Source organism: Tenrec ecaudatus, chromosome 1, assembly GCF_050624435.1.
Source record: "Tenrec ecaudatus isolate mTenEca1 chromosome 1, mTenEca1.hap1, whole genome shotgun sequence".
Classification (NCBI taxonomy): domain Eukaryota; kingdom Metazoa; phylum Chordata; class Mammalia; order Afrosoricida; family Tenrecidae; genus Tenrec; species Tenrec ecaudatus.
Genome location: NC_134530.1, coordinates 117,698,066 through 117,842,244, shown reverse-complemented (window position 1 = coordinate 117,842,244; position 144,179 = coordinate 117,698,066). Strand labels below are relative to the sequence as shown.

Genomic DNA, 144,179 nt, shown 5'->3' with positions numbered 1-144,179 from the left:
CTTTCATAAGGTGACCAGATTTTAACATTGGTAAAGCGGAACACCATTGATGGGGTGGGGGGGAAGTTCTTGATTAAAAATTTGGCCTATATGGAGCATCAAACATTTTCATAGAATGCAAAAGTAGTATTGTAATATGTATTTTTAATTTCAACATAAGTGCAATTTACAAATATAATACATACAAAAGTATTTTATTGTTTGGCATATTTCTCATTTGAGTAAATTTTTTTAGTAGATTGCTGTCGTTGTTTAAAAGGTCATGAATATTTTCACAAGAATTTGTTAAATTATATTTCACACATAAAATGACTTTCAAAATCTCAACATTTAATTGTGATTTTTCTGATGTTCACACTTTATTTACCGTAGAAAAAAACGTGTTCAATCGCAGCATTAGTTCCTGGTAAAGAAAGCACGTATTGCACAATTTTTAGTGCATTATTGTATGGAACATGGTTTGTTTCAAAATGATGAAATATTTCTAACCACGTGTTCTCTATTGTGATTTTTGCTGAAGCCCAAGATTTAACCTTTTCCTTATCAATATATATTTTAAATAATGACACCTCATTAAAAAGGTCATTTTCGGAAATATTACTATACGGGAAATTTTGAATTTTGAGTAATATGATCGAGTGATTTTTGCACATCATTCCAATTAAGTTCTTGTTTTAATGTAACCCAATGAAAATGTTCAATATCATTGTAATGTACCGTCTACTCTTCTAAATAATCTATGCAGTTACTATAGAACTTTTTAATGTGATTCATGATATCTGCACAATTTATTGCACCTTGTTCTTCTAGCTGGCTTATACTATTATGGATAGTTAATGGAAGAAAATTATTTTCTAACCGCTCTTGACACTGAAATTTTAAATTATTAGTTTCACTTGCTACTACGATTATCGAAATTTTGTCACCTACAATAAGTTTCATAGCATTCTGAAAAAGAAAGCTTGATTGTGTACAAACTCGAGCCAAATTTTTGAAGATTCATTTTCAAAAAACTCTTCTAAAATTCTAGGACATTTATCCTGTGATAGAAAGTAGGATATCAAAGGATCATATATTTTCAAAATTATTTTCAAAATTCAAAGGAGCTAACCAGCACGTTTTACTGTATCCAAGTATTTTCTGATATTCATCTTCCACAGTTTCACAAAACTCTTTAAGCATTTCAACACGCACAGTGTATAGATAGAAGTAAGAATATATTTTAATAACAATATTTTCCACATCTATGGGCAACAAATCAGCAGCTGTTTGAATGGTGTTATGTATTATGTGCACTGCACAACCAACACAAATAATGTTTTGATTAAGGTTTTTGTTTAATTTATAAAAAATCTTATTCGTACCTCTTCTCGCTTTTCCTCCAAAATTTGTGTTCATGTTGTCTGCACAATATGGAGTCATTTTATGTTTTAAATTGTACTTTTCCAAAATATTAATAATGGAACTGAAAATTATTTTAGAAGTTTCGCTGGGCACAGAAACGAAATCTAAAATTCTAATTTTTATTCCAGTTTCTGACTCAAGAAATCTAATAACAGTTGGAAATAACTTTATATCCTTATGATTAGATGCATCAGAATATATGGATATAAAATTAATTTTTTCTAGATTTTTGTTTAATTCTAAAATGCATATGGGGAAAGCACATTACACACAATTGTTTCAGATTTTGTTCTAGCACAGGCAAATATTTTTTTATTAACTTTGAGTGATGTACAGTGCATAGATCTGAAGGAATGATTGTGATTAATATCTTGAAAAGACATAAGTCCTTCTGCTAATGCTAATTTGTTTTCTTTGTTTCCATAAGTTGTTTTCCAAAAAAAATCCTGTATTTTGGAGGAAGATGCAGCAATAATTAAATATCTTTTATGTTCCTGTGTTTCCAAGTGCTTTGAAATAGCATTCTTCCCACCGTGCAAAATAGAAAATTTCACCATTACATTTCTCACATTTTACCATGTAATCGTTTGGGTTTTTTTTAATAAAAGGATATTCACTTCTTTGATTATCTTTGAATTTGCATCCTTTTTTCTTACTCAGTATGTTAAAAATCTAAAAAAAATGTAAAATTATATTATAAATTATTATATACATATTGCTTAAAAACACAGTAAGTAGATACATAATTACATCAACATATTTTATTGTTAGTTTATAAATTAAATTGATTGTTATAAAGTAACTATATTTAAATAATTATTTTAATTTTAATCCTAGATTTTTTTCTAAATAATAACAATACTAAGTTGTATTATTTTTTCTCTGATTTTGCCATAACGTAGATCATAAGTGTCACTTTCAAGGCTGGCGCTAGACTTTTTGCCACCACTATAAAATAGAAATAATATGAGTATTGTCTGCTAAATTCAAGAAAATTTATGTATTTATGAAACAAATTAATTACTTCCCTAAATTATCTGAATGGCTGATTTGTTGACTTCACTTGTTGCACTAGCACGCAGTACGGTGTGTATGGTCTGAGAGACACTTACAAAATGTTTTCGTCGTTGCCAATGCCAAAAAATTCCATTGTTCATTAAGTCCAGACAATGGTGGTCGAATCTTAACTGATCAACAATGCGAACTTTGATAAGCAGTTCTCAACAATTATTTGTTATTATTATATTTTAATATTATAAAATTAACAAAAATAATATAAAATTCATATCCTGGAGAAATAGCCACTTGGCAGCCGAAAACCGTATATTCCTTGCCCACTCTCCCACCGTTCCCTAGCTTGTCGTGCATTCTTTCCAAAAAGCGGGTCTTTTAAAAAATGTTGCGGAACACTGGACAAATTGTTAACAATCAGGACCGCCCACCAAAAGCGGGACATCTGGTCCCCTTAGTCTTGCGGGAAGTGGGCCTTGCCAGCTGAAGCAGGGAACTGGCTAAGGCAGCTGCAATTTGGTGCCACCATCAGAAAGCAAGAGACCCGAGAACTAGAAAGGAGAGGCTCACCGAGTCATTTATGTCTCCGTCCTTCAATTAACCCCACATGCATTTATTGACCAGGTTGGCACAATAAACTTTAACTATCTCAGCCTTCTGGTTCTTTCCTCTATTTCCTTTTGCTTTCCTATTGTCCCACTATCATGCTCAGCCTTCATTTGGGGTTTGGTAATTCCTCTCTGCTACATGCCCTTGATCGAGCTTCCCCCCCACCCCATCCCCGCACCCCAACTGCCACTCCCCCCACCCCCTCCAAGCATCCTCTGCCTTCCTTGCTATCTATTTTAGATAACTTGTTCTTCCCTTGTCCCTGAGTTGTTGTCATCCCCCTACCTTTCTCCTGCCTCCCCCCTTCCTGTGTCCTCCTGGAATCGATGGTCCTCCCATCCTTCTTTCCTCCAGATTGTTGATCCTGCTTTTATCTTGTCTAGATAGACATGCAGAGATAATAATACATGCAAAACCAAAGTAAAGCAAACATAACATCAAAAGAAAACAAAACACAAAACAACAAGCGTTAAAAAAAAAAAAAAGAAAACCCAATAGCAAAAAGAAAGCCCTCAAACAGTTCCAGGCCTGTGCACTGACCTTTCTGAGTGTTTGCCAGTGCGCTGGGGTGCCACCCTGGGCCCCAAAGTCCACCTTTGGCATTCCTCAGGGACATCGCTGCTTTGCCTTCCCTGCTGATCCCACTGCACACCCTCAGCGTTTCGCCACAGTGCGGTGAGTAGGATGGGGCACATCTCCCGCACTGTGTTCCCAGTGCTGCCCCCCATAGCACTGTGGGTCAGTGAGGGGCGTCGTGCCTTGTGATGGGGTTGGCCCTGTGATCCTCTCTGTGCATTGGGTGCTCTGAGCCAGAATATTGTCCTTAGGTCTTGGTGGGCTGGAATGTGCTCCACTCTCTCTCCTTCCCTGTTCATTTGCTCCTGATCAGAAGTGCCCTTCTTCCTGAGCTGCAGCTTCAGTGCTGTCCTCTGAAGTGCATTCCTCTGGGCTGTGGGGGTGTCCACGTAGTTGGGATTGGGGACCGGCCCTGCAGGCCTCTCTGTTGGTTCTCTGCTTCATGCCGTATGTTGCATTCACATTGGCGCAACTTGTTGAAGTCTGGTTCCTTTTTCCCTCTCCGTGGAGATATGAACAATACCTTCCCCTTGGGTGGGTTAGTGCCTTGTGGCCCCAGTACTCCCGTCTCTTTCTTTATTTTTCCTTTTCCCTCCTTTTTAGTTGGCTGCCATATGGATCGCTGATTTGGCCCCTGCCATAGTACCTGGCCCGCATCCCGGGAATGTATGTATATAGTAGCTTTTCCCCTATGCCCCTTTGCATGCTTTAAAGACAGTATTTTTAATTTATAAAAAAGTCATTGGTTTTGCAAAATTCTGTCCTGTGACCTCCAGCTTAATTTATATCACCAAGGCCATATTTTCCAACTACTGTTCCTTCATCTTTGTTTTCAGCTTATAATTATCAGTGCATCTTGATTACTTGTTTAATCAATTTCAGACTGAGGACACTGGTAAAATTCTTCCATTTCTGCACCTCTGGCTTTATTAGTTGTTGCATAAATTTTAATAATAGTTTCATTGATGTGATTTCCTTTTATTTGGATAGATATTATACTATCAAAGACAGCACTGTACATCAAGACAGATCTTGAAATGGCCTTTTTGACAATGAATGAGATGTCATTATGTTGGAATCTGTCATTTCCAACATAATAAAGCATAAGATTTTCTGATCTAAAGTAGTCAGTGTTAGTCCATTTAAGCTCACTGTGGCATAGGATCTTTATCCCTATGCATTCTACTTTGTATCTGACAAATTCCAATTTTCCAAGAAGCTTGGACTTCAGGGGGGAAACATTTTTGTATATATTATATATGTGTAATATGTATATTTCCCCTGTGTGTATTATATAATAATTATTTTATATAAAATGTATAATGATTATATATGTATAGATTACACCTTGATTTCTATTTTATTTTTACCTTTACTCTTCTACTTTACTTCCTTCTTTTTATTTTACCTTCCTTGTACTCTTGTTTCTTCTTTCCCATATTGGTGTGAAGTAAAGTATAACAACTAAAAATATATTGCTTTTGGATATTTGCTCATTTATATTGCTTTTGCTTCACAGTGACAGGGAGATAGAAAGCAATTGTCTACCATACAAGATAACTACATTCTTGAGGCAATTGTTCTCAGTAAGCAACTCTTTGATAAGACTCAACAGCCTGGAGCTGAGAGAGTGGAGAGAAACATTGGTCGCCATCTGTGTTACTCTTCACCCCTCCCTGAAGCTCCCTTGCTGATAAGAGCAGTTTTAAATACAGGCAGGATTTATAGGGGGGGGGGTTCCTTTTGACCTTTGGAAACAAGCTCTAATTACCTTCATGCATATGAGCCAATGTGTTAATTTTCCTGAGTGCTTCTCTATATTTTCATGTATTCCACAATTTCTAACTTTTGTGCTAGAGCTTAAATCCTGAGCACCCCGGTTTGCAAAAGGCTATGGATGTCCGTGACCACCCAAAATCCATTAGTAGGGTTCCCTTTCTGGTCAGAAATTGAGGATAATTATACCCTTAGACAGGGTGCCTTGGAAAACAGATTACCTCCACCCCTCTCTAAGCAGCCCAAGGAAGGGCAGTCTCTTAGGGGCTTGCCTTTGTGTGTTCCTAATGGCCATCACCCATATTGGACAGTACAATAGGCATGAGCCATCCCCTATGAGTCCAGCCCTGACTGCCTTCTTTGGAAGGCCTTGGAAAATTCCGGTAAGCCCTTCTATCTAGCATAATGTATGTGCCCCAATCACATCCCTGTCCCTGCTTCTGTAGTACCACCTATAGCTGTGATATATTGATCTGCCACCAATCGTGAATTTGTGACGGTGCCTTTGTTTCAGGTCTATTTAATTAGCAGCTCGACTGTGACCCCTGGGAAACCATTTTTTACCTCATGGTAATGGCCTCCTTCTTTTGGATGATGTGTCTGTGTCTTTGTTGCTGTTAAGACTTCATAGATGGTCTTTTAAAAATCATATTTGAGATTGGGGTTTCTTCTGTACCCTAAAGCACTTTCATATCTTACTTTGCTTCTTTTCTTGATTTGTGTTTGATCCACTTTCTAGGAAATATGCAAGGAGACTCAGTGGCTATCAGGTAATGGATGGCCATTCAAACCCACCAGCTTCTATTCAGGATGCAAATGAGGCTCTCTGTATACACACAAACCTGTAACCTCCGAAGCCCTACAGAGGCTCTCTATGTGTTGGGGTCAGCTCAGTGGCGGTGGTTATGATGCATACGGGGAGCTCAGCTGACACCGTGGGTTAAACACTGAGTTGATAACCCAAAGGTCAGTGGTTCAAACCCACCATCTGCTTGCAGGAGGAAGACTGAGGAGTATGCTTTTGTAAGGATTTAAAGCATCCGAAAACTTTATAGGGCACTTCTACTTTGGATACTGCCTTCACAAGAAGTCAGAATCCCTTTCTTTTTGAACCCCTACTCATCTGACTTCCTTTCTGCCTCATTTTCATTCATTTTCCCTCTGTTTGTGTTCACTGTTCTTAATACAGACCCTAACTCAAAATGCAGCATCCACCTAAACCTTCTGTCTCCTTCCTTTTCCATCAGTTAGACCAGTGGTTCTCAACCTTCCCAATGCCGCGACCCTTTCACACAGTTCCTCATGTGGTGGGGACCCCCAACCACAAAAGTATTTTCATTGCTACTTCATCACTGTCATTTTGCTACTGTTATGAATTGGGCAACACCTGTGAAAGGGTCATTCGACCCCCAAAGAGGTCACAACCCACAGGTTGAGAATTGCTGACTGTTAGGCTTTCTACCAATTTTATGAGCCCACTTCTCCAGCACGGATCACCTTCCATTATTTTAATGTTAGTTTTGAGTTCTTTTTGGCTTTTTAATCTTATTTAAATTACATTTAGGTTGTGAGTTCTTTTTGGCTTCCTAACCTTATTTAAATTAAATTTAAGTTGCGTGCTCTTTTTGGTTTCTTAATCTTATTTAAATTAGCCTTATTTAAATTATCACAAGGATTGAATATGCTCCCAAGCCAATGATAGCTGTGTTCCAGTCCTCTGTAGATTCCTTTCCCTGACATCCAGATTTCTCAGTCTCAGTTTACTGAGACTTTGGGATGCACTGGGCATAGGGGAAGGGGGACTGTAGGATTCTTAGCAGCATCCTTGGTTTCTAGCCACACAATGCATCCTTCCTCCAAATGATAATAAGTGGAAACATTTGTTACAATTAAATATATTGTTCAGTGTCACTCAAGTGATTTGAGAACCAGTGTTATGAATGTTACTAGTAAGTAAAAGATGGAATAAGTTAAAACATATTTAGATTTGAAGACAAGATTTACATACAGTAAAATGCACAAAGTGTAAATAGATAAGTGAGTTTTGGTGGATGCCAATCTTAATCAAGAGATAAATCATGTTGATGCCTCCAGCAAGTTGCCTCATGCTGGTTCCAGGAAGCTCCTACCTGCAAACTTTACTTTCAACTTTGGTGTGTTTATACAAGGATGGGCCAAAAAGTAGTGCCATACTTCCATCCATGCATGTGTTTATTCCAAACCAGCTTCACTTAAACACGTCTCGCTCTCAGTGGTTGGTGGGGGGGGGGTGGCAGAGGGGGGGAGTTAGCTCCATCATGTACTTTTCTTAGGCTCCTTGTGGTGCCTTCAAACACATAAAAAGGAGATTTTTTTTGGTGCCGTGGATAAAAATGAGTTTGAAGTCAGGGCTGAAATGAAATTTTTAACCAGACTCACTGGACATATGCCAAATCGCCGCTTTGTGCCATGTTAAGGGAGTGCTGCACCACATAAACCAATGGCTTTTAGGCGGGGAAGGGTTTTAAGGAGGACCAATCAAGAAAGCCTTAAAGCGGAGCCAAGAAAGGAAGCTTGTCAACCTCGATGAAGGACGACGTTGCGCCTGAAGTTCAGAAAGAAGTTCAGAAACTGGTGGGAGAAGAATATGGAATTACCACTGACGTCACAGCTTCTGAAGGTGGGATTTCACAGGTATTGGCAAGCAGCCAATACTGTTAAAAAACAGTACTTTTGGATACAGTTTTTTAAAGTCCTTTATCTTAGAAAGCAAACGATCCTTTATATTGCCCAGTAGTGTTTTAAAAGTTAGCAGTAAATAAAACTGAGAGAAAAAGATTTTTGTTTTCTTGTGGTCTGTATTTAGCCAGCCCACCAACTGCCTAAAAGGCTTTCTAGGCTTGATTTAACCAAAGAACAGAACCAGCTAGTCATTTCCAAGGGCTGACCCCTGACCACTTCTTTGGTTATAATTTAATAAAGCCACATGTCTTTATATGTGTTACAATAAGCTCAAGATAACACTATTTCATGTCGTACTTAAAGCATTTTAAATTATACAACCATTTTAGTTCATTAATATCCAAGGCAATAGGCCAACCGCTGCTTTCAAAGGAGTGTAAAATTAGACCTCCATTCCAATAGACCTCTATTACAGTCCCAGCGGCAGAGGCAAGGAAAACACCCGTGATTTTCGACTACTTCTTAACTGTGAAAAAAGATCTCTCTGAGCAGTAGATGTAAAATTTGATCTGAAGTATATTTAACCAAATGACAAGAAGTAAACGAAAGAGCTTTACACAGGGGTTTCATGTCCATTCATAAATGATCTTCATTCATAAACCAGCAACCTGTTCTGAACAGATAAGGTGGAGAGAGGTTGAACAATTAATCAAAAAAACTGGACAATTGCTTACAGCAGACATGGTATTAAATAATTCAGACGTAATCTGCTCCCTGCTTCTCGGGGCTATTTTTCCTCCTCAATACAAAAAAGGCTTTTCCAGAGTCTGATTCAACTTTCCACCTCACTTTGCCTTTCAAGACATTATCTTGAAGAAAAATTTGTAGTGTTTTTTTTACATTTCCAAAGGCCAAAATTGTTCTAGTTTCTGAAACAGAGCGACACTTTTCCCCAGACACTGAATGGTATAAAGTAAATTTTATCTATTTGCCACATGAAACTGTTCTGTTTTATACAAAACCCAAAATAGTTCATATAATTTTGTGTTTACTATCTTTTATTTGGTGAAATCCAGAGGCCAGAGGTCTCATAGCTGAGGGGAAAGGTGTTGTGCCCATTCATTCACAGTAACTTTGTTTCATTCTCTTTCCTGGCTCTTCTCTTTCTCCTGTTTAAAGAGTAAAACATGGCAACAATGACCAGGCAAGTAACTCCTATCAGAACCATTGCAGTGAGAGCTCCTTTCAGTATCAGGTAATCCCTGGTCAGCGCAGGAGCGGAGTTAGGGGAAATCAGCAGAGAAGTCTGGACAATATTAGACACAGCAGATTCCAAGGAGCTTCTGTCGATCGCTTGGATCGCCACATACAGTCTGTGGTGTTCTGGTGTCTCGCCATCAAACTGATGCTCAGGTTCGTTTGTGAACAGCTCCGGCGAGAATGTGAATCTCTCCTTGACACCGGCTTTCTGAGGATGTAGCTTTGACGTATTCACTAAAATGGCATTGCTAAAGTCATCTTGAATACTCTGCAGACTTTTACTCATTCTTATCTCATAGCTGGCAGCTGAAAGCAAAAGTATATACATAAGAAGGTGAAGTCAACGTAAGTACGTTTCCTAGCTTTATTAGAGAAGATTGTGAGAATAGCAAGCAAATGAATCAAAATCCCCAAGAATAAGTTTAACAAAAAGTGTACTTGTGAGTAAAACTTTAAAATACTAAGTAAGGGCTCAAATTGAAGCCCAAACAAAAGGGAAACCTTACTAATGTTTCGTGAAAAGCAAAATTCAAAATAATGAAGAAGCGATTTTACCGTAGGTTATTTTCTAAACTGTTAAAAATGTCCAATAGGTTTTAACTAATCATGATTGTTTCAAAGCATTTATGCAAAATAATCATCAAGCATTAAAAGCCATCTAAACATTAAAAGCACACGAAGGACTTTTCTATTACATTTAAAAATGCTAAGACGCCGCAACACCCGCAACACCCATGCCTCAAGATGAAACACTGTGGTGGTGGTTGATACACAGACATAGCCACAGAAATAGGCTGAGATGTAGTTGCAAACTGGAGTACTTGATAATGGTTGAATTAAAATTAATGGGGATGGGGAGGGAGGGGAAAAAAAAAGAGGACCTGATGCAAAGGGCTTAAGTGGAGAGCAAATGCTTTGAGAATGATTGGGGCAGGGAATGTATGGATGTGCTTTATACAATTGATGTATGTATATGTATGGATTGTGATAAGAGTTGTATGAGTCCCTAATAAAATGTAAAAAAAGAAAAGGGGAGAAAAAAAAAGAAAATGATTAGGGAAAAGAATGTACAGATGTGCTTTATACAATTGATGTATGTACATGTATGGACTGTTATAAGAGTTGTATGAGCCCCTAATAAATTGTTTAAAAAAATAAAATTAAATTAATGGGGAGGAAATACGAAATTTTCATTAAGTGGTGCTGTGATAGTTTGGTGAAAATCTGGAAAAAGTAAAATTAGATCCATATCTCAAACCTTTTTATCCCAAAGTGATCAAAAAATTAAGTATAAAAATATATGTCTTAAATAGAAAACAATGGATGAATTCCAGTACAATCTGGAATCAAAGAAGCCTTACTTATGAGTTAAAACCCAAAATTCACTTAAATGCATAAAATTGTAAACTTCTACGTGGACGAAACTTTTAATCAAAGTCTAAGCATAAATGCTGAATTGGCAAAAAATAATTACAATGCACATCAAAGGTAAAGTTTAGCTCTGGTAATAGAATGGCTTTTATTGCACTAATAATCCATCAAATAATAGTCATTAAGCCTGGGAGGGAGATTGAAGGCACTAGATTCAGATAAAATGAAGATTAGGCAGACATCAATAATGATTTGTGCTGACACAGTTTTCTCCCCTGCTGGCAATTCCCAAGCCAGTAAAGGTGGTGAGAAACAGAATGCCACTATCTCGTGGCTTGCGAGCCAGAGGACCGAGTCTGGGTTTGTCCAAACTGTAAAGGATGAAACCTCAGCATTCCCACATTCCGACTATACTTCCTCCAAGACAGATTTGTTCATTCCTTTGACAACCCGTGCGACGCTTAATTTTCTTCCCCAACAGCAGAACTTAAGGACATCACGTCTGAGGTCCTCCTTATTCACAGTCAAATTTCAGATGCGGCTGAGCAAATTGAAAATACCGTGGTGTCGCTCAAGAGCACCTGAGTTCTCTGAGTGGTAGCCTGGCTTGTCAACATCTTAAAGAGGTCTTGGGCAACAGATTTGCCCAATGCAATGTGTTTGGTGATTTCTTGACGGCAGCTTCTTCAATTGGGGATCCAAGTAAAATGTTTTTCCATTTATTATGATGCTGCTTACTAGTCCAGTTGTAAGGATTTTTGTTTTCTTTATTGAGGTGTTGCCCATACAGAAATCTGTAGTCTTTCATCTTCATCAATAAATGCTTCAAGGCTTCTCAACTTTCAGGAATCAGAATTGCATCTTTTGCATAAGAAACCAAACACTCCAAGCTCACTGTCACCCAGTCAATGCCGACTTGCAGTGACCCTTAGAGAAGGGTGGAACTGCCCCCTGTATCTTCCTGAGACCGTAACTTTTTTTTTTCTAGAGACTGTAACTTTTCATGGGGGGAAAACGCCCTGTCTTTCACCAGAGCAACAGCTGGTGGTTTCAAAACTGCTGGCTGTTGGGAGCCAATAGCCATTAAGACCTTGGCCTCAGACACGTAGCAGAAACTTGGCCGCTTTGTAACAGCAAGGCTTTGTTTCCTGCCCAACTTCGCCCCCACATTCCAAGCTACGTGCTCAGTAGCACGGGCAGTTGCGATAACTGACCTTGTTGCCATTAGTCAAAGTACTGAGCACCCATTGGACTGCAGATATACCATATTAGGAACATAGTGGTAAGTTCACCCGGTAAGCCTTGATTTGCATGCGGACGTCACCACGATGTCTTTGAGTATTGTTGCGCACCCTTTGTACCTTATTAGGAACATGTAGCCGATTGGTTGTTACACAGTAAAATATGTGCCTCCCACTTCCTTCTCTGTTGTAAATATATACCCCGAGTTTTGGCGAAATAAGCAGGGCTTGATCAGCACTTGTCTTGCTCCACGTCTCTGTGTCTTTTTTCCATCCAGGTTCGTTGCCCCTCCGGGTCACCACGTGAGGGTCTCGCTGGACGAGACCCCCACAGCTGACCTTGTGAATTGCAAACCACAGGCTGCTAGAGGTATAGATATAGGCATGTCAATGTATTAATTTATAAAGAAAGACATAGAGGTCAATGTACATATATTTCTATGTTAAGTATTAAGAGAGCAGACAGACTTTGGGCCTCTATGCAAGGCTCCTCTAAACACAAGAACACTTTGTTCTAATAACCTGGCACTCTGTGATGCTCACTTTCCTGACACGATCACTGAAGACAAAATGGGTGCATAAGCCAATGTGGTGAAGAAAGCTGATGGTGCCTGACTATCAAACGATATAGCATCTGGGGTTTCAAAGGCTTGAAGCTAAACAAGCAATCATCTAGCAGGGAAGCAAATAAGCCCATGTGAAAGAAGCATACAAGCCGACGTGATCATGAGGTGGTGACAGTATCAGATCCAAAACAAACAATTATATTAATGTGAAAGTGGAGCGGGGCGGGAGGTTGGAATGGAGACCCACAGCCCATCTGTAGACAATTGGATATGCTCCCCACAGAAGGGTTACAAGGAAGGATCGATCCAACCAGGGTGCAGTATAGCACCAACAAAACACATATCATTCCTCTAGTTTCTGAATGCCTCCCCCCAACCTCACTACCATGACCCAGTTCTATCTTATAAATCCTGCTAGACTGGAGGGCATACATTGGTACAGATAAAAGCTCTCAGCACATGGAATTCAGGAAGAATAAAACCTTCAGGAACGGTAGAGGGAGTAGTGATATTATGAGGGAAAGGGCATGGTGGGGGCAGGGTGAGGATAAAGGGTAAATCCATCAAAAGGTTGGATATATAGGCCCCCACCCTGAGGGGGACGAATAACAGCAATGTGGGTGAAGAGAGACAACGGACATTGTAAGACACTAAATAACAATGATATATAATTGATCAAGGATTCACCAGGGTGGGAGGGGGAAAAAAGAGGAGCTGTTACCAAGGTTTCAAGTAGAAGGAAAATGTTTTGAACGGTTGCTGGCAACATATGTACAAGTGTGCTTAATACACTTGAATGATGGATTTTCATGAGATTTATAAGAGCCCCCAATAAAATGAGTAATAGTAATAATAAGACATCCGATCCCGATACCATGCTCTTCTTCAGACAGTGTAGTTTCTTGTATGATTTTCTCAGCATACAGACTGAATAAGTACGGTGAAAAGGTAACCACCCTGGCACACACAGTTTCTGCTTGTACATCATGCAGTATGCCTCTGATTTTTGCAATGACTGTGTCTGGGTCGGTGCACAACTACTTCATGAGCCAATGGAGTGTTTTAGGAATCCCATTCTTTGCAATGTTCAAGGACTGACAGTACTAAAGGAAGGTGGACATAATTCGATTGAAAAATAAAAATGCTAATACTAACTTCTAGATATATTAAAAACTTACATATAATATTAAGCTATTTTAACAATATAACTGTGAAGTGAAATGACTAAAACTAATAAAATGATGAACCAAGAAACTACAAGGTATGAATTTTGTTCCCTCAAAGGACACTATAAGTCCTAATAAAAGTGAAAATATCCTAGTGACTATATTCTGAAGAGTTTCCAAGCCTATAATAAATTTCAATTTGAGGTAGTTTCTATTTCTGAGCAGTAATTAGAATAAAATATCTTTGAGGAAGCCTGCCAAAGCAAAATAACATTTACTCTTGAATTTATCAATAGTTTTTTTTCCTGTTTGAAATCATTTAGAATTTTTGGCTACAAGATGTTGTCAGAGCAGATTTAGGATCTATGCCCGGTTTACTGGTCAGTTTGGCTACTGCTGAGTCGCCACATCAGACATGACTGAGTCATCTCAGAAACACCGTACAGTTTAACGCAATGATCCAGGTGTATTTTGTGGAGTTGAACTGTTAGAATTTCATTATAAACTTGATTTACTTCAATTGTCTTAGTCACCACTGAAGTGATAGGAAGGTGGTACAATCTCTGTCCATTTCCTATATGATTGCTTTCATAGAGGCACTTGGTAAGTCCCATTTAGCTTATCGTTTTCAAGTCATTTGTTATTGTTGCTGTGCGCCAATGGGTAGTTTCTGATCCATACCGGCCTTGTGTGAGGGAGCAGAATTGTCCATGGGAGTTCCCAGACTGCTCATACGACAGTGAATTGCCAGGTAATTTCCCCCACGGTTAATAGCGCCGTGTTTAACCATTGAGCCACCAAGGCCCCTTTCAGGTTGTTAAGAACCATTTGTATGACAAGAAGCTGGCTTATATGAAGCAGACTGCAGTATCAGCATTGGAGGATTAACAACTCACGATATGCAGATGACAAAGCCTGGTTTCCTGGAACTGAAGAGACTTGAAGCTCTTAGTGATGAAACCAAGTATTACATCCTTCAGTGTGGATCACAGCTCAATGCAAGGAAAACAAAAGTCCTCACAACTGGACCAATAGGTGACATCAGGATAAATGGGGAAGATTGAAGTCAGCGATTTTGTCTTGCTTGAATCTCATGGAAGCAGCTGCCCAGAGCTCAAATATTGCATTGGGTGAATCTGTTCAAAATTAAGGTTTTTACTTTGAAGATCCAAGCCATGGTGTTTTCAGTGACTTCAAATGGATATAAAAGCTACACATTGACTAAGGAAGATGGATGAAGAATCAATGCATTTGGATTGTCGGACTGGAGGAAACTACTGAAGCTACCATGGGCTACTGAAAGGACAAACTGATCTGCACTGGAAGAAGTGGGACCAGGTGCTCTTTAAGAGGCAAGGACGATGAGACTTAGGCTGACATACTTTGGACATGTTATCAGGAGAGGCAAGTCCCTGAAACAGGACACCACGCTTGATAAGGGGAAAGGAGAGTGAAGAAGAGGAAGACCCTCATGAAGATGGGTTGACACAGTGGCTACAGAAACGGGCTCAAATACAATTCTGAGGATGGTGCAGGACTGGCAACATGCAGTCTATTGTACAGGAGGTTGTGTGAGAAGGAACGTACTCAATAGCACCGGACAACAACAGAGATGTTACTCTAGAGCCCTAGTGACTCAGTGGGCTGTGTGTTTGGACGGCTAACTGCAAGTTCAGCCGTTTCAATCCATCCATGCAGTGAGAGAAAGATGAGCATCACTATGTGTCGGAATTGATTTGATGGCAGTGGGCATATTATCTGAAAAATATATAGGGAAATTATGATGCTAATGTTGCAGTTAGGTGCTGTCCAGTCAGTTCTGATTCATAGCTGCCCGATGTACAATAAACACAACACTGCCTGATGACCTTCTGCAGGAGCGATTCTTCCCCAGCACTGCAATTCAAACGCCTCCAGGATAAAGATGAGACTGTCAGTTCCCATACGGATGGCAGGCACCACCCCTGCTTTTAATCATGGATGGGGTGTTTCCCCTGAAACACACAATGTCTCCATGTGTTGCAGTCTAAGAACACAGTGGAGCTATTATGAAGCCCTGTGCTAAGGGTTTCCCAATTTGGCTTATCTTTTGCTATCAATACAAAGGTTTAAAATTCCACACAAATATGCTGGTATTTATAAAGGTGAAATATTCCCCCAGAGAAGGATATCAAGTAAGATTGAGTGAATATTGTTGTGACCCTTTTCTCCCAATAATAAGCTTGAGAATTCTCTAGCGACAAAAACCAGGAGTCTAGAAAATTTCCCAGGGACGCCTTCTTTCCCCTTTCTGATTTGGGTGTGTCATTTCATTCTGTCCCTTCAAAACTTTACCAAGTAGATATGTTTAGTCCTTTTTTACATATATGGAAACCGAGGCCAAGAAAGTTTAAACTTTCTGCCAAAGATTAAGTAGCTAGACTTAAAGCCCCAAATGGGAATCTAAGTACAGATGTTTCTATTTTATGTCAGATATATAAGGTGTAGGAGATCAAACACACACACACACACACACACACACACACTCTATTCAATCATTTCTAATCCCCCACCTTTAAATTGGGAGTCTCTTTAATTCAGTGTGTAAAGTTTTATACTTCCCTTATCGCTGGCAAACATATCGACGTGGTAAGAAAATTTGAGGACAAAACTACAGTATTGACAAGCTCGTAGAACTGTTTGTAATTTGAGGTCTTCTGGTGAGTTTAGTGAATGAGCTCAGAACTTAGACAAAGAAAGACGATCTAATTGAAAGTAGGGCTAGAAAGACACCATGGTGGCCACCTCCTCCCCACCCCCACCCCCTACCCCACTGGTACCCATCGAAATCTACGGAGAAGGCTGCTTCCTACAGGAATTTCCACCAGAGGCCCTGGAAATAGAACTAATGTGTAGCCAATGTTAACCATGTTCTTGGTAATGGCCTAAGTGCTGAAAGTTTAGTTCTTGGAGAAAGGGTATGTTACTGCATTTCGATGAGGAGGAGGAGACGACATGGAGGTTTTCACAGGACTTAGAGGAAGAAGGAAACGGTGCTCCATCTGCGTTCACCAAAGCAAGGACGAGAGCGCCCCGAATCAGGAGAATGATCCCAGCCTCCCCCACGAAAACAATTGCCAGAAGTGAGAGAGGGAGATACCTCGAGTCTTATGTGATATATGGAAATATTTCTCCAATTTAGGCTTTAAACCTATGAATACTGTTCAATTTTCAGAAAAAAAACGAGAAGTCACATCTGGAATCTAGAATTACATGCTCTGTGATACAGAGCCTCCTTCTGCTGAACAAATCATCGATGCTTGTGGCTTTTATGTTTCCAACCAAGGGGTCTGTGGGGCTGGTGGCAGTCAGTTTATCTGGGCATCTTTACTCCAGAGGAGGAGTCAATGTGTCCTTGTTCCTGTCCTCCAGGATTTAAGACTGCATCTGCAACTTCACATTTTCTACCAGAATCCTTTGCAGCATTTTTAGCGCTAGCTGCAAAGCTATTTTTATACAATTAACCCCTAGCATAATCATTAGGAGTTTCATTTCCTAGAAAAGTAGGCAGTGAAACTAGGGAACTTACCTTGGCCTTGGTCAAAGTCTTCTCCCGGTGCTGTCCAAGACAGAGTCACTCCATCTTCTGATTTTATGGCTTCCAGGTCAATAATTTTGCATGGTGGAAACACATCAGGATAGGGGCCCGTTGGAACTCCCAGCACAGAAAAGGATCCCCCAGAAGTTACTCGGCTGAAGCCCCATTTTTGCTCCTCCTCACTCCAACCTATTGATGTTCTTGGGGCATTCATCTGAATATTGCCTGGGGCAACACAGAGAAGAATAGCCAAAGAGTCATCAAAAATCTGGTGAATAGCGTAGCTTTCTCTGACACGTTATTGAGATTTTTTAAAAAAATGACCTTTAGGATGGCTGTTTGTTTATTCCATCATTCACCCACTCAACAAATATTTATTGACATCACATGCTGCATCAAAAAGCATGGCAAAACAGAACCCTGCCCTCCTGAAATTTGTCATTCTGTTAAGAAGCGTATTTACAACTTGTGATAAGTTGAAGAAAGGTAAAAAGGCGGTATGCTATGAAAGAAGATAGCATGGGTATGTCATTGAGAGTGGTGTCAAGGCCTTTGCAGTACCACGCAAAGGCTTCCTGGTGGAGTTAGGCAGGGATGGTGCTGCGAGTCACGTGCTGGGGAAAGATGAGGCAGTATGTTCCCATACAGATATATAGTCTCACACACCCTGTGGAGGGTCGGGAGTTTAAAATACACCAGTGGGTTTTAGTTCATGGAAAAATTCCATACCTTTCTATTTAACTTCTTTACAAAATTTTTGAAGTTCCATCATAATTTTGTGAATAAAAATCTATAAAACCTAATGATTGGTTTGAATATGGAATAACAGAGAACATTAATTCAAGAATTCCCAGGTTTCAAAAATGAGCAATTGGCAAAGAGAAAGAAACTGAGGCGAAAGACCAAAACTGCGAGTAGAAGGACTGAGATTCTTGTTCAACATCTTAAAGAGCATGCTAAGGAGTCAGGTCGATACAGGCTGTAAGTTTTAAGTTTTAGTTCAATTTAATCATTTTGAAGTTATGAATATAAAGAAGACCTTGACATCCAGATCTATAAGATTAACCAACTAATCACTATTATCTTAACTGCAATGATAAAATTGGGCACCTACTATGTGCCAGACACTTTTCTAAGGGCTTTATGTATATCAAATTATTTAATATTTTCAGCAATGCTATTCAGAGGATCCACGTTTATTCCCAGTTTTACAGACTGTGAATCTGAGGCGCACGCAAGCTAAGTAACTTGCTCAAGTTCCCACAGCTACTGAGTACAGGAGCTGGGTTTCCAGTCCAGCCAGGCTGGTGCGGACGTGAGGGCGGACTCAGAGGACTGGCAGTATTTCGAGGCCCCGTAGAGAAGACAGAGCTGGACAAAGAGTCTGACAAAACATTGCCAGTGATGAAGAGGCACTCGGGAGAATGCAGTGTCATGGAAACAAGGACATGACAAAAGAGGGAAAAATCGCCGGGTTAGTACTGCCGAGGTCAACTAAAATGAGGATCAATGTAGCCTGTAGGTTTACAGAGAATGGTCATTGGTCACTGTGGCGAGAGAACTGCCCAGGGAGTGATTTGAATGCAAATCAGGAGTGGGTAGAAGCAGTAGCTGAGGTGACAAACCGGACTTGAAAAAGTACAGTCAGCTCATTCGGGTCAGTCACAAGGAACTGGGCTAATGGAGGAGCAGAGAGGGGGAGCAACCAAGAGTTTACTTTTAAACTTGAGAGGTAATAAAATGTATTTGAATACTGCTCAGAAGGGCTATGGCAGATCAGCAAGGTGCAAGGGCACCTTTGAAGGCCTGTGGCGGAGATCTGGGATGGAATCCAGAACGGACCCACTGGAGGCAGAGGAACAGTGCGGAGGTATCTATTGGTCCACTTGATGGTGTGAGAACAGAAGAGTCTATTTTTCCATAGAGTGTGCCTTCCCAATACCTGAGCTGATAAAGTGAATGTTATGTTGAACAGGGAAAACTAAGCTTCTATTTTCCACATTACTCAGCATCTGTGTGAATTATAAAAACTCAAGCACAGCTGAACATGACTTCTCTCATTTCCCTGTACACTCCCGGCGTTTGTGTGCTTTAACCCTGATGAGCATCACGTTGTATTCTACTTGCTACCCCAAGATCCTAGCTTGTCACCTAGGAAGTGCCTCGTGTATAAATGAAAGAAAGAATATCTATTTAGAAATGAAGCCTTAATATCTAGCTACAAAATCATTTTTGCACTAAAACCATGTCACTGTACAAATTGACTTGCATTGGTTTCGGTGTGACCCAAATTATTTAAAAGAGAGGAGAGAGTGAATTGTACTCTAGACAACACGGAAGAGGCAAATCTACTGTGGTGTCTCAAGTGTTTTCTCCTGAGAACCAAATATGTTCCAGAATCATCTAAATGATTCATTAAGCTGCCAAACTAGAGTAATAGTGTTAAAGAATTTTCAGTTTGGGGAATAAGGATCTTAAAAAAATAGGATGTTTTTTAGAGACGACAAGATGATCTATTTCTGTTCATCTGTTATCCCCTAGCCTCTGCTTCGCAAGCATGACTGGAACGATTGTGCTTAACAACAAGAGCTAAAAAAGAGATGTTATTTTCCATTTGAAATTTGGTACCCCCCCTTTTGGAAGACAGAACATCTTTAGAAATCACAAGTTATCTGCACCTTCCAGACTTGTATTGATTCAGGAAATAATTTCTTGAATGTGCATTGTTTGCTTCTTTCTTTCAACTGGAAACTTTCTGCTTCATTCTCTTGCCTAAATGTCTCTCTTTAGAGAAAATGCAAGCGCAGGAATGGCTAATACTCCATAGTAAACCTGCACCACTAAGTTAGCATGTCAGCAATTCTGATGAAACAGTCACAAGAAAGAGGCAAAAGTAATGATCTTCAAATTAAGGATGGAGATAATGTGTCAGAATTATCTATCACCGCCCTGGTATTTGTTCCTAGGCAACAGGTTCGAAGAGCTACTCAATAAATTAAGCATTGACTTGAGCGTGACATTCTCTCTTTCGTTTCTTCCTAATTCCCTAACACACACACACACACACACAAACACACACACACACACACACACAAAACATAAACATTAAAGGACAATAGCCAAATAGCAGAGCTAGTGATTCTTACCGTTGGCTATGTAACCTGGCACATACATAGCATGACTCCCCGGAACAGAGTAGGACATGATGCTCTTGCTGGGATAGTGATAGACATGAACTTTTAAGTTATAGCGACCACTTACGGCAAAGGAGAAGAAATACCTCGAGTAAATCCCATCATTTTTTATAACATCAGCACCTGTGTATAGAAAGAAGTCACTATTAACATTTGTTAGTGTGATTGATCCCTGACATTAAATTAAGCTGGTAAAAATAATAGTTATTCTCCATATAATTCCATTTCAGCATATAACTGTTGAATTCCTTTCTATATGTCCAGGTGATTAAAAAGTCCACTGACTCCATTTCTCTCTGTGGCTCCTTAACCTCTAAAAAGTTATTGTTCTTCAAGTGAATCAGTGGTACCTGTGTGAACGCAACTGTTAATAATAATCACCTTTCAAGTTGATCGTTCTAATATTGAAATTGATACCTACTACTTTCTCAAAGAAACTAATCACATTTTTAAAGCTAGTTTATGGTCATAGACACTTCTGAGATAAAAGTGATTCTGTGTCCAGGAAATACTCAGAGTGCCATAAGTATACAGAGCCCTATTTTCAGGCAATTTGAAGACATTTATGAATGCCCCGCAGCCATCTGGTTATGAACTGAGCTGGGGAAAAACAGAAACAAACTTTGGTGAAACCCTGCTTAGCAGGAGCATAGCGCTGTTGTTCCAGAGCCTGATGGTGTGTGGATCTGGTGTGTGACAGGCTTAGGGGCATTCGGCAAGCTTGACCAGTGCTAGGCTTCCTTCCTTGCCGTTGGCCCCTAGGGAGCTGTTCAGTCCCAAGAAAGGCCCATGGCTGAAGCCAGAGCAGCACTAGGAGGTCCTGCCTCCTCCACAGGCAGGTCACACTCACCTTTGAGTGGAGGTGGTCGCCGAGAGCAAGTGGCCTGTCCTGTGCCAGAAGCCACTTCAGTCCTTACACTGTGCACTCCCCTGTACCCTAGCATTGTGTCATTGCCGAAGGGCTCTAGATGTTCTGTATTGTCCCTCTGGAGAGGTAGGGCTCCCTAATCTAAGAAAAGCAAGAATATATTTGCCGTATATACTCGAGTATAAGCTGACTCGAATATCAGCCGAGGCACCTAATGTTACCACAAAAACTGCATAAAAATGTGCGGAAAAACTCAGCTTATACAGGAGTATATATGGTATTTGAAATAAAAAAACCGCTGCTTTAATTATCAAATTGATTTCAGTGTTATTCTGAAAAGTCCGTCAGTAAGAAAACCAATCTTGGCATTTAGTGATTAATAGAAGGCCCAATTTTATTCAGAATTGACCAAGGAAAATTTCAAAATAAAAGAGGAGTGATAACAACATCTCCATGTCACCATCACTTACTGCCACCTCTTAAATCACTGAAGCAGAAAGAACTAGAAAGGAACACTAGCTTGGGAGTTAAGGGTTTGATTTTGAGACCCATAGGAGCTATGGACGTCATCTCTCTGAGTCTCAGGGTTCTCACCTGTATGATGGGGAGAATAGCTATCACAAAGGGTTGTTGCAATGACAATTTGAGACCATACATGAGAAAAAACATTTTAAATGATAAAGTATTTGCCCCAATGAACATTTTTCTTGTAAATGTATTTATTTAGCAGATGAATACAGTTTCCTTTCTAAAAGTAGGTTTTAGACAAGTATGCAAATGTGGTTAGGTAGTAAACTATTTAAATTTATACTCTCATGGCTAAGCGACAGTTTTTGTTATGTATTTCACTAGATTATTAAGTTAGACAGCCAATCAATGAAACGGTTCCAGGCACTGAATATAAGAGTGCTTGGAGCAGAATCGGGTGGCCTTCCCACAAGGCCACCATCTCTTCTCCAGGCAGAGCCCAGGCGTGGCAAGCAAGGAAAACCTTTCTGCAAAGTGCAATTTTGGAATTTATACAAAAAATAAGAAGTGCAGCCGTGGATAAGCAACCAGAACATGAGATGTCCCTTTGAATCTGCTCTATTAGGTGAAAAGGAAAAAAAAGAAAAAGAGTTCTCTGGCATCTCTTTGTGGTAGATTTGAACTAGGTAGTCTTTGAATGGACTTTGAGTGAGCAGGGCAGAGAAATACGATTTTATTAGCAGATCAAACATTTGGGGCTGCCCATATAGATTTGGTGGTCTATTGTCATTCTGAGAATTCAATTTAGCAAAAGAACAGGATTGGAAATGTGGACCAACAAAGGCATTGCTTGCTGTAAAGAGTCAAAATAAGTTAGTCAGAAAGGGTCTAATATCTGCCCGGCCTGATGCTGTGTTGCCTGTAATGTATCAAGCCAAGGCTCGGACTCTGTGTGCAGAATTGTTCTTTGAAGTAGGGTTTGGCTTGGTTTCCCAGGGGTGGTGCTATACTAAATCCTCTAGGCTCCCTGGCCTTGGGACCAGATCACACATCGGAAGGCCACTGCCTGGTGCCTCTCATCAGCCTAGTGTCTTGGTCTCATGGCGTGAGCCATCTGTTCAATTTCCCTCGGACCATGGACTAAAAGGAGCTGCCACTGCCTGGTGCCTCTTTTGCTCTTTGAACTGCCCAGCCTGGCGATGCCAGTGCTGACGAGTGTTGCAGGAATCCAGGCGTATTAGTAGGACATAGGAATCCATGCCTGCGTGAGGTGACCTCACTAAGTGAAAGTGGCCAATGTCAGGATGTCCAGAGGGCCACACCGAAGCTGGAGTTTCCTCCTGCCCCCCACCCCCAGCACAACCACACACAACTAATACTGCAGAATGATAACACGACGTGTTAGAGACCATGAAAAACAGCATGCATTGCCAGTTACCTGCTCCATCATCAAACAGTCTCAGCGTGACGGGATCTCCAGTCTCTGGTTCAATGACGGCCCTGACAGTGGCATTGCGAATGGGATCAGCCCCCTTTCTGACATTTGCATAAATCACCACTGGGTGGGGGAAACGGGTGCTATCTCTTTCCACGTAGGCGTCCACAGTGGCTGGGGGCATGGTTAAGCCGGAGGCTCGAGAGGTCACCGTCACTTTCAAGGCTTGAAGAGCATGGTGGGTATTGTTCAGGGTGTAAGTCCAGTTCCCAGGCTGCAAAACAAAGTAGCTCTTGTTTTTGTGGAGTGTGAAAACATGAAACCAACTTTTACTTTTAGACCATACAGATAAACCTTCACTTTTGTCTCTTTTATTGCTTCTATTTTGTTGTTGTTGCATTATTTGTTACTGTAAAAGGATGTCAGGAAAAACTATATTGGCTAAAGGATAACTAAATCAAGTGTTTACATGGCTTTCACAACACAGAAAGGACCCTGGTTATATCGTAGGGTTATGTATTGGGCTGAAAACCACAAGGTCAGCAGTTCAAACCACCAGCCGCTCCTCCAGAGGAAGATGAGGCTTTCTGCTCCTGTGAAGAGCCACAGTCTCAGAAACCCACAAGGGCATCTCCACCCTGTCCCCACAGAGTGGCCTTGAGGGGGAGTGGACGCTATGGTAGTGAGCTTTTCAGGACACTACTTCTGGCAACTCCTCAAGGAATTGTTTGAATTTATTTGGGGCGGAGAGATAGATCTTGATTTTCATACTTAGAAGATGTTGATAATAGTGTCCAGTTTCTAAGTATGATGCAAATAGCAATTCAAGCTCCTTCCCCCCAAAGGAGCCTCAATGTTCTCATTCCTTTGCTATAACTGAGAAAATAACTTCAAATTAAGTGAACATAATGATTTACTTGGAAACCTTGAACCAAAAGGCAACAATAAGCTTTCTTTCCCGTAATTCCTGTAACTCTCCCCTCCTTTGTAGCCCATGATATTTTAAGCACAACAACAAGAGAGACACATAACTATTCAGGAGCAAGATAAGGACATACTTTTCCATAGACCAGTATCCTACCATGTGTCTGTTGAGTCGTTTGTCTAAATATTGATAAACATTATTTTCTTTTGCCTATTTAGGCTGTCTAGGGAAACCTGAAAGAAATCTCATGTCTTCATGGGTTAAGATTTGCTTGTTCTTTCTGCTATCCATCATATATCCAATGTTCTTCAATAGTACTATAATTCAAAGGCATTAATTCTTCTGTCTTCTCTATTCATTGTCCAGGGTTAGCATGCCTATGACGCTATTGGATATACCATGACTTGAGTCAGGCACACCTTAGCCCTTAAAGTAGGTCATATTTGTCTTTTAATATTTAAAAAATCATTTTATTGGGGGCTCATACAGATCTTATCACAATGCATACATCGATTCATTGTGTCAAGCACATTTTTACAAATGTTGCGATTATCATTTTCGAAGCATTTGCTTTCTACTTGAGCCCTTGGTATCTATTATCCCCCACCCCCATGAGCCCTTGATAATTTATAATTTTTTTTCATGTCTTACACTGACCACTGTTTCCCTTCATCTATTTTTCTGTTGTCCATCCCCCTGGGAGGGGGTTATATGTAGATCACTGTGATTGGTTTTCCCCTTTCTCCCCTAGCTTTCCCCTTACGCTCCTGGTATCGCTCCTCTCATTATTGGTGCTGAGGGATTTATCTGTCCTGGGTTCCCTGTGTTTCAGCTCTGATCTGCACCAGTGTCTGTCTCTGGTCCAGCCGTGTCTGTCTTTTGCAACAGATGTGCCCAGTGCCACATGTCGTTTGATTTCTTCAGTGCTGCAACTGTGAGTGTTGATTAGAGATCTGAGCAAAGTGAAGCCCTTGACAATTCCATTCTTTTTCCATGTATCATACAATGGTGATGTTGCTTATTGGTCTAGTTGTGATGATCTTTCCCCCATTTTTTATGTTGAGGTGCAATCCATATCGAAGGCTGTTGTCAATGATCTTCACCTGTAAGTACTTCAAGTGCTTTTTGCTTTCAGCTGTGGGGAGAGGTCAGACGCTTACAGGCATCCTCCCCAAGGGCAGTTAGTCACCAGACTACAGGGTAGGCCTCACTCCCTGCTACTGGGGACAATAAACTATTCCTCCCTGAGGCCGGTGGTACAGGGTAGGCCTCACTCCCTGCTACTGGGGACAATAAACTATTCCTCCCTGAGGCCGGTGGCCAAGTGTTCACATCCTACCAATAATGGTCTCTATCAGTTGAGCCAGGGAACATGCCAAACTGGCTCTGTGACATCCAAAGTTAAGCCGCCATCCTAAGTCTAGGATCTGCCCATCTTGTCACATGTATGCCCCCAATCCCTTCTCTCCCTATTGCATGTATGTCCCTAGACCACCCCCTCTCATTACTGTATTACCTATAGCACACCCCTTCCTGTGGCATTTGTCCTTACCTGTAATTAGGGAGCTTGCATGTCCCCAGAGAAGATAAAAAGTCTGGGCTAGCATTAAAGGTCTCTCTCTCCACGTGGACCATCAGGCGGGGCTGAGGTGAGCGTGCTACCATGAATCGTGTCTGACTCCATTTATTTCAATACTTCTCTTCTATCTCTCATGCTCTCTATGACTTTACTATGATCTTTACTTATTATCACTGTACAATTGCGCCTACCGGACCCGTAATGATGTGTTAGGGGCTGGATTCCCCTGACATGCAGCAATCTAGGTGTGTCAATGGTATATTGTAGGTTGTTAATGAGCTATATCTTTTTACCTTATTCCACTTTTGCTCCTAGTTAACCCAGAAGTAACACGAGGAAGACAATATAGCAGAAAGAAGAACAAGGAAAAGCAATGGGGTCAAGTGCGACTCTGTGTGGAGAGTTAAACTGCAACCACCCTACCCAACTTCTTTTCCTTCATTAGGCTGCTTCTTCTTTGCCATTGTCAGTGAAGTAACTATTCAAAGACCAAGCTCATCTACCTATGAATATTTACAATCATAAAGTAACATGACAGGAACCTCTCTGTTCAGAGTTTCTCTTTAGATGTGTTGATGAAGGACAACAAACCAGACGAAGGGGGATAGAAAAAGGGAGCAAGAATGAAGTAAAGTGTTTCTGGCCCTTGCATGCGGTTGTGTGATGATTGTGATGAGTTGGAGCATTTGGTAACGTCAGCTCTGTATCCTGCAGCCCCTACCATCACATTGATATAAGATGCTGCAGCAGTCAGGGGGTTCCCAACAATGAAATGCCTGCTCAGCCCTTACCTCAACATAGAAACCCATTTAAAGTCCAGTGATCCATAGGGTGTTGGTGGGAAGATTAAAGAGTTAAGCTTGGGCAGAAGCCAGGGCAGGAAGGACCTAGTATGTATAGCAACCAGTTAGTTTAATTCTGACACCATCAAAGGGTTTTTAATGGAGGTGGGGGGGTGGTAGTGGTGTTGATCAGATTTTCACTTTAGAAGGATCACCCTGCTACAAGTGAAAACTGGACGGGAGGGGAGCCAGCCTGGATGTGAGCAGCAATGGTTAGGGGGAAGAGGGGACACAGAGAGGGTAAATGCACAAGAATAAACTCAAGCCAAACTCACTGCCATCACCTCATAGCGAGTCTACAGGACAGATTAGAACTGCACCTGTGGGTTTCTAAGACTGTAACTCTTTATGGGAGGAGAGAGCCTCACCTTTCTCCTGAGGAGCAGCTGATGGTTTTGAACTGCTGACCCAGCAGTTATCAGCCCAACATGTAACCACTGCACTACCAGGAGTCTAGTGCAGGAATGGATCTTTTTCAAAGAATTAGTTAGTCTCCTTTACCTGTAGGATCCAAGCCCCTGCTTTGTTTCCCTTGTTGGCACATCTCCTGTTTATTTTTCTCACCTCATCACGACTGACTCTTTCTCGTGTTTTCCATATTCCATGCTACTCCGTGGTTTGTTCAAAGCTGTACCGCTTGACTCCTCGCCGTTCTATGAACGGTCTTGGTCCAATTTCTCTCTGAGCCTTTTCCGTGTGCTAGTTCCTCTTCCCAAAACACCACACTTACTTTCCAGCTCCTGTAGCCTCCACATACCAATTTGGATGTTTGTTTACATGAAGTGTTCTCCGCCCGCCCCCCCACGCCTCACTCCCCCTGTGTGTCCCTCCTGTATGTTCTAATAGCATCCTCTACTTCTTGTGACATTTGTTACATAAAGCTCTTGGAAAATACTGTAGCACAGCATAACCAAAAAACACAAACTCGCTGCCCGAGTGGAGTCTCACTCACAGCTCTGTGGAGCAGGGTGGAACTGCTCCTGGGGGTTTCTGAGACAGTAACTCTGCAAAGGAGAAGAAACCCCGTCTTTTCTCCCATGGAATGACTGGTGGATTTGAACTGCTGACCTTGACATTAGCAGCTCAATGCATAATAGGTGTTCAAAAACATGTGTTGCATGTATTCATACTTGTAAGCTCTAGACAGCTTTTTACCTAAGCATTTAGGCAAATAGGTTAATATAGAACTTATAAAGAAGGATGTCAAAGGCTAGAAAAATGTATTTGCACTACATGAATACCAATTTTACCCATTGACACGAGGACCCGGTATTCTGTGTTTAAAGTTTGAAACATATTTTGGTATTCCCTTTATAATTTTTAGCATTCACAAATACATTCTTATAAGTTCAACATTACATTTTGATGTACCAGAACCCAATTTTCTTTCTACAATATATTGAATTACACATAATTCAATCAACAGTCATTTACATTTCAAAGTGTTGTCATTTTGAGCAAGGTCACAGCACCTACCTCGGCAGTTCCTGGGATCCGAAGGCGTGCGGTCTGCAGAGCTAGATGGCTGGTAAAATCACTTGTGTCATATTTCCTTCCATTAGGGTCGAATACTGCAATCTCAGGGGGCCCGCTGGTCTGCCACGTGACCAGAAAGATCGTCTCATTGCCCACACTGTTGTCCACAGCCACAGTGCGTTCCAGTCGATGTTGAGGTTTAACCATTTCGCCAGTACTTTCAAGCTGATAAAGCAAATATGCATGTCAAAGTTCCTAGTTTATGCTCCATCATCCCATCTCCATCATCCCATCTCCCTCATCCCATCTTTATCTTCCTTAGTTTTATGACAAAAATGAATCAGTAAACTAAAATGTACTTAGTCATTCAAAATAAGTACAATGTATGTGTATAATGCATATGGAATATAAGCATGTATTATCTAAACCTGATAAAAACTTTTGCAATACATACTATTGCTTGTTATACACATTTCACAGATGAAAAGACTGAGGCTTAGAGAAGTAATCCGTCCAAGGGCATAGGTGGAATTGTAAGAAAACCCAGATAAAGCAATAGTAGAAACCCTACATATAATTATTGACCATTCACAATGCACACGTGTCTGTAAGTAATCTAGAAAACCATATTTTTTAAATGAACACACTAGTAACAATTTTAAGTTTGCTCAGAACTGGAAAGCATGTGAAATTGTACTAGTGGGTGGTAGCAAAGACATGATGAACTACTTGTTTAAGTTAATTTAACAAGTGTTCATGGCTTGATGTCTGCTAGCTACTTGCCGTGCCTGTCTATGGACAGGTAGTTCCTGTGGTTTCCTTTCTTAGTCTAACAACTTGGGGCCGGGTAGGTTGTAGGATCCAAGGAGAGATCATGGTGTTTGGAAACATCCAATTGGATCTTTTGAAACTACATGAAAAGCATTTTATATTTAAAATTTTTACATTTTTATATATCTTATTTTTAAGAGGAAACCATAATATAGAAAGATTACTGAGAATTATCAGCCACAGTCTCCATTGCAATCTAATCTTCAGTACACACTGCATCTGTAATTCAGTCTCTTACTTCTGATGATGGGATTGCGGTTATTGCCTTTGCTGTGTAAATATAATCTTTATATCAAATATTTTCTGATAATAATCTCCTGACTTCATTGTTCACCTCAAGTCATTAACTTGGCACATTCGTTTACCATCTGTGAGGAAGCCACAGATGGATTTTTGTCCAAAACTTTATTCGCCATGATCTATAAAGCATTGATGAACAAACCGAAAACGCTCCCTTCTAAAAACAGCTTGAGTGGAAGAAACTTCGGTGAGCAAAAAGTTGTGGGGTTTGGAGAGATAATTAGAAACTTTTAGAATTTAATACAATAGGACTCCTTACACAAAAGAGGAGTTCCAATACAAAACAAAACAAAAAACAGATTCTGATTGATAAAACGTTATTATGGAACTGAAACAAATCCTCGGCTTCTTATTTTTTCTTTTGGGCTTAAGTCTCCCTCCCATTCCCAATGTGCGCACAGAAAAAAGGCAAGCTCTTCTCACAGACCTTGACCAGCAGAGTGAGCAATTACAGAGGGTGGCTTTGGGGGTGGACGGCTGACACCCCTGTGTGGCCCCACGTGTGTCACATTCCGACTGTGCTCACAGGGCGTTCCGTGGCTGGCTTTTCAGAGTGGATCACTGAGCGGGCTCAGCCCTCCCACTTTGGGTTCTCTATTGGGAGCGTTAATCATAGGCACGAGCCAGGGGCTCCTGAGATGTTCAGACATTAAGCAAAAAATAAAGGCCGCTTCTAGTAAGAAGAAGCTCATTAAAAGCCTCTACACGCTTAACTGTTACATATTCAAATTAGGCTAACGAGGCAGTTAGAACAATTCATTTATTTCCTTTGCTTCCCTCTAGTAGTGGCCCCTGCCCACCTGCAAGGGTAACACAGAGGAGTCTGACCTGAAAACTTTGCTGAAAGATGTCGCCGGTTCCCGAGGAAATTCTACTGAAAGCATCGATCATGCTGTTGGAGTTTGATTTGTCCGGAACAAAGAACTTTAAGCCTCCTGAAATACAGGATTAGGGTGTTTACTGCTAAAACTCGAGCATATAACAAGCTGAAAACAAATTGTTGTCCGAGAGTTAGTTTCGGAGGAGCGCAGTCTGTGACTGACGAGGAGGAGGTTCAGGGCATTCGGCTGTCGCAAGTGGAGGGTTTGTCTGTCTATTCGTGGCAACAGTATCAGGGCCCCGAACGCTGCCTGGTAGCTGGAAAGAACTCAGTAAAATCCCTAACCAGCTAGCTGGGCCAAAGGCTATCTATTATTTTCAGAATAATTCGGGAAATGTGAACTCTCAATTTACAAATTAGCATACTCATTTTTATTGGATATAAGAAAATTAAATAGTCTGCCTCACTTGAGCAAAACAGACATGTATTTTACAATACGGTAGTATGAGTTTACTTCATCTTGAATATGTCTTTTAGCTCAAGAACTCACGAAAAAGAGTGTTTTCACTCTTTGTACTAACTGGCACCTTCTAGGGCAGCAGCCTGTGGTTCTCAACCCACGGGTCGAGACTCCTTTGGGGGTTAAGTGACCCTTTCACAGGAGTTGCTTAAGACCACCAGAACGCATATACATATTTCACAATATATGATTACATATTGTTTTGTGATTAATCACTATGCTTTAATTTTGTCTAATGATGTTCAAGTTGTGACGATGAAAATACATCCTACATTTTTACAATAAGATTCATAACAGTAGCGAAATAACAGTTATGAAATAACAACCAAATAATGGTATGGTTGGGGTCACCACCACGTGAGGAACTGTATTCTAGGGTCGAGGCCTTAGGGAGGCTGAGAAGCACTGCTCTTTCAGAAAAGAACAAGGACTCTAGCAAGTTTGACCATTTGGGCAATGATTTTTTTTTTTAATTTTTAGAAAATGGTTTCTGTTTTCAGTTAAGTCCTCCTATGTACACATTCCCCATTAAGTTAAAAGGAAGTGATCTCAAAGATAAGACTTCCTAGGGATTCATTGACCTGTAAGATGCGATAACTCCTCCAGGTTTCCAGCCACAGACGGACCGAGGGCGATGGAATGGACAGTTGAGCCGCTGCTGAGCACCGTGAGTAAGCAATTGTCGACATGTGCATCGTCCCCGCTGGTCACTAATATCATCACAGAGCCATATGCTTTTCCATTGAGCTTTTCAACCACCTGAACATAGAGGACCAGTCGTGTGGAGGTAAGTGTAATTCAGTGTCTTAGTGAGTAGGATAATTCCTTTCAAATTCCCCATCTATAGAACATATGACTCTTCCAAGTTCCCTGTAGCCCCCTGGACTCCACACCCATCTCCACTCAGTCCTTATCTCACCCCATTATGATGCTGTCACCCTACATGCCACTGCTCGGCATGTTTATGGGCATTCCCCATGACAAAATAATCATTGTGATATGTTCATAGGTTAGAATAGTGATCATCCTAGAGAATATATCCCATTGATTATTGTGTGAGATCCTTGCCTCTGAGGACCAGTCAGATCTAATATAGTGACTGAGGACCTTGAGTTATTTTTCTACTTTTTAGAGCAATTTCTCATCACTGGAACCAGAGTAGGAGCTTTAAATTTTTCTAATGACCAGGCCATATCCCAGATCAATTAAATTAGAAGTCTGAGTATAAGACACAGGCAGGAATCAGTATGTTTTCTTCCTTGGGTGACTTCAATGGTGAACACTGAGAAGCACTTGTCTACAGGGAGTAATAGCTACAGCCAATACGCCTTGCTCATGCCAGGTACTTGATGCAAGGCTGTATTCCAGGTGTCCAATCCAAGTTGTGCTAGTTTAGATGAATGCTGCAATTCCATGGACCTTAAATGACTCAAATATGCCTTAGGCCTACCCTGCCAGTATGACTATGGACAGGAGCCAGACGTGCTGATTTTGACTGCAAAGCCCAAGATTAGCAATGGACACAGCTTGGAAAGTTCCAGAATGGAATCAAGACGTGTGCAGGTGATGCTGAACTCTTCCAGTTTGGGTCATTGCGTTCATCTATTTACTCATTCCCTCAGTAAGCATTTATTACATGCCGACTACTCTGTTGGTCTTGGGCAGTACAAGAGTGAGCACGACCCAGTGCCTGCCTTTAAAGACATTTCCTCTCCTTTGGCTGAGGCCGTGATGACTCCACTCGATAGATTCCCGTGTTCAGAAACTGCCTCTGATAGAGAGCAAGGGAAAGGAAAGCAAAGGTGAGCCAAGGCTCGGATGCTCTACTATACCTCAAATCCCTTTTTCAGCCCCGAGCAGACACTAGTTTCTGCTATGTGTGACACAGTGGTAGGCAGGAATGAAACCAGTAGCTTGCGGTCGTCATTGCTGTTAATTTGATGTAACTGGACTTTGATTTCTCCTTTACTATCAAAAGTGACAATGCCCACAAAGGTACGAATTTCCACAATCTGCATCAAATAAAATTCTGCTGCTTGTTGCAACCGAAGGAATCTCTCACCCTATGTCAAAAAAAGGGGGAAAATGACAGGTAACAGCATGTAGTTGCTTATCTAAAGGAATACTACCTGACTCACTTAGCAAATATCTCTGCTAATTCTATAAAGTCATTGTAATTTCTTACCCATTGAAAAAGAGTGCCATGCACTAAAATATTATTCAATTTATTGTAAACTCAATAATGATTCCTTCTTTAGAGGCTGGAGATGTGGATTTGGAACCTTGCCTCTAACAACTGATCATGATTTGGCACTAAGAACCCTACAGAAGGATCCCCAGTGGTGGAGTGGATTACATGTTGGATTACATGACCAAGGTCAGCAGTTCAAATCCGCCAGCCACTCCAAGGGAGAAAGATGAGACCTTTGCTCCATAAACTTTTATAGCCTCTTCAGACTCGATCAGAAACAGTCATTAGGGTCAACAGACAGATCTAGAAATATTTATAGGCTTCTTTTTTCATGTCTATCTACATAAGATAGGCAGGACAAACAATTGTGAGGAGAAAATGATGGGGGACAAGGGAGAGGAGGAGGTGAGGGAAAGGAAGGGGGTAGAAAGCAAACCCAGGGACAAGGGAACAAAAGTGATCTAAATTTGATGTTGAGGAGAGCATCGAATGCCTGGCGGGGTTTGATAAAGTGCAATGTAGCTGAGAAGCATTACTGAGAGCCTAATGAAGGTTAAACACGATAGTGGGACAGGAGGAAAGTAAAAAGAAATACAGGAAAAACTAGGAGGCAAAAGACATTTATAGAGGTGTAAATACAGGTACATACATATATAAATATATTTATACATAATAATAGGGATGTACAAAGTATTAAGGTAGCAAACAGACATTAGGCCTCTACTCAGGTCCTCCCTCAATGCAAGAAAACTTTGTTCTTATAACCTGGCATTTTGCGATGCTCACCTTCCTGACGTGATCGCTGAAGACAAATTGGGTACATGAACAAATGTGGCGAAGAAAGATGATGGTGGCCACTTGTTAAAATATACAACGTCTGGAATCCTAAAGATTTGAAGATAAAGTGCATCTAGCTGGGAAGCAACAAAGCCCACATGGAAGAAGCACACAAGCCTGTGTGATCATGATGTGTCAACAGGATCAAGTATCAGGCATCAATAGACCCAAAACAATAATATTGATATGAATGAGGGGGCTGGAGTGGAGACCCAAAGCCGATCTATATACAATTATTCATCCCCTCACAGAAGGGTCACAAGGAGTCAGCCTGGGTTCAGTCTAGCACTGACAAAACATACACCATTCCTCTAGCTCTTTAATGCTTTGTCCACCCCACCTCCCATCCCCTACTATCATAACCCCAGTTCTACCTTACAAATCCAGCTAGACTGGAGCATCTACACCAGCACAGAGAAGAGCTCTCAACACACAGAATCTAGGGCAGATTAACCCCTCAGTTACAGTAATGGGACTAGCAATACCATGAAGGCAGGGGGAAGGAGAACGGGGGAACTGATCACAATGCCCAATGTACAACCCACCCACCAATCCCAGGGTGACCAACAACAGAAATGTGGGTGAAGGGAGAGAGCAGATGGTTTAAGATATGAAAATAATAATTTGTAATTTATCAAGGGTTCATGAGGTGGGAGGGTGGTGGGAGGGAGGAAAAAAGAGGAACTGAAACTAAGAGCTCAAGTAGAAAGAAATTGTTTGGAAAGGGATGATGGCAACATATATACAAATGTGCATAATACAATAGATGTATGGATTGTTGTAAGAGCTGTAAGAGCCCCCAATAAATGATATGTTAACATAAAAATAAAATACAAATGAAAAAAATTACAGTTTTATAACGTCAGAAACCCAGAGACAGCTCTACTCTGTCCTGTAGGGTTGCTCTGAGTAAGAACTGGGTGGCTGGAAGTGAATTTTGTCTTTTTGTTTGGGGGTGGGGGCATCAGGGCCAGCAACAGGGGGAAGAACATATGTGACTGCCTGCTCCAGTTCTCTCCAACCCAGAATCCAATGATCCATGGAATTCATTGAGACTGGCCTTGTAACTGGTTCGCTTACAATTCAATCTAGATAATAAGACATATTCCAAAGAGACATAAGGTAGAAGGGATTGCCCTCAGAAAACCTACAGAAGCCATGATGGTGCTGTGGCCAAGCACTGATTTATTAGCTAAAGGACCGGTGGTTCAAACCCACCAGTCACTGTGAGGGAGACAGATGAGGCTATGTACTTCTTTGAATATCCACAGCCTTGGATACCCTCTGTAGGGTGACCGTGAGTCGTAACTGGGTTGATGTCAGCTTTTTTCTTAATCACATAATTGCAAGTGGGAATTAATATCCCTACTTTATAGATAAAAAAACTGAGCTTCAGAGAGATTAGGTATGTTGATCAGATATAGGCACTAAACAAAGGAGTCAGGATTCAAAGAATATCCAACTGACTGCAGAGACCAGTATGCCTCTAACCTTTATCTGACAGTTCTAGAGCTTTGGAGGGTGAGTTTTTGGCAGATGACAGATATAATTTCCTGTGCACAATGGCATATGGAAAATGCACACACATTGGATGTGCATACTCTGTACCAAGTCACTGTCTATTCCGCCTGCCAGGAACATTTACTAGGGAGTGAAATGTGGCCTGGCAGGAGCCTCCGTTACGGGTCTGAGTTTTGGAGCAGTGGCTGGATTGGGAAAGGCTGCCTTCAGTAGTACAAGTGATGAGTAGAAGCTACTGTATTATCTTCACGTACAAGTGTGATCTCACGTCTCCACCACACACTGAATTCATTTTCCCTGGGCTCAAGAAAAGAAGGTGGCATGATTATTCCAACGCTTTTATTGCTTCCTCCCACCTCCAAGTCATATAATGTAAAAATCTGGCAGAAAAATCATGATTTATAATCATTCCAGTTCAAAATTTACCTCGGCCATCTTGCTAGACACATCCAGCACTAAGCAGACCACCTTCTCTCCAGCCTGTACAAGAGAGAACGTGGGAGCCGGTGGAGGTTCAGTCCCGTTCATGGGAACACTGCTGTTAAAGTCAGCGGAGGCTGTGATTACATCCCACGTACTCCTGAGGCTGCACATTTGGTTCTGTAGGTTTGGAGCTTCTGGGTTGTGAGTACTTGCATTGCAGAATTCAACCACCTGGAAAAAGCACAAAGCCTATTAGAGTATTAAAGTATTAAAAGATCCCCTCCTACACTACGTGTATTTTCTCATTCTTAAGAAGCTAGCAGGTAAAAGGAGAGGTAAGTTGATAGGAAATAAAATTTAGAGTAATTTTCTTTACTTCAAGAATGAAACCAAGTTTATAAGTAAACCTTGGTACACTTTGCATGAAATCTTAGCACCATTTTTGGTACTGAGATCAGTAGAGTGACTTGCAATTAGAGAGTAGACCATATACCTCAATGTAACAAAAACAAAATAACCTACCAGTTTCCTCAGAAGAATTTAAAGTAAATACCCCAAACCTTTTCACAGGAGGTGTTATCTTGGCCAGCCTACTCCCTGGGATTTAATGTCAACCGCACCTTTATTGACCAGTCAACATATGTTGATTTCAAAACAAATATTGATCTCTATAAGAACAGAATAAGGAAATAACTTAACTCTACTTCCTCATTTTACTCTCTATGAGAATATAGCTATTGACGATTCATATGTTGTTACTAAATCTCTATCATCTCCCCTGGTGGCAGAGTGGGTTAAGTTTTGGACAACTAACTGAGCATCCTTTCAAATCCACCCACCACTTCACCGGAGGAAGACGAAGCAGTCTCTCCCTGAAAACGCACAGTCTCAGAAACCCCAGGGGGCGAGTCTACTGGGGTTTTACTGGGCTGCTGTCAATCTGAATCAGTTTTGTGGTGTTTTTCTCTTCATGTGGCTGTTGTGCATTTGGTGTGTAGGGACAGGTGTGTGTGGTTCTCCTCTGGAAAGGGTAGTTTGCACTGGGAAGGGAAGTGGCACCATGTTTACCAGTGGCTAGAGTCCTACAAAGAGTAAATATTTCCTGCTAACAGAACCATGAGGGCTCAGAACTAGGAGACCCCTAGTCCCCTCTAACTGCATAATAGAGGAAGTGAAGCCTGTCAAGGTTACCAAATGCTTAAGAACACGCATTTCTCCGTAGGATGAGGAGTAGGAACACAACGGTGTTGTTTGTTTTGCTCATTTGTTTATCTTTGCTCTTTCCCCTCCGTTTCATTACTTAGAAGACTGAGCAGCTTTCCCCACTAGATTCTAATGAGCAGATCTTTCAAAGAATTACAAAGATGGATCAAGCACGAGGGATTAGGTTGAGTAAGAATAATCATGCTATAAATTAAAACTATTGTGGGTCAAATAAAAATACAGGAAGTCACCTTGATGATGCAGAACGATTGTCAACTTAACAATTTAGAAGATAAAAACTTATCGTCTAGAATAGAATGTGTTACTCCAACAGGCATTGGTCAGCCTTGGGAACACAAAGAAAACTTCATGCGAGGCCCGGAATGGCAGTGAGCAACCACGAGTGTGACTTGTTGGGTTTTTGTGAAGGTGGCTCGATGGGTCAGGTCAGGAAGCTGGTGCCATTAAACTTTTGACTCACACAAGCCCCTCCTTTCTGGTGCCATGCTCCCTGAGTAGGCTCCTGCTGAGAAGTTGGCTTTCCCATTCTGCTTACCTCAGACAGAAAAGAAGCTGACAGAGGATGCAAGTATTGCATTCCCAAGAAAGAGCAGGGTTAGCTCCCGTCCCTTGGGGAATAGCTAACCTTTCATGTGGCCTCCTGGGTGGTGCAAAACAAGGAGAGGAAATTAGGAAAGGAAAGGAAATGTGATGTGGTCCATGATCTCAAATAAGAGGAAATCAGATCATGTGCGATATTCCTCTCATTAACCCAATAGACTTTCCTATGGAAGAGTCAAGGAACTGCTTTCTGAGGGATTTGTTCTGTGGTCTTCCCAAAGCCAGCAATAACTTCTCTAGTGGTCCACATTTGGGTGATGATCTTGGGAAGCTAGATCATCATCAGAATTAGGTGAACTATAAAATCTTCATAGTCTAACATGTAGTGACTATTGACTTATTTTAAAATAGCTAAAAGTGATCAGTCAGGATTGCAAGTGGACTCTTGCAGAAGTTTGTCATCCCAAGGCCACACTTACAGAAGATATACTTTGCATGAACATTATCGATGCAGTTGCATTTTGGGTTCGATTGTATAAAAACATGCAACCTTCTTTGAAAATCTTACTAATAATACAGTTTTCTTGGGGACAAGGGCCTTTTTCACACACAAAGGTGCCTGCGATGTCAGATGAACACCTAAAATAGGAAAGAAAAAAAAAGGTTCTATTATAGAAACAATTGATCTTTTGTCCTTACTAGATTATGTCAGAATTTGTATTAAGGACTGTATCTTGGTGGAGACACATAATACAGTTTTGATACTGCTATATTAAGAAATTGCAGTAATTTAGGAATGCACTTCACTGTAGATTTGTTGTGGCGGTGGGAGATCTATAGGAAACAAGAAAACAGTACCATGTCTACAACCTTCACAGGTGCAGTTCTGTGACACAACTTATGTACATCATTAACCATTCCTGTATTTCCCATCACTCTTCAGAGAAGCTTAGTGACCCTTAAGCATGTACCGTACATACTCATGTATAAGCTGAGTATAATGTGCTGAAAAACTGGGGTTCAGCTTATACACAGGTCAGTGGTACCCTAGTGAGGTGTAACATCTCACGGGTGATTGCCGTTCCTCCGCTGTTCATTCAAAGCCCTGATGACATTGCAGGGCTTTGAATGTTTATTTACTCACATCTAACCAATCAGAGCCATCCTATGATGTGGACGGCTCCAATTCACAGAAGCACCCGTAGTGATTCACTTACGCTGGGAGCTGAACTGGTAAGGATGTGTCTGTGGCTGTGCTCTGTCTCTCCCCTCTGGTCTCTGTGTTAATTCACATTCTGCATTTCCCACCCTAGTCTTATAGTCAAGTCAATCAGTTTTTCTGCTTTCCCAGCTAATAATTAGGTACCTCGGCTTATATTCAAGTCAGCTTATATTCAAATATATATGGTATCTTCTTCCCTCCTCCCTCCAGTTATGACCTGGTCACCACTAATAAGCTTTGATCTTTATACATGTGTCTGTTATAGAGCTATTTTACACAGCCTCTGCTGTATTCTGAAGTATTTGATCTTGAAGAAAGGGTTCTGTATTGCCGGGAGTTATAATATTTAGTTAGAGTCAAAGCAAAAGATGTCAGGCAATGAAGAGCTTTTAGAGGTATCAGTGGCGTGTGCTGATTCAGTGCTCCACTGAACTTGCTCCTCATCGGACATCAGCAGAAGAGGCATGTGAACATGTAATGGTTACAGTGAAGAGGATTCTTTCCTAACCAAGCAATCTCCATCACGTTGGTAGACGTGAAAAACAGCACACTCTGTGGAGAGGAATCTGCATGTCATGCAAATTACAGATGAAGGGTGACATTTGATACAGTGATTCTTGACAGAGGTGTACGGATCTGCCTGCATACATGAGAAATGACATGTATAAAGGTAATCTCTGCAGTGTTATTGGTACTAAAAGATTGGAAACAATGTGGCCAAAAAATAGGGGCTAGTTCTGTAAAGAAATTAGGATATAGCCACACAATAGGATACTATTAAAAATAGACAGAATGGGGAAGAAAATATAATTATATTTATATGAATTTTCCTGAAGAAATACTGCAAAGACAAATAAGAAAATAATAAAATTAGTCACCTAGAGGGGATGCAAAGGAGGACACAGTGGGAAGGAGACATCTACGGATATCACTTTTGAACCCCATGAAGGTTTATTAATTATTAAAAATTATAATAAACTTTTAAAATGGACAAATGATATCAACTGTGTTTTAGCTGCTGTTATAAACTTAACTCCAAAGTTAAATAAATAGACAATGACTTATAAGCATGAGAGGAAGCACTAACCTTGTTACTTTAATCTGATGTTGCCCATTTATGTAGAGAGGTTTCTCATTGTTGTATTCATCAAACACACCCCAACGGAGATGGGCCCATTCGTGGACGAAGACTCTGCCTGTGAAAAAAAGAGCTTTTGAGTTCTGAACCCCAATAGCGGGTCTTGCTGATGCGTCAAGATGTAGGATCTTTGGAAAAACAAATCTGAAGATAAAGGAATTGTTCCTTGACCTCTACCATTATGAGACTTTGGGAAAGCACGGTTAGTCCTGTAAATGCAACCCAGGGATTTACGTATTGCATGCCTTTGAAGCAAATGAGGAGTGCCACAGCCTCGCCTTTCCCTGAAGAGGCTGTTCAACAGGTTCCTGAGCTTTAGACAGGTTTCTACATTTAGACGACAGGTTTCTACATTTGGGGAAAGAGGGTGAGAGCCACCCCAAGCAAACTAATACAGCTTCCCTCCTCTTCAGCCTGTGTGATGAGATTCTCTTATCCGGAGCAAGGATGCACACCCTGTGCTCAGCAGGGAAGAAAGAGATCATTGAGCCTCCTCTCCAGCAGTGAGGGCCCTTTTCTCCTTTATTTACTCCTTGACATGCTGCATCTCCAGCCCAGCTCTGAGAACCCCCCACCTTCATCTTCAGCTACTCTGTGACTCTCTCTCTCTTTAAATCTTACACTTTCTTCAAAGTTCAAACCACAATTTGCTTCTCTTCCATAAAAATGTTCCAAATTTCCCTCCTAAAAGTTTTCTCTCCTTTCTCTCCCTATGCAATCTTTTAAGCTCTGGGAACCCAGGAAGCTTCCGAGTTGACTCAGGCTGGGGCGTGCTCAGCAATACGATGTCTTTAGAACAAAGAAAGGGAGGAGAACAGTCCAAGGTAAAGGTGTTAAAGGAGGGTTTGTACCGACTCAGGGAGTTCAGGAGTGCCGATGAAGTCATTTGCTTGTGCGCAGGTTATCAGCACCCCGCTGGTTCCCCGGGGATGGGGTGGGGGTGGGTATAAATGTTTACATAGAATTTTGTGAAGTGTTTAAGAAGTGTGCTTATAGGGTATGTTGCTCCGTACATTATGTAACAAAACCTACATGGATTTTAGTTGGGGTGGAAATGTAAGTATCATTTAAAAGGCCCTAATGATGAGGACAATGAATGTACAAATGTACTTGACACAATTGATGGATGTATGCATTGTAATAAGAGTTGTATGAGCCACAAATAAAATGATTTTTAAAGGCCCTAATGTATGTTAAAAACGCACGCAAAAATTAAGAATGTTCTAGCCCTTGACCTGCTGATCTTTCCTGGCTACAATCTCTCCCTCAGATCTCACTCACTAAATACTAATCTCTTCCAGGAAAGGCTGTCTCTGGCCCTGATTTCTCTCCCTCAATCCAGCCCTCTGTCCCCAACGGCAGGCTGAACCTTTCTCCCTGAACAGTCCACAATTCTTCCGTCAATTTGTCTCAAACCACACTTGTATATTATCCCCTTTATATTGGTTCCTTCTGGTTCAGACAAACCCTGGTTGCCTAGTGGTTACAGATTGGGCTGGAATCTACAAGATCTGCAGTTCAAAACCACTAGCTGCTTCCTATGCGAACGATTGGGCTTTCTATTCCTGTAAACAGTCACAATCTCAGAAGCCCAGGGGACAGGGCTGTCCTATAGGGTCACTGTGAATCGATGGCGGTGAGTGAGGGAGGGACGTCAGACCAACACACGGGGCATTCCTCATGGCTGCCCACGCCTTTGCTCATCACTAGCTAGCTGCTTGGACCTCTTCTTCCTCTCTTCCTGATCCTCTGTCTTTCATCACTTAGCGTTCTTAGCATAAGATAACACTTGAAAAGCAAACAGAGTAGGAAATTCTCCTTATTCTTATTAGTACCTAGTTCAAGTGCTAATGGCCGCCTACTTGGATTCTAATGATTCATGTGGTATTTAGTTTTACCTCACTCCTCTGTCTGATCCACACAGGCAGATCCATCTGCTTTAAAACACTGCTTTGGCGGTGCCGCGACATGAGGTGAGAAGCTAATATGGGCGCCTAACATTCTCCATGTCGCAACCTCTATCTGCATTTCAGCATGTTCTCCCATTACTTAGTACACAGTCTTTCTGCACCAGTCAACTGCTCCTCATAGCTGACATGTGCCCAGAAAATTGTTCACACTCTTCCCAGAATTTGCTGTCTCTTTCCCCCCTGTTGCAGGAGAAAGGTGGGACTTTCTCTCTCTGGAAACCGTCTCAGAAAGTCAGAGGCAGTTCTACCCTGTCCTATAGGGTTGTAATGCGTCCGCATCGGTTCTATAGCAGTGAGTTTGGTTTTCAGTCTTTCTGCTGTTTGTCAAAGTGATGCCTAACCTCGAAGACCCTTTTCCTCTGTGAGACCCTTTCTGGCCGCCCTTGGCTCAGAGTGGTTTCTCTTTTCCGTGACTTCTTGGAGGGCGCCCTAACTGTCTAGACCACTAATTTGGATCTTACCTCTCTCTAGGTCATTTTGTTCACCATCTTTTCGTAAGCCTGTGGATTCTCTCTCCATCTGCCTGGAAAATCCCTGCAGCTTTCAGGTTCTCCGAGTCCCTTTCAGCATCAAGCACCAGAACAAAAACGAAACACAACCTGCACATACCTCAAGCCTGTGTCCATCGCGTTGGTTTTGATTCATGTGTTATAGGCAGAACTGCTCCATAGTGATTTTTTGGTCTGTAATCTTTATGGAAGCAGATTGCCAGGGCTTTCTTCCATAGCACTGCCAGGTAGGCCCAAACTGCCAAGCTTTAACACAAGGTATTGTAAATAGTACTGTCCAGTGACTGTTTCTTGATGATTTAACTTACCTCGTGGTCCATAGCCGGCAGTTAAATTATCATTCAGTAGGAAACTAGGAGTGAAATGGATATATTTCCCCTCTTTTCCACATCCTCTATACTGTAGGGTATATGGATCATCGCTATGCACATATGAGTCAGCCACGATAACGTCTGCCTGATAAACAAATACCTTGTGAGATTTTATATCTTGACTGGGATGTTGGCGAGATGAGTATACAACACTTTGGACTTTACATTTCACAGCTGTGTATTTTACTGCATATAATTATACCCAATTAAAAAATCTAAACAATATCTTCTAGATGGAGTATAAAATACACTGACAACTATATTTCAATAAAATTACTCTATGCTTTCAAAAGCATTTACATTTGAAAATCTTATTAAATTCTGTGGAGCTTTGTTATTTTCATTTGATCTTCCTATTTTCCAGAATAAACTGTTCTCAAAGCTGAGCGTTATAAAACACTATGAAGTATAAGAAAAATATCTGAGTAAAGATATTTGAAGAATAATAAAATTTATACCTTATCCAGAAAAGCTACAGCCCCTTGAGAACAATTTTCCGACAGACAGTGGGATCTGTTTCGTTTACACCCTGTCCTTTCATGCTCATACCAGTCAGATAAGCAAATAATCATTGCAATGGATTGCCATTTCATCGTCTACCTTCACCATTTCAGTGAACATTGCTAAAAACACACCACTTCCGAGCTGTCCAAAACTGAGGTCAACATCTAATTAAATAACCGTCACGACTACCCAACTTGATGTACAACACGGCTTTTGTTTTCATTTGTAGGAGGGAAGAGAAACATGCTATCCCAGAACCTGCCCCTGCAAGTTAAGTATGCTGTTATCGTAAAAAAGAATAACTGATTTGGGGACAATCGATATAGCGTGATGATGTAGGCACACAGCATCACTGTATATTCATATGGTGGGTATATGCCATTGAGGAGTAGAAAAAAAGTTTTTTCTTTTAATTTGTTGAATTTCTAGATTCTTTTTCGGGCAATGAGCCAATGGTTAGTCTTATAGTCATTAACAATGAGTATACATTTTTCAGACAGATGAGATTTCAAGTCGAATACCTTAAAAGGCATTATCTACAGAAAAGGCGAAAGAAGTCCTCACTTGCGCATGTGGAACATTTCCAGAAGCAAATAGGAAACACTATTCTGTGTGGGATGGACCACTCAGGGTGTGCTGGGGTTTGTTCCAATTCATTGACTATAATAATATACTCTTGTTCCTCCCCACTTTCCTTCTGCCTACATTTGACCATAAATTCACAAGGGACAGGAATGCCCTGAACGCCTTTGAGTCCTCTGCAGAGCTAAGCATAGCCTGTGCATTACAATCACTAAGCACTTGCTATTTGGCTTTGGGAAAGTTAAGGAACTGACATCCAACAGATACATGAATAGCATTCCGTGACATCCCAGCCCTCCGCCCTCCTTGTTTTGTTTGTTTGGCTTCTCTGTTCAGTCATCCATCTCACTTTACAGGATTTAGATGACTTTGGCAGCCTAGTTTGAATGCTGCATATCTCTAATACTTCTTTATTCTGTGGTTAAATTGATCAATGCAATCTCTGTAGAAAGAGACAACACAGTATGGTGCAAAGGAAAACAGACGTGGATTCAAATCATGGTTCTATCAATTACTAATTGTTTTGACAGAGGGCAGTGAAAGCATTAGCTTGCTGTTAATCAAAATATTAGGAATATAACATAATTTAAGATTTAATTTGCTAGACATGCAAAATGTAACAGACTTCTCCTTAAGAGTAAAAAAAATCCTTTTAAATGTAATCCATAAGGATGATCTTCTCACACAGGAAGGCAGTGATCAAAGCCATTAACACGCATATGATGATTCAGGGAATGGTAGTCTGGCCTAGAAAAAAATATATGTAGAGAAAATTGTTTTCTGGGATAATTTGCAAAACCTGCTTCTTTTTTGTTTGTTTTTCATTTTTTTATTGCTGTTAATGCAAGGAAAAAAGGTGGCATAAAATCCAATCTGTTCTAGAAATATAAGTGGCCTTTCCAGTGCATAACATTTCAAGTATCAAAGTATATGGTAAACTACAAGTAAGGAGAAGGTAACATACCTCCTGTGTACAGTACAGTATTTTAAATCATAAAATAAGCTCCATGAAATACAACTGGCGAGTGATTCACCATGCAATCCATCCGTGGCCTATCAAAGCTCTCATTTAGGACAACTCAACTGCGGCGTAACAATTAATTCAGTAATGTGATCCCAAAATACCCAGATCAAATAAAATAATTTCCTTTACTCAAACTTTTTCTTTTTAAATTAAAGCTTTTATCAGCCCCTTTGTCTCCCCCTTCCCCAGTTGTCCCCCTCACCATTGGTGCTATAAATATAAATGCTACCGATGAAGCATTAGATTAAGCTTCTTTTTATTTTTCAAGTTTTTCCTTTTGTCTAGCAATCTGTTAGGCTTCTGAACCAAGACCAAGCACGTGTGTGCCTCAGCCACACGGCCCCAGGCAGGGACAGCCAAGGCTTCTTCTGCTCCTGCTGGGAGGAGGAAAGGGCCTGAGTGCCTGGCTTTCAACTGCGGCAGCTGCTCTCCAGGTGACTGCGGAGTGCAGCCCTCCCTCCCTGAGGACACCACCGGCTTCCAGAAGACCTCAGTGCACTTTAGGAAATGAAACGTTAGCTGGAAGCAATTTAGTACATAAATTGGCTTTAAAAACAAAAATAAAACCTTTTTGTTTGTTTAAGCAGCAGCATTTTACACGTAAGTGACGTGACACGGACATGATTAATACCACCGCCAATGGTCCCTGCGGAGTCCCGCTTTCCCGCGGATGGTGGCACATGCTGGACAGTCGTGACTTTGCTATCAGAGACGGGGAGGGCGCCAACGCCTGCGGCGCGGTGGCAGCCCCCAGCTTTGCTCAGATGGAAATAAAGCAGACGCAGCACTGTAACAGGTGGCCCGGGAACCCACCACACATCTTTCACCGCAGCACAGCCGTGGATGGCAGGACTTACACGGGGCTGTTGCCATTCACCACACACACACACACACACACACACACACACACACACACACACACACACACACACACCAGTCACACCAGCTCTGGGAAGCAATAGGCTAAGAAAGAGTGGTGAAGGTCTTAAGTTCTGTGGGTTATTTTGTTTTAAGAAACATCTGTTTGTCATTTTCATATTTTTTTCAATATCATAAGGTTTGTCATACTGTCCCCCTCCCACTCGCGTCCCGCCCCCACCCCAGTTTCATTTGGCCCACAAGCGATCGTCAATGTCAGCGTCCTCCCACACAGTCTGGGGAGAGGAGCCCCCCCCCCCCCCCAAGCAGGCTTCCTCTGCAGAATGCAAAACCTGCTTCTTATCTCATAGTTTGGGATATACAGCTTGATAGCTTTCACTGAATGTTTGGAGCAGTTTGAAGGTAGCAAACCCTACTGTTTCCTTCAGCCTTGCGTTTGTAGAATAAACTTAATGTTTCTCAAGTGAACCTGGTCTCTATCGTTGGCTGAAATCGTGATCACTGCCACTGGACCTTTGTGCCTGGCAGCAATTTGGCTCAGGAAAAAATTCAAACCTAATTTGAGTTTCAGTTTCCTAACTCATGATACTAGAGCCTGCCTTTTGGAGGGTCTGAGAAATAAATGAACTAATAAGTTTTAAATTCTTAGCATACCAGTTGAAGCTTAATGAACACTAAGGTTCTTCCCAGTTTATCCTGATTTCTCTGTTTCCTCTGCCTTCACCACCAAGCATTGTTAAATGCTTTCAGCCAATCATATTTCAGATGTTGTTCTTACTCGCTGCAATTCAACCTCACAGTGAGCCTATGGGGTAGGGTCGGGCTGCCCCAGTGGGTTTCTAAGACAGTAACTCTTTTCTGGAGTAGAAACCCTCTTTAAGTGTCTCTTGAACTTGTCTGGAGCTTCTTGGTGGTACACACAGATAATGTGCTCATTACTAACTAAAAGAAGTGTTGAGACCGCCCCAAGGGGCCTGGGAAGAAAGGACTGACAATTCACTCCTAAAAAAAAAGTGTATCAGCCACTAACATTTGAAAATGGACTCAGTTCTATTCTGAGCCAGCTTGGGTCATCACGAGGTGGCCGTGACTCTGCAGTAACAGGGGTAGGGGTGGGGTAGCTTCTGGAGGACACATGGATCCTTATCTAGTTTGCTGTATCATTCCATTTCTGAGATAGGAACCTCAAAGGAGAGCTGATATTTAAAGCAATCCCTGATCATTTGATACCAAGTGGAATAAATAAGCAAAGGGGGAAACTATAGCACGCACCTTCAGCTATTCTGCTTCTGCTGTTCCGACAGATCTTGAAGGCCCTCCATTACTGACGCTCTGAGCGGCTTCTCTCAGGGCCTCTGCTCGAGGCCCTGCTGTGAGCTGTTGTTTTAGTTCACAGGGACTTGCTATGCCACCCAATAAGTTTAATGCATACCAGTATATGCCAAACATTACGACCAGCTTTTAATGAGGATTTGTGGTCTATCAGAGTCCTTTAGGGTTAATTCTATTGGGAAGGGAAAGGTAGTCAGTCACCTTTTGCATTCACCCCCCCCCCCACCCTCCCCGTATATGTTTCCTGTCCTTCCAGTTCACTCCTTATCTCCAAATCAGTTCTGAACTCCGGCTAATGTAAGATTCTCATTTATCCTTTGGCATGGGCGAATGGGGGTGATTTTTATAAATATGCCTCTGTCTGGGCCTGCATGTTTACTGCTCCTGACAGGATAGGAAATGAAGGGAGTTATAATGGCAATTATTCCTCCTTGCAGATCATACTTGGTAAGATAAAATTAATGCTTGGTGCTCAATCAAAAATTTCAGAAAGTTACAAAACAAAGAGATCTTCTGAGAGGCTCCTTGAACTAACACATTTTGATCGCTTTATTGATAATTTATGCTCCTCCATTATATTTCCATATATATTTCTGACTAATGATTTGCCTAGTAATATCTGTGATTTACATTTGCTTAAATTCTCATTTGCAAAATTAAACACAGTACATTTTAGCTGCCTTTATAGTCTGAAGTCAAGTAAAGCTCGTGTCATAGAGTCTTTCTTACCTTTTCATATGATTCCTGCTTTACTTTACTGTAGGCATTAGCTTTCCACGTGGTGGGTATTAAAATCTTGATATTTCTGAAAAACACTCTCCTCTTGGTAGCATTGAATAAGTAAAAAGAAGCCTCGGTTATCATTTCCTATCACGAAACAAGAGAAAGGCTTATTTTAAAAGTGTAAGTCACTCATTCACGTTTGATTTTTTTGAACAAGTTGTAATAAAGACTAATTAAAATATTTTGAAAGAGCCTGTTTCTCTGAGAGAATAAGCCCAAATTCATCATCATCACCTTAATTTTGACTCTCCATGGATTTGCATAGGGTTTCTGAGACTGTAAACCTTTATGGGAGCAGACAGACTTTGGGAAAACTTGGGCGAAACACAAATAGATTTGAAAAGGCAATCGGAAGAAGTCTTAGGACACGAGTTGTGTGTCTGGGCTTGCCTACGTGATTTTCCCAGTTGGGTGAAAGGCTTTGACATTTTTACAGTACAAATCCTTTTCCTGTCATACCTGTGGGGCATGTTCAAGACACACCTTACGATGATCCTGATTTTACTGGAACAATACCAAAGGGAGCCATGATCCTCCCGACCGCCGTGAAGGGAAATTGTCAATTACTTTACACAACTTCCAGGTGATGGAGAGAAGAGACAGAGACAGAGACAGAGACAGAGACCGAGAGAGAGAGAGAGAGAGAGAGAGAGAGAGAATTTTGCTTTCTGACATTCTCTTTCTGGGGATTTTCATCCTCAGGATGGAATCTGACAATATGATTTTAGGAAGCACAATCATGCTTATTCCAGGAAAATGTCTGACCTTTGTGGCCAACAATGGGTTGTTATTCTTTTAAGTTACAACTGCAAAAACAGGCATGAAAGAATGCAAAATAGCTCAAATAATTAGCACCAAACGAGAAAAGAGGGCTAGGTCAACTTTCTGGGAATTAGGTCCATGAAATTAGGTCCCAAGTTTGCTTTCGGTGTTTTCTCTAAAAATGCAGTTCCTTCTACTGCTTGGCAACACACCAGGCCAGGTGCTAGGTTTTTTAAGAGAAGCCTGAAGGTCTATTCTAATGAGCTATTGCTACTGACTTATATATTTGCCACTCACCTTAATGTTTGGGACGATGTTCGGACTCTCCGAGACCTGGGGATTAATAGCAACCAGGAGTCCGTCGTATCCATTGTCTCGAAGCCGCACAGCAGCTCTCAGGAGCAGGAGTTCTGGATTCAGGGCAAAGAGGAGAATCAAAAGCCTCAGGCTGCAAACAGGACCCACGTCGTCCCTGTGGGTCATGTTTTAGCACAGGCTCAGGTTTGTCACTCTGCCCCGGCTAGGCACATTGTGCCAGCTTTTCAACAGGAAGCAGAGTTCTTCCTGAACTTGGAAGTCTTAAAATCTGTGATGAGGGAGATGCCTTCTTTACAAATTCTGGGGTGGATCTGTCTGGGACCTGCCTCTACGAGTCACTTTCTCTGTGCAAAGCTGCACTTAGCGATCCTATAGCTGCGCTTCCTCCTGAGACTTACTCATTTTCTAGTCTCTCCGTAGAAGGAAGAGGTCAACTAGGACAAAGGAGCTGGAAAGGGGAGGCCTGGCTGGTTGGTTTGGAATCCAGGGCATGTGTGTTGCTCAATCCAGTTTTAATAGACTCGCAGAAACCTATGGTTAGTACCTTTCCTCTTCTCATCCTCGCCCCTCCCTCCCTCCCTCCCTTCCTCAGCTGGTGCATTCCTTCAAATGCTCGTTTGTTAAGATTTCCTGTGGTTTATTTTGAAGAATTGAATATCCGCCCTACAGCTCTATCCCTAGGGTCCTTGGGCTGTATTCTGGACAAGCTCTCAGCTGGTGGTTGTGGGGACAATATCAGATATCCTACCTCCCCCCCCACCCCGCCCCGCCCACCCCCCAGGAGCACCGGATGTGCCAGGGATTGGCTGCCTCTGCAGGCCACAAGGGCTGTTCCCTCTGGCCTGGTGGCCTCTCCTCTTTGGACAGCTAGAGGCTTGGGTCCCTTTTATAGCAGCTCTCTCCTGAGGGCAGGCCTCAGTCTACCTCCTGCTTCCCCAGTACCTCTCATGGGCTCTTGTATTCAGCAGGTCTGGCATCTATTCAGGATCCTTGAGATCCACATCATGGTTTAGAGTTTACATATTTAACATTCAAATAGCAATTCAGTGATGCAGGTGTAATTTTTACTTCCATGTTTCAAATGAAGAACTAGATTCTCTGCAAGATTATAAATTTGACCAATGGGAGGGAAGAAGTGAGATTTTATTATGCCTGTTTGGGGGATGGCAAAACTAAGGCTCAGAAGATCTGAGTAATTTGATTCAGGTTGTGTAAATGCTATTACAGAACTAGAATGGTGCCATGTGTCTGAATGACTAGAAATACCATTGTTTTTTGGCAGAATTCATGAACATGAATTTTCAATGATCCTCATGGCTTCTTTCTCAGAATGTGACTATGGTAGTTTACATAATCTCATGTCCACTTGAGGGTAATTAGAGTGAAGGGGTGGAGTCTAGCCTGTCAATCAGGTCATGGCCTGATGAGGCCTCCTTGAGGGCATAGCCTTCTCATGAGGATTCTGGGAACTTTCTCTCTCTCTCTCTCTCTCTCGCTTCATCTTCCTGTTGACAAGTGTGTTAGTCCAGTTAGACGAGAGAAACAAATCCAGGGAGACTCATACGTGTATAAGAAAGAGCTTTATAAAAAGAGGAATTATACATTAAGAAAACGTCCCAGACCAGTCCAGATCAAGTCCATAGGTCTGATATTGGCCCATATACCCAATACTAATCTTTAAAGTCCTCTTAAGACTCATGAAACTCGTGCAATGATGCCAAATGCAAGAATATCACAGGCAGTTGGTGGGGCATTTTTGTGGATCCAGTGGCACTGTAGGCATCTCAGCGGTGGCGGGGGCATCCACATGGCTCTTTCAGCTCGGCCACTAGTGTAGCTTCATGTATCTTGTTAGCCGCAATGTCTCCCAGGGAGTCAGTGTGTGTTCTGCCTCCAACGAGCTATTTCTCTCCTTAGCGTCTCCAAATGAGGGATTCAAACTGTGACCTGATTGACAGGCTAAACTCCACCCCTTCAATCATAAGTCTCAAATTGACAATAGACGATGAAACAACCACAACAAGCCACAGGGAGAGCCTCTCTCTGTGCTTCACCCTCCTGTTGACAAGCCAGGTGGAGCCGCATTGAGGAGCGACACCCAGAGAGCTGGGCAGCCACGTGGAGACCTGAGCCACAAGACTTTTCACCCACCCACCTGTGATCTTCCTGGATTCTGCATCGTTGCATGCGCTGCGTGGGTCTGAAAAGGAATTTATAGACTAGTGTCGGACACATGGGCTAATATCGGACTTTTAGGCTTGATCTGGACTGGGCTGGGGTGTTTTCTTGATATACAACTGCTCTTCGATCTAAAGCTCTTTCTTACACATATATGAGTGTCTCTGGATTTGTCAGTCAGCCTAACAAAGTCACCCATAGTGAAAGCTATTGGAAAACTAAGCTAAAATTAAGAGGAAAGTTTTCTTGACAGAGTTAGGCATCCACAGCAAGCAAATCTTGAGATTTGGGGCCACTTCTACACGTTCCCTGTTTGGGGCACTTTCTCTGAAGGTTAGAGAAAGGACTGGAGAAGGAAGGGTTGGGCAGGTTGCTGCTCTCAAAGGGGATTTTACCAACAGTAAGTCTTTGTCATGCTCCCCTGGCCATCCTCAGGGTCAGTGAACTGTGCTTCCTCCTCCTGACCAGCTTGCAGGCTTCAGAACCAGGCCTGCAGCTCCTTGCCTTCACCCTGGGAAACAAAGGGTTTGAATCCGGTCAGTAGTTCCAGCATCTGCCGTGTCCTCACACACATGACGTCATTATTGCTCTCTCCTCTGTACAGATAAGCACACTGAAGCACAAAGAAGTTCAGCAAGATAGAGCGAGTAATAGTGTACATCACACTGGGTTATTGAAAGAATTCTATTATAGCTAAGATGTTAGCATGCCTGTAAGGGTGATTCTAAACAAGCGTGTTTGACAGGCCTCGGCAATCAGTGGAAGACTAAAGACAGGTTTGCTCAGTTAAGCACATGTCTTCGTCTCAGCAAAATGCCTTAAATAAAAAGGTCCAATCAAACCAGTAGCTTTGGAGGAGATCTACGGGGCCAGTGAAGCTCTGGTCAAGGCACAGAGGGCCGTTCAGATTACTACTGTTTTGGGGGGAATCCAAAGAGCCATCTGAATAGATTTTCTTTGAAGGACACAGGGTGAGCACAGCAGCTTATTAGGAATTAGTTATTTTTTTATATTGAAAACTACATTGGTGAGGAAAAGGCCAGGAAGGTTGTGTGTCAGATCCTCTCCCCCGCCCCCGTGCCTTGCGGTAACGCACCTGCTTATTTTAGAGGGCCGCAAAGGTTGTTCTGGAAGAATTTCCTTGAGGAGCCTTGCCCACCCACCCTACGTTTCTGATCTTGCCCCTCAGACTTCTTCTTGTGCCCCAAATGTAAAGAACATTTAAAGGAACATGGTTTGGGGATCCTCAGGGCTACCAACATGGTCACTTGGAGGTGGTGTGAGTTTCCGGTGTAGAATCCTTCCGGGAAGGATTAGAGAGATGGAGACATAGCCTTCAGAAGTCTACAGACCTAGATGAAGGATACGTTAAGAAATGATGGCTTCACATTTTGATATTTTTTCTTTCATAAAAGTATCTCTGATTTTGTGTAGTGAAATAAATGCCCCGCCAACAACAACAAAAAAATTCAAACTCATTGAAATAAATGTTAGCTAGCATTATTTTGAACTGTCATCAGTTGATTCACATACACTTCCCTACTTCCCTTCCTTTCTTATCCTTTCTCTCCTTCAATCTTTCTATGACTATTTATTAAGAACTCAGTGCAATGCGGTAGACACTTGCAACGTGATGAACAAAGTTTAATCTCTGCACCTTAACCACGGAGACAGGGCAAAAACCTGGGTGAGACAAGGGTGAGCACTGAGGAGCATTGAGTCCAGGCTCTGGGCCACTCAGGTGTCCCAAAGAACACGGCACCCAAACGAAGACCAAGAGGAGGTGCAGGAGTTGGTGACGAGAAGGGGGTGAGGGTGATGTGGAGGAGGGTGATTAATAGACGGTCACACGGGAAGAAAAGGCCCTTGGGTGGTCCAGGGTGCTACCATCGGACTGCCACTCATGGCAGCAGTCGGGACCCAACGGCCACTCCACGGGCGAAGGATGAGGCTACCGTGCTCTGTTGGTGTCGAGATACAGAGCCGCTCAAAATCAAAGCAGTGCTGCTCTGTTCTGTGGGATCACTGAGTTGGAATCAAGCTGGTAGCGCTGGGTTTTTTGTTTTTGAGGGTATGGAAGACGGCATGGGGATAACGCTTACGAGTATCTCTGTTGAGTGAGGTTGGGGGGATTTTTCCCTTGCTGGTCCCTCAGGCAGGAACCCCCTTTTTCTTTTCTAGCCTGCTTTGTCCTCAGTCCCCAGCTCGGTTCTGATCTTTCTAATTAGGTCCAATCCCATATATTTTAGGAATAGCGTGGCGCTGCTCTGTAGGTTTCCCAGGCTGTAATCTTCATGGAAGCAGACTGCCACGTGTTTCTCCCACAGAGCCGCTGGGGAGTTAGAGCATTGGGGCTAGCAGCCCCCCTGCACCACCAGGCCGCCTGCCTTTACTCGGTCAAGTCCTTTCCTCTCATTCTTTCAGAGCCTCCGACACCTTTCCTTTGAGACATGATCATCATTACATCACATTCTGTGTGGGTGTCTAAATTCCATGGAAGGAATTTGTTTCCATTCGCTACGGTGTAGCAGCCACCCCAGGAAATTCTAAGCAAATAGCTGTTGCATGAATAAATGACCCAAATGAGAAGTAAGTAGAACCCAGGTCAAAAAGGAGCTCTGTATTATCGTGTGAAAACGTTCTTTCTGCACGTGTCCCCTAGGAGGTATATCTCTTCGGTTATAGAACATTTTCCACTCACTCCCTGGTTGACAGACAACCTGGGGCATTGTGCTTTCCTGGGACAAGTAGGACAACGAGATGCCACTGGCTGCCAGCGTCTCATCCTCCGGCTCAGAAGTCAGCTTAACTGTCTTGTCTTCTGCAGCCCATTTGCAGCAGTGGGCTTCCCCCAGGTGCTCAGCCTGGGCAGTGGGCTTCCCCCAGATGCTCACAGCGTGTGTGCGGGAGGAAGGCCAGAGGTGGGGCAGCTCCAAGGACTCTGCCTGTCCCTTTGGCTCAGGGAGAACAACACACTGCATTTTCACCTTCCCTTGGCAGCTTATTTTCTTTTTTCAATTTTATTTAAAAAAAACATTTTATTAGGGACTCATACAACTCTTATCACAACCTGTACATACATCAATTGTATAACGCACATCTGTGCATTCTTTGCCCTCATCATTTTCAAAGCATTTGCTCTCCACTTAAGCCCTTTGCATCAAGTCCTCTTTTCCCTTCCCTCCCCTCTCCCCCCACTCTCATGAGCCCTTGATAATTTATAAATTATTATTTTGTCATATCTTGCCCTATCTGGCTCTCCCTTCACCCCCTTTTCTTTTGTCTGTCCCCCAGGGAGGAGGTCACATGTAGATCCTTGTAATCGGTTCCCTCTTTCCAACCCACTCACCCTCTACTCTCCCCATATCACCTCTCACACCCCTGCTCCTGAAGGGGGTCATCCGGGCAGATTATTTTCTTATGCCAGTATCTTGCAGCTCTAAGAGGGGGAAATCATTACTCTCAACAAAGTAGCACATTCTAAAGTTAAGTATATGAACCACATTGTAAGAAAGGGCAGCTTTTGGCCAACGATCGGGGCTGTTGGTTGGTAGTGTGTACAAAGAGTGCAATTGAGGACCGACATCTGGCTCTTTCCCTCTTATTTATATCAATGGTTGCAGCAGCTCCCTTAGGATTTGGGGGTGGACAATGTTGGCTACAGCATGCCCATGGATTTATACAGAACAGCCATGAATACACCATGTGGTCTAACTTCAACTGGGCTAACATCTGAACAAGCTCACCCAGGCTGGGGATTCAGGCATGCCGTCTATTCCTGCCAATCTGCTTGTTGGCTCTTTTGTTCTGTAACCCGGTCCCCAGGTCTGGTCACTTACTGGACTCCACCGGCATCATCTGTTCCTTCAGAAACTCCCAGGTGCTGATTCATTCATGGTTCAGGAATCACATCCCCTTTATAAAACCTTCCCCACCACTTCTCTGCTGACCGACCTCCCCTTCAGAACCCTCTCTGCGGTCCACAGGTCCAGCTCTGCCTCCAGAGTACCCAGGCCAGTAGAAGATCTGACTGCTTTTCCATTTGACCAAAGGGACACGAGGAAGGGCTCAGTTTTAATTCACTGTGGCCCCAGGACCTAGCAAACCCTTTGATGCTACACTAGACGAAATGAAGGAGCTTGGGGGAAATGACCTGACCAAATGAATTCCTTAAAAAAGCTATTCCTGGGCAGAGGGCATGCTTGTGATAAAATGTGGCTGTTGTTAACAAAAAGAGCAATTTATTCTTTCATTCAAAACATATTCACTGACGATGTTCTTGGATTTTATGGTATCTAAGAAATAAAATATGTCTGAAGTGGAAAAAAGGGATTACGATTTTCAAGTGCTTATTTCAATGTTGTAATAATTCTAGGAATCTGCACTCCTTTGATCTGCTTTCAAGAAGAGACAAGTTATTCCATTTCGGTAACTGAAGACTCTAAAGCGCATCTTTGTTCCCGAGTGGCACTGTGCTCAGTCTGGCTCCACCAGGCCTCTCTGCCAAGTTCTTGTCAGGGAGCCTGCTGGTGTAGACTTACGGGGAATGTGAACAGATCATCCAGGCCGTGTTGGAGAAGTCGGGGCATTTGACATCGTGAAGAGTCAGAGATTGCTTGGACTATTTCCTCTCAGGTTTTGTTGCAGCTCGTTAGCAATCCCATTTCGGAGGGACTTCGTGCAATTAGGCCACTGTTTACAGGCCACTGTAGTTTATATAGTGCTTATGAAATACATCAAAGTAAGGAGTGAAGGGAATTATCAACATGATGAGCTCGAACAAAACATGGGATTTTCCAAGAGTCTAGATGATACATTTCACAACATTTCTCATTTGACTCAAATGTGTTGGAAATTTCCTAAGCAAAGGAGCTTCACCCAAGGTCCAGCTGAGATCTGGGACGCCATTATGTCTGTGGAGTTACCACCATGCCTCAGGTCTGCCTCACAGCATGATAATCGAGGACAAAAGGGGAACTTTAATACAGAGCTGAGCATATCAGCATAAAACAAGGGACTCTCCGGGTTAATTGCTGGAGGGGGTCTGGTGGCTAGAAGATTCCAAAATTGGAAAAAGCAGGGAACCGTTTCACACTGCAGAATAGACAGTGGGTTGGGTTTTAGGAAGGGCCTCTTGCGGGTAAAGACTTATGGGCATCACACATTATTGGAAACAATTCTTTGTGTTTCTATGGTGTTTTTCAATTTTCAAGGCACTCTTTTGAGTTACCTTTGAATTACAGGACACTGAGAAATCTCCCAGAGAAGTTGTTGTTCAGAACAGTAAATGCAGTTATATTGTTTCAGGATCACTTAATAAAGCTTTGCTTAGATACAAGGCTAATTCTAGACTTATGGTTTCTTTAAAATTCATTTGTGCCTAACAGCATACTGTGCAAAGGGGGAGTAGGGTTTCGAGCCAGGGCTGCATGTATGGAAGGTAGTGGCTGTGACGCTGATTAAATTGCTTTAATGGGCACATTTACCTCCCTTACCTCGGAATAATCTCTATTGGCTGGTCACAGACACTGGGATGCTTAAGAGAAACAGCTCAATCCCTCCCCCCTCACCCCCAAGTGACACCCAGTACAAGTGCCCTACTGTATCAGCCATCCTTCAGGGATCCCTCAGGTTAGAGCTCCCTCTTGTGTTCTTGGGGCGCGGTATATGGAGCTGTGTTTCTTTAGACACAATCTGCACAGTTTGTATCTGAATGAAACTAAACAAAATCATTACCGTAGTGTTGATTTGGACTCATAGCGACTCTACAGGGCAGAGTAGAGATGCTCCTTTGGGATACCCAGTCTAACAATCTTTACAGGAATAGAAAGGCTTAGCTTTCTCCCAAGAAGCTGCTGGTGGGTTTTAACTTGTGGCCTAGGGATTAGCAGTTCAATGCTTATCCAGAAGCGCCACCAAGATGTCAACCCCTCCTCCCAGCCTGCAAACAAATGCCGTTTAGCAGAGCTTCGCAAGTATTAATGTCCCTGAGAATCCAATGTGAGCCCAAGATTCTGTGTTTCTAACACACTCCTGGGCGGCACAAAAGACCTGCGAGGGGAATTGTAGTATTTTCAGTATCAGAAGAACTTTGGTGGGTTTGTCCTGGGTTTTACTTCATTACAGAAATCCCACCAGAAAAAAAGCAGTCTATGAAACCTTCAAAAAATTTTAGCTTTATGTGGGACTGGCCAGGATTTTTTGTTTAACATAGATCTATAGGTTTTAGATTCTTGAAATTCACAGCCACCTTGCCTCAAATTTCAATTCCTCTCTAGGTCTTGGTCGGTCACTATGTGAAAGGTGATAAGATGGTTTTAATGGGCTCCTTGACCGTACTCACCTTTTCTGCGTCCTCTGTGCACTCCAGCACGGAGCCCCCACCTCAGTCCTAAAGCAGTGCCTCATTCTACGAATGGATTCTTCCCGAAACTCTCACCTCTTCCTCTTTGTATTTTTCATTCCTTCCTTCACTAGTTCACTCACTTATTCTTTCAAAAAGAAAGGGTTATTTCTAACGCCTCAGAAGACGTGTTAAGAACATGAAACTGAGCTCCTCTTAGATGCCAGACACTGCTCTTATTGCTAGGATACAACAGTGAACCAAACGAAGTCAGTCCCCTAAGGTCCTGGCGGAGTTCATTTTCTCCAAAGGGCAGAGACAACCAAAAACAATGTAGCATACTGCAAAAAGGATTATGGAGAATACCAATTCAGCTAAGGGGGAGAGGCAACAAGGAGGCAGACTTTGGGATGTGCTATTTCATATCAGGTGGCCAAGGAAGGTTTCAATCATCAGATTATCAAGTGGAAGAGAATTATTCAAAGACCTGAGGGGAAATCCATCCAGTCAGAAAGCACAGCAGGTGGGAAGACCTTGTTTGCGCCCCCAGTGGCTTCAGCAAAGGAGGGAAGCTCGAGAGAGGAGGCACCGGCTTGGCAGAACCTATGGCATGGAAGTAGAGTTTGGTACACACACCAGACAGGGCAATGCTGGAGTTTCTATGTGATTGGTGGATTCAGGATAATGGACACGTGTCAGTGTGTACGTGTGTGTGTGTGTGTGTGTGTGTGTGTGTGTGTGTGAATAAGCATCACTCTGGCTGAGGTGTTGAGAAGAGGTTGGAGGTCAAAGGTGGGAGCAGTGTGGGAAACAAAGATTTCTCCCAAGTTGTCTTCCCCAAATATATGGTAGACTTAGGACAGACACTTCTTGCAGATAATGGTAAATTATCAAGTTACCTCCCTGAAGGCAGTCAGTTGCCAGACTACTGTCTGGTCTCACCGCAAGTAGGCCTCGCTCCCTGCTGTTAAGTGCAATGGACCACTTCTTCCTAAAGGTTTGTGGACATTAGTCTGGTCCCTGATATGAGGTTTACATCCTACTGACAATGGTTTCTATAGTGAGCCAGAGAACAGGTCAAATAGGCTCAGTGACATCCAAAGCTAGGCCGCTATCCTGAATCTAGGATCCACCCATCTTGTCACTCACATACCCCCAATCCCTCCCCTAGATCGCCCCCTCCCATTACTGTATCACCTATAGCACAACCCTTTCCTGTGACAATTGCCCTCACCTGGAGTTAAGGGGCTTGCACGTCCCCAGAGAATATAAAAGCCTTGGTTAGCAATAAATCTTTCTTTCCATGTGAACCACCAAGTGAGGCTGAGGTGCGCATGCTGCTGTGAAATGTGTCTGACTCCATTATTTCAATCTCTCTTCTATCTCTCATGCAATGACTTTTCTATGATCTTTACTTATTATCGCTGGACAATTGCACCTACCGGACTCATGATGATGTGTTAGGAGTTGGTACCCTGACAGGGCAGGAACTAGCTAAGGCATTATTTCTGTAAGTGCATGTAGGACTCAAACCAAGTTTTGGTGGTCTTCTTTTAGCTTCTTCAAGTTTTTGGAATTTGTTTTCTCCATTAAATGTTTTTGCTGTGAAAGTAAAATAAAAGCCCGCTGACTTATAAACTCATTCAGGGAAGAATCAAGTCCTACCTCTTCACTTTCCCAAAAGTACCCAGCTCACAGAAGAGATAAAATAGGGAGCTATAAAATAAATACAACCTGAGATTATGAGCCATTTATAGTCAAGCAGCATAAATCTATTGAGTCAAACCCTGTGGTCCTGGTCCTCAATCTACAAGTGCTCCATACATACTTGTTGTGTGCCATTGAGGCGATTCCTATACTGTGACCCCATGGGACAAAGGGGAACTATCCCATAAACTTTCCTAGGCTGCAATCCATACAATAGCAGATCTCAGCTCTCTCTTCCTGCAGAAAAGCCGGTGGGTTTGAACCACCAACCTTTCAGTCAGCAGCCTGGTTGCTGACGATTGTGCAACCAGGGTTTCTTCCATCAAGGGTAGATATTATTACCACAACTGGGCAGTTTTTCTGCGGTTTGCTTGTTTGCGTGTTGCCATGGCTGCGGAAGCGATGCCACTGGTATTTCAAATATCAGCAGGGTCACACCAGGTGAGCAGATTTGAACAGCACAACACTTACTTGTGCTCATGTCAGACCTGTGCACGGATCAAGCGACAGTCGTGAGAACAGAACAAGGGGATGCTGTGTGACTGAAAATCAGGAAAGGCGTGTGTCCCAGTGGCAACCTCTCACCATATTGATTCAATCTGTGTGCTGAGCAAACAATGCGAGAAACTGGACTAACTGAAGAACAACACATCATCAGGGTTGGAGGAAGGTTTATTAACAGACTTTGGTATGCAGACAGATTACACAGCCTTGCTTGCTGGAAGTGAGGAGGACTTGAGGCACTTGCTGACGAACAGGGTTGCAGCCTTCAGTACGGACTGTGTTCCAATGTAAAGGCGGCCCAACTCCTCACAACGGGCCTAATTAGTAACATCGTGATAACGGGAGAGAAGATTGAAGCTTGTTTTTGCTTGAATTAAAAATCAACGTTCCTGGGAGCCGCCGCCAAGAGACCCATTCCCTTGGATAAATTTGCTCTATCAGATTGCTTTGAAATGAATAGTAAGGATTACCGCACCCCTGACTAAAGCAATGGCACCTAACAACATGGATACTACCAAGGAGTCTTACTGATGTACTGGGTTATGTGCCCGGCAGCTAACTGCAGTTCTAACCCACAAACTCCATGGGACAAAGATGAGGTTTTCTGCGCCCATCAAGATTTATAGCCTTAAAAATCTTAGGGATTTCTATTCTGCCTGTAGACTCACTGTGAGTTGGAATGAACTTGGCTACAGTGGCTGGTTTCGTAGAGTTGTAATACAAATAACTTATGGTTCTGTGGTTAAAGTGGCTGACCACGGACTGCAAGGATGGTGGTTCAAACCACTGGCCACTCTTCAGGAGAAAGATGTGGCGCTCAGCTTCCTTAAAGACAACCCCGTCAGACACCTCCTGGGTGATTCTATTCTGCTCGATAGCGTTGCTGGGAATCTGAATTGTTCTCAATGGCGGTGAGCTTTGTTATTGTTGCTAGAGTTGTTACGTGTGCAATTTTCTGTTGATGTCCACTGGGATCTTCTTGCTCCTCAGAGATCTTGGTTTAACTGGCTTCGATCCATTTTGTAGCCCGTGGAAGATCAAGTCAGTGTTCGTCCATCGGAAATATGCTATCTCAAAGCTCATTTCCGAGCTCCTCATGCTTTGCTTCTGCGCTTCGCTACATTTCCAGAGACACCAAGCGCTGTGAGTTTTCCAGAGAAATACACGTGCTTTGTGTTCACGAGCAATACAAACTTCCTCGGAAGGTTCGCAGGGAAGGTCCTATTTACATCACAGGAATAAAACAGAAAGAAACACTTGGGTCCCTGAGGTCATCAGCATGCTTGAAACGATGTCCCACAAAGGTGGGTTTCTCTTGGGGACCCAATTTGCTTCATTCTCTATCTTGAGGGATTCTCATTCTTCCTCCTTTCTCTCAAATTTCTTTCAAGAACAAAAAAGAAGTTGAACAACCACACCAAGCAGGAAAGCCCCTGGCTGGCCTTCTGCCGTCATTTTCTTCTCCTCTGAAATCAAGGTAAAGGAAGTCACTCTTCCACCACCCGTTTCCTTGGAACGCATCCTTTCTATTCTCTAAAGCAACATTTCCTCGAACCCGCTGGGCACAGTTAAAGCCCACAAGTCTTCCCATGTTGCCCTGGCACAGCACCTTGGTGCCAGTCTTCTTGACTCACCTGCTGCGATTCTTTGTCCCAAGGTTTTTGGCTACGGCTCACTTTAACATTTCTGCGGAAGGCCCCGGCTTCAACGGAGGTGATCATGGAAACCCTGCTTCTTTCTTTGCACAATTTACTTAGCAAGTCTGTCTCCCATGTGAATGCTCTTCTCTGCCCCTTCCTATTCTCCTCCAAAGCGCGTAGGGATAAACGTATTTTGGTTAGCATGCCTCATTACCATGTAGTTGTTCTATTTTAGCATGATTGTGTGTGTGTGTGTTTCATAGATATCAGAGCTTATTCGTGGTTACTAGAGTCAGTATGGCGAAAGTGGTGGGTGGAGGGTAGGGTTGATGGAAAAATGACACGGGTCATGGAGTAGTACCCTTGCAAACAGATTCCTGTAATTGCTGTCCATACGGCTTAACCCTGTAAATCACTGAACAGGGGGCTTCAAAAAGTTTGTGGGAAACTTCCATTAAAAAAAAATGTACTTGAACTCATTACTGGGGCTACTTCTTGCTGTTGATCGGTTTGCTGGCCTGCTCGTCCACCTTTGTGAAACCTTGCAGGGCAGAGAGGAACTTGGCAAGGTGGGCGAGGGTGGACTCCGCTTTGTTCTCACTGTCTCCAGGTTGTAGTCAGCTGCTTGGTCATCTCAGGAGAGCTTAAGTCAGGTTGGCCCTTGCCGGATGATTTGCTTGAACAACGCTGTGGCATCCTTCAGCCCCTGGACCTGGGCCATGGCTTCATTAAAGCTGGATCTGTTTCTTCGAGCAGAAGAGGTGCAAGGAGTCTCAGGGAGAAGGTACCACGAGGCGTGCCGACTGCACAGTGCTCAGGCTGAGGCGCTTCTCTTAAAGTAGCATGCTATTTTTGAGTAGGGAATCTATGTATCACATACAGATTGAAAGCAATGAGCCATATAGCAAGGAAAAGGAAAATTTAATCAATTCCTTAATCTAATGCTATAATTTGGTACCAAAAATATTTTAAAAATCACAATGTAAAATATATTTTTCCAAGATTAAGTATTGATGTTGTAAAATATTGAGAATATTTAACATCAATAACTGAAATTTTTTGAAGAGATACACCTTAGGAAGCATTTCATCCTTTTCAGACAAGAATGAAAAATTGAATATCTTAGTGCCATAACTTACCCTCAGGCTCTCACACACGTGTTACCTTCCCTTGAGTAGGTGGTCATAATATATACATTCAAGCATTGGGTCACACATTGTAGGTTAAACAAACCAAATTATTTTCTATCACTTTTCTTTTTCTTTCAATCACATTGTTATTGGCATTATTATGCACATATACCCATATTATACACATGCACATTTTTATTACCTGATAAACCTTGCTTTACCATAATGACATAGAAGCAATGGCTAAATGGTTAAATTTTTTTAGAATGTGGAGTTATACTCTGTGGGCTGAAATTCTAACTCTGTCTCTTACTATGTTGGTCTCCAGCCATTTATATTTCCATTCCTCCATTTCTGTATCTGTAAAATTGGTGTGAAAATTTTAAAAAGTGTAGTGATTGAAACCATGTCTAAGAGTAAAAGCTTACTATTAATCTTTATCATTTATGCCCTTTCTTTGGTGTGCGTGGCATCGATTAAGACGCTGTGACAGACATTGTTAGTTGGCTAACCAGCAGCCATTTTCCTTCCTTCTTTCTTGTGAGCAGAACCTGTCTTCTGTTACAGAGGCCCCCAATGACCAATAATCACTTTTTTCAAGATTCCCTTATGTTGTGGCATGAGGATGTGGCCCGACCTTCGCTGGTGATGTCTCAGAAACAGTCTACTAGCAGAGAGGAGCTAGCGGAGAGGGGATTTTTCTCCCTAAAGGATGCTTAAGAAAACCCACCCTTTCTTCTTCTAATGTTGGCAAAAGATGAGAGACCTCTTCAACTGTTGGCTGAAAGTTAAGAAGGGCAGCTGGTAAGCAAAGGGAGTCAAGCTGGAACGCAGGACACGCTCGGAGCCCTGATGAGACAGGTTGGGGACTGCCGAGCCCACCCAGGGCTGGTAACTCTTTCCGGGTGAAGCAATGAAAGCTCCTATTGTGCAAGCAATCTTTAGAGGGGTATCCTTTACTGCGAGCCCCAAACATTAACCCATAGAGGCTCCCCAGAACACAGCATTGGCATTTTTAGAAAGCGTCGATGTTTGGAAAGATGAACACAAACTGGCTTAATACATGATATTTTGATAAATTAGTATTTTTTCCAGCCCCTAGAAAAACCTGATAAATTATTTGCTAAATTATTTGTTCTTCCACAGAATAGGATCTCATTTGGATTCTATTGTGAGGGGGTGTGGGAAGACCTACTGAAAAATGTTTGTTTTTTTTAAGCCAATTCTTTAGCTTTCTTAAACTTTTCTTATATCATAATCATGCTAATTTCAACTTTGTAACCTTGCATTTTTAAACTCATGCCTCTAAAGGACCATATTTATTTTCCCATAAATAGTTGTTTTCATAATTTGGCACCTAAAGCAAACTCAAACTCATTGCCAGGAAGTTGGTGCCTAACTACTTTATAGGACAGGGTAGCATAGTTCCCTGGGGTTTCCAAGGCAGTAAATCTTTATGGAAGAAGACTGCCCCATCTTTCTCCCACAGAGCAGCTGGTGGGACTGAACCACTGACCTGTCCATTAACAGATGAGTGATTTACTGCATCACCATGATGGTTCCTACTTGGCATCTAAAGCCACTCAGACTAAATCTACTGCCATGCAGGTATTCTGACCCCTACCACCTCTGTCTGGCAGAGCAGAAGTCTTCCATAGGGTTCCTGAGACTGTGAATGTCTCAGGGAGCAGACCAGCTTCCTCTTACAGACTCAATGGTGAGTCTGAACCTCCACCGTGCTGGTGGGCTGCCCAATGCTTAACCTACTCTGCCACCAGGACTCCTTCTATGGCACCTACCAGTCCATATTTTTCTAAGATTTCTTTAAAAAATTTAACTGTCAAATTAATTTCTGGTAATATTAGTGTGTTTCCAAACAATACCAGAAGAATAAAGTAGCATTCCTATGCCAGCAGTCTTATGTTACTCATTTTGCATTTTTGTTAATGTCTTTAATACTAGAGAACCCAAACAAATGTCATACCTGGGCACTGCTTTCCCTGGGCCTGCCAAAGAAATGCTAATGCCCGAAAATAGAATATTGATTTTGCAGCATGAGAATAGCACTATTATTTTCTGAGTGAAATTAAAATAGAAGTCTGGGTGGACAAGTATTGCCTTGAGTGAAAGGGAGGACGGAGGCCCATGAGAGGGTGAAGAGAAACCAGAGGGAGTGGATAAAACATGGGCCAGGCGCTGATGAGTGTTTGCATGGTTGGATCCAGAATTGATGGTCTGAAATGGGACCATCACTCACCTAATTTACACACAAAAAATAAACTTCTGCTTTTAAATTTTACTACGTAATGCATAGAATATTCCATGTGTGAGCTACTTTCCTTGAATATACACATTGATCAAATGCTATTACTTGGGGGCACATTTTATAAGTTCATTTAATTTGTTAAATATTCTTAACATTTGCAGGTTATGATAATTATTAGAATAATTTGTCATTATAGTGAAAAATAGTCACTTTCCTTTTCCTGAAAGCTCCAACTTCCATGGAAAATACCCAGTGAAAGAAATTATCATGCCTGATTTCATATCTTGTACTTCACACTTATAAACAATCATTGCTTATTGATACTTAGCACTTATAGACGACTTAATATTATTCAACTACTTATAGATGACTCAGTATCCTTCAACTACTAATAAGACCGCCACCAACCTTTTCTGAAAGGTGTGTTGTCAGGGTTGTACCCTTTCACCATATTTATTAAAGAACTCGGCATCAGGATTGGAGGAAGGGTTATTAACAACCTGTGATACACAGATGATATACAGCCTTGCTTACTGAAAGCAAAGGGGCATGAAGCACTTGTTGATAAAGATAATAAAAAATCAAAAAGATCCAAATCCTTACAACTGCATGAGTGGACAACATCATGATGAATATTGAAAAGTTTGGAGTTGTCAAAGATTTCATTTGACTGGATCCACAATCAGCGATCATGGAAGAAGTAGTCAAGAGATCAAACAGCATATTGCATTGGGCAAATATGCTGCACAAATCTCTCTAAGGGGTTAAAGAGGAACATGCCACGTTGAAGACTGAGATGCATCTAGGCCAAGCCACACGAGCCCTGGTGATGCTGTAGCAGGCTTTGGGCTGCCGATCACGCGAGGTTAGCAGTCTGGAGACACTGCTGCTCCGAGGGAGAGGGGGGAGATGATGAGGTGGCACAGCCTAGATGACAGTGAGTGTGGCAGGATGGCAGGGTACATATATTTTCAACCCACACATGGCATTTTCAGTACTTTCATCTGTGTGTGAAAATTGGGTGACGAAAAAGGAAGGCTGAGGTAGAGTAGATACACTTGAATTATAACATCAGGGAAGAATATTGACATTAGGGAAGAACACAGGACTGCCTGAGGGACAAACACATGTCTGGGGCGAAGTCAGAATGTTCCTTAGAAGTGAGAACGGAGAAAATATGTCTCATGTACCTTGCACATATTCTCAAGAGAGACCGGTCCTTGGGAAAGGACATCACTGGGTGAACAGCAGGTCTGTGGAACAGAGGCAGATTGCCAATGAGATGCTTTGACATGGTGTCTGCAACCACGGGCTCAAAACAAAATGATTGTAAGGATGGACCTGGTAGTGTCCTTCTGTTGTGTATAGGGTCATTATGAGTTGGAATTCACTAGATGGTAGCTAAAAACAACAAATATGACTTCAATCATCATCATAATCCTATCAAATTAGAAGAATTAGATATATATATATTTAAAATCATTTTATTAGGGGCTCATACTACTCTTATCACAATCCATACATACATCAATTGCATAAAGCACATCTGTACATTGATTGCCCTCATCATTCTCAAAACATTTGCCCCTAAGCCCCTGGCATCAGCTCATTCCCCCCCCCACTCACCACTCCATGAGCCCTTGATAATTTATAAATAATTATTTTGTCATATCTTGCCCTGTTGGATGACTCCTTTCACCCCCTTTTCTGTTGTCCGTTCCCCAGGGAGGAGGTCACATGTAGATCCTTGTATTCGGTTTCCCCTTTCCAACTCACCCTCCGTTTACCCTCCCAGTATTGCTACTCACACCCCTGGCCCCGAAGGGATCATCCGCCCTGGATTCCCTGTGTTTCCAGTTCCTATCTGTACCACTGTACACCCTCTGGTCTAGCCATATTATTTTTAATGAGAAAAACAAGGGCCAGAAAAAAAGAAAAGGCCAGGGAAGTACAGTATGCTCTGGAGTTAGAAAACAATACAGGTTGGTCTGATTCCCAAGCCTCACTGTTAGCAACAACGTGATGGGACAGCCCATCTCAACCTGTGTCTAGCGCGCTCAGTGCCGTCCCCAGTGTAGACCGCTGCTATAGTGCTCACGCGGGTAGTCGCTTCTTCATGGGTTCAGTAAAGACCCCCCTTTAACAACTGCCAGCACGTTTCCCACTAACACATTAGTAAAATACATGCCCATAGGTCTCAGAGACTTGGCTCAGGCCTTGCTTGACTTACCTATTGAAAACGACCTTTGTAGTACCCCCAAATCCACCACCATCTAGACAATTCTGACTCACAGTGACCCTAAAGGATAGGGTAGAACTTCCCCGTTGGGTTTCTGAAGCTGTAAATCTTGAAGCCTCATCTTTGTCCCTAGTAACGCTAACATTTTGGCTAGCCGCCCAACATACAGGCCTCTCTACCTACCCAGGGCTCTTGTTTTATAATAAATGTGATCTAAAGATGCCACTTTGATGACGAAAGTGTGTTCAACTCACAACACGGTCTTTCCTGTGGCTTGATAAACTTGTAAAAGCTGGGTAATGAAAAAAGGAAAAATAATGTTTGGACTGTGGTATTTGCAAAGAATATTGAATATATTTTGTCCTGCCCCAAACCCAAAAGAAAAACCAAGCACACTGCCATCTAGCCCATGCTGACTGCTGGAAACCCTGATGGGGAGTGTAGGGCGGTTCCTGTGATTTTCTGAGACTGGGCAATTCTTTAAGTCCTATAGTTCTCCAGCGGAGTGGCTGGTGGTTTCGAACAGCTGACCTTGTTGTTAGCAATCCAATGTGTAACCCCTATGCCACCAGGGCTCCTGTACCGTCCAAAGAACAAATAAATTAAATCTTCAATGAAAAATACCTAGAATGTTCCTGAGAAGGAATGATAAGATTTTTACATACTTACTTCGGACATGATATCACGAAAGACCAATTTCTAGAAAAGGACCCTGTGTTTGTTTGGAAACCCGGGCTTGACTTCGACTAGATGGCAGTGAGTTTGCTTTTGTTTTATTTCCCTGTGTTGGCGAGCTCCGCGAATAACCAAGCCAAAGGGATGCCCTCTGTTAAAAAGGGAAACAGACCCCGCCCCGCCCTGCCCGCTCCGCGTCCTCGCCAATAGCAGCAGGCGCTGGGCGCCCTTTCCAGGGAAGGGCCAATGAGCGCAGGGGAGGGGCGGGGCGGTCGTTGCCAAAGGAGCCGCGGGCCCGCGACCGGCTTCGCTTTTGTCCCACGGTTCGTTGGCCGTGCCTCGTCCTCCGGGAGCAGTTCCGGCGATTCGCCTCGCGTCCGTTGCCGGCTTCCTCGGTTGCACCCACAGCCCGCTGCTCCCCGCTGCACCCCAGCGCCGAACGCCCAGGTACGCCTCCCAGACCCGCCGCCAGCCCGGTGCGCGGGCTTCTGCAGCCGCTCGCCCCTTCCGACAGGGCGGCGGCGGGAGGGCGGCGGCGGGCTGACGTCACAGCTACGTGCTGACGCACGCAGAGCGTGGGCGCGGCTTTTGGGGTGCGGGGTCCCTGCGTGCCGTGGTTACCCAGCCGTCTGTTTTGGGGGGTGCGTTGGGGAGAAGTGGGCAAGAGGGGATGGATCCCGGAAGTGAGGTGCCGCCCCTCCCCCCAGGCCAGCCCTGCCAGAGGTCCGAGTCGGCCCCTCTCGTCGCTGACCGGGGACAAGGCCGCGCGGTCCCTGCTACTTCAGAGCAGGTCCTGCAGGAGGTGACCTGTCCACCACCACCCAGTCGCCGGCCTGGCAGTCCCGGGCATGACAGTGTTCCTTTCAGAGACAATCATTAAAATGATACACATCTGCCATTGGGCCATTTCTGTTCATGACAACTCATGTCGACGGACTTGCCCCACAGAGTTCTCAGGAGGTCACCAGGACTTTGTGTCCAAGGCACCTTCTTCTGTGGACTAAACCTTCGGAAATAATCCAAACTCCGTCAAGCGGATTCCAACTCCTGATGGATTTCCAGGCGAGACTAGAACTTCTCCAGAACTTCTCCACTGGCAGCGTTTGAATGAGCAGTCAGGAGCTTAGCCGCTGGGCAGCGAGGTTACCTTTCCTTTCAAAAACCTCCTTGGTAGTGAGTGGAGACTCTTTACAGAAGCCAACGCCCATGCCTTTCTTTTGATGAAGTGACTGGTTAGGTTTGAACCACTGACCTTTGGAGTTAGCAGCCAGTTGTTTAACCATTGAGCAACCAAGTTTCCTCTTCTGACATCCTTTCCAACTCATCGTGACCATTTATGACAGAATAGGAGGAACCACTGCTTTCGAATGGTTTCCATAGAGTTTCGTAGGCCATAATATATGCAGAGAGGAATCTTGGTGGTATAATGGGGTAAGCTTTGGAATGGCTAACCATAAGGTTGGTCGTTCAAATATACCAGTTGCTCCAAGGGAGATAGATCAGGAGAAAAATCCTTACTGCTCCTGCAAAGGTTTACAGCCCAGGCACTTTGGGTACTCTTGCTATTTATTGGAATGGCAGTGGGTTTTAGCTTTTGAACCAGATGGTCCATTCAGCCGACCTTTCACTTAGCTGCTCAACACTTTACCCACCAGAGTCCTTAGCATTTGGTCATTATGGTAAATAAACAAACTACATATAGAAAACTTAGCGGTTTTTAAAATCAGTTTACTTTGCTACTTATAGTAAGAAGATCACATCATGCTTATAATTCTTTAATAGTTCTAAAATAAAATCTAAACTCATTGCCAATGAGTTGATTCTGAGTCACAGTGATCTTATAGGATGGAGTAGAATTGCCCCCTTTCAAGTTTCTGAGACTATAACACTTTATAGGAGAAGAGCCTTATCTTCCGCAGGTTGTTTCCCACTGCTGACCTTAAGGTTAGCTGCCCAGTGCTTAACCCACTCCACCACCAGGGCTCCTTCCTTAACAGCGATTCATTTTTTGCGCCTGCTCATTTCACAATTGATGTGTATCGTATCATGTTTGTAACCGGAGATATTTTGAAGACATGAGAAAATGGCTTTGTTTACATTGCTGTTCTTCATTGTGCTTGATCTGTACAAATGAACATGACGCAAAGAGTGGAATGTCGCCATAAGATTGAAATAGCATCTGCCTGCGGGGCACAAATCTGTAAGAAGTATTCTCATGGGCTCTCATTTATTACTACTCAACTGATTTTGACAGGATTGAATGGTTTTTATAATAGTTCTGCAAGGAGGAGATCTTGAGAGAATTTCTTTGAAGATATAATTTGTTCTGTATGCATACTCAGGGCTGCAAGCAGTTTTAGGAATGGTGATTGACTCAGGCTCCTTGTTTAAAAAAAGAAAAAAAAACGTTTAAAGAGAAGACTTGGATAGGAAGGCAACTGCAACAGAGTACCACAGGAGTACTAATTGTATCAAAGGAACCCTAAGTAATATTTTTAAAATTCCATGCTGCAACTTCATTCTGAAAATCACCACCCCAGCGGTCTAATTGACCGAGGGGAAATTAAAGACCCAGTGACTATGAGCTACCTCTGTCAGGGGCTAAACAAAGACAGATGGTTTATGAGCCTGCCACAGTCTTCTGCCTCTGCGTCATCAGAACCAGCACACCGAACCCACAGCCACTGCATTGACTCTGACTAATTGCAGCCCCACAGGGGCTGGTGGACTGCCCCTGAGAGTTTCCAAGACTATAATCTTTACCAGAGTAGAAAGCCTCATCTTTCTTCCTGGGAGCTGGATGGTGGTTTTGAACTGCTTACCTGTGGTTAATAGCCCAATGCATAACCACTGTGCCACGAGGACCCCTTATAACAACGAGTGGTTAAATTATGTCCAGTCTCCCTCTTACTGTACTCTGCTTAAGGAAGAAACTATACTTTAGAATGTTGTTAGGTGTCATTGAGTGGCTCTGACCCAAACCAACCATATGCACAACAGAACCAAACACTGCATGACCCTGTGCCATGCTCACAGTTGCCTGAGCCCATTGATGCAGCCACTGTGTCCACCCATCTCCTTGAGGGCCTTCCTCTTGTTCGCTGCCCCTCCACTTCACCAAGCATGTCCATCTCTAGGAACTGGTCTCTCCTGACAACATGTCCAAAGTATGTAAGATGAAGTCTTGCCATCCTTGTTTCTAAGGAGCACTTTGGCCTTAAACTTCTTCCAATACCAATTGGCTTGCCTTCATATCAGTTATTGGTACGTTCAATATTCTTTTCCAGCATTACAATTTCAAAGCATTGATTCCTCTACATTCTTCCTTGGTCATTGCCCAACTTTCATATGCGTATGTTGCAGTGGAGGATACCATGGCTTGGGTCAGATGTACCCTAACCCTCCAAGTAACATCCTTGCTGTGCAATACCCAAAAGAGGGCTTAGGCAGCAGATTTACCTAATGCAATACAAGTGTTGGTTCTCTTGAATACTGCTTCTGTGAGCATTGATTGTGGCTCCAACTAACAATATCCGTAACATCTTTAGTCTTTTTTCCATTTATCATGATGCTATCTACTCGTCCAGTTGTGAGGATTTTGATCTTCCTTACCTTGATTTGTAACTCACACTGAAGACTAAAATCCTTGCTTTCCTCAAGTGCTTCAGTTCCTCCTCACTTTCAGCAAGCAAGGCTGTGTCATCTGCACATTGCAGGTTGTAAATAATCCTTCCTCCAGTCATGATGCTACACTCTTCTTATAATCCAGCTTCTCTGTTGATTTACTCAGCATACAGATTGAACAAGTATGGTGAGAGAATACATGCCTGACACACACCTTTCTCGATTTTAAACCATGCAGTGTTCCCTTGTTCTGTTCATGCAACTATCTCTTGATCCGTGTAAAAGTTCCAAATGAGCGCAGTGAAGTATTCCAGAATTAACATTGTTCTCCATGTTATTCACAGTTTATTATGGTCCACACAGTTGAATGTCCGCAGTCAGTAAAACACAAGCAAGCATCTTTCTGGTATTCGCTTTTTGCCAACATCCATCTGACATTAGCAATGATATCCCTTGTTCCACATCCTCTTCTGAAGCCAGCCTGAACTGGCAGTTCCCTGTCAATATATTGTTGCAATTGTTGTTGGATGATCTCAAGCAAGATTGCAATTGTGCGTGATATCGTTATATAGTTTGAGCGTTTTCTTGGGTCACCTTTGTTTGGAATGGGCACAGATATGAATCTTTTCCATTCAGTTGGCCAGGTAGCTGTCTTCCCAACTTCCAGCATAGACACGTGAGTGTTTCCAGTGCTTCTTCAGCCTTCTGAAACATTTCAGTGGATGTTCTGTCACTGGAGCCTTGTTTTAGACTAATGCATTCAGAGCAGTTTGAACTTCTTCCTTCAGCAGAATTGGTTCTTGCTCACATGCTACCTCATGAAATGGTGTACTGTCGACTAGTTCTTCTAGGTCCGGTGACTCTGCATTCTTTCCGTCTTCTCTTGATGTGCTCTTCATCATCCAATATCTTGCCTTTAGAATCTTTCTAATTTGCACTTCGAGGCTTGAATTTCTTTTTGAGTTTCAGATGCCAAGCATGTTCTTCCTTTTTGGTTTTCCAATTCCAGGTCCTTGCACAGTTCATTATAATAGTTTGCTTTATCTTCTCAAGCTGCCCTTTGATTTCTATTCAGCTTCTTGACTTCATCCTTCCATTTGCTTTAGCTACTCTGCAATTAACAGCAAGATTCAGAGTCTTTCTGGACATCTACTTTGATTCCTTCCTTTCATGTCTTTTTAATGACCTTTTGCTCGCTTCATGATGATGGTCTTGGTGTCCTCCCACCGCTCACCAGGACTTCTCTCATTGGTGTTCAATGAGTTAAATTTGTTCTTGAAGCTCAGCTGGGATAGACTCAACATTGTGGATTTGTTTTCTTCTCCTTCAGCTATAGCCTGGACTTCCATTTGATGGTCTGTTCCGCAGCCAGCCCCTGATCCATTGCATCTCCACACAGATGTAGTCAATCTGGTTTCTGTCTTATGTTGAACAAAGGTATTTGCTATGAACATGTCGTTGATTTTGCAAAATTCTGTCATATGATCTCCAATTTCATAGTCCTTATTTTCCAACTACTGTTCCTTCCTCTTTGTTTCCAAGTTTTGCATTCCAATCACCAATAACTATCAATGTATCTTGACTGCATGTTTGATCAGTTTCCAACTGATTTGATTGGTAGAATTTTTCAATTTCTTCATCCCTAGCTTTTGGGTTGGTGCATAAATTTGAATAATAGTTGTGCTGTTTGGATTTCCTTGAAGGTAAATAGACACAGTCCAATCTCAGATACCATTGTCCTTCATGATTGAGTTAGAAAGATCTTTTCTGACAGTGAATGCCAGGAGTTCCTCTTGATCTAATCACTTCCTCTTTTGGAGTCTTAATGATAATTGTACTTTCAACATTTCATGGCATTTGGTTCAAAACTGTGTTCTACCACTTTCTAATTTGTAATCTTAGACAGGCTATTTAATCTTTCTGAGACATGGTGTCCTTATATAGTCTGAGGATGTTAATAGCAACCTTGTTGGTGAGATGATACTCATAAGTCAGTCCGTTCCTTGTTTAATGAATGGTAGCCATCATCATCATCATCATACTTAAGGAAGGAAGGCAATGCTTCGCCCTTCATTTGGTAAAGGATGCTGATATAGCTACTTGGGATTAGACAGTGTTCTGAATATCTGTGGGACGGAAACAATGGGAAAAGTGGCTCAGTGTTTTCCTGGATAATTTAGCTCTTTCTCGGACTCATTTATCTCCAAAGTTGCCCCCTTTAAACACTGAGTAACATGATCACTCTTATATGATAAAACATACTCTGTGCATACACTCCCCCGCCCCCTCCTACCTTGCCCTACTGTTAGAGAACGTTTGCGAGTAGAAGATGATGGGTACGACATTTACCCTGAAGCTGTGTTGTGGGGTGCTGTTGGGTGTTTGTGACTTACAGCCAGTCTGTGTACAGGAGAATGAAACACCATCCAGTCTTGTGTACCCTCACAATTTTTCTTACATTTGAGCCCATTACTGAAGCCACCGTGGCCGTCCATCGCAAGGCCTTCGCCTTTTTGGTGCCCCCTACTTTGCTAAACATAATGTCTTCTTCAAGGACTGCTCTTTCTTGATAACTTGGTCAAAGTATGTCAGATGAAGTCCAGCCATCCTTGCCTCTAAGGAAAATTTTGGCTGTACTTCTTCCAAGACAGATTGGTTTGTTCTTTTGGCAGTGCATGGTACTTTCAGTATTCTTTGCCAAGACCATAGTTCAGACGCATCATTTTTTTCCTTCAGTCTTCCATAGTCAGTGTCCAACGTGCATATGAGGCGCTTGAAAATACCCTGGCTTGGTTCAGGTGTCCCTTAGTCCTCAAAGTAACATCCTTGCTTTTCCACACTTTAAAGCGGTCTTGTGCATAAGATTTAGCCAATGCAAAGCATCCTTTGACCTCTTGACAGCTGTTTCCATGAGCATTGATTGTGGAACCAAGTAAAACAAAATCCTTGACATTACATTCTTTACTCTGTTTACCACAGTGTTAACAGTCTGTCCCGTTTTAAGGACGTTGTTTTTCTTTACATTGAATTGAATCCATCCTGAAGGCGACAATCCTTGATCTTCATCAGTAAGTGCTTCAAGTCCACCTCACTTTCAGCAAGAAAGGTTGTGTCTGTCATCTGCATAGTGCAGGTTATTAATAAGCCTTCCTCCAATCCCGATGCCTTGTTCTTCATATAATCCAGTTTACCCAGATAGGCACAACAAATTTAAAGAAAGTTATAATATGGGAATTTATGGAGAAATTAAATTCTGAATGAAATGTGTGATTCTGAAAATACTCCCGGATGGCAGGGTTCTGGCTGGACTTGAGTCACCAGAGAATGCTCTGGGGAGGAGATACATGGAACTTGAATATGAGAGTGTAGCCTACACTTACAAACAGCTGGTCTTGCTGGTGACTCTCCCACACAGCACACAGCCGGCAACCCGACCTTGACAATTGAATTCCTTTTTGTTCATTGAAGAGAGGCATTTGTTAATTCATGATCTAAATGTCTGCTTTCTGAAAATGTTCTTGTTGATTTGTTTTCAAATTTTGGTAGACTTATAAGTTGTATATACTCATAAGATGTATATTCTAGTTCTGGCTATTTTCACACTTGGCCATCTGTACTTTTTGCGCTGTGGTGTCTACACTGCATGCAGTAAATGTTTGACTAGAGCCCAGAATAGTGGAATGAAGGAACAACCTTCCCGCATCTATTTTGTGCTTATTGCTGAAGTTTTCATGGTAAAATTTTTTTTAATTATTATTTTTTTCAGTAAAAGCATTGTGCTTTTGTTTGATGAGATTGGCAATCATTACTCCTAATAATTAGTGCTTGGCCAAACAAATCAGAATTGGCAGGATTCATGTATTTTTCTCTTCAGAGAAATTAGTTTGAGGTGCATATTTTCTAAAGCTGGCTAGTTTTTCAGGTCAACCTAGATGCTATAGAAGGCCTTGAAATAACCTTCTCCCCCCACCCCCGGACACATGGCTGTCACTGTATATCCACCCTCACATTTTTTGCTGGTCAACATTTTAGAACATAGTTTAGTGAGTGTAGCTGGATAGTATAAAATCATGACTACTCCTGGAAACAGCTTTTAGTCCATGTCTTTTGGCAAAGGACTGGTAAAGTCATCTCCACTGTCTCTATGTAAGAAATCCAATTGTTTACCCCATTGAAACTTTTAAGAATTGCGCATATTTAAGGACTTTATCTCTTTGAAGTGTTGAAAAGCAAGGATATTACTTTGAGGCCTAAAGTAGGCCTGACCTCAAGCCACGGTATTTTCAATAGCCTTATATGCGCGTGAAAGTTGGACATTGAATATGGAAGACTGAAGAAGAATCGATGCTTTGAACGGTGTTGTTGGTGAAGAATATTGAAAGTGCTGTGGACTGCCAAAACAGCAAACAGATGTGCTTTGGAAGAAGAACCACCAGAATGCTTCTCGGAGGCAAGGATGCCGAGACTTTGTGTCACCTACTTTGAGCATGTTTTGAGGTAGATAAATCCCTGGAGGAGGACATCATACTTGGTAAGGTAGAGAGTGGCAGAGCATCAGAAAAGAGGAAGGTGCTTTACAAGACGGATTGACCCAGTGACGTAATGACCTAGCTACAGCAAAGGGCTCCAACACAGGGGCAACTGTGAGGGTGGTGCAGGACCAGGCAGTGTTTCCTTCTGCTGCACATCGGGCCACTCTGAGTGGGAACCGACTCCGTGGCGCCCAATAGCATCACCAAGGTGTCCGCAACAGAGTCTTTGTTTCACCATTTATAAATTATCCAATAGAGCTATATCCATACGTTGTCAGTGGGCAGTAAACTCCACAGAATTCAAACATTTTCCTGTGGAAGCATCTGCTATCCTTTATAAGAATACATTTGGTTCACTAAAATGAGAGCATTTATATATATATATATATGACATTTTATGCTAAAGAAAATAACTTTGTGCTGTGCTCATAAGCTTTTGGTTATAGTATTGTCATTACACAAAAATAACGTACATCGTGCCTTGGGACCTCTGAACAACCTTCTCCCTGGAACAGTTTCTACTAATATGGTTATTGATAATTTTATGGAAAACATCCAAGATGTATCCTGCAAATTTCCTGCTTTGAGTTCCGATCACTAAGTAATGAAGATAACATTTTGCAATGTTGAGCAGAATTCATTCTAAAATCTCTTTTTACAACACATTAATTGTATTTATTTATTTATCCTGTGAGATATAAGATATAGTTTCCTATTATAGGTGATAAAGCAGAGAAATTTTATTTTTTAATTAATTTTTTAGATCATTTTAATGGAGGCTCTTACAGCTCTTATAGCATTCCATATATCAATTGTATCAGAATTTTATTTTTTTATAATACTTTTAGAAGTGATTCTTATAAAGCTGATAACCCATAATGCCAAGTGAGAGCTTATTTAAATACTGATAACAATAGAATCTAATAATATGATTATTTTTTACAAACTGAAACAAACTCTGTTCTTTTACATTGTGCTATATAGAACTTTTAGTCCAAATGTAGGAACCATGTTCCTTCAGTGATGCCAACAAAGATGACTCAATGGATGATTAAACTGAAAACAGAACACAACACAACACAACACCTACTGCCTCTGAGTTGACTTCAACTCATTTCACGTCGATAGGGCAGAGTAGAACTACCCCACAGTTTACCAGGCTGTAGATCTGTCTTTCTTTTTAAAATTGTATTAGGGGCTCATACAACTCTTTTTTTTTAACATTTTATTAGGGGCTCATACAACTCTTATCACAATCCATACATATCATACATCAATTGTATAAAGCACATCTGTACATTCTTTGCCCTCATCATTTTCAAAGAATTTGCTCTCCACTTCAGCCCTTTGCATCAGGTCCTCTTTTTTTCCCCCTCCCTCATGAACCCTTGATAATTTATAGATTATTATTTTGTCATATCTTGCCCTATCCGGCATTTCCTTTCACCCCCTTCTCTGTTGTCTGTCCCCCAGGGAGGAGGTCACATGTAGATCCTTGTAATCAGTTCCCCCTTTCCAAGTCACTCACCCTCTACTCTCCCAGTATCGCCCCTCACACCCTGGTTCTGAAGGTATCATCCACCCTGGATTCCCTGTGCCTCCAGCTCCTATATGCACCTCTGCTCTATCCAGACTTGCAAGGTAGAATTTGGATCATGGTAGTTGGGGGTGAGGAAGCATCCAGGATCCTGGGGAAAGCTGTATTCTTCATCGGTGCTACATCGCACCCTGACTGACTCATTTCCTCCCCTAGAGCCCTCTGTGAGGGGGTCTCCAGTGGCTGACAAATGGGCTTTGGGTCTCCACTCTGCACTTCCCCCTTCATTCACTATGGTAAGATTTTTTTTTTTTGCTGATGCCTTATCCCTGATCCCTTTGACAACTCTTATCACAATCCATATATCCATCCATTGTGTCAAGCACATTTGTACATTTGTTGCCATCATCATTCTCAAAACATTTTCTTTCTACTTGAGCCCTTGGTATCAGCTCCTCATTTTTCCCCTCTATCCCTATTAGCCCCTCCCTCATGAGCCCTTGATAATTTATAAATTATTAGTATTTTGTCATAGTTTATACTGTCTGGCATCTCCCTTCACCACTTTTCTATTGTCCGTCCCCAAGAAGGAGGTTATATGTATATCCTTGTAATCATTTCCCTCTTTCTACCCCACCTTCCCTCCACCCTCCCAATATCGCCACTCTCACCACTGGTCCTGAAGAGATCATCCATCCTGGATTCCCTGTGTTTCCAGTTCCTGTCTGTACCAGTGTACATCCTCTGATCTAGCAAGATTTGTAAGGTAGGATTGGGATCATGATACTGGGGGGAGGGTTGGAAGCATTTAGGAACTAGAGGAAAGTTATATGTTTCATGGTTGCTACACTGCACCCTGGCTGGCTCGTCTGCTCCCCGTGACCCTTCTAGAAGGGGATGTGCAGTTCAGGCTGTAGAGTTTTATGGGAGCAGACCATGTCATCTTTCTCCTGAGCTCAGGTTGTTTGGGAAACAGCCAAGTGCTTAACCACTGGGTCACCTTGGGTCCTCTCTTTCAATTTTTGTTTACCTGTGGTTTTTAGATGCTTAGAATTCAAATATAACAGACATCATTTCATAAGACTCTAGTCTACAGAGACATAGACATTTAAACAAGTGAATGGATGAAAACTCAATATCAATTTCTGAGCAGGATAGCACTAGCAACTGAACAAATTAGTAGATGATCATTATCTTTATTGCAATGATTTGTTCTGAGATATTTCTTAATCCTTGCGTTTAGCTTTTTATTAGATTTTGAATACTTAAATTTTCAAGACAGCAGGTACTTTAAAATATTGTCAGAATAGATATTGCATACACCTAACATTCAGGTGGATCACTTTAGAGTACTTGTAGGTCATCCATCAGTTCCTTGGGAGAAGAACAAGGCTCTCTATTCTCTTCAAAAGTTACAGTCTTGGAGACGTCAGGCAGTGTAAGATATGACAAAATGATAATTTATAAATTATCAAGGGTTGATAAGGGAGGGGGAGTGGGACGGGGGAAATGAGCTGATGCCAGGGGCTTAAGTGGAGAGGAAATGTTTTGAGAATGATGAGGGCAATGAATGTACAAATGTGCTCGACACATTGATGTATGTATGGATTGTGATAAGAGTTGTATGAGCCCCAATAAAATGATTTAAAAAAGAAAGAGTTCCAGTCTTGGAAATGCACAGGCGCAGTTCCACCTCGGACTGTCCTGCTGTGTTCCCGAGAGGAGCTGGAGTGGACTCCATGGCAGTGAGATTGGCTCGTGTGTTTGTTTTTGTGCATCAGTGGATGGCAAGTGAAATAAAGTGTGCTTTTCAATGATCATTATGCTAAATATTTTCAAAATCTTCAGATAGAAACAAATGGATTTTAGACACTGTTCATGTTTTCTGAATTGTTAACTAAGAATTATCAGTGCTTTATCTTTTGTTATATTTTTATTAGGTTATGCTTCACATACCATACAATTTAATCATGTAATTATATTAGAAAGATCTGTGTCATCATCCCCACCATCAATTTCAGAACGTTTTCTTCTTGTACTGATTGTTGTTAGCTCCCCATCTACCCCCTTCCTTCTCTGTCATGCCCCTGGGGGATTTCAATTCAGTCACTGTTCAAATATCTACCTATTCTGGACTTCATATATAGAAAATCATATGAAATAGAAGCAGGAAGCAAGCAGCCAATCCTTGATGCCTACTTCTTGATTTTAAACCAGTCAATAGCTACTGGTTCTCTTTCACTCCTAGTCAAGGTATCATTCCACATGAGCACAGTTAAGGGTTTTGTAATTCCCTTTCTTCGCAGTGTTATTCATAATTTGTCATGATCTACATAGACTTTGCATAGTCAAAAAATAGGTAAGCATTTAGCTATGATCCATCTGAAAACAGCAACGCTATTCCTAGTTACATGTTCTCACCTGAATATGCCTCCAATTTTTGGCAGTTCTCTATCAATGTATGCTGCTACCACCTTTTACTAATCTACAGTAACATTTTAGTTGTATGTGATGTCAATGGTATTATTTGATAATTTCAACCTTCTGTTGGATTTTTTTTTTAGGATTGAGAAGAATTTGGATTTCTTCCAATTAGTTAGCCTGGTAGTTACTGTTCAAATTTCTTGGCATTTTGTTAGAGTTTCGTTTTGTATCAACTTGGCTGGGCCTGGATCCTCCCATGATGTGATTTAACATAGTATATTCCACTTCCTGATGCTCCTTGAGCAAACAGTTCTGAGCAGATTAGGGTGGAGTTCTACCCTTTAATCATGTCAGAGCCTGATGAAAATGGAAGGGAATTTTGTGGGGGTGTTGGGTTGTTAATTCCAAGGTTAGCAATTCAAAACTACCAGGTGCTCTGTGGAAGAAGGATGAGGCTTTCTCTTCCCCTAAAGATTTCCTGTCTCAGAAGCTCACAGGGACAGTTCTGCCCTGCCCTCTTGCTGCCATCGAGTCAGTTATGACTCATGACGATCTTAAGGGGCAGGGCAGAACTGCCCCTGTGTGTTTCTGACCCTGTGACTCTTCAAGAATAGAAAGCCTCTTCTTTCGTCCTGCCCACTAGGGTTGCTGTGAATTGGAATTTACTTGATGACAGTGAGTTTGCTTTCTTCTGGGTGGGGGTGGCGGCATGTGGTTTACTCCTATTTAAGTAGACTCTGGGAAGGTTTTTCACTTCTTGCTGGTCCACATCCTGCATCTGGTTCATCACAGATCCTGGGAGCGATCGGTGACCTGCCATATGCCTGCCAACCTAGGATTCATTTGACTGTAGCCATGAGCCTGACTTATGGACTCCAGATGCATCTACCTCTGCCTCCAGCAACCTGTGGTCTTCTTGCTTCCTAGTTTGTCTTCCTGCTTCCTGGTTCGTCTTCCTGCTTCCTGGTTCATTGACACTGGCAGCTACTTAAGTCAAGAACAGCCTCCAGCTTAACATCTGACTCATGGACTTAAGTGAGGCTGGACTTACCTGTTTCTAGACTACCTGAACCACTTTTTTTGGATAGAAAATTCTTTATATATCTATCCCCATCCCCATTCCTAATCTGTATCGGTATCACGGATTTCTTCCTAGAGTAGGGAGCCCAACACATTCATTTATTGAAACATTCCAACTGGTATGCCATCAAATCCTGAAGTGTTATTTTCTCCCAATACCTTTGATGTAGCTTGGAATTTGCCTTTTAATACCATAGGATCTTGATCATAAAGTACCTCCTGAAAGGGCTGGATGTTGACAAATTCTTCCATTTTCTTTTAATAGTTTCTGCATTGTTCAATGATTTGCCCATTGAAGTCTTCAGTGTTATAACTGGAGGCTTGAATTTTTCTTGAGTTCTTTCATCTTGAGAACTGCTGAGTGTGTTCTTCCTTTGGTTTTCTAACTCGCGGTCTTTGAACATTTCAATGTAATGTTTTACTTGTTTTTCTTAAGCCACCAGTAAAATTTCCTGCTCAGCTGTTTCATTTCATGATTTCTTCCATTTGCTTTAGCTTTTCTACATTCAAGAACAAGTTCTCTTCTGTAATCCATTTGGTTCTTTTTCTCCCCTGTCCCTTTATGACCTTTTACTTTCTTCATTTATAATGATTTTGATGCTTTCCCACACACAACTGGTCTGATCTTTGGTCAATAGTGTTCAGTGTTTCAAATCTACTCTTGAGATGTTCTCTCAATGCAGGTGGGGTGTGCCTATATCGTCTCTCGAGGACTTGTATGAAATAGCTTGAGCTTCAACTTGAATTTGTATTTGAGTAATTAATGGTTTATTCAACAACCAGCCCATAGACTTGTTTTGACTTATGATACTGAGTTTTTCCATTGTGTCTTTCCACAGATATTGTTGATATGATCCCTATGTATTCCAGCTGGTTGATCTGATCCCTACGTATCCCTGTGTATTCCCTATCTGATCCACATATGCATTCATTGTTTATGTTGTTGAAAATAGGTATTTGCAATGGATAAGTTAGTTTAAGGCCATATTTTCCAGCTATGCAGTCTTCTTTGTTGCCAACTTTTGCATTCCAATCACCAGTAATGATCAGGGCATTTTGATGCTGCTATATGTGACCAATTTCAAAGTGCAGAACTTGGTAAAAAGTCTTCAGTTTAATCATCTTTAGCAGTAGTCGTTGGTACATAGATTTGAATAATTTATTTAGGCATATGGATATTATCACTGACAACATTATACTTCAGAATAGATCATGAAACATTCTTTTGATGATTAGTGCCATGTCATTCCTCGTCAATTTGTCTTTACTAGCAGAGTAGATCACGTGATGTTCTGATTCAAAATAGCAAATATCAGTCCACTACTGTTTAGTTTGGCCTAGGATATCAATCTTTATGTGTTCGTTTAATTTTTGATAATTTTCATTTTTTAATTTTTGTGCTTTGTACATTCCACATTTGATAGCTGCTGCTTATGTTAAGTCTCGCCACACCAGAAATGCCTGGGCTGCAAGCAGTGCTTCCCCTGTGCCCATAGGCTGACCCCACACAGAGGAGGCAGCGCTTCTCCAGTTACAAGCTGAGTAACTTCCAAACGGAGGGGCTCAGCTTCCCAGCACTGAATCCGACAATGCTTTCCGACTCTTAAGGTTCCCTTATTTGTTGAAAAGCTGTGAACTCATTAGTTAACATGGAGCCATTTTGAAGGAATTTCATGCTCATGTTAAAAACATCTCCAAGTTTGAAGGTAAACAAGTGAACTCATTTAGTAAAATGTGGCAGTACTAATCTGTATATTCCCTTCATGATCACCAAGAGTGACATCCTACTTTGGGAACTGGGAATAGATGGATAGAATTTTCAGAGGTCTGCTTTATAAAGGAATATTTTATCTTTGCACCTTCTGTTGGCAAATATTTTTTTAAAGTATGTTGATCTCCACAGTTTCAGGCTTAAATCAAGGAGCCCTGGCAGCACAGTGAGTTTAGCATTAGGCATCTAACCATCAATGAATGCTAATCTCTCAGCCGTTCCAGAGAAAACGATGAGGCTTTCTGCTCCCATAAAGAGTTATAGTCTCAGGAATTCTATGGAGCAATTCTTCTCTGGACTATAGTCTCTCTGAGTTGGGATTGACTTGGTGGTAGTAGGTTGGATTTAGCATAAAATAATATATATTTCTTATTGGTTGGATTTAGTGAACTGAGGCCGATAGTTCACCTATGGCCATTATATCTGTTTTCCATTCCTACTGCAGTTCTTTATCTTCAGAGAGAGATTAATACTTTTTTCTACATTGTGATTAAGTAGAAAATAGCTGTTTTTGGCAACTGTATGGACATTAACATTGAATGGTTGTGCTATACAATTTTAATCTGATTTGGGATTAATGTGATTTTGTCTTTGAAATGTTTTCCACTAATACACCTGTAAGTCTTTATCTTGTGTTGTTGGGGGTGTTCTTTGCCAACACCATCATTCAAAAGCATCTTACTGTATATCAGGGTAATGAGAGGAAATAAGTGTAACTACTGAAATGCTGAATTTAACAACTGCATCACTTCCCAGTTTTCAGTTTGTGTGAACAAGTTGTGGAAGCCACCTATAAATCATTTACTGAATTTATGGAGAAGCCTGTACATGATGGAAGTCATTCAGCAGAACTCTTTTTTCATCTTAAAAGCCAGTCAGAGAGAGAACACCTGCCGCGGCAGCGTGCCAGTGAAAGTCATCTCAGCTGGTAAGGGCCTGGAGAGCAACGTGTACTTGAACTTTCGAATGAAAGATTTTATATTTTTCTTTAATATAAATTATTTGAATCAAGATATTCCTTTCAAGAATATTTTATTCAGATGCAGTATTCAATATTTATTTAATCTGATTACAAATATACTCATAGTAGAATTTGGCTCTTTTTTTTGGACATCTTATGGAAAACAATTACAACTGAAAACCTTATCAAAGTTCTGTGTTAGCTAAGCTAAATGAAAATACAGATCTTACAAAATACTGGAAATAATGGTTAATGAGCACTAACAGTGTTATTTGGTATATTGCTATTTAACAAATACCTTTTATATTTTGGTTCTTTAGAATTGGGAATATGCTTGTTTCTTATATGGGTCATTGTCTCCTAAAAGGAGACAATCCTTTTATAAATAAAGAGTTTCTACACTTGTTATTAATGAAAATCACATTTCACTATGTATAATTGTCATTCACTTCCTACCCACAGTTTTTAATAATGGATAAATGTCATTTATAAACAGTGTCTTCCTAAGTGACCACATTTAGTCAGTGGTTTTTTAAGAACATCCTCTTGATATTACCCCTGAAATGCCTTCAACTGAAGATGAGCCCTTTCATAATGAAAAAGAAAGCAACTAATTGAATAAAGATACATTGATTAGAATTAGAATTTTATTTAGACATATTTTTAAAGTACCTTCAAATGTAGGCTTAGGTTTTAAATCCAAATAACTCTTACATAAATGTAAAACGCAAGTGAAAAAAAAAGATTTAAGGCATATTTCAAATTTCCTTTATATTCAAAGTTTGACTCATATGAGCCTATTTTGGGTTCAGGATTGTCTTAACTTGTAAGAATAGTGGGAGTATAATATTTCTGAGAAGCAGAAGTTCTTAGCAATACAATGTATTTAAATGGATTGGCTTCTTAAGTATATAAATCAAGCCTCCTTTGGAATCCTGCTTCCAGAGGTTGGTAAACATTTCTGTTTCACCATTTTCTTCCCCAGTTCCCATGACCCTTTTTTCCCTAGTGTTTAAAAACAAACTGTACTTTTCCCTCTGGGACAGTGCTTGAACCTTTGGACACCTATTCTGTAACTCATTGGCAGGCAATGACAGATCAAGCCTGCCTCCTGGCTGACAAAGAACATAAAGATGCTTTCTGCTCTGGCACCATAAGAATGTGCTAGGGAAGATGTTCCTAGGCAAAATGTAGTCAAGATGACAAATGGTATCAGTTTTGTTTGGAAGAATAATAATATATCATAAAACCAAACGGAAGGATTTCCAGATGTCTAGGAAATTTTAGTTTTTTGTTTTCTATTTGGATAGCTTATTCTTCTGAAGGAATTTTGTGTAGAGAAAAGTAAGTTTCAAGCCAAGATGAGAATGGGGCCTAGAAAGAGAAATCTTTTTGGATTTGGTATAGGGGAGAAGGAAAGACATACGTATCACATCTTTCACAAACCTGCAAGGTGATACTGAATAATTATTTGTTAAACATAGAGCAGTGAAACATTGCTTATGGTGTCTGTGCAAATGTGTATCTTCACATTTTCAACCTTGTTTTCCTAATGTATTGAAGGTATTAAAAAAAAAAAGTGGAACCCATTGCCCTTGAGTTGATTCCTCTTCATAGCAACTCTATAAAAAACAGGAAAAAACCTCTCTCCATGGAGTGGATCCCTGACTTCTGGTGAACCTACAGGACAGAGTAGAAATGCCCCTTTGGGTTTCTAGACTTGAAATCTTTGTGGAAGCACCAAGCCTTATCTTTGAACTCCAGGCAGCTGGTGGTTTCAAGTAGGCTAGCAGCTCAGTGCTTGACCCACTAGACCGCCGGAGCACCGAGTGACCCTGTAGCACAGACTATTCGGCTGCAAAGTGTTTGCAAGGCTGTAATCCTTTGGTAGCAGACTGCTACATCTTTCTTCATAGCTGGAGCCTTTGAACTGCGGACTTGTCTTGGTTAGCAGCCTAGCCTAGCACTTCACCACTTTGCCACCAGGGCTTCTTAAAATGGGTTAGCATGTGTGGGCGGGTGGGAATTCCTTTTTGGCAGTAACAATTTACTGTCACCTTTTGTGGACCGGTTTATGGAATTGTAATATTTGGTTAGACTGTGCTATATTTCATGGCACTCCTATCTGTTAATAAGTTGAGCTGACCCGTTGGTTTTCTTGACTATGAGCTTTCCCGAAGCAGCTCTTCAAGGGCTCTTCCACAAGGCCACTCAGCCTGTTCCAACAGTCCACTTCCAAGTTAGCTGACCAGCGGCCGGAGGCAGAATCAGCTCCAGGACAGGGGTTTGCTTGCTGTTGTTTTGGTTTATGCAATATTTGTAGATGTATATAATTTGTCGATGTAACAGATTCAACTTGAATTGCATTTGTCCATGTGAAATTAGCCCGAAGCAAGACGTTCTCAATGAGAAGACTGCGCTGGAAGCAACACTGGAGGAAGCTGAGGTGGCAACCTGTTCCATGGAGTTACTCCTGTCATTATTTAAAGACACCGTTGAAAAGCTTACTTTTGAAGATGTGAGTGTTTCGCGCCTGACTGTTTAATAAAATGAAAAGCTAGTATAATCAGAATACATAACTGAATATCTTAGGTAGGTTTGCTCATCTAGGATCTGGTACCAAAATTGGGGTTTATTCATTGCTCTTTATTTCTGTGTCATTAACTGCAATGCATCTCCTACTTCTAATGTTACAAGAGATTCATCTTAGATGCCTAGTAAGAGGTTACATGAGAAGCTCTCGGTGAGAGTTAGGGTTATGTGTATTTGCTGACCTGTGTGACGGGAGGGTTGGAGTCGAAGCCTGATGACACGTTTTTTGGGGTGTGACGAGTTTTTTTCTGATGGAGACACTGAAGAGAACTGGCTTCCCTTTCTTGCCTTCCTGCCTGTTTGGATTCTGCACCTGGCTTCAGGCCAGCAGTCCATGTGGGCTGCTGTTCCTGGGAACTGTTGGTACCCTGCTTCGTTCCTGCTGACCTTAGACCACAAGACGGCACCCACTGGCCAGTCATTCCTCAGCTTCCCATTTCACCGTGGTGCTTCAGCATCCGGCACTGCCCGCTCTGGAGGAGGCCCCAGCTAGCATCTGACCCATGGACTTGAGATGGACTGAGTGGGGCCTCTACCTTAAATAAAGTTCTATCCTTTACACATATGAGTCTCCCTACTTTTGTTTCTCTAGAAAACTCAGACTAACTCCATATCTATAGAGTTAAACTAGAAAATCAGCATTTCTCAAGAGCGAATTTAAAACTGAATTATTCAGAGAGAGGAAATGTATCTATTTTCTATAGTACTATATGAAAAAGAAAATCCTATATTATAAAATTTCAGCATACTAAAATTTGAGTTCATAGCAAAAACTGTACTACTATATTCTATAATTTTTAAAGAACAAACACTAAAATATAAGCTCTTGATAATAGTTTATTTTTATTTAATTTTACTTAACATCCTATGTGATCCCAGTTACTGTTACTTGGAAAAAGTGTTTTTCTTAAGATTATTTTATTGGGCGTTCTTACAGCTTTTATCCATACATCAATTGTATCAAGCATATTTGTACATCATCATTTTCTAAACATTTACTTTCTATTTGAGCCCTTAGTATCAGCTCCTCTTTTTCCCCCGCCTTCCCTCATGCTCCCAGCTTCTTGACCCCTTGATAAATGATAAATTCTTATTATTTCATATCTTAAACGGACCGTTCTCTCCCTTTACCCATGTTTCTGTTGTTCATCCCCCTGGTAATGGTGGTGGTGGGGGGTGTTATGCATTGATCATTGCAATTGGTTCCCTCTTCCTCCCCCTTATCTCCCACCTTTTCCCTCTCCTCCTAGTATCACTACTCCCATTTCTGTTCCTGAGGGTTTTATCTGACCTGGATTCCATATGTTGTGAGCTCTTATCTGTACCAGTGTACATACTCTGGTCTAGCCAGAACTGAAAGGTAGGACTGGGGTCATGATAGTGGTTGGGGGTGGTGGTGGTGAGGAAGCCTCAAGGAACCAGAAGAATATTGTGTGTTTCATTGGTGCTATGCTACACCCTGGTTTACTCATCCCTTCCTTGTGACCCTTCTTTAAGGGGATCGTCTACATATGGGTTTTGGATTTCTGCTCTGACCCCCATCATTCTCAACAATATGTGTTTTTTGGGTCTTTTGCTGACTGTTACCTGATCCTGTTGACACCTTATAATCACACAGGCTGGTGGTGTGCTTCTTCCATTTGGTGTGCTTCTTCTTTGCTAGATCCTGCTTGTTTAACTTCAAGCCTTTAAGACCCCAGATGCTGTATCTTTTAATAGCCAGGCACCATCAGTTTTCTTCACCACATATGCTTATGCATCCATTTTGTCTTCAGTAATCATGTAGGGAGGATGAGCATCACAGAATGCCAGGTTGTTAGAACAAAGTGTTCTTGTGTTGATGGATGGCTTGAGCAGAGGCCCAACATCCATATATTTCCTCAATGTATTGCCGTATAGAGATTTGTACATAGGCCAATACCTCTAATTTTAAGAATTCATGTATTTATATATGTATATACTTATGTTTACACCTCTATCCATTGCTTTGCTTCCTCCATATTTCCTTATATTTCCTTTTACCCTCCTCCTGCCCCACCATCATGCTCACCCTTCTTCTGCCTCTTAGTAATTCCTTTCAGCTAGATTGCTGTTGCTTCACACCACCAGGATCTCACACCCTCCTCAGTGTTGAATTTAATTCCCTAGTTGTTCCCCATCTAGGGCCGTGTTTTTTACTCACCACTCCCTTCCCCCACTTCCTCCTCCCCCCAAGTCCCTGAGGAATCTTTGGTTCTAATGCTTCTTGGGCTTGGGTCCTTTGCCTATCTTATATAAGCTGGCAAAATAACAAAAAGAAAACAAAAGATAAAAGAAGGGAAAAAAAGTGTAAACCATACATAATTCCAGATTTGTCTGCTGACCTTTATGACTCTCTCGCCACTGGTCCTGGGGGTTCCGGGCACTGCCCTCCTAGTCTGACGTCTATTTGGTGGCGTTACTCAGGGGGTTTGTGGCTTTGCTTTATTCTCGTTGCTTATATGTTAGGTTCCTTTCTTGGTTTGCCCCACTGTGGGGGGAGGGGATCAGACTGCACTCATGCCCCACCGTGTGTCCCCAGTATTTCCCTCTGTTGTGGCAAGCTCCAGCAAGGGGTCATCAAGTCTTGATTCTTGTGCCGTAGCAGCTCCATGTGTCATCCTTAGGGCTTGGTGTGCCGATAGGGAGTCTAGACCATCCATCCCTCTCTCTTATTCCTTTTTGGTTTGCTTCCTTGTGGGCATGGCAGGCCGGCCCCTCTCCCCACCTGTAGGTTTAGGGTTGTCCTTTGTGGCCCATACTTCTAGGGAGGGGGTCAGCTTGGCTCTAGTTGTTGCTGGCCCTGTAGACCTCTCTGTGCATGAGTCACTCCATGTTGTTACATTGCCCTCAAGTTTTGGGGTCTGCACAAACATTTCCATTTCTTTGGAGACATATATGATATTCCCCCACTCCATCCTGGGTGGTTAGAACCCTGTTCCCCCAATGTCATCGTCTCTCCCTTTTTTTCTTTTTCCTCTCTTCTCGCCCCCCCCTTATTCCCCACCTTTCCCCTTTGTGTTGGGATGACATGTAATCCTTGGATTGTACCTCCGCCTGTATCGTGTGAGATAAATGGCTTTTCTTCTATACCAACTGTGCTGGTTATACTTACCACAGTGGGTTCATGTTGTACTTGTCCTTTTGTGATTGGCTAACTTCGCTTAGCATAATTTCCTCCAATTCTTCCCATGGGACGATGTGTTTCATGCACTCATCAGTGCTTTTAAGGAAGTGTAGTACTCCATCCACTGTTCTGTTGGAAATTTAGGTTGTTTCTAATTCTTTGCAATTGTGAATTGCGCTGCAATAAATGTTGGAGTGGAGACGAGTGGTCGGGGGCTAGTTCTTACCTGTTCTGGGTATGTGCCCAGTAGAGGGATAGATGGGTCATAAAGTAACTCAATTTCCATTTGCTTTAAATACCGCCACATGGCTTTCCACAGAGGCTGCACATATCTACACGACCACCAGCAGTGGAGGAGAGTTCCCATCTCACCTCCGACCACAGTCCCTCCGACATTGGTTGCTCTCTGATTTTCTGATTTGGGCTATCTTCAGGGGTGTTAGGTGGTTTTAATCTCATAGTTGTTTTAATTTGCATTTCTCTGATGGCTAATAATCCAGAGCATTTTCTCATATGTGTATTGGCCATTCAGGTCTCCTCAGTTCTCCCTAGTGAAACTTATGTTCAGGTCTGTTGCCCATTTCCTCAGGGGGTTAACTGTTTTCTTCTTTTTGCAGGCTAGGAGGGTATTGTAGATTGTAGTAATGAGTTCTTTGTCTGTTGTGTCATTGCTAAACATCTTCTCCCAGTCTGTAGGTTCTCTTAATACTCTTTTTGTGATAAGTTGGAAAACTTTAACAGGCAAACTTTAATCATGTGCAACAGAATGCTTTTGTTACTAGGAAAAACAGTTTTTTAATCTTAATATTGTAGAGTATTTCATTTAATGTTATTTATTTCTTAAATAACATGATTATTTTATTTTTTCAGGCCAATCTTGCTGATTCTGACTTGAAGGTTTCCAAACAGAAAGAAGTATTAATGAAAGAATTAGATAACTTTATACGTGTAAAACAAGCATTAGATTATCTACTTATTCAGACAGAATCCAAACAAGTAAGGCATCAACACTACGTACTTATTTAATAGTGGCATTTCTCCCTTGAGGATATATTATTAAATTGTTGAAATTAAAATGCTGGTATTGTAGATGGAAAGCATCTTTCTTGCAAAATAGGTTTAAATCCTAGCCCCAATGCCTATTTGATCACTTTGAAAATGTATTTTCTTTGTCTTGCTAATAAGGTCCTATTGGTGGGGGGTCCATCTTAAGCCTATCAGTTTTGAAGTGTGAGGGGAGCAGACAGGCATGGGGACAGCAGACACAGGTGTGGGGGAGCACAGCAGTATATTTGTTAAGGCAGCACAGAGACATTTGGTGTATTTGAAATGGACACAGTTACTTGAGTTGTTGAAATGACAATGATGAACTTCGATTTTACTGTATCGCAAATAGTTGTAAATGAAACCATTTTTATAGAAAATCTAAATGTTTTCATTTTCTGTCTTGAAAGTTCTCATTGTTATCACCTAAGGGTTCTCAAGAGAGACAAGGCCAGAAGAGACAGAGAGAGAGAGAGAGAGAGAGAGAGACAGAGAAAGGGAGAGATACTTCAAGAGACTGGCTTATATGAAATCTATAGGTCATGTCTCAAGCTGGGTACTCCTGCTCTCTCATAGAATTGTAGAAGGTCTACAAGTCCGAAGCCTCTAAGTCAGACGGCAAGCTTGTGCGATGACTTGTGCAGACTTGCGTCCCGAGATCCGTGGTCAAGCAATGAGGACAGCACAGAGTTGTAGGAGAATGAAGCTGACCAGACCTTAAGAAAACTCCTCTGTCAACAGATATATTATGGAAAATTATGATATTCCATTACATTAAGGAATAGCCACCTTTATAGTATTTGACCAAGCCACTGACAACCATCGTGTGGCTAACCAGATCGACCAAATTAGATATCTCTGTTATACTTCACCTAGCTGGTCACAGTAAAATATACACTCTCCATTTAAAAAAAATTTTAAATCATTTTATTGGGCACTTGTACAACTCTTATCGCAATCCATATATACATCCATTGCGTCAAGCACATTTGTACATTTGTTGCCCCCATCATTCTCAAAACATCTGCTTTCCACTTGGGTTCTTGGAATCAGCTCATTTCCCCCCTCCCTCCCCATTCCCCCTTCCCCCATGAACCCTTGATAATTTATAAATTATTAAAACACTCTCCAATTTCAAGCTCCCATGTACATTATATTTACACATGTGAGGGGCCTTCAGCAAGTTTATGGAAAGCTGGAATGGAAAGATAATGGAATTCTTTGGCGAACCTTTTGAAGCCCCATGTATGTATATTCTTTTTTTGTAGCAGTTTCAATGATAAACAATTTGTACACCATACAATCCACACATTTAAAGTGTACAGTGCTTTCACTTTTAGAATAGTCACAGAATTGTGGATCCATTACCATGATGAAGTTCTGTGCATATCACCATCCAAAAGGAACCCTGCAGGTTTTAGCAGGCACATTCTACTACTCCCCCGGCCCCGCCCTGAAACAGCAACTCCAACAGCCAGATCAAAGCCCCAGTGCTACTGAGTTGGTTCTGCATCATAGCAGCTGTGGTGACCTTACGGCACAGAGCCCAGCTGCTCCTTCGGGTTCTGAAACTGTCAGTCTTGGTAGGAGCAGGCAGCATTGTCTTACTCCCTTCAAACACCGCGCTGATTTGCACTGTCGATCTGTTGGCTGGCATTCTACCCCTTAACCATTGTACCATTACCTTACCCTAGACAACCACTAATCCACTTTCTGCCTCAATGGGTTTCCTATTCTAAACCCACGCGTTAGGAGCCCCGGTGGCATAGTGGTTGCACACTGGGCTTCTAAATGCAAGGCCAGCAGTTCAGAAGCACCACAGGAGAAGCCGAGGCTTTCTAAGCCTGTGAAGAGTGACAGTCAGAAACCCACGGGGTCCATTCTACTCTATCTTCTAGGGTTGCTATGAGTTGGAATTGACTCGATGGCAGTGAATGGGAAATGTATCATGTAAATGGAATCATATCATATATATTTTGTGATTTTCTTTCTTCAAGCTGTTTTCAGGGTTCCCATTGGTATATTGTCATTAAAACTATTTACAAGAACAAATTAGCATTTTTCGTCTCTACTTATTGTAATTTGGCTCAGAACCAACCCAATGGCGCCGGACACCAATAACAACAGCAACTAATTTTTGACCTTGAGACTTGGGAGTCCTGTTTGCTTAATGGCTCTGAGTTGGGCTGCAGTCTGCATGATTGGCAGTTTGCAGCCAGTGGTACCTGCAAGGGAGAAAGCCAGGCTTTCTACTCCCATAAGTCGTGATGGTCTCAGAAACCCACATGAGTGTCAAGTCAGCATTGACTCATTGGCAATGAGTTTGAGTTTTGAATTGAGATTGCAGATCAAGATTCTTAACTTGACTTTTTAAACTGAAGTCTGAAGTTTTATGGAAAATATTGTTTACATTGATTAGAAAGATTTGCATTGGTTGGAGCTCTACATTGATACTTTTAATTTCTTGTGATAATTATTTTGAGTCTTAGGACAAATTAACTTTTGTTGTAGGCTAAAAATCTCAAGCTCATACAACATTGTTTCAGTTATACTTTGGCTATTTGTCGGCTATTTCCTATGGTGACATTTTTCACAATTATAAAATTATCTAATATTAAATTGAAAAAAAATACGTACTAATTACAGAAAGTTTAGACCTTGCGATTGCAGCCCAATACCAGGGCCCCAATGCATTGTTTAGAGATTAGAGATTAGGAAATTAACTAATATTAGAAACTGGACAAAAATATTTGGAGCATTCAGGCAAAAGTCACCTGGTGGTTACCTTTAAAAAAGAAATATGAAATGCACACATTAATTTTCCATATTAATTTCTTGAACGATGCTTGTTTCACTTTCTCCTTTTCTTTGTCAACGTAGCAGTATACTGATGTATGCCATCCCTCGTTCACAGGTTGGAGACAGGCTGTCCAGTGTGCTGTTAGAGAAACTAACTGATAATGAACGTGAAAACACTGTAAGTTTTCACACTTTGTGCCTCTTCTCGGGCTTTGTGGGAAGTGGTGTGAATGTTGCTTGGTTTTACAAAGCTAAGCAGTGTTATCCAAGGTGTGCTTATTGCTTATATTCCCATTTTGTTTGCCTCAGGATCTGAAGGAACGGATACTTGAGAAGGAAGCAGACATCAAAGAACTTTCTAATTTGTTTCAAAATGAACAGGTGAGCAAATATGGAACCTTTGAACTGAAGGCATCATTTTGTCCTAATATTGATCCCCTTCCCGTCTTCTCACCTCCCTCCTCTACCTGGCCCCAGGACGCTCAGCAACCAACACAGCGTGTCTCACTGAAATCATGGATTGTGTGGATATTTCACATTTCATACATTACGTATAATGTAATTTTTAAGAATGTTTTTAGATAATATGGTGTTTCAGTCAGGGTAATTGGCATAAAACCCTTTAAATTAGCAAGTATGTGTAAGTTTGTGTCATTTTTTAATTTTGGGGTAATTTCGGGATTATTTAAGCCACTAAAGAATTTAGAAGGGACATATTTTATAAGAGTGTTATAGAAATACTCAGAATTGGAGACTCAATGATATTTTTTACAAAGTAATTATGAAGAGCTGTTAAATAGAGAGAGCTGGGAAACCGCCCCACATATTTACATTTCAAATGCATGTGGGGACGTGTGCGTGGTGTTTAAACAGCCTTTCAGATAGAAAAATAGTGTTTTTCCAGTTTTTCAGATTGTGGGTAAAGAGTCAAGTTAAAGTTAGTTTGGGGACATATCAAATAACATAAACATTTTTTTCTCCTCTCTGTTACAGGCAAATGCTCTGAAAGCAAACCGTTTTTCACAATCAGTGAAAGTAGTACATGAAAGACTACAGCACCAAATTGTGAAAAAGGGAGCAGAGAATGATAAATTAAAGGAACAAATTAAGGTCATAAATATTCCTCATTTTCATGGTTTGTGTGATAAAATTAATATAATACTGTAAAGCTGTTACTTCATTCTGGAATGTGGCGATTTTGAAAAAAATTTCAGTTTTAACAATGCCATGAGTGATACACATTTCAGGGAAATTTTAATCTTAAGATGTTTGATCAAACTAGAGATTTGTGCTCAGACCTGTATATAAAAATTCTCCCTTTTTAGTACCAGTGCATGAAGGGCTAATTACTTCTTAAAATCTACCTTATTTTATAGTTAGTATGGAAAACTTCAAAATTATAAAAAAGACAAAGGAAAAATTAAGAATGACCTTAGCATGTTGAAATCGCTGCCTTGTTAGGTGTCCGAGAGTCCATGCTGACTAGCAATGCGATCCACAACAGAACTCAGCCTGCCTGGGCCCACACCTGACAGTTACTGGGCTTGCGTCTATTGCTGCAGCCACTGGGTTAGTCCGCCTCCTTGCAGGACTTCCTCCCATTTGATGACCGTCTACTTTAGCAAGCATAATGTCCTTTTCAGGGCCAGATCTTCTGAAAAGGTATCTGAAGTACGTGAGAGGACATCTCAGCAGCCTCACTTCTAAAGAGTGTTCTGCTAGTGTTTCTTCCAAGCCAGATTTGTTGTCATACTGACGGTCGATGTCACTTTATTCTTCACTAACACCATACTTCAAATTTGTAATTCTGTGTGATGTAAAATAGGTCCTTTGTCCCCTTACACATTCTTCTAAGCACTTTGCCCCTCAGACTTTCTCTGTCCTTTGATATTGATGTCTTCGGACACTGCATAGGACTAGGAGTTGGCATTGCACTGCTCAGTCATGGGAAAAGGACCTCTGGTGGTGTAGTGGTTATGTAGTTGTTTGATATTGGCATGGTTGGCAGTTCAAAGCCACCAGCAGCTCTGGGAAAAGACTGGGCTTTCAACTCCTGTAAACAGTTACAGTCTCTGACTCAATGGCATGGGTTTGATTTTGGTTTGTTCATGGTCAATCCAACAGCAGTTCGTGTGCACTAACTGGTCTTCTCTGCCTTAAAATAACTGTTGGAAAAATTCCTGAGAATATTTTCTGCAATTTAAAATAGTATATGCTTTTTAAAGGAAGCTAAAAAAAAGGAAGCTCAATAGAGCTTTTTTTTCATATCCATAAAAATTGTAGAAAGACCATAAGACAGACTGGGTGAACAATCTGGAGGAGAAAACAATGGGACCGACATTTCCGGGGGGACATGGGAGAGGGGGAGGTGGGGAGAAAGGTAGTGGTGTTAACAAACCCAGGGACAAGGGAACAACAAGTGACCCAAATCGGTGGTGAGGAGGGTGTAGAAGGCCTGGTAGGGCGTGATCAAGGGTACTGTAACTGAGAGGAATTACTGAAACCTAAATGAAGAGTGAGCATGATAGTGGGACAAGAGGAAAGGACATTTATAGATGTCTAAATAAAGACATGTACATATGTAAATATATTAATGTATGAGGATGGGGAAATAGACCCATGTGCATATATTTATAGGTTTAGTATTAAGGTAGCAGATGGACATTGGGCCTCCACTCAAGTACTCCCTCAATGCAAGAATACTTTGTTCTATTAAACTGTCATTCTATGATGCACTCGCTGATTACAAAGCAGGTGCATAAGCAAATGTGGCGAAGAAAGCTGATGGTGCCCAGTTATCAAAAGAGATAGCATCTGGGATCTTAAAGCCTTGAAGGTAAACAAGCGGCCATCTAGCTCAGAAGCAACAAGGCCCACATGGAAGAAGCACACCAGCCTGAGGTGTCAAAGGGATCAGGTATCAGGCATCATCAGAACAAAAAATCATATCATTGTGAATGAGGGCGGGGAAGTGCAGAGTGGAGACCCAAAGCCCATTTGTAGGTCACTGGACATCCCCTTACAGAAGGGTCGCGGGAGGAGACGAGCCAGTCAGGGTGCAATATAGCAATGATGAAACATAACTTTCCTCTGGTTCCTAAATGCTTCCTCCCCATCCACTATCATGATCCCAATTCTACCTTACAAGTCTGGCTAGACCAGAGGATGCACCCTGGTACAAATAAGAACTGGAAACACAGGGAATCCAGGACAGATGATCCTTTCAGGACCAGTGGTGTGAGTGGCGGTACTGGGAGGGTGGAGGGAGGTGGGTTAGAAAGGGGGAACTGATTACAAGGATCTACATAAACTTCCTCCTTGTGGGGCAGACAACAGAAAAGTGGGCAAAGGGAGATGTCAGACAGTGTAAAATATGACAAAATAATGATTTATAAATTATCAAGGGTTCATGAGGGAGGGGGGAGCGGGGAGGGAGGGGGGAAATGAGGAGCTGATGCCAGGGGCTTAAGTGGAGAGCAAATGTTTTGAGAATGATGAGGGCAATGAATGTACAAATGTGCTTGACACAATTGATGTATGTCTGGATTGTGATTAGAGTAGTATGAGCCCCTGATAAAGTGATTACAAAAAATTGTAGAAAGACCATGAGGCTAAAATCATGAGACTTAGTCACGGCATTCACCTATTTCCATGAGTTCAGGTTCTTTTATAAAAATGGAATGATTTATAAGTGACTAAATAAAGTTGAATTAGATGACTGATTTTTCTCCATCCCTCTGACACAGGCACATTTAGAATGTCTGGCAGTACACGAGGGTCAGAAGGTAGTTCCTACATTTTGTGGTTAGAGTACCAGTATGGTGCACTCAGTTTGCAGCATGAATCTCGGTTTTGGTCACATACATTGTCATATGCAGTTCACTGTATTGGTTTTTTTAAATATTTAAATCACATTGTAAAATTATCTGAGAACTGTCCCCCAAAGACATAGAATACTTTGAGCTGATTTTCCCCCAGGTTTTTATAATGTAGCAGTTAGACTACATTTTGAATATTTTAGGAGACAAATGATTATCTAGTGTGCAACACATTTTTTTAAAATAGAAAATATTAAAAGTTGATTTTTAAAATAAATATCTATTTGGCAAAAGATCTGAAAGAGGCTATTTATTTTGAAACCACAAAGATAGCTGAGTTACTTAAACACTGTCAGAGTGTAGATTTTCTTAAGTCTAGTGAGGAAGTCTTAACTGGAACCATGTTTTAATAAATAACAAAACACTTTTAATAAATTTAAAACACAACAACACATAACCTTTGGAATTTAAAAAGGCTTTTTACTCACAGGGGTGCTAAGTCCACAGTAAGACTGGAAATATAATCTATATTTGCTTATGAATGGTGTGAGAATGACACCCTGTGGTCTCTTGCAGGAATGGCACTTGTAGTTAGCTTGGGGCCTGGTTTCTCTTACTTCCGAAGATGTCAAGTGGGAATATTCAGGTATATTTTTAAAGACAAGAATGCTTCCTTTTTCAGTCTACCTAGTCTTTCTTCCAAAAGATTACTCTTTAAATCTGAAAATGTACTTCTGAGCATATCTGAGTGGGCTTCAAAAAATTTTGGAAAAATTCCACTATCTTCATTCTATTTGCCCATGACATTTTTGAATCCCTCTCATCTAATTAAGTAGGACCCCCCTACTTTTCTTTCTTTCTTTTATAAATCATTTTATTGGGAGCTCGCACAACTCTTATCACAGTTCATCCATCCATCCATTATGTCAAGCAAATTTGTACATTTGTTTCCATCATCATTCTCAAAACATTTGCTTTCTGCTTGAGCCCTTGGAATCAGATCCTCATCCCCCCCCCCACTCCCTCCCCACCCTCTCTCCCTTACGAATCCTTGATAATTTATGAATTATTATTATTTTTCCATGTCTTACACTGTCCGATGTCTCCCTTCACCCACTTTTCTCCCTTCACCGAGGAAGGGGTTATGTGTAGAGAGGTTCTCCTTTCTCCCCCACCTACCTCTTCCCTTCTTCACATCTCTAGTCCCATTATTTGTCCTCAGGGGCTTATCAGTCCTGGATTCTCTGTGTTTCCAGCTTGAATCTGTACCAGTGTACTTCCTCTGGTCTAGCAGGATTTTTAGGTAGAATTGGGATCATGATAGTGAGGGAGAGGAAGCATTAAAGAACTAGAGGAAAGTTGTATGTTTCATCGTTGCTACACTGCACCCTGAATGGCTCGTCTCCTCCCCAGGACCCTTCTGTAAAGGGATGTCCAGTTGCCTACAGAAGGGCTTTAGGTCTCTACTTTGCACTCCCCCTCATTCACAGTGATAGACTATTTTGTTCTTTGATGGCTGATACCTGATCCCATTGACACCTCATGATCACATAGGCTGGTGTGCTTCTTCCATGTGGGCTTTGTTGCTTCTGAGCTAGATGGCTGCTTGTTTACCTTCAAGTCTTTAAGACCCCAGAGGCTACATCTTTTGATAACCGGGCCTCAACGGCTTTCTTTCTTCATAACATTTGCTTAAGCACCCGCTTTGTCTTCAGTGATCTTATCGGGAAGGTGAGCATCATGAGATGCCAGGTTAATAGAACAAAGTGTTCTTGTATTGAGGGAGTACTTGAGTGGAGGCCCAGTGTCTGTCTGCTACTTTAATACTCAACCTGTAGATATATGCACATAGATCTATTTCCCCATTGTCATATATAAATATTTTACATATATACATCCCTGTATTTAGACCTCTAGAAATGCCCTTTTAAAATTATTTTATTTTTTAATCATTTTATTAGGGGCTCATACAACTCAGCACAATCTATACATACATGAATTGTGTAAAGCACATTTGTACATTCATTGCCCTCATCATTCTCAAAACATTTGCTCTCTACCTACGCCCCTGGCATCAGATTCTCATCTCCCCCCCCTCCCTCCCTGCTTCCTGCTCCTTCCTGAACCCTTGATACTTTTTAAATTATTATTTTGTCATATCTTGTCCTGTCTAATGTCTCCCTTCACCTCCTTTTCTTTTGTCCGTCCCCCCAGGGAGGAGGTCACATGTAGATCTTTGTAATCGGTTCCCCCTTTCTAACCTACCCTCCCTCTACCCTCCCAGTATCGCCACTCACACCACTGGCCCTGAAGGGACCATCCACCATGGATTTCCTGTGTTTCCAGTTCCTATCTGTACCAGTGTACATCCTCTGGTCTAGCCAGACTTAAAAGGTAGAATTGGGATCATGATGGGGGGGTGGGGAGGGGAGAAAGCATATTTATTAAGATGACTGTCTAAGAATTTAGAGACCCAAACCTAAATCTGTAATACTGTCAGTCTCTCTTCAATGTCACATAGCCTTCAAAATATATAAAAACATTGAAGATATATCTTAAAATAATTTGAAAAGAAATGAGAATTATACTAAATTTTATACACCGTTCATCCAGTCCTTCTTGTTTTATCACCAAGAAAACTATATCAAAGGGATGGCCATCCATTAATATCATCAGACTCAACATGATAGTGCACCTACAGAACTGATAGCTTTTAATTTATATATAACTGTATTTACTTTTGTAGTTCTCCAAATTTAATGTGTATTAGATAAGAAAAAAAATTTAAATAACCTTAATGAACTCTTCCAAGTATCAAGGCATGATCCCAAATAACAAGCAAATTGAAATTTGACAGTAAGTCTGTGTTTATTTTGTCTAAAGGTTTCATAGCCTGTCAGTTCTGGATCATATCTTTTTTAAGCTGTTATCTTTTGGAGCTAAGAATGTTAATAAATGTGTGAGCTACCATCTCCTTTGAGCATTACGTGTCTATTGGTTGGGTTATCTCCAGCTCAGTTACGATTTTTGTTCTGCCAAAACAAAATCCTCACAACTCCACTAATGAACAATATCATGATAAACATAGAAAAGATTAAAGTTATCAAAATTCCATTTTTAGTGAGATCCACAATCAACTCTCATGAAAGCAGCAGTCAGGTACCCATAAGACATTGCATTACACAAACACTGCACAAGTCCTCTATGAACTGTTAGAGATCAAGGATGTTACTTTTAGGACTAAGCTGTGTGTATTAGTCTGGGTACTTTAGACAAACAAATCCACAGAAACTCATGTATAAGAGAGCATTTTATAAAAAGGTTAAGTGCGCATCAGGAAAACATCCCAACCCAGTGCTGCCCTAGTCCACAAGTCCAACATTAACCCATTAACCTGTATGTCCTACACCAATCCACGAAGTCCTCCATCTCACAAAAGAGATGCAATGATGTCGACTGCAGAAGGAAAGCTGAGTCAGTGAATGTGTAAGCAGCTCAGCACTGGCAGGGGTCTCCACATGGCTGCTCTAGCACCCAGGACTGTATCAGAGTAGGTCCATGTGCCTTCACCTTCGGGATGTCTTGCAGGAAGTGGACCTTGCCAGCTGAAGCAGGGAACTGCTAAGGCAGCTGCACCCTGGTCCAACCATCAGAAAGCAAGTGACCCGAGAACTAGAAAGGTGAGGCTCACTGAGCCATTTAGCCCTCTGCCCTTCAATTAACACCACATATGTTTAATGGCCAGGTTGGCACAATAAACAAACTACCTCACTGTGCCTGACCCAGACCATGATATTTTGCTTGCCTCACGTGCATGTAAAACCTGACAATGAGTAAAGAAGACCAGAGAACAATTTATGCCTTTGGATTATGGTGTTGTTGAAGAATATTAAAATTACCATGACCGCCAAAAGAACAAACATCTGTCTTGGAAAAAATATGACCAGAATGTGTTTAGAAGTGAGGCTTTGTCTCATGTATCTTGGACACGGTATCAGGAGGGACCGGTCCTGGAGAAGGAAAACATATTTGGTAAGCTCTGCAATATTGGAAGACCATTAAGTTGATGGAGTGAACCCATGGATGAAATAACAGGTCCAAATACAGCAAGAATGTTGCAGAGCCAGCCATTGCTTCATTCTGTTGTATATTGGATTATTATGAGTCTGAATTGATTCGATGACACCTAACAACTATATGTAATAGTCCCGATGTTAACTAAAAATTACAAAAAATTTTAAACTGAGGTTATTTCTACCATTATAACTAATATTTTCAATAAGTTTTAGTTCTATGTAGACCTACGTATGTTGTTTGTATTCTCTAACTTTATAAATATGTATTGGTGAATTTTTTTTAGTATTTTGCTTTTTATTTACCTGATTACTAATTGTTTTGATAAAATGCATGTGAATGAATTTTTCATATTTTTGTAATATTGACTTAAATACAAGAAGCCCTGGTGACACTGTGGGTTAGTCAGTGGGCTGCTAACTGCAAGGTTGATGGTTTAAACCCAGCAGCCACTCTGGGGTTAGGAGGCAGCCTGGTCTGCTTTTGTACAGATTTAGTGCCTCTGAAACCCTGTATAGGTTTACTGTACATCAGAGTCAACTCAACAGCAGTGGGTTTTACTCAGTTTGGGATTTACATAATGTTAGACATAAAATTATTTAATTTTTGCTTTTTTTAGCACTTAGAAAGTAAGATAACTGAATGGAATATGAAATTGAAAAAGAACAAGCATGAGGCTCTATTGATCAAAGAGTCAAGTAAACAAAAAATTGTAACTCTAAAGAAGGCATCCAAAGCTTACAAACAAAGGCTTGACCATTTTACAGGGAAGACTGAAAATCTGACTTCTCAAATTAGAGACCAGGCAAGTACATACATTCTTTATTTGAAGATCTGCTTTGTATTTATAGATGTATGTTTATTTTATATAGTTAATGTCAAAATAAGGCTCCCTGGTGGGTGTAGTGGTTATGCATTGGGCTGTGATTCTCATGGTCTTCAGTTTGAAACCACCAGCTGCTTCACGGGAAGCAGACTGGGCTAACTAGCCCTGTAAACTCTTAGGGTCTGGAAACTCACAGGGCTGGGTGGGAGTCGGGGCTTGGGGGAACAGAGGGTGTTGCGTCAGCATTGACTTCATAGCAGTGAGTTTGTTTTTTTGGCATGTCCTAATGCTTAAACTGATAGTATAGTCTGTGAGATTTGGATGGGCATTACAGTGAGTGGTTGAACCCAGCCAGGCAAGTAGACAGCGGCATGGGGAGGACAGCTCATGTCCAAATTAGTAAATGGGTCATGAGGGGAGGGTGGCCTGTTCTCCACTTTGTAGGGATCTGCTTTGAAAGGATGGTGATTCTCGTGATCCCTATTGGGATCCATGTTCCTGATATTATAGGAAGTGCGCCCTTACTGTTCAAAGTTTCAAAGATACCAGATGTATGTGTGACATGATATCAGCATTTCCTCTGGAATGTTATGTAAAGGAGATAATTAAGTCATGTCCCAAGCACACACAAAAGGCTTCAGTGTCCTTGTGAGGATAACAGTTCACACTGCTGCCCTTAGGAAATGCAGTGTGCACTAGCACAGTAAAGGCCCTGAGAAGGCCTACTGTAGTCAGTGTAATTAACTTTATTGAACTCAGTTTCCCACACTTAGGCAACTGCAGAACTCTGCTTTAACTCACAGGGAAATTTCTGGCGCTGGTTCTGAGGAACACTAATTTGAGAACTGCTGATGTATGTTATTAGCGCATATGACTTTATTCAGTAATTTACTCTGTAGTGCATTTAAAGCCATGTGCTGACGTCAGGACTCCATGTGAAAGATATCTTGGGTTGTAGTACAAAGTTGAAAATGGCCTTAGAGTTTTGTTGTTGATGATGAATTGTGTTTATTCAGTTACCAATTACTGAATTATTTACGCTTTTAAAGTCTCACTGGTATCCCACCTCTCAAGAACTTAGGCTAAAGCTTATAGAATTATAAGAGGCTTTTAGAATGAAAACAGACTTGTGTAGAAGCTTGTGTAAACAAAACAACTTAATATTTTATAATCTGAGGTGTTCATCTTTTAAAGGCTTTACTGCTTAACCTACATTCAGCAGAATTTCGCTCTGTGACATAGATGGACTATTCCTAAATGCTGTGAAGATAAGCGTTGGTTGGTGTTTTCTATGCACACGCTACACGCCTTCTTTCTCCTTCGGGTACTTATGTAGTTTCTGGCGTCTTTTGTTTGGAAGTCAAAATGAAAAGCCCAGTAAACCACAAAGGAAATAATATTAAGTAATTGTGAAACATTATTCAAAAATGGCTACATCAACATTCGTTAAAATATTCAGTTGCGTGTTTTGAGAATGAGGAGGACAATGAATGGACAAATGTGCTTTACACAATTGATGTATGTATGGATTGTGATAAGAGTTGTATGAGCCCCTAATAAAACAATTATTTTTAAAAAAGAAAGCAAAAGGTCCTTAAAGAACAACAAGAATAGAAAAAAAATTAAGTTGCTACAAAACTCAAAATGGTAAAAGAGAGCGGGCTTGCTGGTCAGACAGAGACTGTGGGATCTCCAGACTATAGCCCTAAGTCACCCTTCCAGTCTGAAGCCAAACTCACCCTGATAGCTTCCATTTTCAGTCAAACAATAGACAAATCTATTTATAAGAGAAATAATAACACTAAGTTATCCCCCACATACCTTACACTAATCAACCCTTTGAGAACCTAAGGGCAGCGTTTACTCAAGGACAAAGTAGCTCTAAAGAAGGACTAAGAAAGGAGAAGGATGCAGGAAATAAGTGATGTTGCATTGAGATAACGAGATGAATGAGATGAACCAAAATGTGTGAATCCTTGAATGTAAAACTGATGATCTGCTCAGTAAGCCATCACCAAATTCACAAGAGAAAGTTAAAAAAAAAAACCCGCTAAGTTGCAGGTGCCTCTCTAGCATTTAACAATAAAGTGATATCAAATTTTTATTAATATTTACTTTAGAATCTTTGTACTTTCAGAGTATTGTACTGCATTTTTTCTTCATAATAAAAACCACATACTTTATAGAATGAGTGTTCCTTGATTATAATATTTTGTTGTTCACGGTCATGAACAAAACAGAAATGTGAAGTTGCAGGATGAGCATTTTATGTATTTTTTTTTAGGAAGCCAAGTTGTCAGAAATAAATTCAGCTTTCAATGCCTGGAAAAGTCATTACGAGAAAATAATAATAGAAAAGACTGAATTGGAAGTTCAGATTGAGACACTAAAAAAGTAAGTGGGGATAAAAAAGGTAGAATCACTCTGTGTGCGTATAGATCTCTCCCACTTTGATTGGTTTCATTCTTCTGGATTACATGTGGTCCAGAAGCTGTCTATGTGATTTATTTTTGTTCGTTTCTAATGATAGAAACTCTTCTTGTTCTACTCTGTTATAAAAGACACTCACCCATTAAAAGTGCGCTGCTGCTCACATTTTGAGGTTTTAGATTAGGTGAGTTGTGATATTTTGGTATATGTCATCTGGGATAGATGGTACCTTGACTAATTTTGTCTTCAAATGGAAGTGATATGACTCTATTAAATAAGAATGAACAATCAGTATGTGTTTTAAAAGGTTATCCTATAATATGTAAGTACTATCAAAATCCTAGAAATGATCATTCCTTAATTAAAATGCCATAAAAAGATGAAATAGCGATAATATATGTATTTTTAATTTGAAGTTTGTATATGGCAGCTAAAAGTGGTGAACTCTGAATATTTACTCTTTAAACATTTTATTCCTTGAATACTCTTCATTTTCATTACTAAAAGGTAGCACATCTAGTGTACTCTTAACGATTCATTGAGATGCGTGTGAATGAGGATGTGAGTGAGAGAGACAGAGCGGCCGACACAGAAACCTGTGCATCGTTGAGACGTGCATGGAACCCGGAAAAGAGTGGTCTGTAGCTTGTTCTCGTGGGCAGTGTTTTCTAATGACACAGAACACCCGTTTGCTCAAACTGCTCTTGGACTTGTCAGGCACTCTTACAACATGGACAAAGCAACTGGAGAAAAGCAAAACGAAATGGAGGAGAGAGAGGAAGGCTGTTTTGATTATGATGGTAACAGACTTGCAGCTGTTGGTTTGGCTGCCCCTTCTTGGTATCTCTTTTGATTATTCCTTTCACTGTGGCCCTCGTTCCGAAGGGGCCCTGGCGATGCACTGATGAGCATGCTCAGCTGCTAGCCAATGGGTCAGTGGTTCAGCTGAAATCCACTGCTCCACGGGACGGAGGTGTGCGACCGTGCTTCTGGAAAGATTGACAGCCCAGGAAACCCGCTGGTGCGGTTCTCTTCCAGCCAGTAGGGGTGCTGTGAGTTGAACCAGCTCGACAGTCACGGTGCTTGGTAGTGCTGCCCTTGTTTGACAAATCCAAGTAACTTTTTGCATGATTTCTGTTGTAAATAGTGTACCTGATTAAAATAATTTTTAGAAACACTTAAAATGTATTTTTTGATTAAAATTTCCATGACTTTTGTAAAATGTACCATTCATTTTATAAAGGCAAATCACTAACCTTTTGGAAGACCTGAAGAAAATGGAAAATTATGGAAAAAATACATGTGAAGAACTTCTGAGAAAACTTCACTCCATTGAATGTGAAAAAGAAACTCTCAGTCTTGAGAATACAAAATTAAAGGTACCATATAGAGATGATAGCAACGTAATCTACTAAGGTCGAAGTAGCTTAAAGTAATTAAATATATTTAGAATATTGCTTTGTCAGCTGTGCTTCTCAGATCATTAAAATATCATTACAGTAACTTTCTCAAACGACCTATATATCTATTTCTAAACACAAGTATTATATACATGTATGCATATACGAGCAAGTGAAAACAATTCCTATAAAGTCATAGAAACTTCATGAAGCAAAAATAACAAAATGTGAAACTTTTATTTCTTGACCTATCCTCCGCCTAGGTGCACATGCTTCTGAAGGCAGTGTTTTCTTCTCCCTGTTACATCTCCCCCGAAGAGTTCCGAACTCTTAGATTGGTGCCACACCAAAGGGCCAGTGTCGGTATTCTCCAGGGTCCTAAATCCTGTTCCCTTTCATGGGTCTTTGGGTTTAGGAAGCAGAAAGAATTCTGAAAGGGAAGGATCAGAGCTGTAGGGGTGGATGGGGTGAGGTCATCCAAGGAAATTCTTGTAGCCCTTGCTGTCCTCTGAGAGTGAGCAATTGCCTGGATGGAAAAGGGGATTGCTGAGAGAACTTGTCTGCAGCCATTCACTGACAAGACATTTGAAACGGGTTTTGTTTGGAATCGACCCATACATCTATGAATTAGAACCCTAGTATAAATACTCTTTCTATTTTTATCCTTGCATCTATTTTTCAGTGTTTGTAAGTGATATAGAGATGTGTTAGAAATGGTTTTCAATGGTACTGAATAATATTTATGAAGTTAAAAACTCCTTGTACCAACTTCTAAAAAAATCATTTACTATTTAATTTTAACAGTTAAGTGAATCATCCACAATTATGCTAACTTTAATGTATAAGATTATTTCTAGATGTCATGGTTACGATAGAATACAGCCTCCAGCCTGGTCTGTGTGAAACCAGAAAGTATGTTCTTGGCTGCTTCATCCCCAGAAGGAATTTTCCAACTTGGTCAAACCCACGGGGTGATTAGTTTGTATGTGTAACAGAGAGGCATGGGAAAGGAGCTTTTACTTTCTGAGAAGAAAAGATATTTGGGTTTTCAGTCAAGCAGAATCATATCTAACCAGATGAAACGTGACTAAAGATGATGGAATCGTTTTGGTTCCACAGTGGCAGTTACAGAGAATATAAAATAGAAGACAGACAAGAATCTTTCTAAACCAAAAAATAAAATTTGTGTACATAGTATTAGTACCAGCAAATTAGTAACATGGAGTACATTTTGGAAAAACTTGTAAATTCGGTATCGAACACTGTTTTGTTCTCTTTTTTGACTGTTCTTATCGCTGCATTTAGACTAAGCTTTAAAAATGTACATTTATTCTGGGTACTGAGAAGGCTTTTAATTAAAAGTCTTTATGTGGTAGGTGAGAGAGAAGTTATGTTTAATATAAAAAATCAGGAACACCTACCTCATTTATTTCAATAGGTGAAATTTAGTTTTGCATTAAAATTAATTTAGTTTTCTAGGAAAGTTATTGTAATTACATGCTTTACAAAATTTTATCACCATTGTATGAAAATTATGACAAATTGCTATAGGAGTTCGTTTATGAGAAAAATAATTTAAAAAGATTGCTACTTAACTTAAAGTCATAACATTCTATGTTTTACCATATATATGCATGTTTAAGCCAAGTTTTTCAGCACATTTTTATGCAGATTTTGTGGTAAAATTAGGTGCCTTGGCTGATATTTGGGTGGTTTATGCTGGATTATATATGGTAAATTTCTTACTTGTTATTGTGAAAGATTGTTTCTAGAAGGAAATTGAAGATACACCGAAATATCTGTACTTTTTTTCTTTTTTAAACTTTTCTTTCTATATATCTGGAAAGTTCAGTGTACCAGGTAGAGAATTTTATTCATGCAGGTGTGGGCATATTTCTCCAGGGGACAGCCTATTTATTCTCTGTCCTTGGAGCAGCCTGACTTGTAAAGATTTATAGTGTTGGAAATTCTGTGAAGTAATTCTTCTGCACTATGAGTTCGCTATGGGTCAGAATTGACTTGACAGAGAGCAATAGGTTTGGTTCTTTGGAAATGTCTTTACAGGAGATGCACATTGTATAGTAATTACAGGATGGTTAATCTATATGCCAGAAAGGCAATAGATTACCCAATCCCCAAAGACCATTTCCCATTCTTGGTTTATAAAATTGGGAACTCTTCTTACACCATACTTTTATATCAGTAGGCCAGGCCCGAGATTCATCAGTCTTAAATTAGGATGAAAGTGAAAGGAAAATTCATTGTCTTGTAAATGGAGAGACTCAAATCAGTTTGAAGTAGAGGACTGCTAAACACAAGGTCAGCAGTTCGAAACCACCAGCTGCTCCGTGGAAGGAAGATGAGGCTTTCAGCTTCTGTACAAAGTGACAGTTGTAGAAACCCACAGAGTCAGTTCTACCCTGTCCTTTTAGGGCAGTATGACTTGGAATCAACTTGATGGCAGTGAGTTTGTGTTTCGTTGCTGCCTACAGTCATTTACCAATGAGTGGAGTATTCCTAACTGACCTCTGGCAATGCTTGGCCAGAAGGAACAAGCCCTACTTTTCTTGACGTCAGCTTGTTTAGGAATACAACTAATTTGCTCATATGTTGTCAGGAAAGATGAATCAAAGTTACAACTCACCTTAATTAAAATTTTAACAGTCATGTATTTAGAATTAAGTTACATTCAGAAAATGTCTTGTCTGTTATCTTTCCAAAGAGCTTCCATGACATAGTACTTAAGTGTTGGGCTGCTAACCACATAGGCAGTACTTTGAAACCACCAGCTGCTCACTCCCCAGGAGAAAGATGAGGAATAGAAATATTCCAATAAAGAGCGACATTTTTGGAAACCCATAAGGGCAGTTCTACTTTGTCCTCTAGGCATCGGAAGTGACTCAATGGCATTGAGTTTAAGTGTAATCTTCTTAAGCAATAGGAACTTTTTGTGTTTTCTTTATAAAAGAAATAAGGTTTCAATAGACACGAGTCCTCTATTTTTCATGTCCATTATTCAGAATTATCTTTTTAAGGAAGACTATATACTCCTTCGGGTAAATGTGGAAACTATGGAATGGAAACGAAAGGAAAATAACCTTTGACCCCATGTCTACCACAGATATTTTGTAATAGTTTTGGGTTTTCGTGGGCATAGTTATTATTAAACTGTGAATACATCTTGATTTTTTCAGTTAGCATAGAAAAATGTATTTGGACGTATGATGTATAATATAAATCATTAACATCCTCTGATTGAAGTATTAGGTACTTAACTCTTCCTTCTTTGTTGCACATTTAATATTATTTTTGGTTTTTTACATTTAAATATGACCTTAAGAACTTTTTATATATACAGATTTTCATTTCCAAGAAGTTATTTTGTACTTTGAGTGTTCCCATCTTTTCTAGTTTCTGAAGATGCTGAGACTTATGTTTTTCTCATTTGTACACTGTCTTCAAATGTCTGGTGACATTTAAAATCGTACCAATGAGACAGTAAAAATCTTAGATGAGAACTCTGGATATGTGAGTGCTTGTTATCCCTCGATGCGTTTGACTAAAGGTGCTGGGGCACTCTGGTGACCCCTGAAAATGCAGGGTCTCGGCTTGGATCTCCAATGCCATCCTTTGGTCCTAGCTCACCCCAGGCAGTTTGCAGTTAAGCCAACTTTTTTTTATTTTTAGAGAAGACCATTTCTTGTTTTTATTGTTAGGAAGGTATACTCATAGGTTCTAGGTGTTTTACCTTGAATATGCCAAAGGAGAGTTGAGATGCAGGGTGGGATGGGGGCTGTGGAGGACGGCTGTTCTACTTTAAGACATAAGATGAATCCTGTTAAACCTCAGGTCACCCTCATGCCCTCTGCTTTAATTTGAGCCTGAAGTTTTGTGGTGTTTATGGATGACTTCATGGATAAGGGTCAACCTGAATCTAGTCCTCAAAAGGTGGCCCTTCACCCAGTTCCTAGTGTCTTCCTTCTCAGTCATTTCTGACACTGGCCGCCTGCACAACACACTGATCCTCTGCCCCTGGCTCAGGGAAGATCTTACAGTTGAAGGGTATAGCCCGTTCCATGTGTCTGTCTGCCAGATAGACCCATGGCAGCCGTAAGTCTTGGGACTCATACAACACCTTCACTTCCATTTATTTGCTTCTTCTCTTCTCCTTCAGACTCAATAATTAACTGGAATGACTCACCAAACTCTTGAAAAATTCTATACCTAACCATTTCAGTTTTATTGTAGCAAAAATTAGATTATCATAAAGAGGAGATACATGGGCAGAATCCAAAAGTGTTCTCAAAAGGAGCATCCACATCCCAACAGTTCCCTTCGCCATCCAGAAAGCTGTCTGCGCTCTCATGTTCTGGACTTTTTTATTGCCTGGTCCTTCATGACAGGCTAACTCATGCCTCCTGAGCTAGTTGATATTAGCCTCCGGTTTGGCCCACTCTTACTTGCTAGCCCAAACCCTCAAGTGTGGCTTAAAAATCCCAGACCAAAGCACCCCACTTACTTTGGAAAACAGGGCAAAGTCCTTTGACTTTTGGGAAAACTAAGTGTGCTCTTCCTGCAAGGTCAGATCACCTTCTTCCCTAGCCGCAGCCATTCCTGCCTCACTCATCCGCTGTCCGTTTTCCAGAAACATTTAAAAAATATGCTGTTCCCTGGTGGCCTGTGGTCTGTTTTCTTTTCTGTGTAGGCTTATAAACATTTTTATTCCTTTATTAGGTTGGTCTTGGGAGGGAAGGAAGATAAACAGATATGGTGAGACTCCAAGCAGAAACCTCTTTAATTTTATTTAAACCTTGTAATTTTTCTCTGATAAAGTACATGACTAACTCTTTCCCTATTATGCACTTTGAATTATTCTCTGTATGCTTCATTTATATATAGAATTTTACTATAATTTCTTACTTGTATAGTGTCTCCTGCTATTAGCTGTCCTTCCCTCATCCTCTATGCTGAGAGGCAGAGATTATGCTTTATCTTCTCGTTCGCATTTCAGACTGTGCTTGGAATGACAAGAGAAAAACAACAATAACAGGTGACTGATTGTTAGTAAGTTACCTTTTGTATAAGAGGCACTTTGGTAAGTGCTTTACATGTTATATTTATATGTCAGGTAGTATGAGAAACCCAAGTAACCACAAAAAAAGCATGCCATGGGTCGGTTCTGACCCACAGTGACCCTGTGGAACAGGCTAGACGGTTTCAAAGGTTTTCCAAGGCCGTGAATCCATGCACGAGCAGAACGACCCATCTCTCCCCCATGGGATGACTGACGGTCTTGAACTGCTGGCCTTGTAGCTAACAGTCCAGTGCTTCACCCAGGGTACCACCGAGGCTCTCAGGTAAGTGGCTTTCTGTTACATAAAGGAAGTCCAGAGTGGGGAGTTCACAATGGATGTGATAAAGGAGTGTCCAGCCTCTTTTTACCCTTCACTCTCCCACTCCTAATATGTGACCCTTATCCTCCCAGTGTGACTGCCTGAGCCCCAGCTATCATATCCAAGCTGGACAGAATGTAAACGGCGCACAGTAATCTCACGCACGCTTTTAAAAGCACTTCCAGAAGTCCCATATGACTTGCTTTTAACCACATGACCCTGTATAGCTGCACAGAATACTAGAGAATGTAGATTTTAACTTACCCTACCAGAATATGCACACCTTCCCATAATTGCTTCATATTTCCTTGCATCTATTCATATAGCTTTCATTTTCTTACATTTTAGAATGCTATTTTCCTAAGTCCCACTCAAGTTCAGCTCAAGGGCTACTTCCTCCCCAAGTCTTCTCAATGAACCTGCCCTATAAACCCTCGTCTTTGCACATGCAGATTCCCCAGAGAAGGTGTGGCCTGTAGTTAACGCTCCATGAGTATTTGTTGAATGATGCTTAAAATGTTTTATCTAAGGAGAGGAAGAAATTTTATTTATTCTGAATATTTTCTAAATTTCCTCGATGTACATGAATGCATTCATTAATTACAAATCTAGTTTGTAATCATGGTAGTAGGATAAATTTTAATTTGCATAGACTTTAAAAATCACTTGACTTAAAAGTGATATCTTGGCATATCTGTTAATAATTCAGAATATACATTTTAATGTATTCTATAGATTTATGTTAAAGAAAAATACGTGAGTTTGGTATATGCTTATGATATAAAACTGCTTAAGCATTTATATTTTGTTGCTTTTAGTTACTTTAGAATGGTTTCAGGTTTCAAATGGAAAAGTTGTTTTACTGATAAAAATATTCTCTTGGTCATGCTTCTAAGGCCCAGAAAACTCCTCTGTATAAATTACAGATGTTAAATGTTAAAGCTTTAGCATAATGGTGTGGTGGAGAAACTAGATGGTGCCCAGTTATCAGAAAGAATAGTGCCTGGGGTCTAAAAAGTTTATCTGCACATAAGCAGCCATCTGCGTGAGGAGTCAAACTAAGTCCGCATGGAAGGAGCCCACCAGCCAGTGTGATCCAGGGATTGTAAATAATGTAATCCAAATCCAAAGGAGGGAATGGTGTCGGAGCGTAAACTGAGCACATTCTGGTTTAGGAAGGCTCTGGATGACAGTGGAAGCCCCAAATCCATTTGCAGTTTCCACACAGATTTAGCCTCTGGCGAATCCCCTCCAACCATAGTCAAGAGATACAAATAGCCTTCTTATCAGACAGAAAGCGTTGTAGCCATCCATGACTGTAATAGATATAGTGAAAATGTGATCACTTATTTGATCTCCCTTTTGAGCCGTTGAAAAGTTGTTTCAGTTTAAGTTGTTTAAATTGTTTCAAACTTCTGGTGAATCCCCTCTAACCGTAGCTCAGACATGTGAAGACCCTCGCTGTCATGCAGAGTGCATTAGAACCGTGATTGTTACAGATGCAGTTAGGTTCAAATTGAACACGGTGTCCTTTGAGCTTCCTTTTGACCCATTTCAAAGTTCTCCTTCTCATTACAATTGAGGTTTTTCTCTATTTGATTTTGTTAGCTTTTTGTTTCTTTGTTTTGGTATGTTTTTCAGTATATGAAATTCAGGATGGCTGAAGCTAAAAGCACGGTCACTGGATTAGTGATTTTTGAGGGTGTGGCAAGCTAATAACAATGAGGACACGAAAGAAGAAAAGGTTCTAAAATTGCTGGTAGTGATGATTGTGCAGCTCTTCTGAATATGATTGAAATTTTGGATTGTCTAAATTGTAGATTATGTGACAATAATTGCTTTACAAACAAACAAAAAAGCCCCCTAGGGTTTATGTAACTTGGGGGCTTATTTTTGCCATTATAAAAATATGGATAGTTTTCTTTATTCTTTGGATTATCTCTGTTTTCCTAGGATAAATTTCTAGAAGCAGAATTATGATCACCAGGAGGCCCAATTTAAATGTTTATGTTTTATAATTTAAAACTGCTCATCATAAATACTAGGGGATAACCCCCAAACAGTATGTTTTCAAAGCTATTTATTTCAGTTTTTTTTGCAAAGCAACCTTATCATCTTCAAAGTTCTCACCATCACACTTAATACATTTAATACACTTAATACATTGCACTTAATACATTTGTCAAATCTGTGATTCCATTCTTGGAAACATTTTCAAACAGCACCTCCCTTCTTTTTTCTTCATCTCTTCCACGTGGTCAAATTGCTATCCTTTCATTCCCTCTGCATTAGCTGAAACAAAAGGAAGTCACACGGAGGAAGTTCAAGTGAGATTTGTCCCCAATCGACATTTCACTTATTTGAAATATGAAAAACACTCATACACTTGACTTTTTCCCCTAGCAATGTCCCTTTAAGCTTTGTTCAACATAACAACAGTTTATGCGGCAGTTTTCCTGAGCAGGAAACAAAATTTTATAGCCGCATCTTGTTCTCTTAAATTGGCCATCACACACGAAAAAACAAGGTTCGAGGAAACTGCCTTTATGGAAAAATTAACTACAACCAGAGAGAACTTTCCCAGGTGTGATAGTCACATAATCTAGTGTCAATTTGAGATACTTAAGAGCAGAGGGGTCGTAGCTTAATGACCTCATTTGGAGCCACTAAGGAGATAAATAGCTTGCTGGAGTCCAGACACTCCCTGTGAGACATTCCTTTTGATAAGACACATGGAGGTACACTAGAGCCCTGGAGTTGGAGGAGGCTCGTGGAGACCCCTGCCAGTGTTGAGGTGTCTCCACTACCATTGTATCCACGAGACTTTGCACCCACTGGCCTGTGTTCTTCCACATTCAGTGTCATTGCATGTGTTTCGTGTGTCTGAAGAGGAGTTTATAGATTGGTATCAGACATATGCGCTAATATCGGATTTATGAACTTGATCCGGACTGGACTGGGATGTTTTCTGAATATGCACTTATGTCGGACTTATGAACTTGATCTGGATTCGACTGGGATATTTTCTCAATTTTCAATTGCTCTTGTATACAGGGCTCTTAAGCACATATGAGTGTCTATCAATTTGTTTCTCTAGTCAATCTAGACTAACAACAGGCAACCTCACTGGGTACACTAACTCAGAGCTAGTTGCTTGATGCTCATCTGGCAGGAAAAATGTGTACTAGGAAAGCTCTGCTCCGCCCAGTGCAATTCCAGTTTTTTGTTTTTGTTTTTGGTACTCCTTTGTATATATCCACTAGACATAAAATTTTTTTTCTAGTAAATCGTATAATTTTAAAAACCCTTGTTATCTGATAGATCATGTTTACAAAACAATAAAGGAATATGACTTTTGCCCATTAATAAAATACACATGGCAGCAACAAGTGTTAATATGTGAGACAAGAGTAACACTGTTGGGGTTAAGGTTATGTGTCAGCTAGACTGGGCCATGAATCTCAGTGGTTTGGTTTTCCTGTGGCAGTTAAGTGATGATGTGGTCATCTTCCATTTTGTAATCTGAAGTGGTCACCTCCATTTATACAGTACACCGGTTTTCTCAAAACAACCTAGTGCTTAGAATCTAACCATGTTGATAAGTAAGGAGAGGATGTATGTATTAAGTATATTAGTGTTTTGCCATAGCTTGCTAGTGTTTGCCTCTTAAATTTGGGGGAGAAATGTGTGACATGAGGAGACTTTGAAAAGTTTGTGGAAAAATTAGTGAAAAGATAATGGAATTTTTTCATGAAATTTTGAAGCCCTTCATATATTGAAAACATTTTTTTTTACTTCTGCCAGGAGTCTTTTGTATATCTGGAAGTCTTGCAAAGGTACTGACTACCTTTGGCCAGATTATCCTTTCAAGGATGTCTGTGTAGCAAACAGCTTTTTAAAATAACGGTAATGTCTTCCTCTACGACAAAGCCCTTAAAACCCAAACTCAGGGACATAGAGTCAGTTCTGACTCATCGCAACCCTATCAGACAGAGTAGAACCACCACATTTGGGTTTCAGAGGCTTTATGGAGCAGAAAGCCTCATCTTTCTCCTGTGGAGTGTCTGTGGGGTTGGAACTGCTGCCCTTGAAGTGAGACTGCCCAGCGCAGCATACCCCACACCAACAAAGCTTAAATTGGTTCCCTAGACTTGGATTGCTTTCCTGAAAGCCACTGCATCTGTAGATGTTCTCTCTCCCTCTTCATGTTGACCTCTTGGGACTGGTGCTCAGGAAACATCAGTAATGATTGATAGTCTGGCTAATGCTACTGCTGTATCCGAGACCTCTGTCTTGACCTAGGAATCTTCTGCTAGCATTCGTGAAACTATGGCAGCCTAACCTCTTAGCTTGGGAGGAAAGTAAAATCCCAGATCCTCTCCGATCTTGAAAACTTCATTTCATTTCATGCTTTTTAGAATTTTTGGCCTCCTAAAATAAACATTTACCTGGACCTTCTATGAAAACGTGTGTGTGTGTGTGTGTGTGTGTGTGTGTGTGTGTGTTTTGGGTTGAGGCAGGTAGGTAACTCAACACTAAAAATGAATGAAACATGCAGGAAGTTCTCTTATGTTTTTTTCCTCATGGGCACACTACCATAAACTCCCACAATGCTTTACTATGGGCAGGAAGTTCGCTATTCTGTTGCTAGTCCAAAGTATCCATATGCCCTGTGACTTTTCAGTACCTCCCAGTCCTAATGTCTGTCCATTTGAACTGGTAAGTCATCATCTCATCACAGGGCCATGGACGCCTCTCCCCACCCTAAAGTGCTCAGCCCTCTGAACTCCTAAAGCCAATTTGCTCAGCTTTTGGGCTTTGGAGCCTTTGCTAGAAATTTGGCTACAACTGCCTCAATTTAGTTTTTGACCCGTGCTATTTGTTCAAGTCCAAAAATGACTACACTGAGCTAGTGCTTCAGATGCTAGCTGGTACGTTCTCCCAGTCTGTGGTGTGCTCCTAGTCCTCTGCTTCTGGATTCACCTCCGCTCCCTCCATCCCTCAGTTGCCATTTGAGTTCTGCGATCTCAGGCTGGCTCATTTTTATTCACTGCTCAGTGAGTGACTTGTTGGGGTACTTGGGAGCCACCGCTCACTTACTACCTTGTTCTTCCACCCTCCTGCATACGTCTTATTGAAGTTTTTCATAAGTATTTCTCATAAACTTTTGAGTCCTCAAATTTTAGATGGTAATTGTGTGTAGTCAAAAATAATTCTCAACTGTTGATAAATGTGTTTTTAGTAATCCTGTAACATTGGAGTGTAACTGTATTTCAGTAACTTATTAAACATATTTACATATTCCTTGCTAGACTACACTTGCTGCTTTGAAGGAAAATGCTGCTTCTGTTGAACATGAACTTTCAGAATTGCAAGAAGTAGAAAAGCAACGGAAAACCCTTACTGAAGTATATAAAACTCAGGTGATGATTGCACTGTTTTAGTATGGGAGATAACTTAAAGCATGTCATTTGCTTACAACAGAAATAAGCAGAATTGAGAGGTGATTCTAATTATTTTGTGGTAGAGTATATGATGTCCAATATTTTATAAACTCAAAACTTTTATGAACAGACAATTCTGGATTCAAACTCTGTGTAGATACTGGATATTTCTAAAAGTAAATTCAAACTCATTACACAAACTTTGATATGTACTTCATTGTTCTTGGATACATTTTACATCTTGTTTTTTTAGTAATAATGATTTAAAATTAGGATTCACTCCCAATAAATAAAGTGATTTATAATTTAGATTTTTTCACATAAAAGACCTAAAAAAGAATATATGGAAATATTATGCAATAGAGCATGTGTTCAATGGTAATTCATAGAAAATCTTTGTTTTATAAATGCAATACAGGAAATCCCCAGGTTACAACCTTCTAACTTACCGATAACTCATAATTGACTTTTAATGTTATGTAAACTGCCCTCATTTTTAAGTCATTTAAGAAAAAACCCTCACAAAAACTTCATCACAATCATCTTCACTGGCTGCACATGTGGCTTTTAATTAGATCACTGACAAGGCTCTCTTTGCACTGAAACCCCATAAAAACAGGAACAAGACCCACTGTCATCAAATTGATGGCAGCACATAGTATCCCTTTGTAGGATTTTTGAGACTAGATTTCTACAGATCAGAGAGCCTCATCTTTCTTCCTTGGAAGGCGTGGTGGCTTTGAACTGCCATATTTGAGGCACTGGCTTCTGTAAATAGAGCTCGGCTTTTTTTCTTTGCCTTCTCAGTTATATGTGGTTGGAGGAGAAGGAGGGAATAATAGGACTGAGTGGGGGTGTGGACTTGAAGCCGGCTCTGGAAAGGAACGCTGACCTGCAGACTTCATCGTATTCGGAGATTTTCTGGAAAGTCTAGAGCAGACAGCGGCAAACCTTTGAGATGGAAGAGCCGGTCCTTCCCCTCACATTTAAAACTCGTTTGTGAGTCAGAAATATATTTTACAAACGGACACCATCTTTATCTAATACTATCCATTCAAGCTTTTCCCTTTGACTCCAGAGCCACATGTATGTACTGAAAGAGCCACAGAAGGCTCTCAGGCCACAGTCTCCATACCCCAGCCTAGAAGTAGAGAGGACGGACAAGTCACTAAGGGGTATTAGAGCATTGAGTGGACACCATATTTAAAGAAGGGAAACATTAGATCAACGAATGAAGATATTGATGCAGAAATGATGATTTGTTAAAACTGAAAATATAAACCTTGCACCTTTTACTTCAAGTTATAATCCTGATAATTAAATTATTCATGGTGCTTGAATTGAATATTTCATTTTCAGGTACAAAAGTTGCAAGAAGCAGCTGAAATCGTGAAAAGCAGGCATGAAAATTTGCTACATGAAAATAAACAAATAACAAAAAACAAAGATAAAAAGTTAGAGAAAGTAAGTTTGAAATTTTAAATAATATTTATATCTTTTGTATTATCTGAATATTATACATAATCTCTAGCTTTGTTCATTGAAAAGTTATTTTGACCTAGGAATTGCTGGTTATTAACTTCTGTAGGAGTCGCTTTTATGAGGAAATAACATTTGTTTTTGTTTTTTATAAGCTTAAAATGTTTGTGTAAATTTATTTTCATTTTTTGCTTAATGTTTAGAAAAATAATTATAAAGAATGTTTACTTTTTCTAATGTAAAAGCAGGCACAACGTACTTGAAAATATGATTATATGTTGCCAAGTTTCATCAACCCTAAGTATGACAATTTGAAGTTTAAGTATTTGTTTATAAAACTGTGGTATCTTTAATACATTTCATTTTTAATCTAACCTTTTTTTTTAAAACGTTTTATTAGGGGCTCATACAACTCTTATCACAATCCATACATATACATACATCAGTTGTATAAAGCACATCTGTACATTCTTTGCCCTAATCATTTTCTTTTCTTTTTCTTCCTTTTCTTTTTTTACATTTTATTAGGGACTCATACAACTCTTATCACAATCCACACATATACATACATCAATTGTATAAAGCACATCCATACATTCCCTGCCCCAATCATTCTCAAAGCATTTGCTCTCCACTTAAGCTCTTTGCATCAGGTCCTCTTTTTTTTTTCCCCTCCCTCCCCACTCCCCCCTCCCTCATGTGCCCTTGGTAATTTATACATAGTTATTTTGTCATATCTTGCCCTATCCGGAGCCTCCCTTCCCCCCCTTCTCTGCTGTCCCTCTCCCAGGGAAGAGGTCACATGTGGATCCTTGTAATCAGTTCCCCCTTTACAACCCACTCACCCTCCACTCTCCCAGCATCGTCCCTCACACCCTTGGTCCTGAAGGTATCATCCACCCTGGATTCCCTGTGCCTCCAGTCCTCATGTGTACCAGTGTACAGCCTCTGTCCTATCCAGCCCTGCAAGGTAGAATTCGGATCATGGTAGTTGGGGGGAGGAAGCATCCAGGATCTGGGGGAAAGCTGTGCTAACCTTTTTTTTTTTGCTAGTAAATCTTTTGTGTCTGAAAAGCAGGTACATTTTCCCTGCTAGGTGCTTTTGTTAAATATTTTTTTGCGAATTTTTTTAAAGCACTATGTCCTTTTATTTCTATTATAGCAGACAAAGGAGAGGCAAGTTGTAAAGTTTGGGAGAACATTTTTAAGTGTTTACATGAAATCTCATCCCTCTTTGAGTCTTTCATGTGGTTTGGGTAAGAAAGCAGTGGATGGTGGAGGACACAGACTTTTGGCGAGAGCGGGCATGAGATGTTCCTGGCCAGTTTCAACCAAGTAGTAAGGTCACGGTCTGTGGGTCACCCCGTGATCTTGGGATGGTGAAGTCAGCCAGGCACCTTTGGGAAGAAGAGGTCAGACAAAACCCATTCGGTCTGTCAGACAGATGAGAACATGGGCTACTTTGTTAGGGATATTTTGTACCTGTGTTCAGCAGATCAGAAAAGAAACCGTTCATTTCATGACCTGGTTATGAAGCTGAGCAGTTCAAACCCATCAGCTGCTCCACAGGGAAGAATTTGAGGCTGCAATCTTAGAAATGCTATAGAGTCTACGTGTGAGTTGGAGTCAACTTGATGGCAGTGGGTTTCAGGTGATTGCTTTGGCGTTTGGTCTCCTCTTGCTCGAGAGGTATACGGCTGCAGATGTCTCTTCTTCAGCCAGGCAGCACGACACTGCAGAGAAAGCCCGGCTGTGGCCTGGGTCTTTCCAAAACTGTGCGGCCACAATGCTTTATCCTGGTCATCAAACCAGTTTTTCTTTTCAAGGAAATTCTTCTTTTTCATGTTCCTGCGTTTAAATCACCTAGCTTTCTCACATGTTCTACGCTGTTTAGGGGGGGGACGCCAGGTTATATTTTGCTCTAATCTAAGTTTTCACGAGCAAAGATCCCGGGTTGCGCACACCTATGGAAGTTCCTTGTCTCAGGAAGAGGGGCTGCTCTTCCTCCTTAGGAACAGAACATCCTAAGTGCTAAGTGGCTCATTATTTTTCCTTCATTAGCAGTACAAGCAGTTCTTAAGCTGGCTGCTTGTTATGTCACCACCAAAGTGGCACATCGGGGAATTGCTGCATCCATGGCCAGCAATTTAGATAAAAAATAGAGATGATTATTTTTCATAGTTAATGATCAAATTGCAGTGTAGTAGAACTGGTGATATTAGCTATCTTGTCAAGATATACAGTAAACCTCACTAAGACAGTCGACGTGGTGCTGCCTCAAATTACATCTCTGAATAAGAAGATTGGAGTAATTGGCAATTACTTTACAATTAGTGACTGTCTGGACAGTAAAATACTACCATAGTACCTTTGTTAGTAATAATACCCCATACTAATAGATGCTACTAATAACTCACTTCTCTGTGCAATTTATATCTATTTGCCCAACAAACTTTTGGAATAGGAATTAAAAACCCAACCTACTCTGCATGTTATTACTTTACTTGCCAGTCTAAACACTTACCGATTCATATTGTTTGGTTGACCGCTGTAATTGTTTAAGACTATGGTAGCTGAGTCCTTACAGACCTACAGACATAGCTATGCAAGTTCGCCAGTGTCTAAGAAAGCGAGGCTATTGATGCTGAATGTGTGATCTTGTGCTTCTTTCCCCCAATGCTTCGACTCAGATGAGAGGCCAGATGGATTCCCACCTTAAGGAGGTAGAGCACGTCCGCAATTCCTTGACGGCGGCGGAGCAGAGGCTTCAGGAGTGTCAGGAGAGTCTGCAGCGCTGCACGCGGAAATGCGCAGACCAGTCGCAGACCATTAGGGAGCTGCAGGGGCAGGTGTCGCAAGGCCCTTCTGACTTTTGCTGCCCGGGTTAAAGGAACGCTTTGAATGATTTCACCAGTCGAGGGCTCTCGTGCCAGGGTTTAAATTTTTTACTTCCATCGAAATTGATGGCTAGACTATCAGTCTCATGCAGTACTGTAATATTATTTAGTATAGTATGGTGAACAATTGGTAACTAATATTGCTCATGCACCTTTGTCTTACAATTGTGTGTGTGAATATTTGAACAAACAGTGATAAATAGCAAAGAAGAGGAAAGCTCCACTTGTGGCTATGTAAACATTCACAGTACTACATCCATGAGGGGGCTTGAAAAGTTTGTGGAAAACTCCATTGTGTTTTAATTCCATCTTCCACTATTTTTTTACCCCCTTGTTAACTCATTGTATATATTTACATATGTATTTTTAGTATCAGGATGAGGTCAAATATCTAAAGTAATTAGAGATTATTGAAATTATATTTTATGCCAAGTTTAGAGGAATTGTTTTTGGTCTTCTTTTAGTATTTATCGATACCTCTTCGTTAGCACATACAGAGTGGTTTGTCCCCTGCTACTTCCCATGTAGCCCTTTTAAGTTTTTTTAATCATTTTATTGGGGGATCATACTTATCACAATACATTCATCCATCCATTGTGTCAAGCACATTTGTACATCTGTTGGCATCATCATTCTCCAAACACCCTCTTTCTACTTGAACCCTTGGCATCAGCTCTTTATTTCCCCCCCCCTCCCCCTTCCTCCCTTACTCCCAAACCCTTGGTAATTATCACTATTTTTGTCATGCCTTACACTGTCTGATGTCTCTCTTCACCCACTTTTCTGTTTTCCATTCCCCAGGGAGGGGGTTATATGTAGATCCTTGTGATCAGCTCCCCCTTTCTATCCCACCTTCCCCTTATCCTCCTGGTATCACCACTCTCATTATTGGTCCTGAGGGGCTTATCTGTCCTGGATTCCCTGTGTTTAAAGCTCTTATCTGTACCAGTGTGCATCCTCCAGTAGAGCTAGACTGTAAGGCAGAACTGGAATCATGATAGTGGGGGGAGGAAGCATTAAAGAACTAGAGGAAAGTTGTATGTTTCATCATTGCTACACTGCATCCTGACTGGCTCGTTTCCTCCCCACGACCCTTCTGTAAGATGTCCAGTTGCCTACAGATGGGCTTTGGGTCTCCACTCCGCACTCCCCCTCATTCACATGCTTGATGTCTGATGCCTGATCCCATCGACACCTCGCGATCACACACGCTGGTGTGTTTTTTCTATGTGGGCTTGGTTGTTTTTCAGCTAGATGGCTGCTTATTTATCTTCAAGCCTTTAAGACCCCAGACGCTATATCTTTTGATAACTGGGAAAGCTTCCCAAACTATTTAATACCTGCTTTTGAAACTAAGGGAAGCATATTATCTCTTAGCCTGGACAATGATGTCTTTGGTTGATTTTTTTTAGATTGTATTGTCTGGCAAAAATATCTTTTTAACTTTAGTTATTATTTCATAGCTACTCAATTATCAATGATATCTTTATGTGAAGAAGAAATATATAAGAAATTTCAAATGCAGGAGATTAACACTGTTTAGCAGTTTCACTTTTCAACGTAATAAAACTAACATTCCAAAATATCGATCAATTTCCAAATTGACTAATAAAAACTTCGTTTAGAATGTTTTCATTGTCATTATCCTGAAAATTTCCAGTCGAGGATGTACATGAGGCAATATATACGTTTTTAAGTTTAAGCAGGAGTTTGTTAACCTGTGCTTTGCAATATCTTAGTGTCTTCCTGTGAAGGAGAAACAATACTGATGCTTCCTTGTTTCTTATGGTAGTAATGACAGTAAGTTATGTAGATATCTTTGGAAGGTGATTAGAAAGAAAATAACCCAGAAAGCATTTATTTCCCTTTTTTAGGTTGATGGAAATCAAAATCTTTTGACAAACCTGTCTCTGGAAGAGGAAAATTCTCTCATTCAGCTGAAGTGTGAAAGCCTTACACAGTAAGCATTCAATTGACTTAAAATTGCTGTCACATTTTTTTAATGCCCTACAATTTTAAAGTATTTCTTTTTTGTAAAAAGAAAATTAGAAGAGATGGATGCAGAAAATAAAGGGCTTGAAGAGAAGCTGGCTGACCAAGAAGTCTGCCTGACACGCTGCCACCTGCACTTTAAAGAGAAGTCCGCAGAGTATATAGCATTGGCCCGCCAGCTGGAAGCGGCGTTGGCAGAGGGAAGACAAAAGGTACGTGGGCCTAGATTGAGAAGCTGTTTAGCTGGCTTACCAGAGAATCTTTGGCGGCTCATATTACCCAACTGCAGTCATTGTTTTCATCCTGATGGCAGGGTGAAGCGGGCAATTACATTTGCTATTCTTTACCTATGTATTTCTTGGGCTGAAGTTAGCCTGATAGAAAGGGATGCTGTGCCGGGTCCATGAGCCTTGGTAGTGCAGGGCTTCACACGGTCAGTGACCAGTGAGAGGCTGGGACCACCAGCCGCTCCTCGGGAGAAAGATGTGGCAGTGTGTATCCATACATACGGACAGCCCTTGGGAAGTTCTGCAGAGTCACTGTGAGTCAAAATCAACACAGTGGCAAAGTGTTTTTAGTGTGTCACATTTCTGAGTGAGTCTCTCCTTCATTTTTAATAGACTCAAAGTGAACTTGGAAGTTATTAAAAAAAAGAGTGAGTGTGTCACATTCTGAGTGAGTCTCTCCTTCATTTTTAATAGACTCAAAGTGAACTTGGAAGTTATTAAAAAAAAAAAAGAGTGGTCTTGCAAGGAGGCTCCGTAAATGTAGCTGTCTCTCACCCTGACCCACACCCAGCTGGAATTTTTGAGAATAAAATCTCCCATGCTTCATGCAAGCGCAGTAAGGACTGATGGACTTACATCTGGTTTTAAGAGTGAAGAATGGACAAGACACATGCCCTTCTTAACCAGCGGTTGTGCCCTTCTGAGACACTGTCCCCCTCCTCTCATTGCAGAATTGAGGGTGAGTGGTAAGAGTTAACGTCTTGGTGACTCAGGGTCAGAGTGTTTCTGTGTCTTCTTGAGGTGAGTCCCAGCCTGGGGTTCTCCTGAGTTGCCCCCAATCTAGACCCTGAGGACCAATGGGGCAGAATGCCTATTGATCCTGCAGTCCGAGGACAGGATTCATTCAAAGCCATGTTCAGTTATCGAGAGAGAGACGAAGAGAAGGATTGCTGGGAGCTGCCTTTCCAGAGCTGCCTCCCAGCGCTTGAGGCATGTGGCCACTCTCAGCACCCGCCGCTGGACTTGACTGCTCTCTCTCATGCTCAGATTCAAGTCAGAAAGAAAAACCCTACTTCAATGAGGAGCGTGCTCCTCACTTAGTGACCTCCTTTTGGCTCCTAAGCTATTTTCCAAAAGACCAGCCAAAGTGTCTGGAAGCTGTAAATAGAACCTGCAAAGCACTACTGAAGGCCAACAGTAGTTACACCTCAGTGCCAGGCTTGAGGCTCTAAGAAAACTTCCACAACCTGTATCTATCAAGAGAGGCGTTTATTTTTTTTAAAGAATAATAAAAACGGTTGTGATAAAACTCAGTGAGTTGTAAAGCCCAATTCCCTTTTTTTTTGGCAGATATTGATGCAAAAATGCATACAGGCAAGAATTAAATTTCAGTTAACTCCATGCAGTTAACAGTTCATGTGTATCTGGCCGTATCAGGCAGTCTGTTAAATGCTTGAGATGTGAAGATGAATGTGCCTTGGCCTCAGCGTGCAGGACACTCACAGCCTAGTAGGCAGATAACAGGTCATCAAAGCACGTCGTGGCTACTGTAGAGGAGAGTCCAAGTACACCAAACCCAGACTCACTGTCACGGAGTCGAGTCTTACTCAGAGACCCTATAGCAAAGATCAGAACCGTCGCTGTGGGCTCCTGAGTCTGTAACTCTCTCTTTACAGAGACAGAAACCCCCATCTTTGTCCCAGGGAGTGGCTGTGACTTTACAGGGAACAGTTCAACCAGTGACCTATTAACCCCCTAGTGGTTATTTCGGTAAGAGCTGGGGAGAAATGGGTCAGGAGAAATTCAATAAGAGATAAATTTATGAAACGATTTACAAACCTCACCCTCCCATCACATGGACTACAATGGGAACTGGACTTCAATTCTTTTCTGACACATTGCACCCTGACCCAGGGCAAGCTCTCTAAGCTTTAGTTTCTTGATAGGTAAAATGGGGCAGTGCATTTCCTTATAGAATTGAATGATGTTAGCAAGAGACCAATGTCAATTCCAACTCATGGTCAGCCTATATGGGGGTTTGGAGATTGTAAATCTTTACAGGAACATGCAAACTCATCATTTCTCCACAGAACTGCTAGTGGGTTTGAACCACGGACTCTGTATTTATCAGTCCAGTCACCGCACCACCAGGGCCCCTGATCCATCCCCTAATGACTCTCAAATTTATATTTTCAGTCTAGACCTCTTTCCCCTGAAATCCACTTATGTATCCACATACTGATTTGCATTTCTACTTAACACAGCTATCCCCCATTTAATGTCTCTGAAACTGAACTCTTAATCCCCAATCAAGTTAACATAAAATAGCCCTGAAGTATGGCTTTTGTACCATCAGTATCGCAAATATATTTCGAACAAAGTGGATTTTGAGGACAGGTTGTAGACTAAAAGTTAGGCAGTAAAGCATGCTGTCCGCAGTAGAGATGCAGACTGGTTGCTCAGCTCCACGAGCCCTTTGGAAGGTGAAAAGGACTCAGGCTCAGCCTCGGTTGCTGCTGGTGTTAGGTGCCATTGAGTCCTGCACCATCCTCACAAATGTTTTTACGTTGGAGCCCATTGTTGCAGCCACTGAGTCAATCCACTTAAGGTGAGGGCCTTCCTCTTTTGCAGTGCCCCTCTATTTTACCAAACATGATGTCCTTCTCCAAGGACTAATCTCTTGTGACCACATGCCTAAAATACGTGAGACAAAGTCTGGCCATCCTTGCTTCCAAGGAAAGTTCTAGTTGTACCGCCAGGACAGATTTGTTTGTTCTTGTGGCAGTACATGGTACTGTCAGTATCCTTTGCATAATTCAGATGCATAGATTCTTCTTTCATCTTCCCTGTTCCATGTCCAACTTTCACATGCATATGAGGCCATTGAAAGTATCACAGCATGGGTCAGGCACACCTTAGTCTTCAAAATAAAACCCCTGCTTTCCAGCAGTTTAAAGAGGTATTGTATGGGAGATTTACCCAGTGCATAGCACCATTCAATTGCTTTAACTTAAAGACTTTGTAAACACCAGTAACTTTCAGGTTCCTTCCCCAAAGTGCTCAGAGACCTCAGAGTTGTGTCCGCCCTCTCCTTTCTGCCCTGCTGCAGTAGAATATGAAACTATCTAGCTTCTGCTCATGTGAGAAGTCCCATCACTGCCCAGCCACCATTGTCTGCCACGAGGGAGCAGTGTTGCTCTGTCATTTACAACACATTCTCTACTTCTTTATATAGGTTCTCATAGTCCTTGGAATGGCCACGCAGAACTCACAGCCAATTCTCATGATTATAGGACTTGAAGTTAGCAGGTTACAATGCAAGTGACCTGAGAAATGCTCAGGATGTAGTTGTTCAGCCAGCACATGCTACAGAGCCTACCATAAAGGACATATCACCGTGCCATAAACCTGAACTTGAAGGCAATCAGCTCAAGCACCATGTGTCAGTGAAAGGGCTGCCCCACTCCATGCCTCAACCGGAAGGAATTCCAGTTTGCCTCCTCAGTTAGTAAGCCCTACTCCCCCAATTAAGTGCCCAAAGGCATCCCACTCCCCAAACCAGTTTCCTGCCCCCATGTCACTGAGCTTTACACTCTCTGGGCAGGAAGTCTTCTTCCATTTCTTGCTGTGGGTCCTGGTTGTGTTGCTGGCCCTCTGATGTAACAACTGTCTTCTGGACCCAGGAGGTTCCCTGCACAGGGATCTCAGGGTCCAGAGGATTGCCCTCCACTCCTGCTTGTTGTTGGTAGTAAGATTCCCCCACCCTGCTTCTCATTGGGCTCATTTCGTATGCAGCAAGGTGGCATTCACAATGAGCCTATTGGCAGTTACTCACAGGGGAAGCCTATCAGTGTCTCTTACCCAGAACCACGCAGGATAAGGTGATTTGGTGGGAGTTACAGCGACTTTGTCCAGGAAGGCATGCCAAATACATAATTTGCTGCCTCTGCAAGTGCCAAGGAAACAGGTAATTGTCCTGTGAGAGTTTTTTTTCCCATAACTGTTGACGTCTCCAGCATCCTTCAATCTGTGCCTTGGAATTTATGGAGGAAAAAAAGGTCTTTGTAACTTTTTAATAATAACTTAGAATTCAGTGCATGGAAAGACATTAAAACAGTCCTACCCACTATCTCCTTACTAGATCATGACTCCACTCTCCTTCCTGTGGCTCCAGCCCATCATGCTTGCAAATAAAACATAATCTCTATCATAACTGAATCCTCTGATGAACATGGCTAAACTGAGTTTTCTTCTAACTTAAGCTATCAGAGAAATGTGGAAGCTCAAAGTAGACCACTCGAAATGAATGAATTATCTAAAAGAAACTGTTTCTCCTTCTTTGAGTTTGTGAAGTTTCTACAGCACCACCCAACCCCAAATTCCATTTATCTAAACCTATAATCAGCATTTAATAAGTGCTTTCTGCTTTCCACCACAGCTCTAGACACTATGGTGAATGTCAATATGGTGAAAACATGGCATTAGTCTCAGTAGGTTATTAGAATATGCTGTTTGGGAAACACCTACCTATGTTACACAGCAGTGGAAATATATGCATTTATACCTCTTCCATCTCAAGCAGATCCTTAAGAGTGTAAAGATGAATTTAAATACTTACATGTGTTTCCTCAACATAGAGCTTTTTAAAACATTATTTAAATTAGTTAACATCCAATGAGTTAAAATTTTGGGAAAAGGTTAATATAACCTTTTGTCATATGTTAAAGAAAGCACATTTAGTTATTTTACTCTTAATAAAAATTACAGGTTTCTGAAGAAATAGAGAAAACGTCGTCTAGAGAGAGAGCTTTACAAATTAAAATATTAGATTTGGAAACTGAGCTTAGGAAAAAAAATGAAGAACAAAATCAACTTGCTTACAAATTTCAAAGTGTAAGTATTAACACAACTTCATATTATCATATAAAATATATTAATGTTTAACTTTCTTGCCCTGTAGTTTAGTCAGTTAGATAAAGTAGGATGTGAGGGAAGTCAGGGATATTGATTTACTGATAATATTAAAAATGACAAATGATATCTGTGATAAAAATAAAAATGTCAAGAGCAGGCCAAATAATTCATTATCCTGCCTGCTTGGTAACATCTATTACATTTCTCCCAAATCTCATCAAGTCTTTTAGTTGCATGTTACTTTTGCATGACAGCTGCTTAGTGAAAGTTACACAGATAATCCGCTTATTTCAACTTTTATTCTTATATCAGTCTTACATAATTAATGTTATGTTTTAGACGGGTAGGCATTGGTTTGAGGCAAATTTTCAGTATTATCACATCTGCTTATGGGATGGAAGATATTGTCAACTCAGCCATGAAATGAGAATACCAAACTAGCTGTGTCTAATTACTTTTTAAATTAAAAACCTAAATATTTATGAAATAGGCATTTGGCATAGATAACTCTGGAGGCTGGCCCTATTCTCGACTGGCTTACCTGACAGCCATCGGCTTGATCGTCACCGAGAGGGTGGCGGTACTTCATTTTTACCAGGAGCCACGGATTGTGTGAAAAGTAATTTTCATTCTCAAGTGTCCAAAAAGTTGAAAAACTAAATGGCTCCAAAGTGAGTTGATTTTTGGCATGCACCATTACATTGATTTTATCGCCATCAAAAGTTTCACGGCAATTTAACCAGAACAAAGCATTATCACTTAATTTAGCACTAGCCGTCCCTATATGTCTCAGTTAAAAACCCAAGCCATCAAAAACATAAAACTCACCAAGTTCCTGATATTGTCTAATATGTCTGATGCCCCTTTTGCCATGGAAGCCTCTGAAAAACTGAAATGTGGTTTCTGTGAGCAAGTGGACTTTGGTGTAATGTTTCCAGTACTTAGCTGTAGCTGCTCCATAAATAGGTGTAATGTTTGTTAACCCTGGTGGTTTTTCAGTAATAAAAAGCTAGAGTTCTGAACGTAGGTTTAGCGTCAGCTAGACTGCACATTGCAGAAAATGAACTGGCTAAGGGTGTTGTAACTGTGTAACTGGTAAGATGTGTTTCGACCCGCGCAGCAGCCAGTTCTGTGGCTGCACTGTGTTTACTTTGTACATGTGGGTTAGTCCCAGCTTTCGATTGTGAAGTACCTGGAGAACCCGGCTCATTGTTAATTAAGTCCTGGCGTCTTCCACCGTGTCCTGCGCACAGCAGCAGGTCCATGCAGGCTTTCTAGCCGGGTCCCCAAAGGCGGGCCTTGTGGACCAAGAGGCCCCCGGTGACCTCGGCAGCGTCCCCTCAAGCTGGATGGCTTTGGAGTCCTATTTTATAGGCATGGTTTGCATTCTGACCTACAATAGAGACTCGCTTGCTTTGATTTCTCTCTCTCTCTCTGCAAATTGATCCGTAAAGATTCTCTGTGCCTATTCTTTGACTTTGTATAGCCCAGCCTAGCTTCATACTACCCCCTTCTCCTAACTGGCATGGCTCCTTTCGAGACAGTGTCAGGCATCACTGAAACCTTGATATGAAGGAAGCAGAAGCCTGTCAAGGTGGTATTTGCAGCCTGTCTTTATCTAAAGCATTTTCTATGATCAGATCTATTTAAGAATTTATACGCAACTGAATAAAGATGTATTGGGTTTTTACTTGTTCCCTAGTATTAGGATTTCTTTTTATTGGTTAACGGATTCTAAAAGTAGAATGTTTATGTTGTTAAAACTAGAATTTAAGTGCATTTTAAGACAGTAAATATCACTTTTATGTTATAAAATAAAAATTTTAGACTGAGGAAATAGCACAAAAAAATCTAGGATTAAAATATATCATGTTAAACCTATTGGAGATTAATTATGGCACTTTAAATATAAGCCAACTAAGCTAATTGTGTTAAATATGTAATAATTTAGGACTATGTGAATGTGCTACTACAAGCTTTTCTATAGTAGAGATCAAGCATGTTTGTACTTAATCTTTTAAGGAAATATAAATTCTAAGATCAATAATGATTACATTAGATGTGTGAGAATCTTTTCTTTAACACGTTAAAAATAATGTACTTAATGTCTGTATATTTTATATTATGATTGTCCTTTGATACGAATGCCATTATTAATCATCTTCATTTATTTTTTATTTAGAAAGCACAACATCAGGAAGTATGTTTGAAAGAAGTACAACATAGTCTTGAGAAGTCAGAGAATGAAAATGAGAGTATTAAGAATTATTTGCAGTTTCTTAAAGCTTCTTATGTAACTATGTTTGGGTAGATTGTTAAATTCATTTTCTATAAGCAATAAGCTTTTACTATGAGTCTGAAAAATGATTAATTAATATACATATATATATATCCTGCTATTATATAATTAATGGATGGTAGTATTCGAGATTTTATACAAAGCTTTTTAAAGCATAATTTATTATCCAATCAACACTTTAAGATGAGATAAATGCTAGAAATCCTTTTGATTTAAATAAAGAAAATCTATGATATTGTTTTTTTTAAATTTGTTAATAGTTTATAAAAATAAAATGTTTAACTCTGGTTTAATTTTTATTTAAATCATATTAAATTTCCAGAATACATTTTACCCATACATACAAAAGAAACCAGATTATTCTTTGATTATTGGTGGCTACCATTCAAGTGAATTTGTAGTTTGTCTAGGCCAATTATGACCCATTAAGTAATATCATTGCCATTGATTCTGACTCATAGTGGTCCTGTAGGACAGGCAGGAGCAGCCTCAAAGGGTTTTCTAGACTGCAGTCTTTACAGAAGCAGGAGACCAGGCCCTTTTTCTCGTGGAGATGCTGATGGGTTTGACCTGCTGTCCTTTCACCAAGCGCTTAACCATTGTGTTACCACATGAGCCAAATATAGGATTTTAAGTAGTGAGTAAAATTGATTCACACTGTGGTGCTGTACATATTTATGTAATAAGGGAAGAATCTGAATTTCAGATTTTGTTTAAGATATGATTACATACTTTCTAAAGATCCCAAGTATCTCAGTATACTTACTGTTTCAAGTACAAGCAAATATACCTATGTAACACAGTGACAGTGACAGATGAAAGTGCACTCTGATTGTCTAACATAGACTCAATAGCACTGAGTTTGGTTTTGGAGCTTAGAGATCTTAAGCTATCTCCAATAATGTCAGACGGTCACTAACATCACATGAAGAAAGAACAAGAGGCGGTGGTGGTTGGAGAGCCTGGATATCCATTCTGTGTAAAGAAACAACACATACCCATGTATTTTCATCTGTCACTTGCTATCGGACAGGGTGGAACCACACTGGGGGTTTCCGAGACTGTAACTGTGTGTGGGTTGAAAGATGTATCTTTGCCCTGCTAAAGCCTCTAAGTTAACTACAAGATTAGAGGGAAACAACTTGGCCCACCCGATCCAGGGCAGACTCGAATGGCAAGCATTCTTAATACAAAGACACTTCAGGATAAGTTGTTTCTTGTTAATTCCCCAGACCTGTGTCTTAGCCCTTCATCAAGTGGTAGTGATTCCTCTTTGGCCATGGTTTGAGAGCTATTTGTTTAAGGAAGTCAAAGATCGCTCCACGAGGCAGACAGCACTTTGTAGTCTCAGCCTGTGAACAGAGTTCAGTCTCTCCAGAATGTCAGTTCACATTGCTCCTCCCTGCTCCACTCACACCTAAAACTGCCTACTCTACTATGCCTTACCAATAGCTTTTCTTTGGAGTATTTTCCTTAAAATAGCAAAATACAGTAATGTTAGAAACTAGTCACATTTTTTTGCTAGAAATTAGTAATAAGAATAGGATTTACTTCCTTGTGTCTTCAAGCACCGTATTTGCTGTTCCAAATGCGTGCTTTAACCCTTGTGGGCCTTTCTTCTTCTAAGGCAAGAGTACCTTAGGATGCTCTTGCAAAAGGAGACGGAGGCTCTTGAGGAAGGCTCTGTAGACTATCAGCTCTTTCGTAGCTTCGCCCCTACACAGTACCTGATATCTAGCAGCCCTAAAAGAGCAAACCGGCAAGACACATGACATTACAACTTTCCTCTAGTTCCTAAATGCTTCCCCCCTCCACCCATTATCATGATCCCAATTCTACCTTACAAATCTGGCTAGACCAGAGGATGTACACTGGTATAGATAGGAACTGGAAACACAGGGAATCCAGGACAGATGATCCCTTCAGGACCAGTGGTGAGAGTGGCGATACTGGGAGAGTGGAGGGAGACTGGTGGAAAGGGGGAACCGATTACAGGATCTGCATATAACCTCCTCCCTGGGGAACCGACAACAGAAAAGTGGGTGAAGGGAGACATTGCACACTGTAAGATATGACAAAATAATTTATGAATTATTAAGGGTTCATGAGGGAGGGGGAAAATGAGGTGATGCCAGGGGTTTAAGGGGAGAGCAAATGTTTTGAGAATGATGAGAGCAACAAATGTGATTTATACAATTGATGTATGTATGGATTGTGATAAGAGTTGTACGAGCCCCCAATAAAATTGTTTTACACACACACACACACGCACACACACACGAGACAATGGAAAAAAAGAGGAAAGGCCTATAAATAGTTCAAGGTCTGTTTGTTGGACTTTAGGAATGTTTTCCAGTTGAGCCTGATGGGGTGCCACATTCTGTCTCCAAAGTCTATTTTTGGTATTCCCTGGGGGTTTCATCAGTCTGCTCCCCTGCTGCCCCACTGCATGCCCTCAGAGCCTCGCCCCAGTGTGATGGGGTCAGACCGTGCACTATTCCTGCACTGTGTCTCCAGTGCGGTCCCCCACAGCGTCATGGCTCAGTGAGGGACGCCCTTGTTTGCTCTGAGCAGGAACATCCTCCTGGGGGTTTGGTGGGCCAGGATTTCCTCTCCTCCCTCTCCATCCCTTTGCATTTCTCTCTTGTGCTCTAATCTGAAGCGCCCCTCTCCCCAAGCTGTAGCCCCAGTGCGTCCTCTGAAGTGCATTCTTCTGAAGGAGGGGGTGGGGAAGGTGTCCACATAGTTCGGATAGGGGCCGGCCCGCAGACCTCTATTGGTTCCCTGGCACCTCCCGGTATGTTGTATTCACGTCTTGGCACATTGGGTTGAAGCCTGGTCTCTCCCTCTCCTGTGCAGATATAAACAATAGTCTCCCCTTGAATGGGTTCGTGCCCTGTTCTCCCCATAACTCTCTCTCACCCCCCCCCTCAAAAAAAAACAACAACAACACTTATTTAGTTGGCTGCTGTGTGTATCTCTGGATTGGGTTTGGCCCTTTTCATAGTTTCTGGACTTTACCCCAGAGATGTATGCAAATAGTAGCTTTCCCCTATGCCCCATTTTGTTTTTATAGTTTTGTTTTTTTAAGCTTACCTCATGTTATACTTGTCCTTTTGTGCTTGACTTACTTCACTTAGCATGATTTCCTCCAGTTCTTCCCATGCAGCAATGTGCTTCATGCATTCATCACTGCTTTTTAGGGATGTGTAGTACTCCATTGTGTGTATGGACCACAGTTTTTTGATCCATTCATCCATTGATGGAAATTTGGGTTGTTTCCAATACCTAGCTTGCAAGATTTTCCCTTGATATTTTGAGCCTCAAAATCAAGCCTCTGTAGTCCTGGAAATGTTCTTAGATTTGTACAATTATCACTTTCCCACATTTCCTTTTCTCCTATTTTGGTCTTCTGAATTTGACCTCCAGTGAGTTCCCTTTTCACTCATAGTATTTGTCCTTGGGTTTCTGCTCAATGTTGGGAGATAGTGATCCCATCTGATTTTTCTGGCAGCTAATGTGGTTGTCGGGGCCCTGACAATGAAGTTCAAACCCACTAGCCCACCCCCAGTAAAAAGTTGAGGCTCTCTCCTCTCTGAATGAGCTGAAGTCTCAGGAGCCCAAAGGGGTGGTTCCACTCTGTCCGAGAAGGTCACTTGGCGTCAGAATGGATTCACTGGCAGTGATTTCAGTCTTTGCTTTGAGGGTGCTTGTCAAGGACAGGCCTTCTCTTTCTGGTGAGCTAAATTTTTAATTAAGAATTCTTTTTTTTTTTTCAATTCTCGAAAGTCTTTTATTTAGTGATTGGGTTCCATTATATTTTCATTTTAATGAAATATATGTTCTGTCCCTTCCATTGGTTCTATTTCAGAAGACATCACCTGTTTCTGGTCATTCAGTTGTCTTTCCTTCAGTTTAATTTCCCCTGGCTACTCGTGGTTGTGATTCCCTCAGGACCTACTAGTAGTCTGCCTTGCACATCCTTTGGTCAAGTGGCGAAAGACCTTATACTTTGCGAAGGTCTCCCAACGAACCATTCTGCTCCCATACACTTTCAGTAGCAAACAGCTCTGTCCCAATACAGAGATCACTGTCCCAATACAGAGATCACTGTCCCAATACAGAGATCACTGTCCCAATACAGAGATCGCAACCGCTTCATTTCACAGGAGAACCTGCTTCCAGATTTCCTGGCTTCCACAGGGAGTGTCTGTAGGGAGCACAGCATGCACCTTTTGAAAAGATTGAATGTGATGTGTACCACTCAGCTTGAGACTATCCATGATCTTTATTTTGAGTGGAAAAGTCACACAATGTTGTATTTGGTATGATTTGTTTTTGTCATGAAAACACCTGTGTATTTCTCTATGTAAGTAATGTTGCTGTGAACATAGGAAAAGGTTCAGACGTCTATTTTCTTTGGTATGCAAAAGAGAAAACAGTAATGACGTTGCATGTATATGCCTTTTCACTCATCACCACTTTTGGTTTTCTAATCAGATACATAAGAAGTTTTATGGTCACAGGGCAAGCATAATATGAGTAAGAGAGTGGAATTGGTGAGAAATTATGGTCTAAAAGAGAATTATCAAAATTTTCTTTTTAGAGGTGGATGTTTTGGACCATGAAAGAGTCAAGAGACTTGCTAAAGATGTAGTTGCAGATCACTGGAATTCAGGATATTCACAAACGTAAGAGTCCATACAAACACCCCTTCAACAGCCCCAAACCCAAACAAACCCCAAACTGACTGCTATTGACTTGATTCTGACTCAGAGAGACCCTGTAGGCCAGGGTGGAACTGTAACGATAGATTTCTAAGACTGTGACTCTGAGCAGAAGTTGGAAGCCTTGCCTTTCTCCCATGGAAAGTCTGGTTTTGAACTGCTGCCCTTGAGGTTAGCAGCCCAACATGTAACCACTGTGCTACCAGGGATCCTCTCACAGTGCCCTAGAGACATAGCAGACATTGGGCTGCTAACGTCAAGGACAGCAGTTCAAAACCACTAGCTGGAGAAAGATGAGGCGTCTTACTCCAGTGAAGAGTTACAGGCTGAGGAGCTCACTGGGCAGTTCCACTTTACCCTGTCAACTCTCTGGGATTCAGAATGGACTCGTTGGCAGTGAGTCTGTTTGTTTTAGTCGGTCGCAGGCACTAAATACACGTTGGTTGGATGGAGAGGTAAATGGTGATGTTGCTACTGGTTCTGTTTCAAAGAGAGAGGAGAAAGCTTGCTTACTAAAAGGTAGGGAGATTATACAGTATCTGGGGGAATGAAAGAAATGCTATCAATTTAATTGAGAAGGGGTAAGGCTTTCATTGAGGCCAGGGGCAGATTACCCAAAAATCAGGATGAGCACATGTTTAGGGCATCCACAAAACAGAGGCATCCATTGTCCAAAGCCAAGACCCATAGATGGCAAGCAGGGAGGAGACATGGAAAGGGAGCTCGAGTCGAGGAGATCTGGGCAAACACTGAGTGAAAGTGATGTGGTAAGTGTTGTGTGCAATAACGATTTCCTTTCCATTCCAATGGATCAGGTACAACTTCACATTCAGTCCTCTCTCTTTGTCCACATAAGCACATGCCCACAGCACTGTGATCACATGACTTATGAAGCGTCGGGTCTTATCTGAAGCAACGAGAATCAAGACGTGTCTTCAGATTACACACGCCCTTATAAATGTATCATGCTCTTTGGATGGCTCTTACCTCATTGGGTATTAGGAACAGGCCAATAGCTAGAGACTCAGCATCCCAGGACAGAGAGAGGGGTGCGCGAGTTATAAGTATTATTTAAAGATAAAATGGAAACCAAACCAAAAACCCACTCATGACAAACCAAACCAAAATCATCATATGACAAAATTATTTCGGATAGTTTGTAAGTACAATTTCTTTTGGCAACATCAGACCTGAAGAACAAAATTTCGTGTTCCACCTAATTTCTTAACTTACTGCTTTTCAGATCAGAATTTCTATGTTAACATCCACATTTAAATATAAATTTTATTTTTAAAATTTTACTAGTTTGATAAGGAATGTCAATGAGAGTTTTACAAATTTTGCTTATTTTATTATTTTTCTTTTTAATCAGTAAAATGTGTTTGCTAGAGTAAAATTAAATTTTAAAAGTAAAATTAAATTTTAAAAGTGGCATAAGTTTATAACCAGGTAAAATGAAACTGGAAGAACTACGTGGAGTGCAAAAATAAAAGGTTACACAAGGTAAATAGAAGGGATTTGTGAATCCCTAGAAACTCCAAATTTGACTTTGATCTTTCAATTTGTAGCTTCCACTCCTAATCTTTCTCCCACATCAGCTACGTATTGCTTTAAGATCCATATCTCCAACAGATGGAAAACCTATGGAGTGGTTTATCGAATTTATCAGCTTTAAAAAGTCATACAGGTGAAGAAATGGCAAATGAATTACTTTATTATGTGAAGTTGGCAAAATTGATTTTTCAAAGTGCAGCGACCAGCCCTGTGACAATGCTGCCAACATCAGTGTGTTGTAAAGGCATGAAGCGGGAACCTTCAGACTGTGGTATGCCTGCCACTTTCACGTGGTGCGCACTTACGTAATCTTGTAGGAGGGGCAGCAGTAGATGGCTGTGCAGCAGCAGTTGGCTTCCCCGAGTGTTCAGCTGGTTCAGTGCGCATGTTGCCATCTCTGTTCCCCAGTAGCAGTTGGTAGAATCCACTCAGACCATGATCAAGCACTAAAATGTCTATGCATAATGGAAAGGGCATATTGTAGCAATGAGTACAATCCTGAAAATGTCCACTGAGATTCTGGATGCCTTAAGATATTGCTGAAGACTCGATGCAAAAAAGAAGAAATACTAAAAAAGCTGCTGGAAACATCATCAACAAACAAAAACATTAAACTATGTGTTTATGTTGCTATGTGAGACAATACAGTGCAGCATTTTCAGTGGACAAGCTCTGCTCTCCAAGACGAAAGTAAATTTAAAGATCTGCAGAGTTTCTGACGGTCATTCACACAGTCTTTACATAATTTAAGAAAATATATGGAAAACACAACAAAGCAAACACTGTCACATATTGATCTCCAGCAGTGCACCACTGCAGAAACACTCCAGATGTATTGAGTGCCAGCGACCATTTATGATAAACACGTTATGCACCATCATGGACACACTGGGATCTTGCATAAAAAGAGGGATTAAAGTGTATGAAGTGCTTTCAAGTAGATTTTCCTTCTCAAACAGGGATATACCTGATGAAAACTGCCTGGAATCATCTGCAAAATTAATACAGGTATTATCCTGATGATTTTTAAACATACCTTTTCATGGTATGGTAATTTCTTATAGGAGAGCTAAGTATGCACTCAGGAGAGATGAATTTAACACATGTAGGCATGTACCAGGGAGTACCTAAAAAAACAGAATTTTTTTCAAAGCTATGTATTTACGTTTGTTTTTACAAAACAACCTTATCACCTTCAAAGTACTCTCCATTACACTTACATTTGTCAGTTCTGTGATTCCATTCTTGGAAACATTTTTCAAACTCTTGTTTGGATGGCTGAGAGAATCTCTCTCTTTTTCTTCACATCTTCTATGTTGTCAAATTGTCCTTTCATGTCCCTCTTCATTCGTGGAAACAAGAAGTCTCACAGAGCGTGGTCAGGTGAGTAAGGTGTGTGGGGCAAGAGAGGCTTGTTGCTTTTTGCCAAAAAGTAGCACACTGAGATGGTTGTGTGAGCAGGTACATTGTCATGGTGGCAAAACCAGTCCTCCATTTAGCATAAATCGGGGATTTTTGTCGCGCACTATTACACAATCTCTTCAGCACCTCTAAATAGAAACTTGATTGGCAGTCTGACCTAGTGGAACGAGCTCCAAATGAACTACAACCTTTACATTTTTGTCTCTTTGGGATGTTGGCTGATGTCCAGAATGAGGTTTGTCATCAATTGATGTTTCACTTTTTTGAAATGAGAAAATCACTCCTTCACTTGAGTTTTTCCAATAACACTGTTTTTGTAAGTTGTGTTCAACATTACAACAGTTTCTGCGGCATTTTTCTTGAGCAGGAAACAAAATTTCACAGCCACACGCAGTTCTCTTAAATCGGCCATCACAATAAAACAAGGTTTGAGTGAAACTGCTTGTATAAAAACATTGATTGTGACCCCACTGGGTGCAATACCTCAGAGTAAGTAACGATGCTCTCCTAGCAGGGAAAGTGTACACTACAGAAGCTCTGCTCTGCCCAGTGCAATTCTGTGGTTTTATTTGATACCCCCCTCATATAATTCCATAGTAGAAGATAAAATACAATTTATATTTCCCAATTTTGAAATTGTTTAATGATCGATCACAAGCTACTGAGTAGAGCATTGCTTTTTTTTTTCCTTAAAGAGACTAAATCCCTTAGTGTACAACAATGATCCAAGAAACTCAGTATTATTTGGCAACTTAAGTGTGGTGAGATCATTGAAGATTTGTGAGAGCAAAGAACAGAAAGACATGTTTTTAATTATAATGTATTAGGGATGCAAGATCTATCTAAAAATAAAATATAATAATTGTTATCATATTTGTTTATAATAATAGCATTTGTTATGAAACAGCATCAAAATGGAAACTTGCACCATTTAAGGCAATTGATGAAAGTTTATTTTTCATTTTGAGTGATCAACACAATGCGATGTTGATTGTTGAGAAAGCTAAGTTCAGTGAGTCATTTTCTTTATTGGCAAACGTGGAATATATGGACTTTTCTTTTTCTTTTTGTGGGGAATGTGCTGTTAGGTGCCAGCTAGTCTGTTCCAACCGGTAGTGACTCTGTCCACTACAGAACCAAGCACTGTACAGCCTGCACCTTCCTCACAGTTGTTCCTGTGCTTGACCTCTGACGCAGCCGGTGTCAATCCATCTCATCAAGGGCCTTCCTCGTTTTCAGCATCGCTCAGCTTTACCAAACGTGATGTCTGCTCTCTCCTGACAACGTGTCCGAAACATGTAAGATGCAGTCTTACCATCCTTGCCTCTCAGGAGCACCCTGGCCTCACTTCTTCCCAGACAGACTGGTTTGTGCCTCAACAGTCCATCTTACTTTCAATATTCTTCGCCAGCAACACAGTTCAGGTGCATCTATTCTTCCGTGGTCTTCCTTAGTCAATGTCCGACTTTCACATGCAGATGGCGCAATGGAGAATACCAAGGCTTGGGTCAGGGCGCACCTTAGTCTTCACAGCCATAACCCCACTCTTCGGTACTCTAAAGAGGCCTGGGGAAACCGTTTTACGTAATGAAACACGTCTTTTCATCTCTTGACTGCTGCGTCCGTGAGCATTGATTGTGGACCCCAGTAAGACACAGCCCTTGACAACTTCAGCCTTTTCTCCGTGTATCGTGCTGTTACCTATTGGTCCACTTGGGAGGGTTTTGGTTTTCCTTATGTTGAGTTACAATTATACTGAAGGCTACAATCCTTGATCTGCATCAGCAATCGCTTCAATTCCTCCTGACCTTCAGCAAGCAACGTTGTCATCTGCATACCGCAGGTTGTACTGAGCCTTCCTCCAATCCTGCTGCCGCACTGTGCTTCATATAATCCAGTTTCTCTGATGATTTGCTCCGCATACAGATTGAACATGTACGGTGAGAGGATGCAATCCTTTCACACACCATTCATGGTTTTAAACCATGCAGTAGCCCCTTGCTCTGTTAAAAAAAGTGCCTCTTATCCAGGGACAAGTTCTGAATGAGCACAATGGAACTTTCCAGAATTCCATTCTTCTCCAGGCTATGCGTAGTTTGTTGGCATAGTCAACAGAATACAAGCAAACATCTTTCGGGTGTGCTGTGCTGTCAGTCGAGCTCCATCTGAGACCAGCAATGATACCCCGTGTTCCGTGTCCTCTGCTGAATCCGGCCGGAGTCTCTGGCAGCTCTCCGTCCAGGTACCGCTGCAACGGCAGTCAGGTGACCTTAAGGAAACTGTTACTTGTGTGCAATATCAGTGATGCCATTCTACAGTGTGAGCATTCTGTTGTCTGCTGGTCGTACTGCAATGTCGTACTTGTGTGTTGTTAGGATGCTGGAAGCTAGGGCATTGCCATTTTACATGCCAAAAGTCACCCAAAGTGAACAGATTTCAGTGGAACTTCAGACAATACAGAACAGACAATGAAGAAGGATTCTCCTCCCCACTTCGGAGAAGTCGCTGTGTAGCTTCAGAACTTTTCAAATACTGAAAGTGTACACAAAGGAAGCCTGGAAGCACTCCCTCGTCTATGCCAGGAAACGGGAGAGGCCAACTGACTGGGACAGGTCCATACTTGTGCCCATTACAGAAGCTCAGACTGTAGAATGATATCACCGATCTCGCACACAACTAGTAAATACGGTATGTGGTAAAAATCTTAGCACCCCACCTCCACCTAAAACTTTATAATCCACTTCATCTCGTGCCACGAAAATGGCATTTGCCACTTTGGCATTCAACTACTAAAATATAGTCATATTTATATCTCACAATCTCATTAGAATGAATAAGCAGGGAGGGGACATCACAGATCCATCAATGCTTAGTACCTTCCATGCTTTAATCCATCTAAGTTGCAGGCAGAGGAGAGAGGAGTGACTCAGGCTCAGGAGGGCTTATGTGTGTGTGTGTTATTCTTTATTATTTATTTATTCTTCCTTCAGTTCTTGTCTATTTGATAGTCTTTACAAATCATCATACAAAGCCATCCATTTTTCTTAGGTTTTCCTTTTTCATTGACCGCCTTTCACAGGCATGTAAGTAGATGGAAAACAGTGTGACTTCTGTCAGGTACATCTTAGTCCTCAGAGTGACGTAGCTGCTTCTTTAAACCTCAGAGGTCTTTTGCAGCAGATGTGCCCAATGCAATGCAACATTTGATCTCTCGACTGCTGCTTCCGTGTGTGTTGATTGTGAATATAAGGAAAATGAAATCCACGACAACTTCGGTATTTTCTGTACTCATTATGTTGTTGATTGCATTTCAATTGTGAGGATGTTTGTCTTCTTTGTGTGGAGATGTAAGGCGTACTAAGGCTGCAACTCTGTTCTTCATCAGAAAGTGCTTCGCGTCCTGTTACAGGCATTCTGTAGGCAAGGTTGTGCCACCTACAGATTGCAGGTTAATAAGCCTTCTTCCGATCCGGATGCCACATTTTTCTCATATAATCCAACTTCTCAGATTATTTCCTCAGCATACAGATTGAATAAATATGGTGAGAGGATATAACCCTGATTCACAGCTTTCCTTATTTAAAACCATGTTGAACAGATAGTAGAAGCAGAACCCTTGCCCTGCTGCTTGGTTCATGTAGATTCCACAGGAAAAAATGAAATGTCCTGGACGTCCCATTTTTCCTAATGTTATTTATATATATTTCTTTATGATCTACACAATCAAATGGGTTTGTATAGCCAATGTAGCACAGGTAAACATCTTTCTGGTATTCTCTACTAATCTCTCATTCCCCAAATTCTTCTGCTTTCAATTTCTGGCATTTCCCTATCGGTGTACTGGGGTAACTTAAAAAATATCTTCAGGTCGATTTATTTTTATGCAATATTAATGACATGCTTTTGATAATTCGCCTTTTTTTGGATAACTTTTTTGAGACCCAGCATGAATATGAATTTCTTCCAGTCAGTTGGCCAGGTAGCTGTGTTCCAAATTTCTTGGAGTAGGTGAGTAAGTACCCCCACCGCTGTATCTGTTTCTTAAAACCTTGCCCTTGATCCCATCAGTCTCTGGCACCCTGCCTTTAGCCCAACGGCTTCAGCTCCACGTGGATTTCTTCCTGTAAAGCCATCCGTTCTTGATCATTGTCTACCTTCTGAAATGTTTGTTACTGGATGAAGTGAATATTGACAGCAATTTGGGTAATTGTTAAAACTGTCAGCATTAAACCACTGCTAAATTATTATGCATGATTGGATTAGAAATATTTTACCTATACACTGGTGACAGCTTTTTACAAGTTTAAAGTTTACTTTTCACAACTGTTTTTGTAGAAATCTTTTTCATGATCTTAAACAAAAAAGAGCTCAGTCTGTTCTTTCTAAAAGGCATGTGTAAGGATTTGTGATATATAATAAAATTATCATAATTTATGATAAAATTTTTACACCATTAAATTACTTTAAAGATTCCTAAATTTGACATTTCAGGCTAGAAATCAAGCTTAGGTTTTATTACTTTGAACTTATTGGAAGAGTTACATTTTAGCCTTTATTTTTTATTTCTTTATTGTGGCAAACATATATGGAACAACACACTTGTTATTTTCATACTATTCACATGTATACATCACTGTCATTATATTCATCGTGTTGTTTGGCCCTTATTTCGTCTAAATTATATCATCATCCTTATCAGAAGCCTTAGCATTATCCCATAAACACTGAAACAAACAAGTCTGTCTTGGAAGAAGTACAGCCAGAATGCCCTTTAGAAGCAAGGATGATGAGACCTTGTCTCACATACTTTGAACATGCTGTTAGGAGAGTCCCCCAAACCCCCCAAAACGATCACACTCGCTGCCACTAAGTCATCACTAGCACACAGTGACCCCGGTGGGTTCCTGTGACTGTGACTGTAACCAGGGTAGAAAGCCTACCATGTGGATCAAATGTGGAACCACTGTACCACCAGGGCTGCTCAGCAGGAGAGCCCCATCCCTAAAAGAAGACATCATGTTTGGGCAAGAGCACGAGCAGAAAGGAGGAAGACCTTCGACAAGACGGACTGACAGTGGTTGCAGCAATGAGCTAAGCAGTGCGATCACGAGGATGGGGCAGGACTGGACAGTGTTCTGTTCCGTTGTACGGAGGAGTGTCTCAGTAAGAACTGATTCGATGGCACCTAACAAAGACACCTGTTTGTGGCTGCTTTGTGAAGAGTTATGGTTATTTTTATACTGACCACGTATTTGTGTACATTGACTTCGAAATCACTTCATTGTAATAGTTTACTAATTCTTTTGGATTTTCTCTGTACAAAATCATGTTATTTATACATAATACCAGTCTTATTTTTCTTTTTCAATTCTTATGCCTTTTATTTCTTTTTCTTATCATTTTCGTTAGCACCTCTAATGCAACTTTGAATAGAAAGAATGAGAACAGATATTGTTTCTTATTTCCAATCTCAGGGAGAGCTTTCAACAATTCATTATTAAATTTGATTTTTATTATGGTATTTTTAATTGTCAGATTTAAAAAATGCCTGTGGTGAAGTGAAATTACTTTGCATGGCTCTTCTATCCATAGTCTTTGTAACTCCAAGCAAATGACAGCACTATAATTCAAAAACAAACTCCCTGCCATTGAATGGATTCCAACACAGCGACTCCATAGGACAGGGTGCATGCAAACAAGGAGTAGAGGCCTCGAACTCAGGGACTGGTCAGTTTTGCCGTCTGTTAGCTATACATTGAACCGCCTCATAAGCAGGAAGAGAGAATCCCATGACCATCAAGAGAAAGAACCACCAGCAGAGGGTGCGGGGTGGTAGTGGGTAAGCCTCCTGTGTGGAGTGACGGTGATTTTCTGTGGAGTGGCGTCAGTAGTGGAAGTACCGTGGGCCTTAGGTGAAGAGATAAGACATGGCTCCCATGCCATTTCCTCAATGTCCCTCTACTTGAAGTTTGATAAGAGTTTTCATTATGAATGGGTGTTGAGTTTTAGGCCATGTGATTTTGTATACACACACAATTATATAATTATATCTATATTTTATATACAAGTTTATCTGTAATGTATTATATATATTAATATATACATGATTGCATATATGTGACTTTATCTTCTTTTTCATCCATTCCATATTCCTTTTTTTTGTATGCTGCTGAATTCAATTTTGTTTAGTTTTTTTATACCTATGCTAATGTGAGCAATTCGACCGTAGTTTTCCTTCTTAAAATATGCCTCGGTCATGTTCTGGTTACTGAGGTCCTGCTGACCTCATAAAAAGGTTGAGAAGAATTACTCTCTTCGATTCTCTGGAAGTGTTTGTATAAGACTGATATTGTCTTTTGCTTTTGTATTTAGAAAAATCCACCAGTGACGTGTGAGTTTTTATTGGAGGACAAAGGACTCTTAATAATAGCTTAGATAGTTAGTATATTTCTCCTAACTTTCCATATTGTAAACATAGAGTCGTTT

The 144,179-nt window shown here is 41.1% G+C and overlaps 2 protein-coding genes across 6 annotated transcripts; one reads left to right on the top strand and one right to left on the bottom strand.

Moving 5' to 3' along the window:
- Positions 1–8,730: 8,730 nt before the first annotated feature.
- CLCA2 (chloride channel accessory 2) lies at positions 8,731–48,893 on the bottom strand. The gene is made up of 14 exons (XM_075540197.1): positions 48,586–48,893; positions 47,473–47,610; positions 42,360–42,507; positions 39,522–39,630; positions 37,692–37,851; positions 35,452–35,679; positions 32,309–32,539; positions 31,058–31,235; positions 29,965–30,071; positions 28,006–28,230; positions 23,187–23,457; positions 20,365–20,535; positions 17,210–17,443; positions 8,731–9,603 (listed from the first exon to the last, which is right to left on the bottom strand). The coding sequence occupies exons 1-14, from the start codon at positions 48,769–48,771 to the stop codon at positions 9,161–9,163; spliced, it is 2,829 nt and encodes a 942-aa protein (XP_075396312.1). The 5' UTR covers positions 48,772–48,893; the 3' UTR covers positions 8,731–9,160.
- Positions 48,894–67,604: 18,711 nt separating this feature from the next.
- ODF2L (outer dense fiber of sperm tails 2 like) lies at positions 67,605–130,238 on the top strand. 5 transcript variants are annotated; one of them, XM_075557938.1, is made up of 17 exons: positions 67,605–67,735; positions 83,013–83,184; positions 85,603–85,735; positions 89,825–89,950; positions 92,913–92,975; positions 93,107–93,178; positions 93,791–93,907; positions 101,309–101,494; positions 103,800–103,909; positions 105,189–105,324; positions 116,051–116,161; positions 117,542–117,646; positions 120,352–120,510; positions 122,433–122,518; positions 122,600–122,762; positions 127,545–127,670; positions 129,874–130,228. In XM_075557938.1, the coding sequence occupies exons 2-17, from the start codon at positions 83,069–83,071 to the stop codon at positions 130,000–130,002; spliced, it is 1,938 nt and encodes a 645-aa protein (XP_075414053.1). In that variant the 5' UTR covers positions 67,605–67,735; positions 83,013–83,068; the 3' UTR covers positions 130,003–130,228. The 5 variants fall into 5 exon arrangements, with proteins under 5 accessions (XP_075414053.1, XP_075414072.1, XP_075414079.1 ...); XM_075557948.1 differs by lacking the exon at positions 67,605–67,735 and adding an exon at positions 77,665–77,747 and having other exon boundaries at positions 129,874–130,230; XM_075557957.1 differs by lacking the exon at positions 127,545–127,670 and having other exon boundaries at positions 129,874–130,236.
- Positions 130,239–144,179: the final 13,941 nt, after the last annotated feature.

What these genes read in the sequence shown, in the direction of transcription:
- CLCA2 (XM_075540197.1), bottom strand. Translation starts at nt 48,771, where the DNA reads ATGACCCACAGGGACGACGTGGGTCCTGTTTGCAGCCTGAGGCTTTTG. An exon ending in TGTCTAGCAAGATGGCCGAG is followed by an intron (nt 32,540 to 35,451) that starts GTAAATTTTGAA and finishes TTTTTGACATAG; the next exon opens with GGTGAGAGATTCCTTCGGTT. An exon ending in TCTTTCAGCAAAGTTTTCAG is followed by an intron (nt 28,231 to 29,964) that starts GTCAGACTCCTC and finishes TTGCTTTATCAG; the next exon opens with CTTGAAAGTACTGGCGAAAT.
- ODF2L (XM_075557948.1), top strand. Translation starts at nt 83,069, where the DNA reads ATGGAGAAGCCTGTACATGATGGAAGTCATTCAGCAGAACTCTTTTTT. An exon ending in AAGATAAAAAGTTAGAGAAA is followed by an intron (nt 117,647 to 120,351) that starts GTAAGTTTGAAA and finishes GCTTCGACTCAG; the next exon opens with ATGAGAGGCCAGATGGATTC. An exon ending in TGGCAGAGGGAAGACAAAAG is followed by an intron (nt 122,763 to 127,544) that starts GTACGTGGGCCT and finishes TAAAAATTACAG; the next exon opens with GTTTCTGAAGAAATAGAGAA.